This window comes from Cotesia glomerata, linkage group LG4 (genome assembly GCF_020080835.1).
Source record: "Cotesia glomerata isolate CgM1 linkage group LG4, MPM_Cglom_v2.3, whole genome shotgun sequence".
In the NCBI taxonomy this organism is placed as follows: Eukaryota; Metazoa; Arthropoda; class Insecta; order Hymenoptera; family Braconidae; genus Cotesia; species Cotesia glomerata.
In genome coordinates, this window is record NC_058161.1 from 26,566,725 (window position 1) to 26,703,497 (window position 136,773).

The 136,773-nt window shown below is 36.3% G+C and overlaps 3 protein-coding genes and 1 long non-coding RNA gene across 6 annotated transcripts; 2 read left to right on the forward strand and 2 right to left on the reverse strand.

Annotated features, from left to right (window-relative positions):
• Positions 1-555: 555 nt before the first annotated feature.
• On the reverse strand, positions 556-1,902 carry LOC123262499. Its single transcript, XM_044724743.1, has 2 exons — positions 1,244-1,902; positions 556-839 (listed from the first exon to the last, which is right to left on the reverse strand). Exons 1-2 carry the CDS (start codon positions 1,752-1,754, stop codon positions 820-822), a joined length of 531 nt encoding a protein of 176 aa, XP_044580678.1. The 5' UTR covers positions 1,755-1,902; the 3' UTR covers positions 556-819.
• Positions 1,903-38,344: 36,442 nt separating this feature from the next.
• On the forward strand, positions 38,345-87,104 carry LOC123262417. Of its 3 annotated transcripts, none has more exons than XM_044724607.1 (9): positions 38,345-38,504; positions 58,999-59,091; positions 59,162-59,368; positions 61,029-61,207; positions 63,919-64,053; positions 65,104-65,482; positions 83,787-83,937; positions 84,119-84,662; positions 85,325-87,104. In XM_044724607.1, exons 2-9 carry the CDS (start codon positions 59,052-59,054, stop codon positions 86,492-86,494), a joined length of 2,805 nt encoding a protein of 934 aa, XP_044580542.1. In that variant the 5' UTR covers positions 38,345-38,504; positions 58,999-59,051; the 3' UTR covers positions 86,495-87,104. The 3 variants fall into 3 exon arrangements, with proteins under 3 accessions (XP_044580542.1, XP_044580544.1, XP_044580543.1); XM_044724609.1 differs by having other exon boundaries at positions 38,460-38,480; XM_044724608.1 differs by lacking the exon at positions 38,345-38,504 and adding an exon at positions 41,372-41,384.
• A 243-nt stretch (positions 87,105-87,347) lies between these two features.
• On the reverse strand, positions 87,348-117,822 carry LOC123262481 (tetraspanin-2A). Its single transcript, XM_044724719.1, has 5 exons — positions 117,558-117,822; positions 108,215-108,412; positions 107,955-108,131; positions 105,067-105,252; positions 87,348-87,427 (listed from the first exon to the last, which is right to left on the reverse strand). Exons 1-5 carry the CDS (start codon positions 117,648-117,650, stop codon positions 87,350-87,352), a joined length of 732 nt encoding a protein of 243 aa, XP_044580654.1. The 5' UTR covers positions 117,651-117,822; the 3' UTR covers positions 87,348-87,349.
• On the forward strand, positions 96,514-97,951 carry LOC123262523. Its single transcript, XR_006508960.1, has 2 exons — positions 96,514-97,000; positions 97,061-97,951. It is a non-coding gene; the product is annotated as an uncharacterized LOC123262523 (long non-coding RNA).
• Positions 117,823-136,773: the final 18,951 nt, after the last annotated feature.

The window sequence follows — 136,773 nt, forward strand, 5'->3', positions numbered from 1 at the left end:
TCATTGTCAATATATTGTGATTTTTTACACGATGTGTATTGAGATCGATGGTGCTGAACAGTTTGAAAAATTATTTGTCTTTCATCTTCGTTATAAGTCAATACTTCATTAAAACTTTCGGCTAGCGCTACTCCTCTTTCCGCAGTATCGTTTACTACTTTTAACTTTTTGAATGTATCATAACATCGTTTATACTCAAGATTTGATTCCCACAAACTTGGATCTGTATGCAAAAATTCATAGGGGAGCTCAAATTGCTCAAAAATAAACAACGAGTTTGGATTAACAAAATCGCTTATGTTTTTCTCATATAACGACGTTATTCCTTCATAAGCGACTGATAAACGTTTATTAGGCTTTTTGACCGCTACCTGGGAATTTATTTTTTGTACGATCTTTACTTTTTCTTCTACTGACACAGTTTCATCAAAAAGAGCTAAACAAGCAAGATTTTCGTGTAAGTACCACAAATGCCGAGACAATTTATCGAGTGCTGCATTTGCAATTTCTGGATGTATTTTTCTGTAGTCAATAAGATCTTTTACTAATTGCAAATCCGAGTTTGGAGCATTTATTGCATTAGGAGCAGTAAACCATATTTTTACATAAAATATTACGATGAAAACACATATTTTCTGCAAAATTTTTTTTTCGTTTGCTCCCATTTTAAACTGGTTTCTAAACATATATATTTTCAAGCAATAGAGAGCTTTCGATAACCACCGTGCGTGATGAAAAGCACTAGGTGCTTTAAATTCGGCTCTATGACTTTTGATACCACCCAAAAAGATACAGCTCAGCTCCAAAAACTCCTTGTAATCATTTCTCGGATGATGATTCTAACAAAAAATAAGAAAAATTTAATAACTGCGGCCAGAAAAGAAGATATTTTCAGAATTTTAAAGTAAAAAATATTATTTAAAAAGGCAAAATTTATAAAACTAAATCACTTAAAAATTCGAGTTATATCGAAGTATGCAAAATAACTACACTGATAAAAGGATTTATTTACTATTAATAATTTGATTTATTTGAAGATAATAATTTAATTTAATAAATATTTTTTAACATTAAATAAATATTTATTAGGGAGAAAAGTACATTTAATAATATTTATTAAATATTTATTAATAGATAACAAATATTTATTAACAGTTAATAAATACTTGGTTGAGTGAATTTGTTTGGCTTGCAATGTCATATGATATGAAGGTAACAAAACTATTATAATATTAGAACTAACCAATTTCCTCATTATTGGGAGTTTCTACTTCCATCGCATACAGATTTCCAGAAGTTTCTTCTGGTATAACGTCAATTGCTGGTAGATGGATATTTCTATTTCCTTTACGACAATCTGTCAAAAATTGCTGCAAATTTTTCGGTAAATTTTTTAGTGCAGCACAATTTGCAATGTCAAATAATTTATCAAGACGTTTGCTAAACTGTTCCACATTTGTTCGTTGTCTTTTCGATGTCTTTGCACGACTTCGATGATTCTTCAGTTTCATGTAGTCATAGTTTTTAATACTGTGCTGAGGTCGAGAAGTTGGAATCAAAAGATTAGCCCAAATAGCATTCGTATCACTGATCACACTACTAGCACTTGTTCGTATACTTAATTTTAAGGATTGACGTTTGTACATAAAGAGATTCAATACATCCCTACACGAAGGTAACTTAATATTATTAATATTATGAATTTCAAATCCAATTAAATAATTATAAACTCTATTTCCGATTTGTTCAGACATCTTTGACAAGAATAAAAATGATAGAAAAATGTAACGCAACGTAAAGCATACAAATGCGACGCGAGTACATTCAGTGTTCACTGAGCTTTGTTCTCGATATTTGCGGCATTAGTATCACACAATAAAGAACAAAGAAAGCGCTGCAATTAGGCGGGTGATTTATTAAACTAATTCAAGGTTACGTAAAAGAGGGGATTTTTGGAGAGGAGAGAGGCTTTCGATTTGCGGACAATGACTGAGCTTTCGCTGGTCGCGTACTTTTTGTCAAACGTTGTTGATCAACTGGTGGGGGAATCACCGCGATGTTAGTTACATCGCAACGTTGCCATTAGATTATTCAGTACCTACTGACGGAGAAGAAACAAAAAGAAAAGAGTTTGATTAAATGTTTATTATCATTAAAGGTTAAATATTGTAGATTATTAATTTTGCTTCAGTTTTCTAGCCTTGAAAAAATATATTGAAGAAAAAATATGAAAAACAGAGAAAGTAAACAAGATATTAATAAGTTTAAATCAATGATCGGCCAAAATTTCACGAAAAAATATATTCAAGGCTTAATATCTCGCTTAATATTGATCTTAGCGATTTGGTCTATAGGACTTTTTTTGTTGGAAATTGAATTCTCTACAAGCTTGTCATTTACATTTTTTCCGTAGCTCTTGATATTTACGAGATAAATGCGAAAAAACGCCAATTTTATGAAAAAATCAGGTTCAGTGGCCCGTACTGCCTCGCCAGTGTGAGTTACGACTTTGCGGCAATGGGCACTTTTGTAGAGCGTTCAATTCTAAGAAAAAACCATCTTCGATCAAAGTGATCCCATGAAATGCCGCTGGGCTTTAGAAATTCAAAAATTAAAAATCAAAGTTTTTGTGTATTTTCAATGGGAAATATTCACATGCCTTGGTCGAGGACGTTAATTAATATTAAGAGCTCAAACTTTCAGGGAATTTTTTTTTGGGTATTTCCAACAAGAATTTACAATGGGACCGAAAAAAAAAAAATAAAGTAAAAAAAAAAATCACCCCAATATATATATATATATATATATATATATATATATATATATATATATATATATGTATATATATATATATATATATATATGGGTCATTCTCAGTTAAGACGTAAATCGCTTATTGATAAAACGCGGCACAATAAAAAATTTGAAAATTTAATTCAATTTTATAATGTTTCGATCAAAACAATCATTCTAAACGTGTCTGCAAGGCGGTCAGTCAATTTATTAATTTGATCTTATTTTATTTGAAACCAGGGGAGATACTCAATTTAGGGGAGAGACTTGATAAACAGTATGTCAAAAATACTAGGAAAACGGATGACCCTGAAGGCCATCCCTGCAACTTCCCGCTAATTCCATACCTGGACGCTTAAAATTGCACTTATGTCGTTTTTGAGCTCTTTGAGCTCAAAAATACAGTTTATGTGTTGTTTTGAGCTTTCCGAGCTCAAAAGTCTAATAGAAGTTTGGAAAAACACTATTTTTTGAGTTTTCAAACCGCAATAACTTTTGAATGAATGAATCGATTTTTTTGCGGTTGGCGGCATTCGACGCAGTTTTTAAAGCCTCATAAAAAATCTTTAATTATGAATTGATCAAACAAGAAATTTCAAGAAATATTGCCTGGTGGCAACTTTAGACATAAAAAATGCCTTCAACTCTGCCAACTGGGATTGCATCATGCAAGCCCTTCAAGAGATGAACGTACCAGGATACCTACGAAGGATAGTCGCTAGCTATTTCACAGATAGAGTCCTGAGATATGACACGAAGAATGGTCCAAAGGAGTATGATGTTACTGGAGGTGTACCGCAGGGTTCTGTTCTCGGTCCACTTCTCTGGAATGTCATGTACAATGGATTGCTGAGTCTGAAACTACCAAGAAATGTCAAACTGGTAGCGTACGCGGACGACGTAGCCGTAGTAATCGTTGCCAAGCATCTTGATGAGATAAAACATATGTTCGCTATCACCTTTGAGCGAATTAACCAGTGGATGGACACAGTAAATCTACAACTGGCTAAACAGAAGACCGAGGCTGTACTTATCACTAGCAGAAAAGTGGTGGAAACGATCAATCTAAACGTCGCAGACCAAGAAATCACATCCCAACCATTCATTCGATATCTGGGAGTGATGCTCGATGCCCGACTTAACTTCAAATAACAAGCTGAACACGTGACCGCCAAAGCATCAGCAGTAGTAGCCAACCTAGTACGATTGATGCCCAACATCGGTGGCCCGAAGCAGACAAGGAGGTCATTGCTATCATCAGTAGTTACATCGGTCCTCACATATGGTATATCCATTTGGGCCGACGCACTTGAGATCCAAGAATCATGGAGGAAAGCATGTCCAGTTTACCGACTGAGCGCGCTAAGAGTAGCCAGCGCCTTTCGAACAATATCAGAGGAAGCAGTGTGTGTCATTTCCAGAACTTTGCCGCTCAGAGTCCTAGCTGAGGAAAGACGTAACCTTTACCAACGAAAGAGGACAACCGCACAAAGTGCCGAGGAACTCAGAGCTAAAGAACGGTAGAACAGCATCGCACGATGGCAAATGCAGTGGGACGCCGCGACAACGGGGAGATGGACACACCGTCTCATACCGAAGATCGACGTTTGGCTAAACCGAAGTCATGGCGAGGTCAATTACTATCTGACGCAGTTGTTGTCAGGACATGGATGTTTTCGGACGTATCTTCACCGTTTCAAGCATGATGATTCACCGGAGTGCCCGTCCTGCCCAGGAATCAATGAAGACGCGGAGCACGTTTTCTTTGAGTGCCCACGATTTTACCCACAGCGAGATGAGCTGGAGATGATCCTAAAGAAGAAAATCCAACCAGAGACAATAGTAGAAGCAATGTTGTCATCAAGAGCCTCCTGGAACGCCATCAGCACATTTGCAACAGAGGTCCTTATAGACTTGCATTCCATCGAAAGAAGAAGAGCAAATGACAACAACTAGAAGAAAGGTAAAATAACACCTTAGCTACCAGAAGAAAGAGCAGTAGCTAGATCTTCCCCTCACGAAGTAATGCCTAACGGCGGTTTCCATGAGGGATTAGGGGAATGAGGAAAAGGGGTTTAGGGTTTAGTGGGTAGGGGCGCTAGCGTCGAGTTTTAGTATGACACTGCGTCGAGTCGCCACATATCCAGGCCAAACAACTATGCCTAGAATCCGTAAAAAGGATTCCCCCCCCCCCCCTTAAAACAAAAAAAAAAAAACACACACACACACACACACACACTTACACACACACACACACACACATACATACATACATACATATAGACATAGTGACACCCTCGCGGGGATAGTCTGTGACTTTCTGTGACCTTCAATTGTCGAGATCTGATGAAAACTCAATTTTTGCAAAACGGGGTAAAACCAATATACAATAACTTTCCGATTTTTGAAAATCTTCGATTTTCTTAGCGGGAAGTTAAAAACATAATAATTGATTTTTTTCAATGAACTATATTGTGAATATATTTATAAGTTAAATTAAATAACAATATGCAACCTTTAAACAGTAAAAAAAATTAGGAAAACGGTTAACCCTAAAGGCTATTCCTGCAACTTCCCGCTACCTCCATACCTAAGTGCTCAACAATTCACTTATTTTTTAAGACCTTCGAGCTCAAAAATATAATTTATGTGTAATTTTGAGCTCTCCGAGCTCAAATAAATCGCTGTTCTGTGCTTTTGAGCTCTTCGAGCTCAAAAGGCTAATGGCAGTTTTGTAGAACACTGTTTTTTTAATTTTCAAACCGCAATAACTTTTGAATGGATTAACCGATTTCCACGCAGTTGGCGGCATTCGACGCAGTTTTATTATCCTTATAACTTATTTCCAAGTTTTGATTGATCGTACCGAAAATTTCGCAGTAATCCTGAAAAAACACTTTTTCTCGGTTTTCTTTCGTTCACGATATCTCTCGAATGAATTAACCGATTTCGACCAGCTTGGTAACGATCGACGTGCTTTTTTATTGGCTAGAGTTGATTAGTTTTTGGAATCGATCGGTGGATCCGTTTAAAAGTTATCCAAAAAAAACCACATTAGAACAAATTTTTTTTCTTAGTTTTTTTAAGATTTCTCAAAATCTACTGATCCGAATCGGTCCAAATCATACTCAAAAACTAAGTTTGGCCAAGCCCTTTCCAATGGCACCAACCGCGATAAAATCGAATCCCCCGTTCAAAAGTTATAAGCGGTTCACATACTTTCTCACACACACAAACACACACACACACACACATGCCAAAAAGACGCTAAACCGAGCCATTAAATCAAGAAAAGCGATATTGTGGAAACAGATCTGTAATGATCTAGACAAGGACATCTGAGGCAAAGCCTACCATATTGTCACCAAACGACTTGGAAAAGCTTTATCAGAAGCGCCGAAGTCTCCTGCCTTAATGGACAGCATTGTAGCGGAGCTTTTCCCCAAACACCCGCCGCGGGAGAAGAATCACTACGCTAAAAACAGCGAAGGAACACCCTTCACAACTAAGGAACTACAAGACGCGGCCAAGTCATTCAAAACAGGAAAGGCACCTGGACCTGATGGCATCCCGGCAGCGGTGATCGAGTTTGTAGCCCTGGAATATCCAGACATACTCCTGAACACCTACAACGCATGCTTGGCAACTGTCACTTTTCCCGCGGTCTGGAAGCGGCAGAGATTGGTTCTCTTAGACAAAGGAAAAGGAACCCCCGTAACACCTTCGTCGTTTAGACTACTCTGTATGCTAGACATTGCTGGAAAACTGCTCGAGAAGCTCATACAAGGGAGACTTCGCAACGACATCGACCGTGCTGGAGGTTTTGCCACCAACCAGCATGGCTTCCGGTAAGGTCGTTCGACAGTCGGAGCGATCGAGAAAGTTATAAAGACAGCGACACAAGCATGGTCTGGTAGCCTCAAAGCTCGTAATGTATGTCTCCTCCTCACGCTAGATGTCAAAAACGCATTTAACAACGCAAATTGGAGAGACATTTTAGATGCTCTGGAGCACAAGTTTGACGCGGAGCCAGAGAATCTGGCACTAGTCGACAACTACCCGGACGAAAGAAAGCTAATAGCGGAAACTACGGAAGGCCCACAAGAATACGCCATAACGGCTGGCGTACCGCAAGGCTCAATAATGGGGCCCGATCTATGGAATGCAGACTACGACGAGCTTCTTGAAATCTCTTTACCAAAGCAAGTAGAGCTAACGGGCCTTGCAGACGACGTTGCGGCCACGATAGTAGTAGACAGCGTAGAAAAGGCCGAATTACTGGTTCGAAACTCGCCAAGCATAAAACCGAGATGGTTGTTCTGACACGTCAAAAATGGTTCCCAAAACCATTCGCTGTAGATATGGAAGGAACAACACTGACGTCAACAAGGGCCCTGCGCTATCTAGGGGTAATGATAGACGAGAAACTATCTTTCCGCGAACACCTTGACAGTGCATGCAAGAAAGCCAGCAAGACGGTGTCTAGCCTAGCAAGAATCATGACCAACACTATGGGACCAAGAACCAAAAAGAGAAGAGTTTTTCTAGAAGTAGTCCACTCGGTACTGCTTTATGGAGCAGAAATATGGGCAGGCATATTGAAACAGAAGACCTACCGACGAAAAATAGCGGCAGTGCAGCGGCGAGGCGCTCTCAGGGTTGCCTGCGCCTATCGAACGGTTTCCGAGGCGGCTATATTGGTCATTGCGGGAGCCGCACCCATCGATCTACTCGCGTTTGAGAGAGCGAAACTCTATGACGCTAAAAACAGTGATGAAAACATGAAGGACGCAAGAACGAGGATAAAGGCGGAAACGCAACAAGAGTGGCAGGACCGATGGACATCGGGAGAGACGGGCAGATGGACGGCACGCCTGATCCCAAACATCATTGTCTGGCTTTTTCGGGAATACGGAGAAACGGACTTTTTCTTGACCCAGCTATTGACGGGATATGAGCAGTGCAATGCCTATCTTTTTTAGATGGGACTGCACAGCACACCAACGTGCAAATACTGCTCAGACAAAATTGACAACGTCGAGCAGACGTTCTTTGAGTGTGACCGGTGGAAGGACTACAAAAGCAGTACTGATGAAACTATTGGCACCACGCTCTCCCCTGAGAGCTTAGTAACCTGCATGATCAAAAAAGAAGATAACTGGTCTGCTGTCACAGCCTATACACAGTGTCTTTTAAAGGAATAAATCGTAGAAAGAGACTAGTAACTAGGAGCAACCGTCGTGAGACGCAACACGGACTGGATTCAAGTAATGCTAACGCGGTCCCTGTGCAGTCTTCCCCGTAACATCTATGGGGAAAGAGAGAGGAGGATGTTTAGTCGGTATTGTTGTCAGTAATATTGACTTCCGAGTCCGACATACCCAGGACAAACATCTGGTCCTGGTATACGTAAATGTATTCGACCTCCTCTATATAAAAAAAAAAAAAAAAAAAAAAAACACACACACACATATATACAGACATATTGACAACCTCTCGGGAGTAGTCAGGGAAGCTTCCTAGGACCTCAAAACGTCGAGATCTGATGAAAACTCGATTTTCGAAAAACGGGGTAAAACCAATAGCTTCCCGATTTTCGAAAATCTTCGATTTATTTAGTGGGAAGTTAAAAATTAGAAAAACGGTAGACACTGAAGGCCATCCGTGCAACTTCCCGGTAATTCCATACCTAAGTGCATAAAACTGCACTAATGACGTTTTTGAGCTCTTCGAGCTCAAAAATACAATTTTTGTTATTTTGAGCTGTTCAAGCTTCAAAGTCTGATAGAAGTATCATAGAACAATATTTTTTAAATTCTCAAACCGCACTAACTTTTAAATGAATCAACTGATTTTCACGCGGTTGGCAGTATTTGACGCAATTTTCTAAGTTTCATGACGAATCTTCAAGTTTGAATTGATAAAACTAGAAAATTTAGAGTAATTCCAAAAAAACACTTTTTTTGGTTTTCTTTCGTTTATGATATTTCTTGAAAGAATTGATCAATTTCGACCAGCTTGACGGTGATCGACGTGATTTTTTGATGCTAATAGCTGATTAGTTTTTGAAATCGATCAGTGCAGCCGTTTTAAAGTTATTCCAAAAAATGTCGGAGTTATGTTAAAAAAACACTTGTTTCCAAATATTTTATCGAGGATATCTCTCTAACCAATCAACCGATTTCCACGTATTTGGCGGCGATCGACGCAGTTTTTTCAGCTCTGAAATTATTCTATGTGATTAAAAACGATCCAGAAGAAAAGACGAAGTTACGTCAAAAAAACAATTTTTTCGGGTTTCTTTCGTTCACGATATCTCTCGAACGAATCAACCGATTTTGACCGGATTAGTGGTGATCGACGTGGTTTTTCAAGCTTAAGGGCGGATAAGTTTTTGAAGTTGATCAATAGAGCCGTTTAAAAGATATTCAAAAAAAATTACTTTCAAAAATGATTTTTTTTTATTTTTTTTGAGATTTTTAAAAATTTCTTAAAATATATCGTCCCGAATCGGTTCAAATTCTTAGGAAATCTAAGTTTGAGGGAACTCTTTAGAACGCCGTTGAGTACGTTCCGATCGGTTCAGTCGTTCAAACGTTATAAGCGAGTCACATAGTCACACACACACACACACACACACACACACACACACACACACACACACACACATTCGGGGCTGAGGAGAAACTGCTACCAGACGCGTCTTCCCGAGCGGATGGGAGAACGCTCGCTGTCCTTGGATGACACTAGGTCTCTTAGTTGATGAAGTGCAGAGGATAGGAGCTAAATAAAATACGTTCCCGTGGACAAAACTCCCCCCCCTCCCTTTAATGGGTTGGTCACACTAACTGACCTAGCAAGACGATCGTTCCTTGCTGTAATCTACCGGGAGTGTCCGGAACCCGTGTCGATTATTTCCGACGATGCAGGCCACGGCTGATGTGAGCTTGCTCTGCCAAGGTGTAAGTTGCAGCAGTGGATCAGGAGCCAGCTACTTCGGGCCTTGATCAGAAAGTACGCAGTGAGTGTTAGAGATCGGAATCTTCACCGCTCTGAGCGAGTCTAGTCCGTCCGTGTATTCCGGGACTGGCTAAGTGTCGGCTAGGCCTCAGGGAACTGGGGTAGGAGTACTATCTCCGAGTGTACACCCGTTCCTAGTTATGGCAACCCGCTCCACTCCGTACGATGCGCTGGTAAATCAAAAAGTATGAGTAATTCACAGGAAACAAACAAGAGTGAATAACTTCTGATTTTTTTGAATTTTCAATTTTCTTAGCAGGAAGTTAAAAATAATGTTTTATTAAACTGCTATCAGACTAAAAAAATATTTCTTTGAGTTCGGAGAGCTGAGAATAAAGAACAAATTGTATTTTTGCGCTCGAAGAGCTCAAAAACATCATAAGTGCAATTTTAAGCGCTTAGGTATGGAATTTGCGGTAAGTTGCAGGGATGGCTTTCAGGGTCAACCGTTTTTCTAATTTTTTATCTTGATTCAAGACAATAAAACTTTTAAAAATTATTTTCTTGGTTCAAGAATTTTTCTCTTGATTTAATTTAATTTTTTTTTTTTCTGTGTAGAGCCCGTTGGTTACTCTACATTGAGGGAAAAATTTTCTTTTGAAAAAATGGGCATTATTGCGACAAGTAATCAATATGGTAAACATTTTTCACAATTTTATTTCGCATTACATCATTGCTCATTTATTTAAAAAAATTTTTTTTCTCAGTATGGAAAAAATGACAAACAGACACATAAAATCTTATAAAATCTATGAGTTTTTCTGGACGCATTTGTCCATATTATTAAATTTTCTATGAAAATTTATGATTTTTTCAGCTTGGTAATAGTTGGAATTGATCGATACAGTAGTCGAAAAGTTGCTGAAAAAAAATAAATTTTAAATCTTAAGTTTTCGAGAGGTATAAGAATTTTTTGAGTTTAAATTTATAAGAAAATTAGGAAAATGGTTGACCCTAAAGGCCATCCCTGCAACTTCCCGCTAATTCCGTTAATACCTGGCCGCTTTTTTTGAGCTCAAAAATACAATATGTGTGTTGTTTTAAGTTCTCCGAGCTCAAAAAGATACCTTATCTATGCTTTTGAGCTCTTTGAGCTCAAAAGCCTGATAGAAGTTTCATAGAACACTATTTTTTGAATTTTCAAATCGCAATAACTCTTAAATGAATGAACCGATTTTTACGCGGTTGGCTGCAATCTACGAAGTTTTTTAAGCCTCATAAAGAATTTTTAAGTTTCAATTGGTCAAACTGAAAATTTCGGAGTAACTCCGAAAAAACCCTTTTTTCGGTTTTCTTTCGTTCACGATATCTCTCGAACGAATCTACCGATTTTGACTAGATTGGCGGCGATCAACGCGGTTTTTGAAGGTTGAGAGCTGATTAATTTCTGGAATTGATCGGTAAAGCCGTTTAAAAGTTATCCCAAAAAAACCACTTCTGAAAAAATTGTTTCTCCTATTTTTTGAGATTTTTCCAAATTTCACAAAATCTATCGGTCCGAATCGGTTCAAATTAACAGGAAATCTAAATTTGGTAAAGCCCTTTTGAATGGCACCAACTGCGATGAAATCGGTTCACCCGTTCAAAAGTTATAAGAGGTTTACATACTTACACACACACACACACACACACACACACACACACACACACACACACACACACACACACACACACACACACACACACACACACACACACACACACACACACACACACACACACACACACACACACACACACCCCGTGTCGGGCTTGCTGGGTCCCGCATCGGGCGCCTCCTCAGGTGGCGGATAGGGGAATGCCCGGCATATCTGCACGTCAGATGCGTCGGGTACCGAGGAAACAGAATACTCGGGGTGGACCAAAACCTAGCAAAAGATGATATGGAAATGTCAGAAGATTTTCAAACATCGTTTACAGTACAGAGGATGGATACCTCAGTGCCGGCGAGAGAAGGCGTGCAAACGGGCCTAAACTTGTCGTTATCAAGCGACCGTTTAAACAGTGGAGTAGACCCCATGGCTCTGCTGTCTAGCAATGCTAGCAAGGTTACAGGGAGTACGAAATCAGCCCAGATGGCAGAGAACGGACAGCTGAGCAACATTCCTTCAAAAAGTGGAGGACCTTTTGCTCCTGCCACTAATCAAACCCACCGAGGTAGAATGAACTCTCTACCGACCGTCACCGGCCAACAGTCACCAATGGAGAGGCTCGGCAACAAGATTGATGAGTTAGCCGACTTCATAAAAGACAAAAAGAATCTCCACCATGAGATCAGAAAATTGGTTTCGTCTATTAGTACGGCATATAGGCTGGCCAACAAATCACCAACGAAGTCGGCGTCAACGACTCAAACATCTCCGAGTCTGAACAAAAAATCACAGCCACCTCTGACCACTCCTAAGAAATTACCACAGTAAGGAGATGGCAACAAGAAGAGGTCGCTGTCCACGCCCAGCCCTTCCTCAGATATTGACAAGCCAGCACAGAAAAAGACAGCCCGGGATGATACCTGGACCAAAGTGACTCGGCAAAACAAGAAAAAGAAAGAACAGGAGCCAGTGACTCAAACTGCTACAGCCCAAGACCAGCCAAACAGCGGTGGCTCCAAGAAACCAAGGAGGAAGAAGACAAGAACTAAAGCTGTCCTAGTCCAACCAGCTGAAGGGCGAACATACGCCGATCTCCTGAAGGAAATCAAGGCCAAGGTAAGCCCTGTCGAGACGGGCGTAGACATAAGGTCTATTAAAAAGACGAAACACGGAGGCGTTCTCCTTGAAATGGCTCGAAAGTCCGAAGACAGCAAGGCATTCACCGATGCAGTAAGGGCAGCCACTGCAAACATCGGCACAGTCAAGACGCTAACACCAACAACAACGATCGAGATCCTCGACTTAGATGAAATCTCTACCGAGAGCGAAGTCCGTGAAGCACTCAAACGTGAATTCACTGACAACCTGGAGGTCAAACGGGTAAATTTGACAAATCCCACACCACGAGGTAATCGGGCAGCCTTCTGCGAACTAGACGAGCCCAATGCGATTAAGGCCCTTGACAAGGCCCGTATACAGATCGGTTTGGTGAACTGTCGTATACGCCCAGTAGTAAAAGTAACACGTTGTTTTAAATGTCTTGGTTATGGACACCAAACACGTCAGTGTGCGGGACCAGACAGAAGCAGGTGCTGCTACAAATGTGGCGGAGAGAACCACAAGGCCGTAAACTGCACGGAGAAGTTAAAATGCTTCCTTTGTGCTTCGGACAAAGATGCCCAGGATAGTCTATGCCATATTTCTGGCACTGGAGCGTGTAAGGCATTCCGCAAAGCACTTGCAGAAGCCATGAAAGGTCAGAAATGACACGCATACTACAAGGCAACCTGAATAGGTGCGCCTTGGCGCAAAACCTGCTGCGCCAGCGTGTTTTCGAAGAAAAAATTGACGTCTGCTTTATCTGCGAGCAATATCTAAACATCGAAGGTAAAACATGGTTCGCAGACGAAACGGGCACGGCAGCAATTTGGATTGTGAACACAAAGAACGTTACCGTCAACAACAGCGGAGGTGGAGCAGGTTTTGTCTGGATTCAAACCCCCACAACCTACTTCATGAGCGTCTATCTCTCACCTAACGAAGGGATTAGTGTGTTCCGACAAAAACTCGCAAATATAGAAGATGCGGTCACTAAGTTCGACGGCGAAGTTATCGTAGCTGGTGACTTCAATGCTAAATCGGCTGAATGGGGCGCTGATTTCTCCGACACCAGAGGCAACGAGGTCGCTGACGTCGTGGCTAGACTCGACTTCATAGTGCTAAATACTGGGAGCACCACGACTTTCAGAAGACCGGGGTACCAAGAGTCCATCCTCGACATTTCGTTGGCGACTCCAAAAATTGCCAACATGATTGAAAACTGGACAGTATCCGAAAAATACAGTGGCAGTGATCACCAGTTCGTGACATTTAACGTTGGATTGGCATCTGCTCCGGTACCACAACACGACCTTTCTAAGCGAAAGTGGAATGTCAGGAAGCTTGATCCAGAGGCACTGCGAGCTTCACTTGCACGGAGCTGGTCTACCCTTCAGAACAACCCGACTCCGGATACTTGCAGCGAGACAGAAAGGACAGTACTAAATACCATGAAGGAGATTTCCGCCGCATGTGACGCCTCTATGCCGCGGTTGAAAAACCGGAGTTTTCGCAGGCCGGCGTACTGGTGGTCAACAGACATAGCGGAACTTCGCAAAATGTGCCATCAACTACGTCGCCGCGCAACGAGAGCCGCCAAACGCTCCCCAAGCCAGGACTTGTATTCAAAAGAGTACAAGCAGGCCAAAAAGATGCTAAATCGAGCCATCAGAGCAAGTAAAGCAAAGTTGTGGAAAGAGATCTGCAACGGTCTCGACAATGACATCTGGGGTAAAGCCTACCAAATTGTCGCCAAACGACTTGGAAAGGCTTCACCAGAGGCGCCGAAGTCTCCAGCCTTAATGGATAGCATCGTAGCGGAGCTTTTCCCCAAACACCCGCCGCGGGAGAAGAAACACTACACTAAAAACAACGAAGTAACGCCCTTCACAACTAAGGAACTACAAGACGCGGCCAAGTCACTCAAAACAGGAAAGGCACCTGGACCTGATGGCATCCCGGCATCGGTGATCAAGATTATAGCCCTGGAATACCCAGACTTACTCCTGAACAACTACAACGCATGCTTGGCAACTGGCACCTTTTCCGCGGTCTGGAAACGGCAGAGATTGGTTCTCTTAGACAAAGGTAAGGGAACCCCCATAACACCTTCGTCGTTTAGACCACTCTGTATGCTAGACATTGCTGGAAAACTGCTCGAGAAGCTCATACAAGGGAGACTTCGCGACGACATCGACCGTGCTGGAGGTTTTGCCACCAACCAGCATGGCTTCCGGAAAGGTCATTCGACAGTCGGAGCGATCAAGAAAGTCATAAAGACAGCAACACAAGCATGGTCTGGTAGCCTCAAAGCTCGTAAAGTATGTCTTCTCCTCACGCTAGATGTCAAAAACGCATTTAACAGCGCAAATTGGGGAGACATTTTAGACGCTCTGGAGCACAAGTTTGACGCGGAGCCAGAAAATCTGGCACTAGTCGACAACTACCTTGACGATAGAAAGCTAATAGTGGAAACTACTGAAGGCCCACAAGAATACGCCATAACGGCTGGCGTGCCGCAAGGCTCAATAATGGGGCCTGATCTATGGAACGCAGACTACGACGAGCTTCTTGAAATCCCGTTGCCAGAGCAAGTAGAGCTAACAGGCTTTGCAGACGACGTTGCAGCCACTATAGTGGCGGACAGCGTGGAAGAGGCCGAACTGCTAGTTCGGGGAAACCATCGACACCGTCGAGACTTGGCTCGATAAGCATCACCTGAAACTCGCCAAACAGAAAACCGAGATGGTCGTTTTGACCCGTCAAAAATGGTTTCCAAAACCATTCGCTATGGACATGGGAGGAACAACGCTGACGTCAACAAGGGCCCTGCGGTATCTAGGGGTAATGATAGACGAGAAACTATCTTTCCGTGAACACCTCGACAGTGCATGCAAGAAAGCCAGCAAGACTGTGTCTAGCCTAGCACGAATTATGACCAACACCATGGGACCAAGAACAAAAAAAAAGAGAAGAGTTCTTCTAGAAGCAGTCCACTCGGTACTGCTTTATGGAGCGGAGATATGGGCAGACATATTAAAGCAGAAGACCTACCGGCGAAAGATCGCAGCAGTACAGCGGCGAGGCGCTCTCAGGGTTGCCTGCGCCTACCGCACAGTTTCCGAAGCGGCTGTATTGGTCATTGCAGGAGCCGCGCCCATCGACCTATTAGCGTTCGAAAGAGCAAAACTCTATGACGCTAAAAACAGTGATGATAACATGAAGGACGCAAGAACGAGGATAAAGGCGGAAACGCAGCAAGAGTGGCAGGACCGATGGACATCGGGAGAGACGGGCAGATGGACGGCGCGCCTGATCCCAAACATCAACGTCTGGCTCTCTCGGAAGCACGGGGATACGGACTTTTTCCTGACCCAGCTATTGACGGGACATGGGCAGTTCAATGCCTATCTTTTCAAGATGGGTTTGCACAGCACACCAACGTGCAAATACTGCCCGGATAAAATCGACGACTCCGAACACACATTCTTCGAGTGTGCTCGATGGAAGGACTACAGAAGAAACACTGAAGAGATCATAAGCACCAGGCTCTCCCCCTCAAGCCTGGTGACCTATATGATCAAACAAGACGAAAACTGGTCAGCTGTTGCAGTTTATGCACAGCACCTCCTGAAAGACAAAATCGCAGAAAGGGACCAGTAGCCAGGAGTAGGCGTCGTGAGACGCAGCACGACTGGATTGAAGTAATGCTAACGCGGTTCCAATCCAGTCCTCCCCGTGCCATCTAGGGGAGAGGGGAAGAGGAATGTTTTTTTTAGTGGGTAAAAATCTCCACACTACCGACTATCGATATCTGCCGGAAGATGGGCGGCAGAGTTAACGATACCGGTGTCTTTTGAAGATCTTTTTTCGTACCTCTTTATAAAAAAAAAAATCACACACACACACACACACACACATACAGATATAGTGACACCCTCGCGGGAATAGTCAGGGAAGCTTCCTAGGACCTCAAAACGTCGAGATCTGTTGAAAACTCGATTTTCGAAAAACGGGGTAAAACCAATAACTTCCGAATTTTTAAAATTCTCCATTTTCTTAGCGGGAAGTTACAAACTTAAGGTAAAGGAGCATGATTAGAATACGGATAGGAATTCAAATCTAAAATCGAACTGAAAGCAGTAATTTAGAAATTAAAAAAAATCTCCAATTTTCTCTGCGGGAAGATGAAAAAATTCAGAATAAACTTACTGCTGATATAAAGTTTAAAAGTAAGTCGGAGAAAGTTTTTGAATGGACATGTGGACGAGAAGTAACTTACAGATCGACAGTAAATTGGTGTCACTTTAACTATTTTCAACGGCAACAAATGTGGTTACCTGAATTATTTTTAATGTTAATGCTCATAGGCATTCATAAATTCTTAAAAGCTGATTTCTTAACAGCTGGTAAAGAAGAAATGAATGTTGTTAATGGTAAAAAAATGATAGAATTACCTCTAGTTTCCGATTACTGACGGCTTTTATTTTTCACTATTCCCTCAGAACCAGCGCTTTCTCAGAAAGTAGTTGACTTTGAGCAGTTACGGTTAACTTAACATTAAGTCGGTGGTAATCCTTTACTAAATAATAGTTGTAAGCAAATTGACGAAAATCTACGGCCGCAACTTGAATACAAGTTAACAATCAAACTTGTAGATTTCCTTTTAATTTTACTACAATTTGACTGAAATACTTGTATAGCAAGTTTTGACGTCTATTTGCAGAGTAACTAATAGGTAATCGCTTGCTTTACCAACTCTTCCTGTCAAGTTTGCTTCAAATTCCGGTCGTAGATTGATAGCAAGTTTCAGGTCAAGTGGCTATCCAGAATTCTTACATAATTTAAAAGCAAAATTTTTTTTTATTTTGGATTTCGAAATTAATACTTTTTTTAAATGTAAAAACTGGAAAACGGTTGACCCTGTAGGCCACCCCTGGAACTTCCTGCGTTGTACAAAACGTTCGAGAAATTATCTATTCTATAGTTTTGAACTCATTGAGCTCAAGAAACAACTTTCATTCTTTTTTGAGCTCTTCAACCAGCTCTTTAAATGGATGTTGAGAACATACTTTATGAAAATTTTTTACTACGATATCTTTTGAACGAATCAATCATTTTTGATAGAACTTGCAGATTATCACCGCAGTTTCTCAAGAAGAAAAATGATATTCATTACCTATCAAACGATTCGACATAAAATTTGGAAGTTATGTTAAAAAAACACTTTTTTGGAATTTTTTAAAATCAAATATCTCAAATGAATCGATCAATTTTGATACACGTTGCAGCAATCATCGCAGTTTTTCATACACTAAAAGATTATTCCTTACTTACTAAACAATTCGAGAAGAAATTTCGAAGTAATGTGAGAAAAATGACTATTTCCAAATTTTTCGACAACGATAACTTACGAATGAATAAAGCGATTTTGACCATACTGGCGGTAATGGACGTGGTTTTTTGAGGTTAAGAGCTAAATAGTTTTTGGAATCGATCGGTAAAGCCGGTTAAAAGATTATCCAAAAAAACGACATTCAACAAATGTTTATTTCGTAGTTTTTTTTAGATTTATTAATATCTACCGGTTCGAACCAGTCCAAATTGTATTGAAAATCGAAGTTTGGTCAAGCCTTTTCAAATGGTGCCAACTGCGATCAAATAGGTCAAGCCGTCCAAAAGTTGGAAAGAAATTTTCTTTAAAATTTGCCCTTAAATTAACGAGAAAAATTACCAGACTGTATTGTAATCGTACGATCCCATGTGGGACGATAAGGTGCTGCTTTACCATTTACTAGAAACAGAGATACTTTTTACAGTGTGTGAGTAAAATTTACCGGAGTCTCTGGTAAAAAACAATTTTTTAAATTTTCAATGCAGCTTGCCGCACAACTGAAATATAATTAGTTTTGGTCTGGATATCTCAATTAAAACGCGGAAATATTATTAAAAATTAACACTTTAAATTTATTTACACTAAATACAAGTTATATTTAATATGTTAATTTGCGGATTGTTTAAATAAAAGTGGATAAATAAAGTACTGCGTGAATAATAAAGCGAAGCCGGTTGACACGTAGTTGAACACACTGCCGGCACTGGAAAAGCGGAGAATTAATTGCATAAATGACACAATTGATCTGTAACAATCTAAAGAGGATTAATAACAATTAATTTAAGCAAATTAAATTATTAAATAAGCGAAATGCGGTTTAATAACAAAAAGCGAAAGTAAAGAAATACTAATGGCGACTTGATGCAGCGAAAGCGTGGAAGCGAAAGATAATAATAATAATGCGTCTTCTTCCTCGTCGACTTGGGGAAGAAGGCTGATTGCGCATGTCAGCGGAGCGATCAGCCAATCACACCACCGAGACATGGCGTGATCAAACAAGCTAAGCTTTCATAGGTGGTTAGTTTTTGCGGGAACTAGCGGTAGACAGGTGCGGCTCGTGAAATTGGGAGTCCCCAGGGGCGACTTTATCGCGGCTGGGCCTGTTCACTGAACAGTATGTTATTATTATAAATTTTATAGGTTTTATGTTTGAAAAAAAAGTTGATTTTAATTTAACAACATTAAATGTTTATTTGATTTTTAACTTCCCGCTAAGAAAATAAAAAATTTTCGAAAATCGGGAAGTTATTGTTTTCACCCCGTGTTTCGAAAATCGCGAAGTTATTGTTTTCACCCCGTGTTTCGAAAATTGAGCTTTCATCAGATCTCGACGTTTTGAGTTCCTAGAAAGCTTCTCTGACTATTCCCGCACCGATGTCACCGTGTCTGTATGTATGTATGTGTGTGTGGGTGTGTGTTTTTTTTTTTATAGAGGAGGTCAAATACATTTACGTATACCAGGACGAGATGTTTGTCCTGGGTATGTCGGACTCGGAAGTCAATATTATTGACAACAATACCGACTAAACATCCTCCTCTCTCTGTCCCCATAGATGTTACGAGGAAGACTGCATCGGGACCGCGTTAGCATTAGTTCAATCCAGTCCGTGTTGCGTCTCACGACGGTTGCTCCTAGTTACTAGTCTCTTTCTACGATTTATTCCTTTGAAAGACGCTGTGCATAGGCTGCGACAGCAGACCAGTTATCTTCTTTTTTAATCATGCAGGTTACTAAGCTCTCAGGGGAGAGCGTGGTGCCAATAGTTTCATCAGTACTGCTTTTGTAGTCCTTCCACCGGTCACACTCGAAGAACGTGTGCTCGACGTTGTCAATTTTGTCTGGGCAGTTTTTGCACGTTAGTGTGCTGTGCAGTCCCATCTTAAAAAGATAGGCATTGAACTACTTGCTTTAACTCTACTTGCTTTCGTAACGAGATTTAAAGAAGCTCGTCGTAGTCCGTATTCCATAGATCGGGCCCCGTTATTGAGCCTTGCGGTACGCTAACCGTTATGGCGTATTCTTGTGGGCCTTCCGTAGTTTCCGCTATTAGCTTTCTTTCGTCCAGGTTATTGTCGACTAGTGCTAGATTCTCTGGCTCCGCGTCAAACATGTGCTCCAGAGCATCTAAAATGTCTCCCCAATTTGCGCTGTTAAATGCGTTTTTGACATCTAGCGTGAGGAGGAGACATACTTTACGAGCTTTGAGGCTACCAGACCATGCTTGTGTCGCTGTCTTTATAACTTTCTCGATCCCTCCAACTGTCGAATGACCTTTCCGGAAGCCATGCTGGTTGGTGGCAAAACCTCCAGCGCGGTCGATGTCGTTGCGAAGTCTCCCTTGTATGAGCTTCTCGAGCAGTTTTCCAGCAATGTCTAGCATACAGAGTGGTTTAAACGACGAAGGTGTTACAGGGGTTCCTTTTCCTTTGTCTAAGAGAACCAATCTCTGCCGCTTCCAGACCGCGGGAAAAGTGCCAGTTGCCAAGCATGCGTTGTAGCTGTATAGGAGTATGTCTGGATATTCCAGGGCTACAATCTCGATCACCGCTGCCGGGATGCCATCAGGTCCAGGTGCTTTTCCTGTTTTCAATGACTTGGCCGCGTCTTGTAGTTCCTTAGTTGTGAAGGGTGTTCCTTCGCTGTTTTTAGCGTAGTGGTTCTTCTCCCGCGGCAGGTGTTTGGGGAAAAGCTCCGCTACAATGCTGTCCATTAAGGCAGGAGACTGGTAGGCTTTGCCCCAGATGTCCTTGTCGAGATCATTACAGATCCTTTTCCCTAATATCGCTTTTCTTGCTTTAATGGCTCAGTTTAGCGTCTTTTTGGCCTGCTTGTACACTTTTGAATACAATTCCTCGCTTGGGGAGCGTTTCGCGGCTCTCTTTGTACGGCGACGTAGCTTATGACATCTTTTGCGAAGTTCTGCTATGTCTGTTGACCACTAGTACGCCGGCCTGTGGAAACTCCTATTTTTCAGCCGCGGCATAGAGGCTTCACATGCGGCAGCACTCTCCTTCATTATATTTAGCACTGCCTTTTCCGTCTCGCTGCAGGTATCTGGAGTCGGGTTGTTCTAAAGGATAGACCAGCTTCGTGGAAGTGAAGCTCGCAATGTCTCTGGATTAAGCCTTCTGGCATTCCACTTCCGCTTAGAAAGGTCGCATTGTGAAACCGGAGTAGATGACAATCAAACGTTGAATGTCACTAACTGGTGGTCACTGCTACTGTATTCTTCGGATACAGTCCAGTCTTCGATTATGTTGGCAGTCCTTGGAGTCGCCAACGAAATGTCGAGGATGGACTCTTGGTACCCTGGTCTTCTAAAGGTCGTGGTGCTCCCGGTGTTCAGCACTATAAGGTCGAGTCTAGCCGCGACGTCAGCGACCTCGTTACCTCTGGGGTCGGAGAAAGCAGCGCCCCACTCAGCTGATTTAGCGTTGAAGTCTCCGGCTACGATGACTTCGCTGTTGAACTTAGTGACCGCATCTTCTATATTTGCCAGTTTCTGTCGGAACACACTAATCCTTTCGTTAGGTAAGAGATAGACACTCATGAAGTAGGTTGTGGCGGTTTGAATCAAGACAAAACCTGCTCCACTTCCGCTGTTGTTGACAGTAACGTTCTTTGTGTTCACAATCCAAATTGCTGCCGTGCCAGTTTCGTCTGCGAACCATTTTTTACCTTTGATGTTTAGATATTGCTCGCAGATAAAGCAGACGTCGATTTTATCTTCAAAGACACGCTGGTGTCATTTCTGCCCTCTCTTGGCTTCTGCGAGTGCTGTGCAGAATGCCCTGCAAGCTCCAGTGCCACAAATATGTCATAGACCATCCTGGGCATCTTTATCCGGAGCACAAAGGAAGCATTTTGGCTTCTCCGTGCAGTTTACGGCCTTGTGGTTCTCTCTGCCACATTTGTAGCAGCACCTGCTTCTGTTTGGTCCCGCACACTGGTGTGTTTGGTGTCCAAAACTAAGATATTTAAAACAGCGGGTTACTTTTGCAACTGGGCGTATACGACAGTTCACCCAACCGATCATTATATGGGCCTTGTCAAGGGCCTTAATCGCACTGGCCTCGTCTACTTCGTAGAAGGCTGCCCGATTTCCTCGTGGTGTGGGTTTTGTCAAATTTACCCGTTTGACCTCCAGGCTGTCAGTAAATTCACGTTTGAATGCTTCACGGACTTCGCTCTCGGTAGAGATTTCGTCCAAGTCGAGGATCTCGATCGTTGTTGATGGTGTTAGCGTCTTGACCGTGCCGATGTTTGCAGTGGCTGACCTTACTGCATCAGTGAAAGCCTTGCTGTCTTCGGTCTTTCGAGCCATTTCAAGGAGAATGCCTCCGTGTTTCGTCTTTTTAATAGACTTTATGTCTACGCCCGTCTTGACAGGGCGTACCTTGGCCTTGATTTCCTTTAGGATATCGGCATAAGTTTGGCCGTCTACTGGTTGGACAAGAACAGCCTTAGTTCTTGTCTTCTTTCTCTTCGGTTTCTTAGAGGTACCCTTACTTGGCTGGTTTTGAGCTTTATTAGGGGGAGCCGCTGTTTCATGCTCTTTTTCTTTTTTCTTCCTATTTCGGTCCACTGTAGTCCAGACGTCCTCCCGGGCTGTCTTTTTCTGTGGTGGCTTGTCGATTATTGAAGAAAGGCTGGGCGTGGACAGCTGCCTCTTCTTGTTATTGTCCTTTCCTTGCTGTGGTAATTTTTTAGGAGTGACCAAAGATAGCTGTGGCTTTTTAGTCAGACTTGGAGTTGTTTGGCTCGTTGACGCCGACGTTATGGTGATTTGTTGGCCAGCCTGTATGCCGTACTAATAGACGTGACCAATTTTCTGATCTCATGATGGAGATCCTTCTTGTCTTTTATGAAGTCGGCTAACTCTTTGATCTTGCTGCCGAGCCTCTCCATTGGTGACTGTTGGCCTGTAACGGTCGGTACAGAGTTGATTCTTCCTCGGTAGGTTTAATTAGTGACAGGAGCAAAAGGTCCTCCACTTTTTGGAGGAATATTGTTCAGCTGTCCGTTCTCTGCCATCTGGGCTGATTTCGTACTCCCTGTAACCTTGCTAGCATTGCTAGACAGCAGAGCCATAAGGTCTACTCCGCTGTTTAAACAGTCGCTTGATAACGACGAGTTCAGGCCCGTTTGCACGCCTTCCCTCACCGGCACTGAGGTATCCCCCCTCTGCACCGTAGACGATGTTTGAAATTGATCTGGCATTTTCATATCATCTTTTGCTAGATTTTGGTCCACCCTGAGTATTCTATTTTTTCGGCACCCGACGCATCTGGCGTGCAGATATGCCGGGCATTCCCCTATCCGCCACCTGGGGAAGCGCCTGATGCGGGACCCAGCAAGCCCGACACGAGGTGTGTGTGTGTGTGTGTGTGTGTGTGTGTGTGTGTGTGTGTGTGTGTGCGTGTGTGTATGTATGTTAGGGTGTGTCATTTTAAGGCGATATTTTTTTTTATTTTCCCGCTGAGAAAATTGAAAATTTTCAAAAATCGGGAAGTCATTCGTTTTACCCCGTTTTTCGAAAATCGAGTTTTCATCAGATCTCGACGTTTTGAGGTCCTAGGAAGCTTCCCTGACTATTCCCGCGAGGGTGTCACTATGTCTGTATGTGTGTGTGTGTGTGTTTTTTTTTCAGAGGGGAGCATCGTTTTTGTGGATTCCAGGCATAGATGTTCCGCCTGGATATGTGAAGACTCGACGCAGCGTCATACTAAAATTCGACGCTAACGCCCCTACTCACTAAACCCTAAACCCCTTTTCTTCTTTCCTTTAATCCCTCATGGGAACTGCTGTCAGGCATTACTTCGTGAGGGGAGGAACTAGCTACTGCTTTTCCTTCTAGTGGCTAAGGTGTGAACTACCTTCCTTCTATCTTCTGATATTTGCTCTTCTTCTTTCGGTGGAATGCAAGTCTTTGAGGACTTCTGTTGCAAACGTGTTGGTAGCGTTACAGGCAGCTTCTGATGACAACATTGCTTCCACTAGTGAATCTGGTTGTATTCTCTGGTTCAGGATCCTCTCCAACTCTTTACGCTATGGATCGAAACGAGGACATACAAAAAAGACGAGCTCCGCATCTTCAGTAACTCCTGGGCAGGACGGGCACTCCGAAGAGTCATCGTGCTTAAAGCGGTGTAGATACTCTCGACAACATTCGTGTCCCGACAACATCTGCGTAAGATAGTAATTGACCTCGCCGTGATTCCGGTTAAGCCAAATGTCGATCCGAGGTATGAGGCGGTGCGTCCACCTACCTTTCTCTGCAGCATCCCATTGTAGTTGCCATAGGCCTATGCTGTTCTGCCGTTCTTCAATTCTTAGTTCTTCAGGGCTCAGTGTAGTTGACCTTTTTCGTTGGTAAAGGGCTCGTCTTTCCTCTGCTAGAACTCTAAGTGGTAGAGTTCCGGCAATGACGCACACTGCTTCTTCTGATATAGTGCGGAAGGCACTAGCTACTCGTAGAGCACTCAGTCGATATACTGGTCCAGCTTTTCTCCATGATTTCTGGGTTTCCAGTGCATCAGCCCAAATGGATATTCCGTAAGTGAGCACTGATGTGACTACTGATGACAATAGTAGCCTCCTGCTCTGCATTGGGCCTCCGATGTTAGGTATCAGCCGTGTGAGACTAGCCCTCACTACTGACGCTTTGGCACTGACGTGTTCCACCTGCTGCTTGAAGTTGAGTCGGACATCCAGCATCACTCCCAGATAACGGATAAATGGTTGTGATGTTATTTCTTGTTCTACGACTCTCAACTTGATGGTTTCTACCGTTTTTCTACGAGTGATGAGCACTGCCTCCGTTTTATGCTTGGCTAGTTGCAAGTTCATCATGTCCATCCACAAATTAACTTGTCTGAATGTAATATCAAATGCCATTTTTATCTCTTCGAGGTGGTTTGCGACGATCACGACAGCTACGTCATCCGCATATGCAACACGTTTGACTCCCGTGGGCAATGCTATTCTCAAGAGGCCATCATACATGATGTTCCATAGCAGAGGACCTAAAACTCATCCCTGTGACACTCCTCCGGAGATTCCGTACACTTCCGTACCGTTCTTCGTGTCATATTTCAGAACCCTATTCGTGAAGTAGCTCGCTACCATTCTGCGAAGGTATTCTGGTACGTTTTTTCCTTCTAGAGTCCGCATAACGCAGTCCCAGTAAGCGGAATTGAAGGCATTCTTGATGTTCAAAGCAGCCACCAAGCAGTATTTCTTCTTTCCACCCTTCCATCTCGTTCCGGCGTTGCTGTTTCCACTTCTAGCGAAAATTCCCTTCCTTCAGGCATGTATCGTAAACGTCCAGGAATAATGCCGGTGCTGCCCTAAGGATTGATTTCAGGGCAATATTAGGGATTCCGTCCAATCCCGGCACCTTATTATTCCCTACTCGATTGCCTGCCTCTATCAACTCGTCCAACGTGATAGTTGGGATGTCTTCAGGGTTGAGCTGCTCCAACTTGTAGGTGAATACCGGCTGTTGGGGAAACAGCGCAGTAACAGTCTTCTCTAGGAGCTGTGGACACGTAGGTGATGGCATTGGCTGGCATTTCAGGTGGGCCATAACCACCTTATACGGTCTGCCCCATGGATCTTTCTCTACTTCTGCGACCAGTTCCTCCCAGCAGCGTCTTTTGCTTTCTTTAATGGCTCTATTTAGTTCTCGACGGGCCTTTTTATACTCTACCAACAGCTCTGCGGAGTTAGGTCGTCTGTAGCCACAGTGAGACTTTCTTCTTTTTTTAAGACACTCTGAACGTAGAATGCTTTAATACTTTCCAAGAAAAACCTCTTCGAGCTAAACAACTGCTGACAAATGTAAGGTCGACAATTAAGTTTGCCTCTCCCTTAGTATACGTTGGCGTGTCACCGGTGTTAAAAAGGATCACGTCCAGTGTGGCCATTGCCTCTAGAAGTGCTTTTGCACGTGTATTAGTGATCTTGCTGCCCCAGTCTGCTGCCCAAGAATTGAAATCACCAGCTATTGCCACGGGAGTGTTTTCTTGCGACCTCAGTTAGCCGATCAAGGAAATGTTCAAACTGTTCATTAGAGAGATTAGGTGGTCCATAGCAACTGTAGAAGCGGAGGCCATTTACCCATGCTGCTACGAAGCCGGCTTCTTTATTGTTGACTGTTCTCTGAAAAGGACATTTACCGCAGGACCAGATGACGGCTTTGTTAGTGCTGTCGGATTCCCAGGGTTGGTTACTCAGGTGTCTATAAGGCTCACTTATAAGTGCTACGTCTGCCTCTAATTCACGCACAGTTTGCATGAGCAGGTCATACGCAGCCTCACAATGATTGAGGTTGACCTGCAATATATTCATGTTCTTGGCTTCGTTATCTTCTGGAGCGCTTCTTGGAAGACGGGGCATTTGTTCGTGCCTGCATAGTGAGCCGCCTTTTCTACGCAGTGCCGTTCAACGTACAGTGCACATTTAGCTGGATTTTTACAATCAGCAATTTTGTGTCCTTCTTTTCCGCACCTTATTCAGTGCTTAAACCGGTCGACTTCGCTTTTGCACTGAGATCCGAAGTTCCCAAAGTGCCAGCATTTGAATCATTGTATGGGTCTCTTCGTTGCTCTCATTCGGCAATTGACCCAGCCGATCCTTATTTTGCAGTTTCTCTCCAGTAACTTTTGTGCTGCAGCTGCTGGTAGTAACACTGTGGCTGTCTGCATACCCCTAAAGGCTTTACGGATTTTGATTGCCTCTAGTGGGATTTCACAACTTTCTCCAGCTTCCCTCTTTAGAGCGGTCTGAATATGCTTTCTCGTCGTGTTGTCATCGACATGTCGGATCTCGATGGTCTCCTGTGGTCCTTTGCAGATCACTTTGGCCTCCTCCTTAAGAATGTCTGCGATCGTCTTTTGGAGGGCTTGGCCTTTGTCAGTACTCTTCCTTGAAATCGTAATCAACAAGTCGCCACTTCTGGTCTTGTTGATCTTATCTACCGTTGAACGAACCTGCTCATCTGGGACGTCCTGCTTTATGCAACGCAGAATCTCGGCATACTTTGTTTTCTCGGCCGGGCGGATGATCAGTGCGTCGGGTCTGATCCATTTGCGGGGTTTTTTCCGCTTAGGCTCTGGCCTGGGCTCCTTCGGCGGCTGCTTTGAGAGTTGCTCTCTAGCTAGCTTCCTCTTCTCCTTCTTAGACTGTACTTTTTCCCAATCAGTCGCCTTCTTAGGTTCGTCGCCCTGCCCTGCCAGTCGTTGGGGAGGGCTTTCTTTCAAGTCCTTCTTTTTTGTGACTTTGTCGGTTGGCTCTGGCGAATTTCGGTCCTTTCTCTTTCCAGGCCTTGTGTCAGTTTCACCCTTGTCCTCAGTAGCAGATTCGCCGTCACCGTCGGCTCCCGTGTCCATTGCTTCGGCAGAAGTGACTGTGACTCTTATGGTAATAGCGGCCAGCGAAAAAGAGAGATCTCTGAATTTTTCGCGCATTGCGAAAGCAACGCGTTAGAAACTTTTGGGGATCATCACAGTTAAGCAAGTAGTGTCCTCTCCGTGGGTTCTGCTATAAGTAGGTAGTGTGGCCCTTAGCCATGTTACTGAAACCAAAAGCTACCGCTGCGAATTCCGTGTACCGAGCGAGGCCTCGAGACGCTGTCAAATCATTTGGCAACGCAGGTAAGCTCAAAGATTAGGGGACTAAATTAGACAGATATACGAACGAGACTCTTGTAGGGGGATAAGTATGGCTCAAAACAGGTCTTACGGCTGTACCTCCCCGCATGGGCCCCGCTGGTAAATGGTCGGGTTTCTATTATATTACCGATCAGGCTAACGCAGTCGTTGAATGGGTTGATACAGTTAACTGAGTACGAGGACAGATTAACATTAAATTCAATTCAATTCACATCTGTCCTATGATAGCGTAAATGCTTGAGGGCAGGGTTTTTCCTTGCCAGCAAACTTGACTGTGTATTTCCTATGTGAGGGTAGGATAGATATACGTGCGTGTATAGCTCTTTTGAGCCCAGGAAACGGCCTCTTCGGAGGTAGGCGAAAGCCTCGCCATATATTCTTCTGTCCATTGCTTCTTCCGTCTCAACTTTGAATGCGTCCCAGTTTGAATGCGTCGTCGTGATGACTGCCATTCCTCGTCCAGTTTCTTGAATCTTCCAAGTGCATTGACTATACCGGTTGTCTTGGTCTTTATCTCCTTGTGGATATTGACCTTAGTTTGGACAAACTCTTGCAGCTCAATGGTCAGCTTTTCAAGGCGCTCCAGCGCTTGCGTTCTCTTTATTTCAGCGCTTGCTTCAATCGCTGCTTGTTGGGCATGAAGCCTGTTTCCACTCTTGTTTGTTTCCTGTAAATTACTCATACTTTTTGATTTACCAGCGCATCGTACATCGTACGGAGTGGAGCGGGTTGTCATAACTAGGAACGGCTGTACTCTCGGAGATAGTACTCCTACCCCAGTTCCCTGAGGCCTAGCCGACACTTAGCCAGTCCCGGAATACACGGATGGACTAGACTCGCTCGGGGCGGTGAAGATTCCGATCTCTAACACTCACTGCGTATTTCCTGATCAAGGCCCGAAGTGGTTGGCTCCTGATCCGCTACTGCAACTTACACCTCGGCAGAGCAAGCTCACATCAGCCGTAACCTGCATCGTCGGAAATAATCGACACGGGTTCCGGACACTCCCGGTAGGTTACAGCAGGGAACGATCGTCTTGCTAGGTCAGTTAGTGTGACCAACCCATTAAAGGGAGGGGGGGGGGAGTTTTATCCACGGGAGCGTATTTTATTTAGCTCCTATCCTCTGCACTTCATCAACTAAGAGACCTAGTGTCATCCAAGGACAGCGAGCGTTCTCCCATCCGCTACGGGGAGACGCGCCTGGTAGCAGTTTCTCCTCTGCTGCAGGTGTGTGTGTGTGTGTGTGTGTGAGTGTGTGTATGTGTGTCTGTAAGTATATAAACCTCTTATAACTTTTGAACGGTTAAACCGATTTCATCGCGGTTGGTGCCATTCAAAAGGGCTTCGCCAAACTTAGATTGTAAATCTAATTTGGACTGATTCAGACCGATAGATTTCGAAAAATCTAAAAAAAACTGTAAAAAAAATTTTTTTTAAAGTGGTTTTTTTTTAATAACTTTTAAACGGTCCTATCGATTAACTCCAAAAACTAATCAGCTCTTAACCTTGAAAAACCACGTCGATTGCCGCTAATCTGGTCAAAATCGGTTGATTCGTTCGAGAGATATCGTGCAGGAAAGAAAACCCAAAAAAGTGTTTTTTCGGAATTACTCCGAAATTTCTGGTTTGACCAATTAAAACTTAGAAATTCTTTATGGGGCTCAAAAAACTGCGTAGAATGTCGCCAACAGCGTAAAAATTGGTCCATTCATTCAAAAGTAATTGTGGTTTGAAAATTCAAAAAATAGTGTTCTATGAAACTTTTATCAGACTTTTGAGCTTAAAGAGCTCATCATAGAAGAGGTATCTTGTTGAGCTTAGAGAGCTCAAAACAACACACAGATTGTATTTTTGAGCTCGAAGAAATCATAGTAAATTTAATCGAACCGATTCAGAAAAAAAAATTCAAATTAGAAACTTTGAACGATTTAATGAAAAAAATTATAATATTAATTCCTTCTTAAACAAACAACTGTATGATTTTGCGTCAGTAGTATCGTGGATTATTTTTGAAAGGCTGGAACACCCAACCGATTTTTAAAATTTACGTCCTGATCAGTAAATATCTGACAAAAGTTACAATACTTGCTTAAAAAATTTTTTTAATTTACACGTTATTAATGATGCTGCGGAATGGGCAGTCCAACTGATGGAAGCTTACCATAAAAGCTTAACTGTTGATGAAGAGCAGAAGCAATACTTATGCAAGTTGTAGCTATGCTCAGAAAAAAATTTCCAAATGCTAACAAGTAGACGTTAATGTTATCATTTTCAGAAGAATAAAAAAATAAAATTTTTTGTAATTATAACGGTTAAATAATAATAATTTGACTTAGATTATTGTATCAAAACGAGTCAATACTTTAATTTAAAATTTAAATGCTCGACAATGTTCAAAAAAATTAAATTATTTATGTAAGAGTAATAAATTGAAAATTAAATGGAATTTAATGTGTATTTTTTTAAATGTTACCGTTCGACGGGCTATAACTTCGAAACTAGTGAGTCTACAGTCTTTGACCAAAGATATAATTTTGTAGAGAATTTAATTTTCTATAAAAGTCATAAGAAGGTTTTTCGAAAAAAAATTTTTTTAACAACGAAAAATCCACTTGAAACAAAAAAAAAATATTTCCTGTGTTATTTAAATGGGAAATCGAATTTTTTGATGAGCTAAGCCGCTATTGGACTTAAACCCTTTAACACAGCGGCATAATTTTTGATTTTCTATAAACTACCATATTTTCTGGTTTATCAGTAAAAAAAAAAATATCGCCCTAAAATGACACACCCTAGTGTGTATGTATGTATGTGACCCTCTTATAACTTTTAAACGGCTTGACCGATTTTATCGCGGTTGACGCCATTTGAAAGGGTTTGATCAAACTTAGATTTTGAATACTATTTGGACTGATTCGAACCGGTAGATTTTTAGAAATCTCAAAAAAACTACAAAAAAAAATTTTTTCAAAAGTGGTTTTTTGAAGTTATACTTCTTTTGGCGCATTAGGGAAAAATGATGAGAGTAAATTTTTACGATGCGCATGCACACCGTCACGAAAAACCAACACCCTGAAGTTAGCCAGTCAACATTTTAGTTTTTGAAAAAAAGTTACTAACAAAGTAAAAGTAAGGACATCTACGTATGTTTGCGTGAGAACTAGCAACTGTATTCACGATATTTAATCAAGTGATTCTGAACCTACAACACGTGTTTCTTATCATTCCGAATCAAATATATATAAAAATATACATAAATATATATTTTTAACTTCTGGCTAAGAAAATTGAAAATTTTCCAATAATGGGAAGTTATAGATTTCGGTCCAATTTTCGAAAGTCAAGTTTTTATCGGATGTCCACGTTTTGAGGTCCGAGGAAACTATTCTAACTATTCCCACCGAGATGTACGGTCGTGTGTTTGTGTGTGTGTGTGTGTGTGTGTGTGTGTGTGTGTTTTTTTTTTTTTTTTTTTTTGTAGGGGGGGGAATCCTTTTTACGGATTCTAGGCATAGCTGTTTGGCCTGGATATGTGGCGACTCGACGCAGCGTCATACTAACTCGACACTAACGCCCCTACCCACTAAACCCTAAACCCCTTTCTCTTCTATCCTCTGATCCCCCATGGTACCGCCGTAAGGCATTTCTTCGCGGGGGGAGGAATTAGCTGCCGCTCTTCCTTCTGGTGGCTAAGATGTTTTTTATTTCTATCTCCCTTCTAGTTTCTGTTTTCTGCTCTTTTTCTCTCGATGGACCGCAACTCTGTAAGCACTTCAGTGGCAAAGGTGCTCGTGGCGTTCCAGACAGCTTCTGATGACAGCATTTCTTCTACTATTGTCTCCGGTTGAATTCTCTTTTTTAGAATCTTCTCTAATTCATCGCGCTGTTGGTTAAAACGAGGACATGCAAAGATCACGTGCTCCACGTCTTCAGCGACACCTGGGCAGGATGGGCACTCCGGAGAATCGTCGTGCTTAAAGCGGTGAAGATAGGCTTGGAAGCAGCCGTGTCCTGACAACATCTGCGTAAGGTAGTAGTTAACCTCTCCATGACTCCGGTTCAGCCAGTCGTCGATCCTCGGTATAAGACGATACGTCCATCTTCCTTTTTCTGCAGCGTCCAACTGGAGCTGCCATCGGTCGAAGCTGTTTTGCCGTTCTTCAGTTCTGAGCTCTTCAGCGCTTAGTGTAGTTGACCTTTTACGATGATAAAGGTTCCGTCTTTCCTCAGCGAGGACTCTGAGAGGCAGAGTTCCGGAAATAACGCACACTGCTTCCTCGGATATTGTGCGGAAGGCGCTGGCGACTCTTAAGGCACACCGTCGGTATACTGGTCCAGCCTTCCTCCATGATTCTTGCATCTCGAGAGCGTTGGTCCAAATAGATATACCATATGTAATAGGTATACCATATGTAAGCACCGATGTGACTACAGATGATAACAGTACCCTTCTGCTCTGCTTTGGCCCTCCGATGTTCGGCATCAGTCGTGCTAGACTTGTTCCCACTGCTGACGCCTTGGCACTGACGTGTTCTACCTGCTGCTTAAAGTTGAGTCGGGCATCAAGCATCACTCCTAAATATCGAATATAAGGTTGTGATGTGATTTCTTGTTCGGCGACTTTCAGCTTAATTGTCTCTACCACTTTCCTGCTGGTAATAAGCACTGCCTCAGTTTTGTGTTGCGCCAGTTGCAGGTTCACTGCGTCCATCCACCGGTTAACGCGCTCGAAAGTGAGATCGAACACATGGTTTATCTCGTCAAGATGTTTGGCAACGATCACTACGGCTACGTCGTCTGCATATGCTACGAGTTTGACGTTTCTTGGCAGAGTTAGTCTTAATAGGCCGTCATACATAATATTCCACAGGAGCGGGCCTAGAACTGAACCTTGTGGTACACCTCCAGAAATAGCATACTCCCTTGGACCGTTCTTCGTGTCATACTTCAGGACCCTGTTTTCAAAGTAGCTTGCTACGATCTTAAGAAAGTATTCTGGTACATTCTTCTCTTGGAGGGCCTGCATGATGCATTCCCAATTGGCGGAGTTGAAGGCATTTCTGATGTCTAGGGTCGCCACCAGGCAATACTTCTTCGTTCCACCCTTCCATCTGGTTCCTGCGATTGCTTCCTTGGCCGTATCAACAACCAGTTTGATTGCGTCCAGGGTTGATCGTCCTTTCCGGAATCCATACTGATTGTCTGCCAGGAGTGGGTCGACTACTGCTTCAATTCTCTGGTGAATTATGCGTTCGAATATCTTACCCGCTGTATCTAGCATGCAAAGTGGGCGGTAAGATGACGGTTCATCCGGTGGCTTTTTCCCTTTAGGAAGCAGCACTAACCGTTGCTGTTTCCACTTTCGAGGAATAATCCCTTCTTTGAGGCAGGTGTTGTAAACATCCAGGAATAATGCCGGTGCTGCCTTTATAGCTGTTTTTAAGGCAATGTTAGGGATTCCGTCTAATCCCGGTGCTTTATTATTCCCTACGCGGTTGCAAGCCTCCGTCAGTTCTTCTTCCGTGACTGTTGGAATGTCCTCCAGTTCTCCTTGAGCTAGCTGGTAGTGAAGCTCGCGTTGCTGCGGAAACAGCGCGGTAACGATTCTCTGCAGAAGTTGTGGGCATGTGGGTGCCGGCATTTGTTTGACTTTTAGGTGATTCATGACCACCTTGTACGGCCTACCCCACAGGTCTTTGTCCACCTCGTTGATGAGCTCTTTCCAGCATTGCCTCTTACTATCCTTGATGGCTTTGTTCAGTAATCGACGGGCTTTTTTGTACTCTGCGACCAGCTCCGCAGAGTTCGGTCGTCGATAGCCACGCTGGGATATTCTCCTTTTCTTTAGACACTCTTTCCGAAGAACGCTGATGTGGTCGTTCCACCAGTGTACTGCCGGGCGTTGGCTTATGCTGCATTTCCAGACCATACTTGCGTCACAGGCCTGGACAACTCTTTTCATCAGGTCCTTGGTCATTTCTTCTGCGGGTCCAGTAGTAATCGGTTCACTATTCAGGGCTATTATCAATGTGCTTGTGTCAAAAGACTTCACTTTCCATCCAATGGTATTGAGTGACTTGATTGGTCTTCTTGTATTCCGGTCATGTAATATTTCCCAGAGAATTGCCTTGTGGTCGCTGGCTGTGTAGATATCCATCACCTTCCAGTCGTATTTCCCACTGATGAGGCTGCTGCTGACGAAAGTGAGATCTACAATAGAGCTTGCTTCCCCTTTAGTATAGGTTGGCGTATCACCACTGTTGAGCTGGACTACATCTAGTGTAGAGAAAGCTTCGAGGAGTGCTTTTCCTCGCGCATTTGTCTGCTTGCTGCCCCAGTCTACTGCCCAGGAGTTGAAGTCACCGGCAATCGCGACCGGATAATGCTGCTTGGCGTCCTCGGTCAGTTTGTCCAAGAATTCAGTGAATTCAACAATGGATAGGCTAGGTGGTGCATAACAGCTGTAGAAACGGATGCCGTTAACTGTTGCTGCTACAAAGCCGGCATTATCATTGTTAACTACACTCTGGAAGGGATGCTTACCACAAGACCAGATGACAGCCTTGGTGGTGCTGTCAGATTCCCAAAGGCTGGGTATTCAGGTATCTATATGGCTCTGCTATCATTACTAAGTCTAACTCTAGTTCTCTTGCTGTTTGCATAAGCAGATCATGTGCAGCTTCGCAATGGTTTAGGTTTAGCTGCAATATCTTCATGTCTGTTTGTTTGTTATCTTCTGGAGTGCCTCTTTAAATACTGGGCACCTGGATGCGCCGGCATGATGAGCCGAGTTCTCCGCACTTTGATCCGCGCATAATACACACATTTCGCTGGGTTTTTGCATTCAGCAATCTTGTGTCCCTCTTGTCCGCACCTAATACATAGCTTAGACCGATCCACATTGCTCTTGCACTGGGATCCAAGATGTCCAAAGTGCCAGCACTTGAAACATTGGATTGGTCTCCTCGTAGCTCTGATTCGGCAGTTGGTCCAGCCGATCCGGACTTTACCGCTTCCTGCCAATATCTTGCGCGCTGCAGCTGCTGGTAGTGTCACAACAGCTGTCTGAGTACCTCTGTAGGCCTTATGAATCTTAATTGTCCCTAGTGGTATCTCGCAGGTTTCTCCGATTTCCGTTTGCAATGCAGCCTGAATATCCTCCTTGGTTGTAGTACCGTCAAGATCTCGGATTTCGACGTCTTCCTGTGGCCCTTTGCAGATTACCTTCGCGTCTTCTTGGAGGATGTCCGCGATGGTCTTCTGTAAGGCTTGGCCTCGGTCAGCGCTCTTCCTCGAAAGCGTAATCAGCAAGCTCCCGGTCCTAGTTCTTTGGATCTTATCCACTGTAGTATGGACCTGTTCGTCAGGGACGTCCTGCTTTATTCGCTTCAGAATTTCAGCATACTTTGCCGTCTCTGCGGGGCGGATGATCAGTGCGTCCGGCCTAATCCGTTTGCGCGGTTCTTTCCGATTAGGCTCTGGCCTGGACTCTTCCGGCGGTTGCTTCTGGAGCTTTTCTACTGCTTGCTCTCTCTTGGACTTCCTTGACTGGACTTTTTGCCATTCATTCACCTCCTTTTTTCCGCCGTTCTGTGTTACCGCGTTTTCCGGGGGACTTGGTTTAAGGTCCTTCTTCTTCCTAGTACGGCTGGTCATTGAGTCTGGGGAATTTCGTTCTTTCCTTTTCCCAGGCCTGATTTCAGTTCCAGTTTCCTCTCCGTCTCCGACAACTGACTCGACGTCACCCTCGCCACCTGTGTCCATCTCCTCGACAAACGTGTCGGCTTTTGCTGGTGGAACCGCTGTCACACTCGTCTTCATCACGATATTACCGTGTTGTTGTTGGATTTCCTGCCATTCTTGGTCCAGTTTTTTGAACCTTCTCAGGGCACTGCAGATATTCGTCGACTTCGACTTGATCTCCTTGTGGACATTTTGCTTGGTTTGGAGAAAGTCCTGCAGTCCACAGACTAGCTTCTCCAGATGTGCCAGCGCATCTGTCCTCTTCATCTTTGCACTAAGTAGCAGTGCGTCTTGCTGGGCATGAGGCCCGTTTTCACTCTTGTTTGTTTCCTGTGCATTACTCATACTTTTTAATTTACCAGCGCATCGTACGGAGTGGAGCGGGTTGCCATAACTAGGAACGGGTGTACCCTCGGAGATAGTACTCCTACCCCAGTTCCCTGAGGCCTAGCCGACACTTAGCCAGTCCCGGAATACACGGACGGACTAGACTCGCTCGGAGCGGTGAAGATTCCGATCTCTAACACTCACTGCGTACTTCCTGATCAAGGCCCGAAGTGGCTGGCTCCTGATCCACTGCTGCAACTTACACCTCGGTAGAGCAAGCTCACATCAGCCGTGGCCTGCATCGTCGGAAACTACGATACAGGTTCCGGTCACTCCCAGTGGGTCACAGCAGAGAACGATCGTCTTGTTAGGTCAGTTAGTGCGACCAACCCATTAAAGGGGAGTTTTGTCCACGGGAGCGTATTTTGTTTGGTTATTTTGCTTGGCTCCTACCCGCTGTACCTCATCAACTAAGAGATTGTGTCATCCAAGGACAGCGAGCGTTCTCCCATCCGCTCGGGGAGACGCGCCCGGTAGCAGTATCTCTTCTGCCCCGAGTGTGTGTGTGTGTGTGTGTGTGTGTGTGTCTGTGTGTGTAAATAAATTTTTATCGTACGGTTTCTCAAAAACGAATCGACTAATTGAATTCTATGACACGTCATTCGAAAGAGTTTATCAAAACTTAGATCTGAGTAAATTTGAAAGTTAATCCATCGAGCCATTCCGAAGAAAAAAAAACAAAAAAAAATTTGAATTTTTATGTTTTTTGAAAACAACTTTTAAGCGTGAGAAAAAGTCATAATGAAACCATGTATACATTTTTTGTGCTTGAAAAACTGCGTAGAATAATTCCTTGAAAATAAAAATCGAGCGACGCATTCAAAAGTTATAGTTGTTTAAAAATTCACAAAATTTTTTTTTTCAGTATTTTTCTGAAATATCTTCGAGATTTCTCAACCAATCAATATAAACTCGTACGTTTTTTTCGTGCTTTAAAAACTGCATCGAATACTTCTTAAAAAATGAAAATCGAACGACGCATTCAAACGTTACAGTTGTTTAATAAATATATTTTGAGCTCGAGGAGCTCAAGTTGGACCGATTCAGACTGATAGATTTTGAGAAATCAAAAAAACTGCTAAAAAAAATTTTTCCGAATGTGGTTTTTTTTAAATAACTTTTAAACGGCTTGACCGATCAATTCCAAAAACTAATCAACTCTAAACATAAAAAAACCACGTCGATCGCCACCAAGCCGGTCAAAATCGGTTCATTCATTCGTGAGTTATCGTTGACGAAAGAAATCGAAAAAAGTGTTTTTTTCGAATTACACCGAAATTTCCGGTCTGATCAATTTGTGTTTGAAAATATATCATAGAATTTGAAAAACTGCGTCAAATGGCGCCAACCGCGTGAAAATCGGTACATTCATTCAAAAGTTATTGTGGTTTGAAAATTCAAAAAATAATGTTTTATTAAACTTTTACCAGACTTTTGAGCTTGGAGAGCTCAAAACTTCACGAAAATTATATATTTGAGCTCGAAAAGCTCAAAAACGTAATAATTGCAAATTTGAGCGCTTAATTACGAAAGTAGCGGGAAGTTGCAGGGATGGCCCTCAGGGTCAACCGTCTTCCTAATTTTTTATATATAATTATATATAATTTATACATAATTGTATCTAATTGTATAAAATCTCTTTTGCTCGGGTAGATTTTGGAATTAATCGGTAAAGCCGTTTAAAAGTTATTCCAAAAAAACCACATTTGAAAAAATTTATTTAATGGCACCAACCGCAATAAAATCGGTCAAGACGTTTAAAAGTTATGAGAGGTTTACACACACACACACACACACACACACACACACACACACACACACACACACACACACACACACACACAGACGTACAGACACCATCGCGGGGGTAGTCGGGGAAGCTTCCTAGGACCTCAAAACGTCGAGATCTGATGAGAACTCGATTTTCGAAAAACGGGGTAAAAACAATAACTTCCCGATTTTCGAAAATCTTTGATTTTCTTAGCGGGAAGTTAAAAATTTTTTAATCAAGTAAAATTTACTTAAATCAAGAAAAATTTTTTAGTTCAAGAATTTTTCTACTCAATTCAAGAAAATGAAGTTTTTTGGAATTATTAACTTGATTCAAGTAAATTTCTTTTTCTGTGTACTCCTTAAAAAAATACCTCAAATATCTGAACGAAAAATTAAGAAACATTTAAAATGCTTTACTGATTATAATTTCATTATAATTAAAAGATTTCCGAGATAAAAATCGTAGGTTCTTAAACAATCCGATATTTTCGCAGCTTGTCTCTTAAAAAACGAATTCCAAAATATGTGATATATACAGGTGCGCTGCATAAGTGAAAGCAATGAGAGTTGTGATCGGTAATCAGATATAGGAATTGAAAAAACTTAGGATTACTTTTATTTATTTGCGTCTCACTTAGATTAGTGTTACTTGTTTATACACATACATAAGTAACACTTAGCTGTTAGTTGTTAGTTGACGGTTAGAGAATGTCAAGAAGCTAATACCTTACTCACCTCCTTACAGTTCTGGAGCTGGAGGCTCTCTTTCTTAAAGAGGGAGAACTCTCTTCACCATTTTCTCTCTCTTCTCGACTCTTTAGATACTTTTATAGCTTAACATTATTTTACAGTCACTCCAGTCATCTACAACACAAGTAACGTGGAATGTAACAGTGTTCTGTGATTATTTATTATTATTTTTTCGTTTTATTTTGTTTCAAGTGTTTCTTTTTTTGATTCTTCTTCTGAATTATTTGAAAAAAATTTTTCGTTTTTTCAACTGTAAGTAGTTTAAAAATTTTTTCGGTATGTTAATCACTTTATTATTAAAGTTGTGAGAATTATCTGAAAAATTAAAAAAATTGATTTGTTTTTGTTACTTAAGAGAATAATAACGTCAAAATCATTAAATTAAAAGAAATTTTAAATAAAATTAAATCGAGTCCTCGGTTAACTTGAGAAAGTCGTTGAGATAACTTTGTAGGTCGTGATCCAGAAAAAAATAAAAGGAAGACTTTTATGCTAATAAATTTTCTTTTTTATTATTTTTTATGACATCATTTTTTCAAATCGTGTTTTGAAAATAAAATATTTTTTTTAAATTTACTATAATTTTTTAATATAATTATTATAGTTATTAGAATTATCCGGAAGTTTAAGTGATTATCAAGACTAATTTTAGTGAGTGAAATTTTTTTCTAATTGTCAAAAACTATTTTGAAAAAATCAATATTTAAAAATGTTTCGATAACAATATATCTTGGACAAATGGACTGACTTTGAACCGCTTTGTGGTATTAAAATAAGCGTTTTGAACTAGAGGATTAAATAAATTTTGAAAATAATTAGTTCAGTATTTTAGAAGTTTGCCGTATTTGACGGGATTCTATTATAGACTAATCACAAAAGATTTTAAATCATAATCAAAGCTTTATTTTTCATTCACTCATCAAGTATCGGAAGTTAAAAAATAAAAATAATGTTCTAAGAGTATCATAAAAAAAAAACAATAAAAATCACCTTAAAAACATTTTTTTTTGCAAATTTCTTGGAAACTACTAAAGTAACCAAAAGTTGTTTAAACAAAATTGATAGATATTAAAAGCCTCTATAAAAAAGCGTGTAAAAATGACTCTCATCACCTTTCTTAAATCCATCTCAGAAAATGAGGTATTTGTTTATATAAATTATTAGTCGACCACTGCAAAAAAACAAGCTTCTGGAAAAAAATTGATAGAAGATATAAAAAAATTTTGAAAATCGATCGGTAAATAAATCTAAGAATTATTTTGGAAAAATTGATTTTTGAAATATTTTTTGAAAACATCTCTTCACTATATGGACCGATTTTCATTCGATTTATGGTGCTTCAAATAGTTTTTCTGGACTTAATTTATGATAAATTTTTGAGACAATCTTTTCTGCAGTTTTTGAATTATTACAAAAAAATACTCTTTTAAATAGTATATTTTTGAGCTAAAAGATGATCAGTTTAACCAATTGAGTTAAAATTTACACAAACTTCGAAAAAAATCAATAAAAAATGAAAAAAAAAAATTGTTTAAGCAAAATTCAAAATGATTAAAAATTAAAAAATTATTTAAACTATCATAATTATTAAAATAAAAAGTTCTATATGAAATTAAAAGTGTAATTAAAAGATTGCACATAAAAATTTTTTTCAACCTTTTACGGTCATGTTCTCACGACAATAAACATAAATAATGTGAATAAACTTTTGTATTTATTCTATTCTTATTTAAATATTAACTACGACTAAAGGGAAAATGTCACTTTCCTGAGAGTTATTTCACAAATTTGTCGGACCTACGGTGTCTAATAATAAAAAATGAATACTATATTATTTTTTCCTATTGTGAAATATATATAATAGTAATTTCGCTTTTATGACTATAATTATAATAAATAATAAGAAAAATAAATGAAATTTTAGTTTGTGTGGATACGTCTAATGTATGATTGGAAAGCTGTGCGAATGTACATTGTATATACTGTTATTATTATAGAGTTTAATACGATAATATTTTATCTCTATGGGAAAGATCACGCGTGCCTGACTACAACTGTAGTATATATACATGTTCACATTCACACACGAAGAAGTATATTTTGTGTATGTGTGTAGGTGAATATAAACTAGCTTCCTTAAAAATTAAAGAAAAATACATGATGTGCTCATGATTCTAAATTACGTGGGTGCGTTACAATGTAAGATTGTGAGATGATAATCTTTTATTATTTAAGAATTACTTTTTTTTTTTAATTGTTTTACTTATGACTTATATAAGTTCTATTGTCATTAAAATCCAAATTTTTGTCTGTGAATACTCAAACATTTTTTTTTCGCTGAGCAAAATGTTCAATAATATTTCAATTTGCAAAAGTAACCATGAAATATCAATTTTAACGTGCCAATACATTCACATTTTATCATTCCTAACTTAATTTTCTGTGAAATAATGCAATTACTTTATTTATTGGTTACTGCATTAAAATCACAAGGGCTCGGTTGAACCATGAATCATCGATCATTAATCTAAAACAATTGTTAATAGTTAAGGTAAAAGGCCCAGTTATTGACACTGGCCTAGTTGTTTAACACTTGCAATTTTATTATAATTAAAAAAATAAAATGTTATCGAAAAACCAATTATCTTAAAATTTATAATTCAATAATGATGTTTTTTAATTTAGTAGAGCTGATTTTTTTTATTCAATTAATATAAAACTGCAAGTGTCAGTAACTAGGCCAGTGTTAATAACTACGTCTTTTACCTCAATTAATTTGTTGATATAAGATCACTTTTATTGAATTGAGGTTACAATCTTAGAAATCAATGACGTTGAAGTAGTTAACACTTGACCGTTTTTTATTTTTACTACACAAATTACTGAAAATAAATCAACCTTTTCAGTCATGGTATTTCAGTCATGACATGGTATTAAAATAGAATAAGGAATAAATTATAAATCAAAGGTATTTGCTCTTGTTTCCGATTCTTTCAGGCATAATTATACAATTATAAATTCTTTCGAAACCATGATCATGTGTAATTTCTCTATCAGAAATAATCTTAGATAACAAACAGCTAGGTATATAACCAAAAAATATATTTTGTTTTAAAATTATACTCGGAGAAAACGATTAAAGGAAAAATTTTTTCAGTTAACACTTTCTGATGCTTCGCACATGACTTACATTGAAATCGATAATATGTTTTTTATAAAAAGAATGCAATAGTTTTAATGTCATATTACGCAAATAATTTTAACAAGACACAATTAACGCACAGTAAAATCTCTGTCAGGAAGTATGATAACTAATAACGTTATAAAAATAATAAAATTTATTATATGATTATTATTTTTGTATGTAATTTAATTTAATTATTGGATTTTTATAATATTTTTTACTCTTGTTAAATTAACGGCTTACAAGTTCTTACATTGGTGAGTGTTATTTCCTCACCGGTTGATTTTATATTACTATTACCCAGCAGTTGGTGTACAGAGCTCTCGAGACATTTTATAAATTAAATTCACGTACTTTGAGAGGTAAAAAAAACTCGTTTGCTCATATATTGAGCGTGCAAATACTTACATACTCACATTGCATACCATTTTTTTTTGTGTTTTAAATTACTTTCATCGTCTTTTACTTACGACTTACATCGTCTTCCTGTTCTATAAGTCCAAGCTCGATTTGTTTTTTATAAATTCACTCACTCAATACACTGACTTTCGATTTAATTATTATTAGCTAATTTTGTTTCTTTATTAAAATGTACTTTTTCCGACAAAAAAGAAAAAAAAAGAAAACGATTTCAATGCAATTTTAAGGTATTAAATAACATGGATTTATATATTAATTGGTATTGTTACAATTCAAAACAATGAATAAGTGAAAGTGGATAAATAACGTTTCATCATCCGAAATATATATATATATATATATATAAAAGATTATTTTAGAATTATAATCAATTACTTAATATCTTATAAATACATAATTTGTGTAAGTAAACAATGGAATTACACAAATTAGTTATTTTTTTTAACATTATTAAATATTGATTTTTTCGTTTGATTTTTAAAAATAACAATAATAATTTATCTTCATTTTTATATGTAAGATCTACTGGCATAAACAATATTTTCTTTATCATTGCGATCATGTAATTACATTAATGACAACTATTAGAAAAATTAAATTATTAATGAAATTATAATCTCTCTTAGAGAAACAAATACTATATTATTTAGTTAATTTGTTTATAATATATACGAAATGTTTTGACTTTTTAAATTATAATTATTGTTAAAGCAAGATCAAGATATATATGATTCCGTTTCACGTGGAATAGCACAAAAGCTGGTTTAGCTTCCGCTTCGCCGGTAATGTGGAACGTTGTTTAATGTGATCTTGATGAAATCTAAGTGTCAATTCAAACAAGTAGTTCATTTCTATTAAGTAGGCCATGATCTTCAAAATTTGTGTTGGTTTTTTTTTATATTTAAAATTAAGGTTGTTGAATTTTTCTCAACACTTTATTAATTAGTCTGTTGACTAGAAAGTTAATGTTTTTCAATGATTAATTTGTCAAATTTAATTATTCGTTTCAACTGATGGTCTATCACTTGCATACAATTATTGACAGCCTGACAAAATCAATTGTCTTTTTATTTAAAGTTCGTTTATTTAATAATTTACATACATTTTTTATAAACTTTGATTAAAACAAACTAATTAAAATGAACCAATCGTTTCCTATGAGTTTAGCTTTTACAGGCTATCATTATTAGCAGCACTCGGATACAATTCAGTCTTTTTGATTTAATTATTTTGATATATTTTTAAATGTTTTTATAAACTAGTATTTTTTATTGTCTAACTCTTGTTTCCGTTAATTTAGCTGTATAGGGAAAAAAATTATTTAACAAAAAACCCCAGCTTCATTCGTTCATTCAAAAACATTTTTATAGAAACAACTTGCGAATTTTCATCAAAATTGTTTTTTTCCAAATCTAGAAAACTTTTTTCAAGAAGAAAGTTACTGCAAGAAAAATTTTAATTTTTTCAACTAAAAATAAAATTTTTGAAAATTTTCAATAAATTAACTTCTTGTCACGACAATGTCCATTTTGTCCAAAAGAAATTTTTTTTCTCTGTGCAATGAAATAAATCTTAATATAAAATAGTGATTTTTCTTTGCTCCAAGTATCGATTTAAACGAGTAAATTCTTAAAAACAAATCCTTTACATAAATTAACTACACAGAAAGAAAGGTTCACTTGAGCCAAGAAAATATTTTTCTTCATAATTATTTACTTGGGCGAAAAAAAAATTTTTTTTTGACACAAAAAATTTCACTTATTCGAACAAATCAATTCTCTTGCTTCAAGAAATACGTTTCTTGATCCAAGACAATTTATTTAAGTCAAGAAAATTTTCTTGTTTTGAGAAAATTTCTCTCTTGCTCCAAAAAATTAAGTTCTTGACAAAAGTAAATTTTCTTGTCTTGAGAAAATTTTTCTCTTGCTCCAAAAAATTAAATATCTTGATAGTAAATTTTCATTAATATTTCTATTGACTAACATGTCAAATGGGAATATCAAATAATATTGAATCATTTTTTTTCATTCAATATGTATAATTGTGCGCTAAAATAATCTAAAATGGGTGTCAAATATTCAAGAGAAAAATTTTCTCAAGATGAGAAAATTTTTTTCTCAGCTGAAGTAGGTGGCGCTGCTTCCCTAAAGTATTTAAAAATCTTGATCAAATATAAAAATTTCTTGTATCAAGTATTTATGATTATTTGAATTAAGAAAAAATTACTTCCACCAAGAATAGAATTTCAAGAAAAATTTTTACTTCGTCAAGACAACTTTGGTCTTCCTTCGGGCGACCGAAAATCTACTTGAGCCAAGAATTTTATTCTCCAGTCAAGAAATCTTTCTTTCTGTGTATAACTATGGTAATTTACCGAATTCCGTTAGAACTATTAACCGTATTTATTGTAAAACGTAAAACTTGTAAATGAATTAATTATACACGATATCTTGCGAATATGGGGAAGAATGTTCTGCAAGAGTAAGAAGTGATAATAATATAAGCGTATGGCATTAAATAGACAAGTATATCAAACACGTGAGTCCTTGATCCAAGTCACTCGATCTCCGTCAATGATTATATGTTTTAAGCAAAAAAAAAAATAATAAATAAAAAAATAGTCTGTTAGCACGTGTTACATTCTGCTAGTACTGAGTCTGGTTTTATGGAATAAGAAGGGGCCTCATAGTATGAGGCCAGTAACCGTTGGCACGTGACAATTTGTTAGAAAGTAAAAACTCACTCGCCCGATCAATACACGTAATTATAATTATAATGATAACAGCCCAAGTAATATAATGCTAACAATAATTATAATGTAATAATGAATTTAGCAATAATTTACGGAGCAGTGTCAGGCCTAAGCTTTTAAAATTTCTCTGGAATTGAACTGCGCATGAAAATACCAGAGCTCTACTGTGTAAATCGATGATATTTCTCAACATATTTTTTTTATTCATTTTTTTTTTTTTTTTTTTTTTTTTATTAACAGTATCGTTAAATTTAAAAAAGAGCAACTGAGTATGTAATTGCGTTACGCATGATTTAATACACGTGATTTTCTTTCCTTCTTTCTTCTCAAGGACTTTTGTGTTATGTCTTATATATAGATACAATATGTGTATTGTAATAAATATTGTGGTTATAGAGTTGAGTTGATTTGAGTCATTTCACGAGTGAGGCTTTTTATTATTATAATTATTTTTTATTGACCATTGGCCTTTAATATATTTATTACTATTTTTTTAATTCCGATGACTTTTCAATGGAAATTAAATCAGATATTTATTTTCATTATTTATTCACTGGAAGTTATTTTTAATTTTATTAATGGAGGTCTTTTGAATGTTCTTGGCAACAAAGCGCTAAATTTTGCTTTTTAGAATTCAAAAGAACCGATTAAAATTTTTTTTTTCCAATGAAAGTATATAAGTTCATCTGTTTTTAAGAGCCTTGTCCAAAAAATTAGCATGATAAAAAATTGCTTGGATTTTCTAAACTTTCAAATTATATTTATAATAATTTTGAAATTTTTACTAATCTTAAGAGGTAATTCTGGTTCCGGCGCTCAAAAAAAAGTAAATATCCATGATTTTTTTACACAGAAACTATTATGGATAATAATATAAAATTTATACGGCTCAACAAATACATTCTTATATAAATAACCCAAAAAACATCCAAATTTATTTTATTTTTTATATGATTAAACAACTGATGAACAAAGGACCTCCAAAAGTTGGTATGTCGTTGACGTAGGGGAGAAGGGGGTCAATTGAACCAAAAAAAGTTTAGTAATTTTTTACTATTTAAATTAAAACTAAATAATAATTTTTTTTTTTCTTGGAATGATAGTTTATGAAGTCTACTATCATTATCAATACATAGATTAGTTAATAAACAACGTGAATTTGTAAAAATTATTAATTTATCCAAACGCGTCGAATGGTTCAATTGACCCCCGCTCGGGGGGCAATTGAACTACTGCTCGGGGTCAATTGAACCAATGACATTTATAACTCAAACCCGAACTTTTAATAAATAACATTAATTGTTACTTTCTAATATTACTGTTGAACATTTTTAATACACATATATTGTGCATAATAAATTAAAAATCAATTTAAAAAAAAGGCCATTCGGCAGCCGAAATGGAAGTAGATTTCACATAAAGCAAATTTTAATTATAAATATTAATAATTTATTTATTTATTAATTATATATAATAATAACATAATTCATTTATTCATTAATTGGAGTAATAGAATAATATTATTATGAAATATTAAATTTCATAATATATATATTATAATATAAATATTAAATTTCATATATATATATATATATATATATATATATATATATATATATATATATATATATATATATATATATATATATAAATACATACATATATAAACTTTTGGACTAATGGCATTTTCTGAACCAGCTTGACGAACTGAGTCAGGAAATAGCAAAATTTTTCAAAAGTTGCGTCATGAGGACAAATGCAATAGTTAGATTTCTATGAAATCTACTAAAAATTTCATTAAAAACCTACAGACGAATAGGTTATTTTAAGTTTAGGTAAATAAAATGACATGAAAATTGAAGCTTGTTTAATGGGCTTTAAAATGAAATTTACAAAAATTCGATAAGTTATTTCATTCAAAAGTTATGCGCGAAAGAATCTGCCAAAAAATGAATTTTTAGGATTTTGAAAATTTTGAAACTCTGTAATTTCTGAACTACTTGACCGATTAAGCTCATCTTTGAACTTGGCCTTGGTAATCGTCTAAAAATGAAGTATGTTGAGTTTGAAACGGATCCATTATGAATTAGAGACACTATCGTCCGGATAAGCCGCGTTATATTGTATATACATATATATATATATATATATATATATATATATATATATATATATATATATATATATATATATATATATATATATAAATACATACATATATAAACTTTTGAACTAATGGTATTTTCTGAACCAGCTTGACGAACTTAGTCAGGAAATAGCAAAATTTTTCAAAAGTTGCGTCATGAGGACAAATGCAATAGTTAGATTTCTATGAAATCTACTAATAATTTTCATTACAAATTGAGTTTATCAAATTGTTAGGTTATTTCCCTGAGTATTTTTCACATCGAGTCAAGATGCGCGCGCATGTCCCATGCTTCTCCGTATGTTCAATCGTCCTCGGGACTGCTGGTTCAATTGACCCCGTATAATTTTAAAACAATTAATAGTAAATAATAAATAAATAAACCATTCTATCATAAACAAAGTTGAGGATTATAAAATATAAGTATATACAACTACTAAAATTCAAATTTTATCAATTAATTCAAAAATTTAAATATTATTAAACAATTTGTCACCAGCCGAAAAGAAAGTTAAGCCTAAAAAGAAAGCCTAAAAATAAGAAAATCTCAATTTTTCAAAATTTATTAATCGCAATGATTTTAAATTTTGATCATATCCGAGTTTGACATATTAGAATCTAATTGTAAGAGCATGAAGCGTTTTTTCAATTTTTTAAGTCGAGTGGTTCAATTGCCCCGTGGTTCATTTGACCCCCTTCTCCCCTACATGGTAACTTGATAACAACTCATCTGAAACAGAAAAACTTAAATTATTTATATTTGATATACAAGTATTTACTGCACCAGCTGCGGATATTAATATTTAATTTTTATATTAATATTAATATTTATTTAATATTTAATAAATATTATTTATTAATAAATGACAAATCGGCGGTTATTTGAAAAAAACTAGAAAACGAAGCTTTTTCACAGAATATAGTTCTTGATAAATAGTAAAAATCAAAATTTTGATTTAGTTGCAGCTGATGCAATAGCTACCACTATGTAAAATATCTTTTTCTAAAAAGTTGATTGTGGATGTTTAATCATTTTATGTCACTTTTGTAACCTCTTTATGCGATAGTTTATTGGTCGACAATAATGACGGGATTTTTGAATTAATGAGAGCGAGTGAAGCGAGCATGATATGTCTAATTCGGTTTAAATTTCATTACGATCGAGTCAGTGGTTCCAGAGCTATCATTCATGTCATAACTCGAAAAACATAGTTCTGAGATAAATACGTGTAAGTTCTTTCAATTAAAAAAAAAAAAATCTTACCTAAAGTCAATCAATGATGCCGGTACCATACAAAATCCCTCCGGCCTTTTCAAAAATTTGATTTTCTTCTACTCAAACATCCACATAAGCATTGTCAAGTATTATAGTTACAGTGGCCCGATCACTTTAAAATTTTAACACAATACTTTTAGATATATGTTCTTTCAAAAAATGGAAAAAAAAACTTTTCTTTTTAAAGTTACAAACCAGAATGAACCCTTAAGAAAGTTTAAAAAATTTTTTTTCAAGCTTATTTTTAAAAAAAGCTTTTAAAGTAATTAAAAATGACATAATATTAAATTTGTCGTCAAAAAAATAAGTTTTCTTGAAATGAGGCTTCTATTACTGATAAAAAAAAATATTGATGAGTTCATTTAAATTACTTTTATGAATTGTAATAAAGAAGAAAAAACCGCAAACTAATTATACTAAAATGAGTTTCAAATTTATTAAACAAATCGATCTTTGACCTTATGTTGAAATAAAAATAGCAAGGATGCATCTTCACTACCGACTAAAGACCAAAAAGAAAAAAAACGTCGAAGGACAACACCAAGATGAAGATACGCAGAGAAAATAAAAATTAAATAAACCCGAGGAATGTCATGTAGGAGGATGCGGGCTCAGTTTTACCTCTCACGAAAAATATAAAATAATATTAAATTAACCACCTTTGAATATGGAAACCGAGATCCGGGTTTATTTTAGTATAACTAAGCCGGTTTACTAGATTTTTTATAAATGATCACCTGGATCATTAGAAAAAAAAAAAAAAATCTCAAAACTAAGAGCCCATTTAGATTATTTTTTTTTAAATTAACATTTTCTTCGTCGCATGTTGCATATTTTTAGAAACAAATTAACCTTTTATTCAAATAATTTGTTAATAATTATTTTTTCTTCTTCAAAACTATTATTTAATAATTTTCGTGAATTATTTATAACGGAGAATTATTGTGTTGACTTTGAAAAGAGTGGAATTAATCAAAGGTACGACAACCTTTCCTTATGAATAAAACATACGATGGTAATCTTGAATTTTTAAAAAACTCGTCGTATGTGTCCTTACGTGTCTTATGCTTACTAATAATCTTGTAGTTATTATTTACACTATCAGTGAATAATTACGGTATAGATTTTTTCTTTTTTTTAAACAAAACACCAATTTTTTAATTTGTTTAAAACAACTAAGAAATTCTTTTTTCCCTTTTTTTTTTTAATTATAGTGAGAAGCAAAGCATAATTTTCGATTTAAAAGTAATTATTCTTAAAATATTGGAATGAAAGCACTACGAAATTGAAATTTCCCAATTTTGTATGAAATTTTTCTAGATAATTTTTGAACTAATTCATCTCGAGATTCAGTTCAAAGTTTACGAGATTTATAAGATATAAGAGATTTAAAGTAACCACATTTGTCTAAAACTTTTTTTTCCAGCGCTAATAGTTTAGAAAATATCGACTACTTTACACGTATGACTGTTCTATCTTTACGATCACTAGTTTTTGAGTTCGGATTCTGGTATGAGTACAAATTGATTTTTTATTGTCGAATAATTAGAAACTTTTATGACGCAGAAATTAAAAAAATTAAGCTTAATTTCTAATCAAAAAATAAAAACTATAATTTTCTTATAATAATCAACAAAAATCAATTATTAGAATATTTTAGAACATTGAAAAGATTTGAAATATTGATTTTTAACTTCCCGCTAAGAAAATCGAAGATTTTCAAAAATCGGGAAGTTATTGTTTTTATCCCGTTTTTCGAAAATCGAGTTTTCATCAGATCTCGTTTTGAGGTCCTAGGAAGCTTCCCTGACTACTCCCGCGAGGTTGTCACTATGTCTGTGTGTGTGTGTGTGTGTTTTTTTTTTTCAGAGGGGGGAATCCTTTTTGCGGATTCCAGGCATAGCTGTTTCGCCTGGATATGTGAAGACTCGACGCAGCGTCATACTAAAACTCGACGCTAACGCCCCTACTCACTAAACCCTAAACCCCTTTTCTTCTTTCCTTTAATCCCTCATGGGAACTGCTGTCAGGCATTACTTCGTGAGGGGAGGAACTAGCTACTGCTTTTCCTTCTAGTGGCTAAGGTGTGAACTACCTTCCTTCTATCTTCTGATATTTGCTCTTCTTCTTTCGGTGGAACGCAAGTCTTTGAGGACTTCTGTTGCAAACGTGTTGGTAGCGTTACAGGCAGCTTCTGATGATAACATTGCTTCCACTAGTGAATCTGGTTGCATTCTCTGGTTCAGGATCCTCTCCAACTCTTTACGCTGTGGATCGAAACGAGGACATACAAAGAAGACGTGCTCCGCATTTTCAGCAACTCCTGGGCAGGACGGGCACTCCGAAGAGTCATTATGCTTAAATCGGTGTAGATACTCTCGAAAACACCCGTGTCCCAACAACATCTGCGTAAGATAGTAATTGACCTCGCCGTGATTCCGGTTAAGCCAAATGTCGATCTGAGGTATGAGGCGGTGCGTCCACCTACCCTTCTGTGTGTGTGTGTGTGTGTGTGTGTGTGTTTTGAACGGCTTGACCGATTTCATCGTGGTTGGTGCCATTCGAAAGGGCTTGACCAAACTTAGATTTTGAAAACTATTTGGACCGATTCAGATCAATAGATTTTGAGAAATCTTAAAAAAACTGAAAAAAAAATTTTTTTCAAATGTGGTTTTTTTGGAACAACTTTTAAACGGCTCAAAGGTTCAATTCCAAAAACTAATCAGCTCTTAACCTCAAAAAACCACGTCGATCGCCACCAGTCCGGTCAAAATCGGTGAACGAAAGAAAACCGAAAAAAGTGTTTTTTCGGAATAACACCAAAATTCCTAGCGCGATCTATTCAAAATTTAAGATCCTTTGTAAGGCTTGAAAAACTGCGTTGAATGCTTCTAACCGCGTAAAAATCGGTTTATTCATTCAAAAGTTATTGCGGTTTAAAAATTCAAGAAATAGTGTCTTATCAAATCTCTATCAGACTTTTGAGCTCGAAGAGCTTTAAAGCATAGGAAAGCAATCTCTTTGAGCTCGGAGAGCTCAAAATAACCCATAAATTGTATTTTTGAGCTCGAAGAGCTCAAAAACGTCATTGGTGCAATTTTAAGCGCCTAAGTATGGAATTAGCGGGAAGTTGCAGGGATGGCCTTCAGGGTCAACCGTTTTCCTAATTTTTTACAAAATTTTCATCTATAAAAAATCTTTATAGTAGAATTTTATTTTCTTCTAAGTGTTATATATTGAAAGAAAATATTGAAAAATCTTATTCTCCAATAATTATTACAACATCTGTAATCTAGCGCGTCAATGTGCACTTTACCCCACAACAACGCCTGCGAGAAATTTTTTAACAGCACCATCTATCCTCAACTTTTAAAAACTCTTTACCCGCAAAAATTCAAATTCAAATAATGTGTAGTAATCTATTAACAACCCAAATTATAAAAATTTTTTGAAAGCATTGGTAAAGACGATATATTTCCTGGTAATAAAAATTAATTGACTATTTTTCCTATTTAATATCATTAAATGTCATATATTATAAAGATACGCCAACATATAGAAAATTAGAAATCGTTAAATCGTTATCTTTCACTTCCGGTAATAATAAAACTATCAATAATATTCTTTAGGATTCTTTTCTATATTTTTCATCACATTAATTTTATAATATCCCCCCTCCCTTCTTCTTCACTTCGACTAATTACAAGAACAAAAGTAACAGAAGGGAAAATATTAAAAATTTAACAAAAACATTTCGATGCTTCACGAAAAAGTTTTAAAATAAAAAATATAAAAAAAAACCATAACATTTAAGAAAAAGAGCTAAAAATGTTGCAATATCGTGAGATAGAATACGCGAGTGAAAGGCATATATTAAACTCAATAAGTTTACTTACTCATGACTTAAGCCTATGCTTGCATTACTACTTTATCGTCAGTGCTCTTATTTAGCTCTAAGCAATTTAATGCCAACATTGTCTATTATTCGCACTACATCATTCTCCGTAAGCACACATATTCATCATCTCTGACTGTGTATATATGCACAATAACCTATAATATAAATACATAAATAAGCAAACACTTTCATATCGAATTACCAAACATATACATTGTATTATTCAATAATTATTGAATTCAATAATTATAATTAGCTCTCATATTTCTTCAGTTTTGAATAAGACAAAGAATAGCTTTTTTGAACATTAAATAATTCATCAATGACTTGCAGGTGATAAATATAATGAAGAATTGTCCAGTGAGTTGTCAATGAATTTTTAATTATTCTCACGGTACTCAGGGTCAATACGGAGAATTATTGTAAATTATTAACGGTATTGACATCGATTCAATGTATTATTCATATTTTATTTATTTACTTGTTTATTATCAATCATCATTTGGTATACCAGTATTATAAATATGGCATCAATATGAGAAATATTTTTCTGTATAACAATAAAACGTGTATAAATTGTTTGGTGAATTTACTTAAATGAAAATAGTGAATTTTGTTGCATCAGTTTGGATTTGAAACTTAAAAAAAACGGAATTAGCTAGAAAAATTCTAAATTTAAAAAAATTTGAGAATTAAGCGTTTTCATGTCCTGGGAAATTTTTCTGACTGTGTTGATCTAATACGACTTGATTTTTAAAATTTCATCATTTTTGCGATTAAAAGATTGGATTGAATGCGGCAAATCCTATTTAAATCGACTTGTTCAAGAAACGGTTTCGTGAGAAAGTAAAGTTAGTGATTTTTATTGAAAAAAATTAGAAAAACGGTTGACCCTGAAGGCCATCCCTGCAACTTCCCGCCAATTCTATACCTAAACGCTTGGAATTGCACTTATGACGTTTTTGAGCTCTTCGAGCTCATAAATACAATTTGTTTGTTTTTTTGAGTTCTCCGAGCTCAAAAAATAGCTTTTGTACGCTTTTGAGCTCTTCGAGCTCAAGAAGTTGATAGAAATTTGATAAAACACTATTTTTTGAATTTTCAAATCTAGATAACTTATGAATGAATGAACCGATTTTCACGCGGTTGGTGGCATTCGACGCAGTTATTTAAGCATCACGAAGAATCTTCAAGTTTAAATTGATACAACGTAAAATTTTTGATTTTGACCGGACTGGCGGTGATCGACGTGGTTTTTTTATGTTAAGAGCTGATGAGTTTTTGGAATTGATGGGTAGAGCCGTTTAAAAGTTATTCCAAAAAACCACATTTGAAAAAATTTTTATTTTCCCGCTAAAAAAATCGAAGATTTTCAAAAATCGGGAAGTTATTGTTTTCACCCCGTTTTACAAAAATCGAGTTTTCATCGAATCTCGACGTTTTGAGGTCCTAAGAAGCGTCCCTGACTATTCCCGCAGTGGTGTCTGTATGTCTGTATGTATGTATGTATGTGTGTGTGTGTGTGTTTTTTTTTTTTTTTCAAGAGGGGGGAATCCTTTCTGCGGATTCCAGGCATAGCTGTTTCGCCTGGATATGTGAAGACTCGACGCAGCGTCATACTAAAACTCGACGCTAACGCTCCTACTCACTAAACCCTAAACCCCTCTTCTTCTTTCCTCTAATCCCTCATAGGAACCGCCGTCAGGCATTACTTCGTGAGGGGAGGAACTAGCTACTGCTCTTCCTTCTAGTGGCTAAGGTGTTAACTACCTTCCTTCTATCTTCTGATATTTGCTCTTCTTCTTTAGGTGGAACGCAAGTCTTTGAGGACTTCTGTTGCAAACGTGTTGGTAGCGTTCTAGTCAGCTTCTGATGACAACATTGCTTCCACTAGTGAATCTGGTTGCATTCTCTGGTTCAGGATCCTCTCCAACTCTTTACGCTATGGATCGAAACGAGGACATACAAAGAAGACGTGCTCCGCATCTTCAGCAACTCCTAGGCAGGACGCGCACTCCGAAGAGTCATCGTGCTTGAAGCGGTGTAGATACTCTCGAAAACACCCGTGTCCCAACAACATCTGCGTAAGATAGTAATTGACCTCGCCGTGATTCCGGTTAAGCCAAATGTCGATCCGAGGTATGAGGCGGTGCGTCCACCTACCCTTCTCTGCAGCATCCCATTGTAGTTGCCATGGGCCTATGCTGTTCTGCCGTTCTTCAATTCTTAGTTCTTCAGGGCTCAGTGCAGTTGAACTTTTTCGTTGGTAAAGGGCTTGTCATTCCTCTGCTAGAGCTCTAAGAGGTAGGGTTCCGGCAATGACGCACACTGCTTCTTCTGATATAGTGTGGAAGGCACTAACTACTCGTAGGGCACTCAGTCGATATACTGGTCCAGCTTTTCTCCATGATTTCTGTGTGTGTGCGTGTGTGTGTGGGTTTTTTTTTTTTTTTCCTTAGGGGAATCCTTTTTACGGATTCTAGGCATAGCTATTTGGCCTGGATATGTGGCGACTCGACGCAGCATCATACTAAAACTCGACGCTTACGCCCCTACCCACTAAACCCTAAACCCCTTTCTCTTCTATTCTCTGATCCCCCATGGTACCGCCGTAAGGCATTTCTTCGCGGGGGGAGGAATTAGCTGCCGCTCTTCCTTCTGGTGGCTAAGATGTTATTTCTTCCTTCTAGATTCTGTCTTTCGCTCTTTTCCTCTCAATGGATCGCAACTCTGTAAGCACTTTTGTAGCAAAAGTGCTTGTGGCGTTCCAGGCAGCTTCTGACGACAACATTGCTTCTACTATTGACTCTGGTTGGGTTCTCTTTTTCAGAATCTTCTCTAACTCATCGCGCTGTTGGTTAAAAGGTGGACACACAAAGAAAACATGCTCCGCATCTTCATTGACCCCTGGACAGAACGGGCACTCTGGGGTATCATCGTGCTTAAAGCGGTGAAGATACTTCCGGTAACATCCGTGTCCTGATAACATCTGCGTTAAATAATAGTTGATCTCACCGTGACTGCGGTTGAACCAAACATCAATCCGAGGTATGAGACGGTACGTCACAGCACTGCCTCAGTCTTGTGTTGCGCCAGTTGCAGGTTCACTGCGTCCATCCACCGGTTAACGCGCTTAAAAGTAAGATCGAACATATGGTTTATCTCGTCAAGGTGTTTGGCAACGATCACTACGGCTACATCATCTGCATATGCTACGAGTTTGACGTTTCTTGGCAGAGTTAGTCTTAATAGACCGTCATACATAATATTCCACAGGAGCGGGCCTAGAACTGAACCTTGTGGTACACCTCCAGTAATATCATACTCTCTCGGACCGTTCTTCGTGTCATACTTTAGGACCCTGCTTTCAAAGTAGCTTGCTACGATCTTAAGAAGGTATTCTGGTACATTCTTCTCTTGAAGGGCCTGCATGATGCATTCCCAATTGGCGGAGTTGAAGGCGTTTCTGATGTCTAGAGTCGCCACCAGGCAATACTTCTTCGTTCCACCCTTCCATCTGGTTCCTGAGATTGCTTCCTTGGCCGTATCAACAACCAGTTTGATTGCGTCCAGGGTTGATCGTCCTTTCCGAAATCCATACTGATTGTCTGCCAGGAGTGGGTCGACTACTGCTTCAATTCTCTGGTGAATTATGCGTTCAAATATCTAGCATGCGAAGTGGGCGGTAAGATGATGGTTCATCCGGTGGCTTTTTCCCTTTAGGAAGCAGCACTAACCGTTACTGTTTCCACTTTCGAGGAAAAATCCCTTCTTTGAGACAGGTGATGTAAACATCCAGGAATAATGCCGGTGCTGCCTTTATAGCTGTTTTTAAGGCAATAGGGATTCCGTCTAATCCTGGTGCTTTATTATTCCCTACGCGGTTGCAAGCCTCCGTCAGTTCTTCTTCCGTAACAGGTGGAATGTCCTCCAGTTCGCCTTGAGCTAACTGGTAATGAAGCTCGCGTTGCTACGGAAACAGCGCGGTAACGATTCTCTGCAAAAGTTGTGGGCATGTGGGTGCCGGCATTTGTTTGACTTTTAGGTGAGTCATGACCACCTTGTACGGTCTACCCCCAGGTCTTTGTCCACCTCGTTGATGAGCTCTTTCCAGCATTGCCTCTTACTATCCTTGATGGCTTTGTTCAATGATCGACGGGCTTTTTTGTACTCTGCGACCAGCTCCGCAGAATTAGGTCGTTTATAGCTACGCTGGGATATTCTTCTTTTCTTTAGACACTGTTTCCGAAGAACGCTGATGTGGTCGTTCCACCAGTGCCGGGCGTTGGCTTATGCTGCGTTTCCGGACCATACTTGCGTCACAGGCCTGGACAACTTTTTTCATCAGGTCTTTGGTCATTTCTTCTGCGGATCCAGTAGTAATCGGTTCACTATTCAGGGCTATTACCAATGTGCTTGTGTCAAAAGACTTCACTTTCCATCCAATGGTATTGAGTGACTTGATTGATCTTCTTGTATTCCGGTCATGTGATATTTCCCAGAGAATTGCCTTGTGGTCGCTGGCTGTGTAGATATCCATCACCTTCCAGTCGTATTTCCCACTGATGAGGCTGCTGCTGACGAAAGTGAGATCTACAATAGAGCTTGCTTCTCCTTTAGTATAGGTTGGCGTATCACCACTGTTGAGCTGGACTACATCTAGTGTAGTAAAAGCTTCTAGTAGTGCTTTTCCTCGCGCATTGGTCTGCTTGCTGCCCCAGTCTACTGCCCAGGAGTTGAAGTCACCGGCAATCGCGACTGGATAATGCTGCTTGGCGTCCTCGGTCAGTTTGTCCAAGAATTCAGTGAATTCAACAATGGATAGGCTAGGTGGTGCATAACAGCTGTAGAAACAGATGCCGTTAACTGTTGCTGCTACAAAGCCGGCATTATCATTGTTAACTATACTCTGGAAGGGATACTTACCACAGGACCAGATGACAGCCTTGGCGGTGTGTGTGTGTGTGTGTGTGTGTGTGTGTGTGTGTGTGTGTGTGAAATTATGTGAACCGCTTATAACTTTTAAGCGGCTAATTCGATTTTATCGCGGTTGGTGCCATTCGAAAGGGCTTGACTGAACTTAGATTTCAAATATACTTTGGAATAATTCATACCGGTAGATTTTGAGAAATCCCAAAAAAACTACAAAAAAAATTTTTTTTCAAATGTTGTTTTTTTGGAATAACTTTTAAACGGCTTTACCGATCAAAAACTAATCAGCTGTTAACATAAGAAAACCACGTCGATCGTCAGTCCGGTCGAAATCGGTTGATTCGTTTGTGAGTTATCGTTGACGAAAGAAAACCGAAAAAAGTGTTTTTTCGGAATTACTGCGAAATTTTTCGTTCTATCAATTTAAACGTGAAGATTCTTCAAGGTCCAAAGTGTATTAAAATGTAAGTTTATTCAAGCCCTTTCGAATGGCACCATCCGCGAAGAAATCAGTCGAGCCGTTCAAAAGTTATAAGAGGGTCACATACATATACACACACACACACACACACACACATACGCGCACGCTTACACATATATACAAACACACTGACATCATTCATACTGACATCATACATACATACATACATACAGACACACCGACACTATCGCGGGAATAGTCAGGGAAGCTTTCTAGGACCTCGAAACGTCGAGATTTGATGAAAACTCGATTTTCGTAAAACGGGGTGAAAACAATAACTTCCCGATTTTTGAAAATCTTCGATTTTCTTAGCGGGAAGATAAAAATACTTAAAGTCCTCGGATTCTTTGATAAAACCGATACTTAACCAATCATTTTAACTTAAATGAATTGAAAAATTTTTTATTTTGAATATTCATATGACTTTAATTACTGATTGGGTAGCAAAATTTTTTTTTCTACAGAAAAATTGTAGTTAAAGTAATTCTTACAGTACTCGAGATTTTATTTTGTATTTTCATAAATTTAGAGAAGTAAATTACATTTATTGTAGATCTGTAACAGTAAATAGGTAGCGAGAAGTAGTCAAAAGTTTTCATTTGCAAAGAGGTAGATCGATCAACTAAATACCATTCAATAGTTAGATTCGATGATCAGGCCTTATTGTGCAGGATTTCTTGGAATTATTTTTTCTTAACTTAAAACATATCTAATCATTTTATTTATTCATGAATTATAATAAATATAATGTATATTGGGTAATGTTTATGGGTAACGGAAACTAAAAATGTTAAAATATCACATACAAAATTATCTATATGTATTTAAATTATGAATAAAAGATTTTTACTGAACTTGAACTTGAATTTAATATTTTTATAATAAAAATATCATTTCATGTTTACGGAAAAAAATCATAGGAAAAATTACAATTCGCACATTATAATCCAGGACCAGACTTTCTATATCTTCACTTTCATAAATTATACATCTTAAAATTTACGATGTTACATCGTAATAATTCGTATTTTGACTTATTTTATACGCATTTTTACAATGTAACATCATAAATTTTAAAATGTAAAATTATGAAAGTGAAGATATTAAAATCTGGTCCTGAGTTACTGTGACAATTGTAATTTTTTCTACAATTTTATATCTATTTATCGAGTTGATGTAAAAAGTTCATGAATATTATTTGCAACTACTTTTGACAAAATTAATGAGTCTAAATTGTACAGAACTCAAAAGTTAATCCTCAGATTATTTGATTCCAATTTTAATTCTTTTTTAAACTAGCATCTAATATGATAAACTGAAAAAACGAATAGAATTCAATTTATTTCTTTTAATGAGGCCCAACAACCAGGCGGCCAATGACAGTATCACTTAATAAAATCATTACAATTTAAATAGTGATAGAGTAACAACAGTTTTTAGAATCTATATAAAGTAAATTAATTATCATAAATTTAAATAATAAAAAAAAATATTTTAATAAACTAGTGACAGCATTCATTGACGTAAAGATGAGTACTGACGCAATTACGAAGTTTCTCGGTGAAGTTAATGTAAAAACATTTTATCATTGGTTTCTATAAATTGTCAATTTTTTTAAATTAAACCATAATTTTCTACTAGTTATGAAGTGAAAAAAATAAACAACTATTTTCTGTTGCAGAAAATTTCTAAATCAATTAATTCAAAAATACGATGATAAACTGATACTTGAAAATGAAGTCAAGATACATGACAATTGTCTTCTTCACCTGTTGTAAGTATTTTTTTTTTCAATCAATCATATTTAATAAGATATTTGATAAATTAATGATGAAAATTTTCAGTGTCAGGAACCTTATGTCAAGTGTACAAAGCTGGCTCAACTAATAACAAAAATAGCGATAATCACGTGGTGGAAGTAGTAGAAAAAGCACCAGATACCGGGCCAATTAAAAATGAGTTAATAACGCAAACTGTTTATGGTTTTCTCGATTTTACAACAACTATTGGCAACACTGTTATGGTTTTTAGCCCCAATAGCGCTCCCGCAGGTAATTATATTCTTTTTGATTGATTTATTCACGGTGTCCTTGAAGAAAAATCCATCGAACGTTATACAATTTATAAAATCGTATAAAGAAATCAAAACGCAGCAGGTAATTAGACTTCGAAAGAAGACTTGATTTATGTCGTGCTACCAGAAAAATAAATATTGTAATAAATAATAAATAATCTAATAAACATCTTACGACCGCTGCCCAAGGCAGTTCTTTCAGCTATGCCATAAATTGCCGGATCAGTATAAGAAAGTAATGCACAAATGGCTACGAATTTTTCCTAAAAATAAATTTTATATTTTTTTCGAAAGTTAAAATGTGATTTAAGTAGAGCGGGCCTATCCTTGAAAGGGCGTAACATACGTTACAAAAACGCTGTATCACTTAATGATGATAGTACTTAGGAATTTATTTTAAAATATATATAACAATAGATTTACATCATCGAGGGTCAATAAGTATTAATAAATAATAAATAAAATGTCTGGTATATTTATGCGTAAGAGAAATAAAGGCGTGAAGTGATACGTGTGTTAACTTTATTGCAAAATGTGTCAGGGTTTCTCGTTGAATCATTCATCAAAACGTTTATTCATATTATATGTTGAATATGTTTATTTTATATTTTTAATTAAATTGTTTCATTGACGAGTTTGTTTGAGTGTTTTTACGCACAAACACTGTTTTGGCGCGTTGCAACCCGCTATGGTAGTTACTTTAATGAGAGACTTTCGTAAACAGTTATAGTTTTAGTAACTGTTATTTTGATGAGCAAGATTCCGCCCACTGAGAGTTTTAATTCATTCTTTTTGCGTGATGATTTAAGTTAGTAGGTGGGCGTTTAAAATTCTTTGGAGCGGTTTAATTAAAATTCGCTGCCATCTGGTCTGTAAAGATCATCCGGCACGTTCTTTTTTATTTATCCAATTTTCATTATAAAAGTATCTGATTGTTACGGGTATAAAAGGAACAAGTTTAAACAGAAAAATAATTTAACCAAATATGCCTTCTTAAACCAGAGCAAAAATTTCGACTTGATCAAAGTCAAAACTTCTTTGTCCAGAAATTGTTTTCTTGGTAAAAGTCATAATTTTCTTGGCCTCTAAACCAAACTCAACGACTCAAAAATAAATTTTGTTGAGGCAATTAGTGTATTTTTCAGTTCAAGGAATATCTTTCACGGCTGACGATTGTTAGTTAAAAACCAGAAAAAATTTCACAATTTGAAAAACAATTTAAAAATAACTCCCAATTGTCCGCGATATAACTTTATAGCTCGAATCTTTCTGATTACAAGTCTCCAACTCTGTCCACTAAGCTATCCTTACTAAACGGGTTCTCTTTTACTTTCATCGATCTGCGAGGGAGTCCAAGATAAACCTTTCTTGGCTCGAGACTCTACTGAGCTTGATTTAAGTAAGCAACATTCTTCGCTCGAGAACATTCTTTATTGTATCAACTAATAAAAATTTATAAAATAAATGATTTTACTATCCGCCGAGTGCGTTATGAATGGACTGACCTGAAAGATTTTTTCTTGATTTAAAGTTCAACATTCAAAGAACTAATTTACTTTGTTCAATAAATTTTCGGCTTTCGTTCCTATCTAGCATGGTCGCAACAACTGATTACAGGAAATTTTTATACTTTGTAGAAGGTGAAAAGAAGACGACGTCATCACCCATAACGACAAAACCACCTGTGATAAAAAAGAATATAGATATACAGCCGAGTAAAATCCATAAGAGTGCTAACGAAGAGACGAAGAAATCGAAAAATACTAAAATAATTGTCAATTCCGTTGTGCAGCAGAAAAATGAACCTAAAATAGTGGTACGTATAAAGAAGTCAATATTTTCAGATTAACCTTAGTGTTAAGTATCATTTAATACGATTGCTTCATAACCTTTCATTGTCTTTACAAATCACGTACTTTTTCACCGAAAAATAAGTAATACGAGATTTAAGATACCTAGTAACCTGAACTGAAAATTTATGTTACTTTTCGCATAAATTTCATTTTTTAACTTCCCGCTAAGAAAATCGAAGATTTTCAAAAATCGGGAAGTTATTGTTTTCACCCCGTTTTGCAAAAATCGAGTTTTCATCAGATCTCGACGTTTGAAGGTCACAGGAAGTTTCCCTGACTATCCCCGCGAGGTTGTCACTGTCTGTATGTATGTGCGTGCGTGCGTGCGTGCGCGCGCGCGCGCGTGTGTGTGTGTGTGTGTGTGTGTGCGTGTGTGCGTGTGTGTGCAAGTATGTGAAACGCTTATAACTTTCGAACGACTAAACCGATCGGAACCAACCAAACGGCGTTCTAAAAGGTTCCCTTAAACTTAGATTTCCTGAGAATTTGAACCGATTCGGACCGATAGATTTTGAGAAATTTTGAAAAATCTCAAAAAAATAAGAAAAAAATCATTTTTGAAAGTAGTTTTTTTGGAATAACTTTTAAACGGCTCGATCGATAAACATAAAAACGAATCCGCCTTTAACCTTGAAAAACTACGTTGATTACCGCTAATCCGGTCAAAATCGGTTGATTCGTTCAAGAGATATCGTGAACGAAAGAAAACCAAAAAAAGTGTTTTTTTTCACATAACTTCGAAATTTCTTATCGGATCGTTTTTGATAAAATAGAATAATTTTTAGAACTTAAAAAACTGCGTCGATCGCCGCCTAGAACGTAAAAAATCGGTTGATTAGTTCGAGAGATATCCTCGACGAAATATTTGGAAACAAGTGTTTTTTCAACATAACTCCGACATTTTTTGGAATAACTTTTAAACGGCTCTACCGATTAATCCCAAAAACTAATCAGCTTTCAACATAAAAAAAAACCACGTCGATCGCCGCCAACCGCGTAAAAATTGTTTCATTTATTCAAAAGTTATTGCGGTTTAAAAATTTGAAAAATTGTGTTTTATCAAACTTCTATCAGACCTTTGAGCTCGAAGAGCTCAAAAGCATAAAAAATTATCTCTTTAAGCTCAGAGAGCTCAAAATAACACATAAATAGTATTTTTGAGCTCTCTGAGCTCATCACATCATTAGTGCAATTTTAAGCACCTAGGTATGAAATGAGCGGGAAGTTGCACGGATGGCCTTCAGGGTCTACCGTTTTTCTAATTTTTTTATATTACTTAACGATATGTATGGTTTCACAAGAATAAAAACTATCCACCTCTGCTTACTTTTGGGTTAATGCGCTGAACCACGCTATAATGTTCCGGTATTTTGCACTTCGTATAAAAGATAGTTTGGTAGTAATACGCTAATACTGCTGAAAAAGTTTGGATAGTCCAAAAGTGTTTAACTGAGAATATTCACTGAATTTCTAATAAAAATACAATTGACTGGTGATTGATAAATCATAAACTAAAGTAGGAAATTTTCTTTTACTTAACAAATTGAGTATAAGCTGGAATAATCAAACATGCGCGTTGAGAGTAAATTTCTTTCTTGTTTATTGTTTGTTATTGTTTATTATAATTACACAACACTAAGTTAGATAGCAATTTAGGTCCTAAGAATCTTTTTGCCGAAACGAGTCTATTATAAAGAAAATTATGTAAATATTGGATTTCTTTTCAAATTATTAATTTTTAAATTGCACAAATTTTCATATTGCTGGACAAGAAATAAATCTTCGGTTTATTTTGACATTTTTTTGTTTTTATTATTCTAGAAGAGTTTTTGAAAATTTAAGGATTAGTCTTCATGAAATTATCTATTCAATGATATACAAATTTTTTTGGTCGTATGAACTAACTGAAGAGTATAACAATAAAAATAGTTATAGAGAAGAGGCGAAAAAAAATTTTAAGTGACGCACTTTCTATTGTTCTCCATTAGGAAACATGTGATCAATTTTGGTCTTCAATAACTTAAGAAGAAATGAATTTATCAAAAAATGAAACATGAACATTTTGGTAAAACATCAAATTTTCTACAAAAGTGCACCCTGTTTGTTTCGATATTCTTATCTGTTACCAAGTTACAATCCTCCAAAAAAATAAATTTTTTTTCGTTTGTTATAATTCATGAAAAAAAAAAAAAATTTATTTTCTTATCTTCTCAACTCCACAACTTTTAATTACAAAATGTGAAATTATTATTATAATATTCCATATTATATGTAATTTACCGAAATGATTCAAATCGAATTGCTAATAACCATCCGGTAACCTCTAACTTATCATTCATAATAAAAATAAAATTTTTTCCTAATATAGACTCTAAAAACAGTAATTGCACGTTAGATCACGTTCATATTATATTTTCTCGTATAATTGATTTACTATTTTATTGCACAACAAACCGCTAATCGGCTCATAAATCCTTCTCCACCACAGTCATCATTGTGCTCAGAAGAAAGAAATAAAAACGACATTTCTCTTGTGCAATTCGAATATATTTAATCCATTATTTAACTCTTTAAATTCGAATTTATAAAACTTAATTTTCTGCAATTAATCTTCTGAAATCTCTTTGTTTAATATAAAATTGCGCCTTAACCAAATTTTTTTTATCATCTTCAGTCTACTAAAAGCCCCATGTCATCTGTGGTGCAAGTACACCCGAAAGAGGAGACTGCTGTCAAGAACAATTTGGCTGAACCCGAGTACGATTTCTTATCTAAGCAACCAGCTGAGATCGTTGACGAAACATACAAGGTAGTTATTAGTTTTAACTTCTTAACTGTCCAAGATTTTATCGGTAGTAATTAAGCGATTGTGATCATGATTATGGTTATGATTATTATTCAATTCATCGTATGGTTTGCTGGTAATGCAATGTAATGGAACTAGGCGTTTACATTATAGAAGTATAAATATTATAAATGTAAGGTAAAATTGTGAGAAAAGAAATCGTTTGGGATTAGATGTGAAGGAGTCAGACGCTTGAGTCGGATCGGGAATTTACAACTACCTCATCATTTAATCTTCCTTTCGCTTTTCAATGCCATCTTACCCTGGAAAAATATATAATACGTCGAGATCTATCATAGATAATCTGTATTTTTGTCTTGTTTTTATTCCCACGGTTATTTTTTTATCATTTCCGTATTATATACCACACGAAGCAAAAAGTGACTGTCTTTGAAACTTTGAAGAATTAATTAATCCTCGTAATTTATAATTCACTTTTGTTTTTAGTTTTCAATTTTAGAAGCGACTTGAATTGTCTTTAATTTACTAGAGTCGAGGTCAATTGATCTAAAAAATTCTTTAATAATTCTCTAAAAGTTGAATTTTGAATTTGAAAAAGATTATACTTTGTTGGTTATAAAATCTAAATAACAGTTGAACCTGCAAAGTAAAGAAGAGTTAACTTCAACTGTCACCATTTTGGTCTTCAGAAATTTTTTCTTAGACTAAAAAAGCTGTTATTTTTGATTGAAAAAAATTTTTCTAATTAAAGCTATATTATTAAAATAATTATTCTCTAAACTCGAGAAATAAATATTTAAGAGCACTAAATTTATTGGTTTCAGAATATTAACTTTTTCACAAACTTAAAACAATAGAAAAATAAACCGTAGACCACATTCGAACCCTGATAGGACTGCTCTCTTAAAAAAAAGTATCGCCACTTCGCCAACACAGTATTCGCCTATATACAACTTGAATCAGTTAATTATATGATTAAAAAATTTCAAGATCATTTGAATATTATTTGTTTTTATTTTTTGATGTTTCCTCATAAACATACAATTTTTCTAGGTAATAAATTTAACTCCATCATCCAAACCATCAGCAAAGCCTCGACCTACATCGAAGAAAGATCGAGAAAACCCAACAGGTCTTGTGACAAAACTAGGGGGCACTATTGTCAAAGATGGGCTGACTACAGTCCATGAAACTTCAGTAATTGGCACGTATATAAATGGTAAATACGCTCAAGTACTCCAAAGTACCTCTAGAATTCTCAAGCCTGGAACTCCAGCGCTTCCGGAGCAGAAAATCCGTCCTTCCCATCCTCAGAAAATTCTCAAAACAATCGGACCAGCTCACGGAAAATATAAGACGCAGTTGGAACCGACGCCATCTTTGCCTGGAGACTCTTCCTTACCTTTAGAAGAACTATTCAGCGCCCCTTCAGGTTAGAATTATTTTAACATATTGCATTTTTTATTTTTTTTTATCCCGTATCATAATTTCGTTCTAAGCACAGAAGTGGTAAGTTACATTTAAAAATATTAGTTTCAAAGATTAAATTATAAAATTTCAACATTTCTTCCTTATAATTTAACAGAATGAGTAAATATTTTATAAAAAATAGCCGTACCTTCCTTCTAAATTATGTATATTAAAATATTAAGCTGTTTCAGGAAAAAAGAAACTCTTTTTGTTTTATTTAAAGTAAATGCACAATGCAAAATTTTTTACTGTGTATACTAACAAAAATCAAAGTATGCACAAGATAAATTGATAATACCTCAGTAAAGTCGAGTTTCAATGATTTTCTTCAGTCATGTCTATAAGAATGCCAACCGGTTGTATTGACAATTATACAACCAGTCTTGAGTTCTTTTTTCAAAAAATTAAATATTCATTCATAGAAATACCGGTTTACAAATAATGTATTGTTGATTTTATTAAATTATTTAGCATAGTTTGAGTTTAGTTATAAAACTCTGATTAGAAAAAGAAATTTGAAAAGATTCCCAATGGCTGAAAGCGATTAAAAAAGATTTAACTTAACAAATATAAATATACATTTTGCATAGGTTGAATCGTTTTAAATCTTTTTTTTTAATCAGGGAACGGTTGATTGACTAGCTATTTATTTGCATCACTCGAGTGGTATGGAAGATTTCATACTAACTTTACCATCTCTTTATACCTCTACGAGTAAAAGATGCAATTTTGAAAATTAATTACTCAAAAACGGTGCGGTGAATTGATCTAAAATGTTGGTGGTGAATTATTAATATATAGGGGCATTTCCATGCCAAATCGACCACTTTTGAACTTGACCCCTTTAGATTTAGCTGAAACTTTATCATTCTTTTCTACCCTTTGAAAAACATTTTTGAGAATTTTTTGAAATTTTTTCATCCAACCCAAAAAAAGTTATGAATTTCCCAAAAAACTAGCTTTTTTATTTTTAAATTGCCATAACTTTTTTAGATATTGACCTTTGGGTACCTTTTTTTTTAAATTTTTGTTTTTGAATGAACTTTTCAAAAAAATACACAAAAAAATCTAGAAAACGATTGACCCTAGAGGCTATCCCTGCAATTTCCCGCTAATTCCATATCTACGCGCTGAAAATTGCACTTATTACGTTTTCGAGCTCTTCGAGCTCAAAAATATAATTTATATTTTTTTTCGAGTTCTCTGAGATCATAAGATAGCTGTTCTAAGCTTTTAAGCTCTTCGAACTCAAAAGTTTGATAAAAGTTTAATAAAACAGTATTTTTTGAATTTTCAAACTGCAATAATTTCTGAATGAATGAACTGATTTTCACGCAGTTGGCAGTATTCTACGCAGTTTTTTCAATTCTATAATATATTTTTAAACACAAACTGATCGAACCGAAAATCTTAGAGAAATTTGAAAAATTTACTTTTTCCGAATTTTTTCGACAACGATAACTCATGAACCAATTCACCGATTTTCACGTTCTTGGTGGCGATCGACGTGGTTTTTTAGGTTCTTATAATTATTCCATTTCATCAAAAATGATCCAAAGAGAAATGTCGAAGTAATGTGAAAAAAACACTTTTTTCGAAATTTTTCGTTTTCAATAACTCGTGAACGAATCAACCGATTTTGACGGGACTGGTAGCAATCGACGTGGTTTTTTAAACTTAACAGGCGAGACCATCTTTTTCTCGCTTTGCTCTCACTGAGTTCAACGGAACTATCTCTGTCGCACTCCCAACAGCAGAGCAATTGCAGTTTCGATTGGTTTTACGAAACGAATGAAATTTTTGAAAAAAACGCTTTGTGGTGAAATAGTTTATTAAATTATCTATTATTTCTAGAAACGTTTTTTCAAAATTTCCATTCATTTCGCTAAGCCGATTGAATCTGCAATCACTGGTCTCGGCTGTTAAGAGCGGATTAGTTTTTGGAATTGATCGATAGAGCCGTTTAGAAGTCATTCCGAAAAAACGATTTTTTGAAAATTTTATTTTTGAGATTTCTCAAAATCTAGCGAACCGAATCAATTCAAATTTTTACGAAATTTAATGGCAATGATACTCTTTGGATCGCCACCTATTTCGATCCGGTCGGCCGAGCAGTCCAAAAGTTGTAAGAAGTTTACACACACACACACACACACACACACACACACACACACACACACACACACACACACACACACACACACACACACACACACATACAGACATAGTGACACCCTCGCGGGAATCCCAGAAGATAACGAAGCCAAGAACATGAAGATATTGCAGGTCAACCTCAATTATTGTGAGGCTGCGCATGACCTGCTCATGCAAACTGTGCGCGAATTAGAGGCAGACGTAGCACTTATAAGTGACCCTTATAGACACCTGAGTAACCAACCCTGGGAATCCGACAGCACTAACAAAGCCGTCATCTGGTCCTGCGGTAAATGTCCTTTTCAAAGAACAGTCAACAATAAAGAAGCCGGCTTCGTAGCAGCATGGATAGATGGCCTCCGCTTCTACAGTTGCTATGCACCTCATAGTCTCTCTAATGAACAGTTTGAAGACTTCCTTGATCGGCTAACTGAGGACGCAAGAAAACACTTTTGAGTAGCTAGTGGCTTCCGCACTATAAGAAGCAGTGTGCATCATTGCCGGAACCCTACCTCTTAGAGTTCTAGCAGAGGAAAGACGAGCCCTTTACCAACGAAAAAGGTCAACTGCACTGAGCCCTGAAGAACTTAGAATTGAAGAACGGCAGAACAGCATAGGCCGATGGCAACTACAATGGGACGCTGCAGAGAAGGGTAGGTAGACGCACCGCCTCATACCTCGGATCGACATTTGGCTTAACCGGAATCACGGCGAGGTCAATTACTATCTTACGCAAATGTTGTCGGGAAACGGGTGTTTTCGAGAATATCTACACCGCTTTAAGCACGATGACTCTTCGGAGTGCCCGTCCTGCCCAGGAGTTGCTGAAAATGCGGAGCACGTCTTCTTTGTATGTCCTCGTTTCGATCCATAGCGTAAAGAGTTGGAGAGGATCCTGAACCAGAGAATGCAACCAGATTCACTAGTGGAAGCAATGTTGTCATCAGAAGCTGCCTGTAACGCTACCAACACGTTTGCAACAGACGTCCTCAAAGACTTGCGTTCCACCGAAAAAAGAAGAGCAAATATCAGAAGATAGAAGGAAGGTAGTTCACACCTTAGCCACTAGAAGGAAAAGCAGTAGCTAGTTCCTCCCCTCACGAAGTAATGCCTGACGGCGGTTCCCATGAGGGATTAGAGGAAAGAAGAAAAGGGGTTTAGGGTTTAGTGAGTAGGGGCGTTAGCGTCGAGTTTTAGTATGACGCTACGTCGAGTCTTTACATATCCAGGCGAAACAGCTATGCCTGAAATCCGCAAAAAGGATTCCCCCCTCTTAAAAAAAAAAAAAAACACACACACACACAGCCGCACGGACACTAATAACTTCCCGTTTTTTGAAAATTTTTAATTTTCTTAGCGGGAAGTTAAAAAACTAAATATGGTCAATTCTATATAATAATCGGTTTTTTTGAGCAAAATCGTTATTTTGTCATGGTTGGTCACTTTTTTTTTTATTTTTTGGAGTTTACTCCTTAAGAATCGATATCATATAAGGCGCCCGGTATGAGAAAAATATGGAGAGTAAAACCTACTCATCAAATGGGATAGTAACTTTTCAGATGTGTGTGTGTGTTCGTGTGTGTGTGTGTGTGTGTGTGTATATATATATACTTGTGTGTAGCCAGCATACACATTATACTGCATGATAGCTTATAGTCTACTCAACCAGTGCCTTTTTGGTCAACTTTTATCTGCAGTCTTCGAAAATTATAATTGAGGTGTCATTCGATTCGAAATGGTATCTAAATGATTTTTGAAAAAAATGAAGTTCCGCTTGCAAAAATTGCAAAGGTTATTAAGAGTTAACTGAAAAAAAAGGGGTTTAGTTTTTACAAATATCTTAAAAAGTAATAAAGATTTTAAAAATTTTTAAAAATTCAAAAAGAGGAGGAAATTTCCTAGAAAAAAGTCTGGACTCCCGGAACTGTAGGACCAATATTAATCCTTCGTTGGTCGCGCTTTTTTTAGTTTCTCGCTCGCATTATAGGGAGTCTCTATAGGTTGAGTAGTTGTTATGCGGCGATTCACTCATAGCGCGACCAACGAAGGGTTAATAATTTTCCCAGAGAGATTAAAATACGGCCGAAAATGGGTGCTCTGGCTTGCGTAAGTCATGCGTGCTTTGAACACTTGATTAATAAAAATTATTTTAAAACATTAAACATAAAATTTAAAAAATTAAAAAACTCAGGGGCTTACTGGATAGATAAATGAACAATAATCCGCCTGGAAAAATTTTTATCTCAATTTTTCAATTAGTTATGCAATTGTTAATAAATAATTTTTTTTCTGCTTGAACATGTACATTGCAAGTGTGATCAACAGACTTGATAGAGTCTGGCGCCAAATTCCGTTCTCATGCCAGACTACCAAGTGTGTATATACCGTAAGCAGAACGGTTATTTGAGTTTACAAATTTTTTTTCAAATTTATTTTGATTTTTTTTTTTTTATATTTTATAATAGTAGTTCATGCTTTTTATTACGCGTACTACTTGATTATTATCAATTATCTTTATAATTTCTATTTAAAATTATTAAAAATAATCAGCACAAACTATAGCGACCAAGATATTTAGATTTTAACTTTTTTCTTATGTAAAAAGCGGACGGCCGGAGACTAAATAATATAAGGATGCATGTTAATCTTATAATAGATGAGAAACTACAGTGAAAAAAAGATATTTGACAGCTTGCAATTACACATGCCAGGCGGCGCAAAAATAACTTTTACATGAACAATAGCTTAAAGGGGATAGTTTGCCACCGGAAATGTATTAAATTAAAATTGTCAATTTTTATTATAATTACAAAAAATACTGAAATCCGAACAAAAACTGTAAAAAAATCACGCCAAGTCCACGTTCATAAGACTATTGAGAAAAAAAAAATTTAATTTTTTACAAAAAGATATAAAATAAAAAATTAAAAAATCCAAGTAACCGATATGGTTGTATATGATTTTCGGAAATTAAAAAAAATTTTGTTGTAAATTTAAAAATTAAAAGAAACAATTTTGGAACGTATTTGGTGTGCGTCATTGTGTACTTAAATTTTTAACTTCCCGCTAAGAAAATTGAAAATTTTCAAAAATCGGGAAGTTATTGGTTTGTGACGTCCACGTTTTCAAAAATTATAAAAAATAAATAAAATTATTTGTCCCCGGCTCGAAATTTGCTCGCTGGAGTCCAGGGTCATAAACGGGGATTACATTATCAATAACAAAATAATAAACAAAACACTTTATTTTAAATAAATCAAAGAAAAAGGAAAACCTCTTTATTGGCCTGAACATGTTAATAAACGATATAAACAATATAAACAAATTAAACAATATAAACAATATATTAGAACACTCTTTTCACACATTATTCGCGGTTCAAAATCGCGAACTAACTGTCAAAAGCTGGTTCCCCGCTTCCCCAGGAGACTAGCCGTCACCCCTGGGCCTAAATCTCTACCCCGAGAGCGAATGGAGAGTGTCCTCTTCGCCCCCACCTAAGCGGCTTATGATCACCTACCGTACCTCAGCTGAAGGCTTCGGCACGGGGAGAAGCACTTTCATCCGGTCGGTTCATGATACTTACCTGGGCCTTGGTCAGACTCCAGGTAGAGTATCATCCTCTGGAATTACTTGGTGAAGAGTATTCGCCCGAGTAATTCTCCCGAGAAAGAACTGCTTGCTTTATCGAGCCAAATTTTGGCGTTTATCATTTTTTGCCTAACTCTCTTGTAACGAAAAGGAAGAGTCGTTTTAGACACCTGTCCGGTGTTCTCGAACTAGCATTCAAAAATAATTATTTATTATTTTAATCGCAATTTCCTTCATTTTCTATCCATTCGTCTCGCCAAATTCTAAGTTTTTATTTTTGAAACTCAAATCTTTATTATTTTAATCGCAATTTTCTTCATTCTCTATCCATTCGTTTCGTCAAATTCACAATTCTTTATTATTTTAATCGCAATTTCCTTCATTATATATCCATTCGTTGATTTTTCCATACTAAATTGTCCTCGGGACTTATAAAATTTTCGCTTACCTAAATTATTTCTTACAAAATAATAATCGTCATTTCTTTCATTTTATATCCATTCATCGCTTTCCCATACTAAATCTTGTTCGGAACTTAGAATAATTTTCCCAGTCTTTTGATTTATTTTACAATTAATTCGTTCGGCTTCGTAATAATTTCTCACACGCTTAATTTCTTAATTTAATCATACCTTCGGTAACAATAATATAAAATTATTAACTAAATAAATACAATAATTAAATAATAATCGCCGCATTAATAACAATAATTGTTTCTATTAATTTTTAAGTAATTAACTAAAAATAAACTAAAATACTCGAATACAAAAATAAAATTTGGGTCATAGGTTTTACCCCATTTTTCGAAAATCGAGTTTTCATCAGATCTCGACATTTTGAGGTCCTAGGAAGCTTCCCTGACTATTCCCGCGAGAGTGTCACTATGTCTGTGTGTGTGTGTTTTTTTTTTTTTTTTTTTTTTTTTTTATTTCTTATTTTATAGAGGAGGTAAAATACATTTCCGTATGCCAGGACTTGGTGTTGGTGCCAGGACTAGGTGTTGGTGCCTGGGTATGTCGGACTCAGAAGTCAATATTATTTTGCAACAATACCGACTAAACATCCTCCTCTCTCCTTTCCCCATAGATGTTACAGGGAAGACTGGATCGGGACCGCGTTAGCATTACTTCGATCCAGTCCATGTTGTGTCTCACGACACCTACTTCTTGTTACTACTGGTTTCTAATCCCGTTCTGCGATTTTTTCGTTTAAAAAGCGCTGTGCCTAGGCTGCGACAGCTGACCAGTTTTCTTCTTTTGTGATCATGCAGGTTACCGAGCTCTCAGGGGAGAGCGTTGTGCCTATTGTTTCTTCAGTGCTGATTCTGTCGTCCTTCCACCGATCACACTCGAAAAACGTGTGCTCGGCGTTGTCAATTTAGTCTGGGCAGTATTTGCACGTTGGTGTGCTGTGCAAACCCATCTTGAAAAGATAGGCATTGAACTGCCCATGTCCCGTCAATAGCTGGGTCAGGAAGAAGTCCGTGTCCCCGTGCTTTCGAGAAAGCCAGACGTTGATGTTTGGGATCAGGCGCGCTGTCCATCTGCCTGTCTCTCCCGATGTCCATCGGTCCTGCCACTCTTGCTGCGTTTCCGCCTTTATCCTCGTTCTTGCGTCCATGTTTTCGTCACTATCTTTAGCGTCATAGAGTTTAACTCTCTCGAACGCTAATAGGTCGATGGACGTGGCTCCCGCAATGACCAATACAGCCGCTTCGGAAACTGTGCGGTAGGCGCAGGCAACCCTGAGAGCGCCTCGCCGCTGTACTGCTGCTATCTTTCGCCGGTAGGTCTTCTGCTTTAATATGTCTGCCCATATCGCAGCTCCATAAAGCAGTACCGAGTGGACTGCTTCTAGAAGAACTCTTCTCTTTTTTGTTCTTGGTCCCATGGTGTTGGTCATAATTCTTGCTAGGCTAGACACCGTCTTGCTGGCTTTCTGGCATGCATTATCGAGGTGTTCGCGAAAAGATAGTTTCTCGTCTATCATTACCCCCAGATAGCGCAGGGCCCTTGTTGACGTTAATGTTGTTCCTCCCATGTCCACAGCGAATGGTTTTGGGAACCATTTTTGACGAGTCAGAACGACCATCTCGGTTTTGTGCTTGGCGAGTTTCAGGTGGTGTTTATCGAGCCAAGTCTTGACGGCATCAATGGTTTCCCGAACTAGTAGTTTGGCCTCCTCTACGCTGTCTACTATTAGCGTGGCCGCGACGTCGTCTGCAAAGCCCGTTAGCTCTACTTGCTTTGGTAACAGAATCTTAAGAAGCTCATCATAGTCGGCGTTCCATAAATCGGGCCCCATTATTGAGCCTTGCGGCACGCCAGCCGTTATGGCGTATTCTTGTGGTCCTTCTGTAGTTTCCGCTATTAGCTTTCTTTCTTCAAGGTAGTTGTCGATTAGTGCCAAATTCTCTGGCTTTGCGTCAAATTTGTGTTCCAGAGCGTCTAGGATATCTCCCCAATTAGCGCTGTTAAATGCGTTTTTGACATCTAGCGTGAGGAGAATGCATACTTTACGAGCTTTGAGGCTACCAGTCCATGCATCTCTCGCTGTCCCTACGACTGTCTGGATCGCGCCGACTGTTGAACGTCCTTTCCGGAAGCCATGTTAGTTTGCGGCAAAGCCTCCAGCACGATCGATGTCGTTTCGTAGTCTTCCCTGTATAAGCTTTTCGAGCAATTTCCCAGCAATGTCCAGCATGCAAAATGGTCTGAACGACGAGGGTGTTATAGGGCCACCTTTGCCTTTATCTAGCAGAACCAATCTCTGCCGCTTCCAGACCGCGGGAAACGTGTCAGTTGCCAAGCATGCGTTGTAGGTGTTCAGGAGTATGTCTGGGTATTCCAGGGCTACCATCTTGATCACCGATGCTGGGATGCCATCAGGGCTGGGTGCCTTTCCTGTTTTGAGTGACTTGGCCGCGTCTTGTAGTTCTTTAGTTGTAAAGGGTGTTACTTCGCTGTTTTTAGTGTAGTGTTTCTTCTCCCGCGGCGGGTAGTTGGGGAAAAGCTCTGCTACAATGCTGTCCATTAAGGCTGGAGACTTCGGCGCCTCTGGTGGAGCCTTTCCAAGTCGTTTGGTGACAATTTGGTAGGCTTTACCCCAGATATCTTTATCAAGGTCGTTACAGATCTCTTGCCACAGTTTCGCTTTGCTTGCTTTGATTGCCCGGTTTAGGTTTTTTTTGGCCTGCTTATACTCGCTCAAATGTAGATCTTGATTGGGGGAGCGTTTCGCAGCTCTCGTTGCTAGCCGACGTAGTCTGTGGCATTTTTTCCGGAGTTCTGCTATGTCTATTGACCACGAGAACGCCGGCCTAGGGAAACTCTGATTTTTCAGCCGCGGCATAGAGGCGTCACATGCGGCAGCAATTTCCTTCATCGTATTTAACACTGCCTTTTCCGTCTCGCTGCAGGTATCCGGAGTCGGGTTGTTCTGAAGGATAGACCAGCTTCGTGCAAGTGAAGCTTGCAATGCCTCTAGATCAAGCCTCTTGGCATTCCACTTCCGCTTAGAAAGGGCTCGTTGTGGAACCGAAGCAGATGCCAATCCAACGTTGAATGTCACGAACTGGTGATCACTGACGCTGTATTCTTCGGATACAGTCCAGTCTTCGGTCATGTTGGCAGTCCTTGAAGTCGCCAACGAGATGTCGAGGATGGATTCTTGGTACCCTAGTCTTTTAAAGGTCGTGGTGCTCCCGGTGTTCAGCACTATAAGGTCGAGTCTATCCGCGACGTCAGTGACCTCGTTACCTCTGGTGTCGGAGAAAGCAGCGCCCCACTCAGCCGATTTAGCGTTGAAGTCTCCGGCTACGATGACTTCACCATCGAATTTAGTGACCGCATTTTCTATATTCGCCAGTTTCTGTCGGAACACACTAATCCCTTCGTTAGGTGAGAGATAGACGCTCATGAAGTAGGTTGTAGGGGTTTGAATCCAGACAAAACCTGCTCCACTTCCGCTGTTGTTGACGGTAACGTTCTTTGTGTTCACAATCCAAATTGCTGCCATGACAGTTTCGTCTGCGAACCATGTTTTACCTTCGATGTTTAGATATTGCTCGCAGATAAAGCAGACGTCGATTTTATCTTCAAAGACACGCTGGCGCAGCAGGTTTTGCGCCAAGGCGCACCTATTCAGGTTGCCTTGTAGTATGCGTGTCATTTCTGCCCTCTCATGGCTTCTACGAGTGCTGTGCGGAATGCCTTGCAAGCTCCAGTGCCAGAAATATGGCATAGACCATCCTGGGCATTTTTGTCCGGAGCACAAAGGAAGCATTTTGGCTTCTCCGTGCAGTTTACGGCCTAGTAGTTTTCTCCACCACATTTGTAGCAGCACTTGCTTCTGTCTGGTCCCGCACACTGACGTGTTTGGTGTCCAAAACCAAGACATTTAAAACAGCGTGTTACTTTTGCAACTGGGCGTATACGACAGTTCACCCAACCGATCATTATACGGGCCTTGTCAAGGGCCTTAATCGCACTGGCCTCGTCTACTTCGCAGAAGGCTGCCCGATTGCCTCGTGGGGTGGGTTTTGTCAAATTTACCCGTTCTACCTCTAGGCTATCAGTGAATTTACGTTTAAGTGCTTCACGGACTTCGCTCTCGGTAGAGATTTCATCCAAGTCGAGGATCTCGATCGTTGTTGTTGGTGTTAGCGTCTTGACTGTGCCGATGTTTGCAGTGGCTGCCTTTACTGCATCGGTGAAAGCCTTGCTGTCTTCGGTCTTTCGAGCCATTTCAAGGAGAACGCCTCCGTGTTTCGTCTTTTTAATAGACTTTATGTCTACGCCCGTCTCGACAGGGCTTACCTTGGCCTTGATTTCCTTGAGGAGATGGGCGTATGTTCGCCTTTCAGCTGGTTGGACAAGCACAGATTTAGTTCTTGTCTTCTTCCTCCTCAGTTTCTTGGAGCCACCGTTGTTTGGCTGGTTTTGGGCTGTAGCAGATTGAGCCGCTGGCTCCTGTTCTTTCTTTTTCTTGTTTTGCCGAGTCACTTTGGTCCAGGTATCATCCCGGGCTGTCTTTTTCTGTGCTGGCTTGTCAATTTCTGCGGAAGGACTGGGCGTGGACAGCGGCCTCTTCTTGTTGTTGCCCTCTCCCTGCTGTGATAATTTCTTAGGAGTGACCAGAGGTGGCTGTGATTTTTTGCTCAAACTCGGAGATGTCTGAGTCGTTGACGCCGACGTCATTGGTGATTTGTTGGCCAGCCTATATGCCGTACTAATAGACGTGACCAATTTTCTGATCTCATGATGGAGATTCTTCTTGTCTTTTATGAAGTCGGCTAACTCTTTGATCTTGCTGCCGAGCCTCTCCATTGGTGACTGTTGGCCTGTAACGGTCGGTACAGAGTTGATTCTTCCTCGGTAGGTTTGATTAGTGACAGGAGCAAAAGGTCCTCCACTTTTTGGAGGAATGTTGCTCAGCTGTCCGTTCTCTGCCATCTGGGCTGATTTCGTACTCCCTGTAACCTTGCTAGCATTGCTAGACAGCAGAGCCATAAGGTCTACTCCGCTGTTCAAACAGTCGCTTGATAACGACGAGTTTAGGCCCGTTTGCACGCCTTCCCTCGCCGGCACTGAGGTATCCCCCCTCTGCACCGTAGACGATGTTTGAAATTGATCTGTCATTTTCATATCATCTTTTGCTACGTTTTGGTCCACCCCGAGTATTCTATTTCCTCGGCACCCGACGCATCTGGCGTGCAGATATGCCGGGCATTCCCCTATCCGCCACCTGGGGAGGTGCCCGATGCGGGACCCAGCAAGCCCGACCCGAGGTGTGTGTGTGTGTGTGTGTGTGTGTGTGTGTGTAAGTATGTAAACTTCTTATAACTTTTGAACGGTTGAACCGATTTTATCGCGGTTAGTGCCATTCGAAAGAGCTTGGCTAAACTTAGATTTTCTGTCAATTTGAACCGATTCGGACCAATAGATTTTGAGAAATTTTAAGAAATCTCAAAAAAAATAAGAAAAAAATTTTTTTCAAAAGTGGTTTTTTTGGAATAACTTTTAAACGGCTTCATTGATCGATTTTAAAAACTAATCAGCTCTTAACCTTGAAAAACCATGTCGATGGCCGCCAATCCGGTCAAAATCGGTTAATTCGTTCGAGAGATATCGTGAACGAAAGAAAACCGAAAAAAGTGTTTTTTCGGATTTACTCCGAAATTTCTAGTTTGACCAATTGACACTCTGAAATTCTTTATGAGGCTTAAAAAACTGCGTAGAATGCAGCCAACCGTGTAAAAGTCGGTTCATTTATTCAAAAGTTATTGCGGTTTGAAAATTCAAAAAATAGTGTACTATGAAACTTCTATCAGACTCTAGAGCTCAAAAGCATAGAATAGATATCTTTTTGAGCTCGAAGAGCTCAAAAACTTCGTAGGTGCAATTTTAAGCGCCCAGGTATTAACGGAGTTAGCGGGAAGTTGTAGGGATGGGCTTTAAGGTCAGCCGTTTTCCTAATTTTTTTAAAAGTCCTAATAGATAGATTTTAGGAATTTCATAAAAAGTGAAATTTTTCGTCACCACGCACACTAAATACGTTCCAAAATTGTTTTTTTTAATTTTTAAATTTACAACAAAATTTTTTTTAATTTCCGATAATTATATACAACCATATCGGTTACTTGGATTTTTTAATTTTCTATTTTATATCTTTTTATAAAGAAATAAAATTTTTTTTTCTTAATAGTCTTATGAACGTGGACGGAGTGTTTTTTTTACAGTGAAACTGTTTTTGTTCGGATAATTGTTAAACTATAACTATTTGAGATTTTTTTCTTCTCTTTGAGCAATTCTTGGAAGTCTTTAGAATAGATCCCCGTTTGAAAAATTAAAAAATTTTTATTTTTCAATTTTTTATTAATAATTTTCGTTGTTGCATAATGAAAAACTTGAATTCATCACCAAAAAAATTTATTTTTTCAAAATATTATTAATGATCCGTTTTTATGTTGTCAGAAGCTGCACGGTAACAACTTTTTCAAATTTTTACCTTTCATTGTTTAAAAAATTGTTATAAACAAATGCGTTGTTCATAAGATGATTGAAAATTTTTATATGAAATTTCAATCTTTGATACAAATAATGATTTTTAAAAGAAAAATTGTTCCTTAAACAATTTTTTGAGTTTACTGTAGTTTACACGTAATTTCTTTATTTATATCCATCGATATTAATTTGCGATTTAAAAATATTAACAAATTAATAGAGTTAGCTATTTTGACGAATTAATTGCATATTTAATGAAAATAAATGTATCATGTATGCTTCGAGTAATATAATAGATAATTCCATTTACCATCATTTACTAATCTATATATTTGATATAATCGTTCGTAAGGAGTAAGCTCCAGTCGTGCGTCGGAGCTGACACACACGATTTTTTTTTGATAATTCGTTAATTCATTCAAGAGTATGCTAGTTTCAATGTCTGTAGCCAACCAGAACTAGATAGTTTCAGACGAATAGCGAAAATACCATTTTATCATAAAACATAATAAAATAGAAAGTAATGGTTTATTTTTTATTAAACATTATTCGTAAATTGAATAGTTTTCTTTTGTCATTCTTATTTATGCTTAGTAACAGAATTATAATATGTCAGTACAGTTAACGGTTATAATGACAATTATAAAGGTATAAAATAAACATACAATTAATAGGATTGAAAATAAAGCTGCAACTTCATCTCGCGGGCAGAAAATCGTCATTTTCTATCCACCGGGAAGAAATGATTGATTCCTGCCTTCAACAGTCGCATTGGTCTGAAATTGTCTAGTTTCGGTTGGCTCAACAGGCATTGAAACTCGCATTTTCAATGCAGGTAATATGAAAAAAAAGTTATGGCTATATGACAACGATAAAGCCATTTTTTTTTTAAATTCTTAACTTTTTTTGGGTTGAACAAAAAAATTTGAAAAAATTCTCAAAAATGTTTTTCAAAGGGTAGAAAAGAATGATAAAGTTTCAGCTAAATCTAAAGGGATTCGAGTAAAGGGAGTCTTCAAAAGTGGTCTATTTGGCATGGAATACCATATATATCTTTCGATAAAAAAATTTCATAATTTTCTTAAAATATGCTTTTCACGACCGTACTACCTTAAATAAAAGCTCGGAAAAGTATAAAACTTATATTCATGAGCTTGAAAAGTTTAAAATTAAAAAAAAAGTAAATTTCAGACCTTTTTGACCTCTAATATAACCGTAAGTTCCAGCGATAGTCTGAAGGGTTAATCTTTTAATTCAGATTTTTTTTTTTGTAATTAGCCCAAGTTAAAATACAATTACAATTATTTACGCTTTTGTTTTTTCGAGATATTCAATTTTGTAATTATCATATGGCATGTAGTCCATTGCGGTTTTTAACAATGAAATTAGGTAATTTTGTTGATGAATAGAAGTCACACAGTATAAAATGTTGTGTAAAATCAACACAAATTTGTTGTTAGAAAAAGTTTACACAGATTTATGCGTTAAATTGCTATACAAAAAAAATATGTTGAATTGTTAACACAAATTTTAAGTGAAAATATTGTCACAAAAATTGATAAGGAATCTAAAAATTTTTTATGTTTCAATGTTGACATAAAAAAAAATTTACGAACACTGACTAGATTCATCATTATCATTATCATTATATATAATTAAAATAAGTTGATAAAATGTGCGTGCCGATAAAACTTAAAAAGGAGTCCCAGCACGATAAAGGGACTTATGTAGTGTGATAGCCCTTTATCCCCCCTCGAACAAGAAAGTTCCCGTTTTAACCTAAAGGGCGTGTTTTTAAAGATAAAAGAGCTTTTCCAACCCTTTAACTTGGAAATTAACTGTAGTGGCGCCATCTGTTATCAAGTATTTGAACTTCTAAGTTAACTTTAAAAATGTGAGACTATCATTGGTCCAAAATGGTCTAGATTGTTCTAGAAATTTCTGGAATGATCTAGAAAGCTTTAATATATATACCAATGTTCGAATCGGTTGAGAATGTTCTAGAAAATTCTAGAATGATCCAAAAAGTTCTAGAAAGATCTGGTAAGATCTGAAATCTACTTTTAGATTCTGATCAAATGAGAATGTTCTAAAAAATTCTAAAATGATCTGAGAAGTTCTTAAATCTACGTTTGGATACTGATTGAATGAGAATGGTCTAGAAAATTCTAAAATGATATAGGAAATTCTGATATCTACGTTTAGATTCTGATCGAATGAGAATGTCTAGAAAATTTTCGAATGACCTAGAAATGTCTAGAATGAAACGGGAAAATTTTAGAATCCGAGCAAAAACAGTTTCACTGTAAAAAAATCGCGCCAAGTCCACGTTCATAAGACTATTAAGAAAAAAAAATTTTATTTCTTTACAAAAAAATATAAAATAAAAAATTAAAAAATCCAAGTAACCGATATGGTTGTATATGATTTTTGGAAATTAAAAAAAATTTTTTTGTAAATTTAAAAATTAAAAGAAACAATTTTGGAACGTATTTAGTGTGCGTGGTTACAAAATATTTCACTTTTTATGAAATTCCTAAAATCTATCTACTAGGACTTTCAAAAAAAATTAAAGTACACAATCATGCACACCAAGTACGTTCCAAAATTGGTTTCTTTTAATTTTTAAATTTACAAAAAAATTTTTTTTAATTTCCAAAAATCATATACAACCATATCGGTTACTTGGATTTTTTAATTTTTTATTTTATATCTTTTTGTAAAGAAATAACATTTTTTTTTTCTCAATAGTCTTATGAACGTGGACTTGGCGTGATTTTTTTTCAGTTTTTGTTCGGTTTTTGTTCGGATTTCAGTATTTTTTGTAATTATAATAAAAATTGACAATTTTAATTTAATACATTTCCGGTGGCAAACTATCCCCTTTAAGCTATAGTTCATGTAAAAGTTATTCTTGCGCCGCCTGGCGTGTGTAATTGTAAACTGTTAAATGTCTTTTTTCACTGTAGTTTTTCATCTATTATAAGATTAGCATGCATTCTTATATTATTTAGTCTCTGGCCGTCCGCTTTTTACATAAAAACAAAAGTTAAAATCTAAAAATTTGAACACAACTAACTCCACACACTTTTAACTTGATTTCAAGTCCACAGGACTACCAATACTTAATACACTATTAACACTCTCTATCACACATTACCCGTACAAATATCACACACATAACCCGCACACACACACTCTGAATTTACTTTACTTTTATTGTTTTGACTTATAAAAGTTATTACAAAATTTTAATATCAGACAATTATTACATTAAATTTTTACTTAATTAATTCAGTCATTAGCTAACAATTAAATTGTAAAATATTTTCACAACTAATTATTTAATCCCCAAAATTTTGAACTAAAGACCGACGCATAAATTTATTCCAAATCAATCCCGATTTTAACACTCAACATTAAATATATTTTTAGGAACAATATCAACGCATAAATTTATTCAAATTCAACTCGTAATTTATTTCTTAAATATAAAATAATTCTTATTAAAATTTCATCAAATAATCTTAATTAAAAATTCTCGGACTTAATATCCACGCTGTTAAATAAATTCTAAAGAATTTTATCAATGATGATATTAAATTAACAAATAAATTTCTAGAACTTAAGTTCAATATAAAAATAACCACGTGGAATTTTCCGATTAAATAAATAATTATAAAATAATTTATCTCTATATAAAAAATAAATTAACAAAAAATTATCCACGGGTAAATCAGTCTTAAATGCCGAAATCTCAGTAATCAATACTCAATAAATAATATAATGTTAAATAAATATTTCCTTGTAACAAATAATATTAAATAATAATAATTCAATTGTTCTTAATAAATTATCGAGTAAAATAATCAGTAAGGAATTTGCGCGCTCAAAATGGTGCCAATATTCGTTAGTGCGTAGTAAAGTTCGACCTTGGGTACGAGTTAACTGCGTTGTACAATTCGACCGACGCTTGACTGATCCGTGAGAAGACAAAGGAACTTTCTCGAAGAATTTATTACTCGGTTTTTATTTTATTAAATAAAATAAATGCAACTTAACCGATTTTTCAGATGTTCAAAATTATTTATAATTAATCGAGTAAATTAATAAAATAAATTCTCACGACAATTAACACCACAAGGTCCTTGAGCAGTCCTTGGGTATAAACCCCCTTGAGGGACGCTCAACACCAACTAACGAATATAAAAAAATTGCGATTAAATAATTATTGAATTATTACGAATTAATAAATAATGGATAATTAACCAGAGGAGAAGTAAACCGAGTATAAACCCCGCGGTCCACTCCTAGCCCACAGAGTAATTATTGATACCTTGACGAATAACCACGATCTACCCCACTACTTGATCGGTCCCTTTTGAATTTTGTGGCACTCCGTCTGGCGATTACACTACTTCTCCCCGTCGCGATGCACGGCTCACCTATATAATAACCCCAAACTACCCCCTCCCACTCTCTCTTTAGGCCCGAAGATCGAGACGCGCCAGTGCTGCGTCGAACAGTTATCGATCTCTGGCGACTTATCGATTTAGGGTAATTTTACCCTGTTACAAACTCTGCGATTAATAACAATTATCATTTTTTCCTCATCAATCAATCAAATTATGAGTCCACAATTACATATTATTTAAATGGTTTATTGACAAAATTTGAAGAAAAATAATTAATCATAAGTAAATGTTTGCCGCATAACAATCTAATCTATTGGTCAATAAATATAATAAATCGAATTTTTGATTTTACATTGGTAATTTAAATAACATCGATAAAAACTGAAACTTTTAAATGCATGAAATTTATTTCATGTTTAGCATGCTCCTACAGAAGAATGATATATTTTAAGATATACGAGAAATATATCCTGGGATGTCTCAAAATTTGACCACAACAATACATACCTAAATATATACGCATATCATGGGGATATTAAAACTAAAGTAAACATCATCAAGTTCAAGTTCAAAGAATCTTTATTGATATATTTACAGTTACAAGTTTTGTTTACAATATTGTTGCTTATAATTCCTGTCTTAATGGACTCTACTTATATTAAAATTTACATTACATATATTTGTGAAGAGTATGTTATTTTTTTTTTTTATTTAATATTTATTTTATTTTTAGGAAAAATGTTATCAAAACCTAAATTAATAAGTAAACATCATCGACATTTGGATCGGAATATAAAATAACTAAAATAACTTTGTAATCAGGAACAAATTTCACGTAAATATGCCCTCTGTCAGAATTTTTAGAGACTATGCGTATTTATTCAAGTATATATATTTGTGGGCAAATTTGAATACATCCTAGACTATATTCCCAGTATATATCTTAGGATATATTATTTTTCCGTGGAGGCGACAGGTTGTACACAAAATTTTATCTTCCCTATGTATAAATCTCCAAAGTTTCTCATATTGTATTTTTAGTCATACAAAAAATAATTAATTTTATCAACAATATATATTTTTACCATCGATTTTGTCTTAGGAGCAAGCGTAAAAGTGACACGCAGACCTTCCAGCTCGCCACGCCCGAAATACCGAAACAAGATAATCGAAGAGCAAGATAATCATGAAGTAACTCCACAAGGACGAAGCTATGAAAAGAACCGTCTAACTACTGCGCGCCCTAGTTACAAGTAATTATTATTATTATTGTTATTATCGATAATGACTATTCTTGGCTATTACGGCCCAAAATTTCGCCACCGTTCAAATGACTGTTTATGTGTTTAACCTTAAATTAGAGCAAATGAAAATAGGCCAACTTCCGTGCCCTAGTCATAACATTTTAACTAACGACATTTCTTTCTTCTCCAGAAACCGCGCCCAAACGACAACAACAGCAGAAGCTCCAGTCCGTCGTCGTACCAATTTCCGGCCAGTAGGATCCCAGACGCCACCAAAAGCTCAGCGACCGAAATCCGAGCAATCCCCGGTGAGCCTGCCGAAATCGAAGCTCCCAAGAACTCAGGGTCGCTGGGCTTACAAGCCAGCCCCGAAAGCGCGAGTTGCGATTCGTAAACAGGTAGATGATGAGGAAAGGGGCCCTGATGTAGCGACTAATGAGCCGGCGGCGATAGCATCAACGGAAGAGAAACCGACAGTCGCTTCCAAGAAAAGCGATGAGAACGTTTCAGACGCGGAACTGGATTCCAGCGAATCGGAACAGGTGCCATCGTCATCTGACTCGGGATCTTCCGGATCTGCAGGAAATCCTCTTATAGGAACCGTGCCCACAGATCAGAATGAGAACGACGCGATTATACCCGCTGAGACTATTAACGTTGAGATTTCCACACCCGCTGATATGACTGACATGTACTATCTCATCGCTACGATTAAATCTCCGTACACGTTCCAGGTAAGACAAAACTCCAATTATCTCATTAAATTTTGAAAAAAATTTTCTGATATCATTCCGCGAGATCCTCGTGAAAATTTGATAAAAGAAGAAAAACAAACGCTTTCTTCTAACAAAAGGGTTAGAATGCAGCCGAACCAGCATTGAGAACAAAAGGTTAAGTTTGCGATTTTAATTTATAGAAAAAAAAATCATTTTTTTCATTCTCCTTAGTAGCTCATCTGACAATCGTTATTAGTTTAGTTAACCACTGAACAAATTTTTGCTTGAGTACCGGTCCCATCGTTTTCTCGTGTCGCACGGTGAAAAACGGTACTATTCTTGTTGCACTCGTGATAATAAAGCTAATTGCAGTTTTATGTTTTTCTTTTAAACAAATGAGAATTTCGAAAAAAACGCTTTGATATAAAATAGATAATTAAAAAATCTATCCCGTAACAGAGCGTTTTTTTCGAAAATCTTCTTTGTTTAGAAGAGAAATGAAAAGCTGCAATCATTAGGACCGGGTCTTAATTGACGTAAAACACAATTCTAGAAAAAATAACACAAAAAATTTTTAACACCGACCGTATTCACGCAAATACACTATATTTTTTACTCTGTAGATAACAAACTATTGTTTTTAGCAAAATTGTTAAAGAACCAATTAACTCTGCCTCCAGGTTGGAACAATGAAGAACACGCGGTTTATTACCGTGACATCAACTCAGAAAAAATCGTTCGCCACAGCAGATCCTTCAACCACCCCAACCCCCACTGAACCATTAACTGAAAACATCTTAGCGAACACTGCAGCTGCTTACGAGTCTTCTCTGCCTTTGGATTCTTCGATCGCCACGCTCCCTGCAATCACCTTGGAGTCCGGACAGATGACTCCTCCACTAGAAACCTTAACAGAGACCTTCACTACCACCCAGACCCTGCTCAAAACCTACTTACTCCCCGTAGTAGCCAACGGTAACACGACCCGTCATACCTTAGTACAGACCTACAACATTGCTCGCATGGTAACCGCGATTAAAACACTCCCGCCATCAGAAATATATCAGTTCATCCCCTCGAAGACACTCAATGAGTTCAACTCTAAGCTCGACGAAGCTGGTAGCGAACTTCACCTCGAGCTGGACTTTGGAGACGACGAAAACGATGACGAGGATATTCCTAAGCGCGTTGTGGTTCCTAACACCCACGAGCCAGAGCTTGATGGTCTCAAAGGAACGAACAAAGGAACCAAGCAGAATCATCCAGAAGCACCATCTCCCTCTTCAGACCCACAACTACTTCCCGAGTCTGCGCAACATCTTGCATTGCTCAACTACTTCAACCAGGCTGCACAAGTGATTACCACCTCCAGGCCCATCGTTGTCCTCGAGACCGTCTACGAGTCTCACGTGATCCCGCTGGTAAGCAACGGCAATACCGTGTTCTCTACCCTCTCTAGACCAGTAGGAACTGTTCCAAGAACTTCCTACGAATTAGGAACTTCAACTATTGCACCTATAGCTCAGCCGATCCAACATATGCCCCAGATTCCTCAGCTTCCTCAGATTCCTCAAGTTCCTCAGGTGCCACTGTACCCTCCTCAGCCCCAGTTCACTATCACCACAGCCCCGATCGTCACTCAGACTCTCGTCACTATTTCTGACTCACGAGTCCTAAAACTAACCTTCGGCGCGAAGACCGCCTACACCACCCTTTTCTCGACGAAAGTGGTGCCCACTGAAATCACCACCTACGTCACCTCTACTGTTCCTGTCCAACCTACGGTACCTTCTTTTCCCGGGTTCTTTGGATCTCCGGTTGGATACCCAGGGTATCCATTTGTAGGTTAAGTCATTCATTTTTTACTTACATTATGTACAATCTGGTGCTAGGCTACATTTTTCCATTTTTTTCTAATGAGTTTATGGGATCAAACGCTATAACTTCTTGAGTCCGATTTTTTAACTTAATTTTTTCTACTCTTATGTATGATTGATGCGAAAAACAATTTTTAAAATTTTAGTTCAACATTGTTTTGTTTAATTAAAATTGTCACATTCAATTTTCGATTTTTCTGAAGTTACTAGGAGATAGCATGGTAATCTACTGTGACCGGATTGTACTGTATTACATTTAAATATACAAATAAGTTGCTCAGAAATTGTGGCTATCTGGGTTAGCTTACATATTTGATTTATATAAAAAATAATAAGATTTGAAAAATATCATAAAAGTATTGTACGTGTGATGGCTTAAAAAAAAAATTATTTTCAGACCAAAATACTTGAAATTCAGTTTAGAAGTCTATTCTTCGCGTAATTATATTAATTTTGCTGCTCACAAAAAAATAAGCCGGGTTCAAGACCCAACGATGATGATTTCTTAAATACGTGCATTTATAATTAAAAAAAAATATATATATATATTAAATTTTATGCCAGTTAATTAGAAAATATGTTAGACTTATGTTTGTTATAGTTACTACTTAATATTTTGTGTGTAAATAAATTATTTTTATTAATCATATACTTTAATTTAAAAAAAGAAATAACAATAAACTTTTTTTGTAAATAAATTATTAATAAAAAATGATACATTTTAAACATATATTAGATATTAGAAAATCAGTGTTTAAAAACTATTTTTATGTAATTGATATTTATAATAAAAAAAATGTTATTAATAATGGCGATGATTTTTTCAATCTAGCGTTTGAATATAACCGCTTCATCTTCTTTTTTCTTCGCTTCGATTAGAATTAAGGACAAAACTGCTTGAATCACCTGAAAATAATAATGATGAAAATAATAAAAATTATAATAATTGAGTAATATGAAAGTAATATCAATAGTAATAGTAATTGAAATACTAATATTAACGAAAGAAAAAATCATATTAATAACGCAATCAGTAATAGTGTTAAAAACTTAAAGGAGAAAATAATAATGCTAATAAAAGTAAAATTGTTACAGAAATAGTAATAAAAATAAAGAAAAGAAAGTAATTTTTTGGAAATTTTCAACTATTTTATTTCTTAGCTGAAGAAATCAAAATTTTTCTCACAGCAACTTTATTGTTGGAAAACAGTTTTCTAGATTAGGAAAAAACCATTTTTTTCAGAAAAGAAATAAAATTTTTCTCAGTGTAGCAATAGTAATGGTAACAGCAATAGTAATAGTAGTAATACCAATAATAAAAATTATAAGAACAATAATGAAAATAGTGATGATACTAGTAATAATACTACACTGAAAAAAAATTAACTTGATTTAAAAGAGAAATTCTTAAATCCAAAAAATAATTTTGAAGAAATTCATTGTCTTGAATCAAGGGGAATAGCCCCAATGACTTTCGAAAAGAATTTTCCTGTTTAAAAAGGATAGCCACTGTGACAATAAAAAAAAAAGATTGATTTTCGGGAATTTTGTTGACCAGGGAAATAAAGGAATATCAAGATTGTTTTTTATTTGTTTTATTAGGTGTACATCCAACATTATTTACATAAATTTTAATTAAAAAATATTAAATAGTCTAAAAAATATGAGCGTTGCCACAAAAGCCTGAAAGAAAAATTCCTCCTCCGTGATCGCATCTATTTATTAAAACTGGGTTGTGGGAAAACAATCCAATTCAATAGTAATTAATATAAATGTAGTTATCGTTACACGTAGCCAATTTTTTAACTTCCCACTAAGGAAATTGAAAATTTTCAAAAATCGGGAAGTTATTAGTTTTACCCCGTTTTCGAAAATCGAGTTTTCAACCGATGTTGACGTTTTGAGGTCCTAGGAAGCCTCCCCGAATGTTTCCGCGGTGATTTTCGTATGTCTGTATGTGTGTGTGTGTGTGTGTGTGTGTGTGTGTGTGTGTGTGTGTGTGTGGCCGTATGTAAACCTCTCATAACTTTTGATCGGCTCGACCGATTTCATCGTGGTTGGTGCCATTCGAAAGGGCTTGAGCAAACTTAGATTTTAAATACAATTTGGACCGATTCGAACCAGTAGATTTTGAGAAATCAAAAAAACTACAAAAAAAAATTATAAAAACGGTTGACCCTGAAGGCCATCCCTGCAACTTCCCGCTAATTGCATACCTAGGCACAAAAATTGCATTTATGACGTTTTTGAGCTCTTCGAGATCAAAAATACAATTTATGTGTTATTTTGAGCTCTCCGAGCTCAAAGAGATAGCTTTGCAGGCGGTAGGCGGCGATCGATGTGGTTTTTTGAGCTCTATAAAAAATTTAGAACAAAAAAATTGATCTGATAAAAAATTTCGAAGTTATTACAAAAAAACACTTTTTTCGATTTTTTTCGACAACGATATCTCACGAACGCATCAACCGATTCTGACGCTCTATGTAGCGATTGATGCGGGGTTTCAAGGTTAATTGCTGATTAGTTTTTGAAGTTGATCGGTTCAGCCAATTCGGAGATATTGAAAAAAAAATGAAAAAAGAAACTTTTTTTTCACTTTTTTTGCAATTTCTCGAAATCTACTGGTCCAAATCGGTTCCAACTTACAAAAAATTTACGTTTTGCGAAGCCCTTTCGAATGACACCAACCGCGATGAAATCGGTCAAGCCGTTCAAAAGTAACGAGAGGTTTACACACACTCACACACACACACACACACACACACACACACACACACACACACACACACACACACACACACACACACACACACACACACACACACACACACACACACACACACACACACACACACACACACACACACACACACACAACCACACTGAGCCCTGAAGAACTTAGAAGGGAAGAACGGCAACACAGCATCGCAAGATGGCAACAGGAGTGGAATTCTGCAGAGAAAGCTCGGTGGACGTACCGTCTCATACCTCGGATTGATGTGTGGTTCAACCGGAGTCACGGTGAGATCAACTATTATTTAACGCATATGTTATCAGGACACGGATGTTACCGGAAGTATCTTCATCGCTTTAAGCACGATGATACCCCAGAGTGCCCGTCCTGTCCAGGGGTCAATGAAGATGCGGAGCATGTTTTCTTTGTGTGTCCACGTTTCAACCAACAGCGCGATGAGTTAGAGAAGATTCTGAAAAAGAGAACCCAACCAGAATCAATAGTAGAAGCAATGTTGTCGTCAGAAGCTGCCTGGAACGCCACAAGCACTTTTGCTACAAAAGTGCTTACAGAGTTGCTATCCATTGAGAGGAAAAGAGCGAAAGACAGAATCTAGAAGAAAGAAATAACATCTTAGCCACCAGAAGGAAGAGCGGCAGCTAATTCCTCCCCCCGCGAAGTAATGCCTTACGGCGGTACCATGGGGGATCAGAGGATAGAAGAGAAAGGGGTTTAGGGTTTAGTGGGTAGGGGCGTCAGCGTCGAGTTTTAGTATGACGCTGCGTTGAATCGCCACATATCTAGGCCAAACAGCTATGCCTAGAATCCGTAAAAAGGATTCCCCCCCCTACGAAAAAAAAAAAAAAAGAAAAAAACACACACACACACACACATACATACAGACATACGAACATCATCGTGAAAATAGTCAGGAAAGCTCCGTAGGATCTCGAAACGTCGAGATCCGATGAAAACTCGATTTTCGAAAAACGGGGTAAAACCAATAACTTCCCAATTTCTGAAAATTTTCAATTTTCTTAACGGGAAGTTAAAAATTTTTTCAAATGTGGTTTTTTTTTGGAATTACTTTTAAACGGCTTTACTGATCAATTCCAAAAACTAATCAGCTCTTAACATCAAAAAACCACGTCGATCGCCGCTAGCCCGGTCAAAATCGGTTGATTCGTTCGTAAGTTATTGCGAGTATAGCTCTTTTGAGCCTAGATATCGGCCCTTCGGAGGTAGGCGAAAGCCTCACTACATATTCTTCATTCGTGAGTTATCGTTGTCGAAGAAAATGTTTTTTTTTGGAATTACATCGAAATTCCTACTTTTATCGATTAAAATTTAATCAGTTGCTCTACTGTTCGTAAAAATTTTCTATCGATCACTATTTTGTGTAAAATCAAAAACAAAAAAAGACCATTCGGCAGCCAAAATGGAAGTAGATTTATTCATAAATTTATTTATAAATTTATTCATAAATTTATTCATAAATTCATCATGAATAGAAAAAAATATAATGAGGTTTGTATACAAAACTAGGGCTTTTAGCTTCTATGCAATCGACGAAAATATATCGACGGAAAAATACTAAAACCAGTGCAATAGCAAATTTCATAATTGGCATAGCGGAAGAGGACATAATTTTGAGACTACACATATGAGATGGTACTCAAATTGAAGCTTATTTAAAGAGATTTCAGATGCAATTTACAGAGTTTCAATAAGTTATCTCATTCAAAAGTCATTCGAGTAAGAAAGTGAAGAAATATGAATTTTTATGATTTTCAAAATTTTGAAATCCTGGCATTTCTAAATTACTTGACCGATTAAGCTCATCTTCGAACTTGACTTCGGTATTTATCTGCATAATAAGTATGTTAAGTTTGGTAGAGATCCGTTGCAAATTGGTGACGCTATCGTCTGACAAGCCGCTTTATCTCTTTGTTACTCGCACTATAGTGGTATTTGCCGCCCAACACTACTTAACCTACTTGAGTAGGTGTGAGTACGAGTGAGATACTAGAGAAAGCGCGAGTAACGGAAGGTTATATCCCATATATATATATATATATATATATATATATATATATATATATATATATATATATATATATATATATATATATATATTATAACGGGTATTTCGAACTCGTGCGTTATCGAGGATGAAATCCGAAATAAATAACTTGGCCTACCTGCCTTACCTGTTGTTGGGCGCCAGGAGCTTTGCTCCGATCACGTCGATTACGGCTACTCCGGTCCGGGACTCTATTCGTCGGGTGGCGGGCCTTAAGGCTACGACTTAATTATAGAAGGATCGAGGAAATTACTCGGGGTTGCTCGTATTAATTCTCAATTAATAAAAAAAATTATTAATTTATTGACAATAAATTAAAACAATCGGCTCAGGTTAAAAATATCAAGGAACGAAACGCCTAATAATAATATTCGACACCGTCGTCGATTCGCAGCCCGCAAGCAAACCTTCAAGTTTAACAATCCAGTACAAAATTTCAAAAATCGCCGCAATAAACTTATTTAATAATAATTAATTAAATCTTTAAACAAAAAAAATAAATCTGCGCTCAATTTTATTATTAATAATTAATAATTAATAAAGTAAATGAATCAAATGATTAAATCACCGCATTTAATTAGTAAATAAGTAATGTTAATAACAAAAAAAATTAACTCTCACTCTCAATTTAATTAATAACGATTAATTAAATAATTAAACCTAATCTTCAAATCGCTGACTTTGATTGGTAACTAATTAAATTTTAAACAAAAATCATTAATCGCCGAATTTTATTAAATAATAAATAATTAAATTTCTAAACCAACAATAATCACTTGCCGAATTTGATTTATCGGAAATAATTAGATTTTTAAATAAATACCATTAATCGCCGAATATCATTTAATAATAAATAGTTATTAAGATAAAAAAAATAATTGAATCGCCAAATGTAATTAGGAGTAACTAATTAAATTTTATAAGACGATAATATCAAAAAGAAATTTCAACTCGCCGAGTTTAATTAATACCCATTAATTAAAATGACAAGGGAAATTCAAATCTTCGCTCTCAATTTTATTAATTTAATTAATAAAATTAACAACAAAAAAAAATTAATCCAATGGCCGACTTCAATTAAATAATTAATCTTCAAAACAAAAAAAAATCAATTTGCCGATTTTAAATAATAATTAATTTGTAATAATACAATTACCTAATTAAATCGCCGAATTTAGTTAACAATAATTAATTATAGTCCTAAAATAAAGAATTAAATCACCGAATTTAATTACTAGCAAATAACTAAAATCTCATAAAAAAATCACACTAAGTTCAGCGCGGCAAAGCTCAAATTCAAATTATCAACCGCCGTGTACTTGGTGTCGGTAAGTCAACTTGCACACGCAACCGAAGCTCGATCAATGGGTAATCGAACTCATCGATTACCCCGGGAATACAAACACCAAAAAGATTCCAACAATAATAATAGTAAGTACAACCGAACAGCAGTAAACAACAAAATGGCGGTACCTAAATACCTCATGGGATTATCCTTGCTAACAGTACAACGCAGCCTTGAAATTCTTCGGCAATATATGTCGCCAAGCGACGACAACAATTAGTTAAACAAAAAGATTTTGCTTCAATTAAGCATTCAATTAAATTTTTTATTTCAATAAATCCCACGAGCTATTTCAGAGGGAGACGTGGCCACTTACCCTGGTCGAAGACTCCTCGGCTAATGTCCTGGGTCTCTCACCACGTCGATCGCCCTCGGCTTCCACGTTGAATTGCAACAAGAAACCGGTGTCGGTCAGTCCAGCGCAGCGTCGTCCGTCAACGTATGACTTATCCTCGGCGAGGATCTTCAAAAAATTACTCCGGTGTATCGGGGCACGCCGATTGACTCACCCGCACGTCGTATGAACTAACAATTTCCAACTTTTAAAAAAATTAACAGAAGATGCGTCCGTGTACGAAAACCGGAAAAGGTGCCCTGATAGCCACCTTACTTATAACTTACTGTCAATCTACGTCCGCAATTTGAAGCAAACTTGACGGAAAGAGTTGGCAAAGCGAGCGATTACCTATTAGTTACCTATAACTTACTCTGCAAATAGACGTCAAAACTTGCTGTAAAAGTATTTCCGTCAAATTGTAGTAAAGTTAAAAGGAAATTTAACTACAAGTTTGATTGCTAACTTGTATTCAAGTTGCGGCCGTAGATTTCCGTCAATTTGCTTACAACTGTTGTTGAGTGAAGAATTACCGCCAACTTGATGTATAAATTAACCTCAACTGCTGGAAGTCAACACTTACTGAGAAAGCGCTGGCTATCAGGGTGGAAGACCAAAAAATCCTCACATGTCGCACTCCTCGCCTCTCTCCCCGTCTCCTCGGTCCGTCGTTAGTGTTGAACTCCAGAGATGGCACCGTCTATCCAATTTTCCAATATCGACGTTTCGAATGATATAATGGCTGGAGCATTGACGCGCTCGACAGCCAGCTTTCCAACTTCACGCCTGCTCCGCTTGCTCACTCCAAGTTCCGATCCGTCCGTTGTCTTGTTCTCTCTGCACAGCCTCTCTCCGTCGATGATGATCTTGAAGATTATCCACGTCGATGATCCTCTTTGTCTTCCTTTTCGCGGGTTCGTGGCCGACATCGTTTGTACCATTACAATCATACAATAACTTAAATCTAACTTAAAACTAACTTAATTACTGAAGTAAATTATTTAATATCGCAATAAATTGTGGTTTCACGCGCGATCGAGCTTCATTCGAATTTTCTAACTCGAGGGCGACTCGGTCGCGGCGAATCCAACCAATGGACAGAAAGATAAACCAAAAAACCTCCATTTAGTTCATTTCAATTAAATTAATTAAAAAAAATTAAAGTAAAATTATTAACAGGTGGCGCTAAAAGCAGCCTGTTACAATATATATATATAAGATCTTAAGTCGGTTGTATATTGCACATTGTCTGAAAATGGTTTAATAGACCTCTTAACATATAAAATAATTACAAATTGACAAAAAAAGTCAATGTCATATGCATCAATTTGAAGGCAATTTCATGAGCTATCACATAAATTTTTTCAAAATTAGCTATCACTTGTTAATCAAAAGTTATAGATCAATGAAGTGACCGAAAACGTGATTTTCACTATTTTGAAAATTTTAAATGACCACCATTTCTAAACTATATGACTGATTTTGCTCATCTTTGAACTCGTTCAAGGTAATTGCCCAAAAAAATCTGAAAATTACTGGTATAAGCATATGCTGAGTGAGTGATATCACTCCAATTTTTAAAAAGCTATAACTTTTAAACACCTTAATGATTTTTAGTTTTGACACGGCATACGAGACACTTTTTTAAGCTCTAAAGATATTGTACAAGGTGAAAAATCGATTAGCTAAGAAATCCCGAAGCTATTATTTAAGAGTCGGAAAAAACATTTTTTTCGAAATCTGTTGACTACGATATCTCACTAACGAATGAACCGATTCTGATTTGCCAAACGGCATTCAACGTTATTTTTTAACTCGTTGAGGACACATGGGGTCCAGTGGACCCCAGGCGAACTTTGAGGCAATTTTAAATTTAGAAGGAAATTTATAAATGAGTCTTAGTGTGCAATTTGTTATTGGTTGAAATCTACGCAATAAGTTGTGATACGTCACAAAGGTCTCCATGCTGTTAGCCTCATTTTAAGCGACTGACCGAAATTTGTAACTTCAAACTTCTGAATAAATATATTTCTTTCAAACTTCATTAAATATTGATTTTTTTCTTTAAAATATATTGTTTTCCGAATAAAATGGCGTCGGTTTTTTTTCGATATCGTAGAAATCAAAATTTCTGCGACTTTTTTTATAAAAAAAGTTTAGTTTTTTTTTTCTAAACGATGTTTTAGTATTTTTAAATTATTATAAATTGAAAATAGCTAGTAGATATTGAGAGAGAATGTTATATTAAAGTTTGGTGCCAATTACAAGTCAATACATCCCATAGGAAATGAATTAGAACTGTTTTGCTGAGTGGGGTCTACCGGACCGCGTGTGTCCTCAACGTAATTTTTTCGACGTGTGTCCTCAACGGGTTAAGGTTAAAAGCTGACAAAGTTGTGAAGATGATTGGTTTAGCAGCTCAAAAGTTATTGTAAAAAAATATGTTCGACAAATTAGCAGCATGATGGCCGAGCGGACTAAGTCATTATCCCGTTAGTTCGTTCGTGCATCATGTCGTGAGGCGAGGGTTCGAGCCTCGACGGTTGTTCGAATAGTTCCAGCACCAACCGTCGGAGATTGCTCCGGTAGCCCACTGTACTGGCATGGTTTTTTTCTGTGGTTTCCCCATCGCCACTATTCCAACAACCGATAGAAAGAGGTGAGGAATAGGGTAAATACAGTACAGAAAGCACAAGTCGGTCCACAGCCGCATTGAGAATAGAATTATGAGCGAAATGATATGATGATTATAAAAAGCGGAGAACATGTTGATAATAAAAAGTGGAAAACATGTTGATTATAAAGAGAGCAGAGAATATGTTGATAATAAAAGAGTTGAAAGATTTTGTTGATAATATAGAGCGGAGTATATATTGATAATAAAGACTTGAAAAAGACTATATGCGGAGAAGCTGAGATAATTAGCTTTGTAAAAACCAAAACACGGTATACAAGTAAAACTTATAATAATAATAATATGTTCGACAAATTTTTTTTTCCGGTTTTTTTGGAATTTCTCAAAATCTATCGGGTCAAATCGATTCAAATTTTTATAAAATCTAAGTTGAGTGGAACCTTTTCGATTGCCGTCAACCGATTTCTGATCAGTCAAGCCGTTTAAAAGTTATGAGAGGTTTACATACATTCAGATCCACAAACACACACAAAAACACAGACAAACTAATGTCATCGTAAAATTACTCAAAATAGCTTCCTACGACTTCAAAACGTCGAGATCGGATGAAAACTCGATTTTTAAAAATCGGGGTGAAACCAATAACTTCCCTATTTTTTTTTTAATTTTCAATTTCCTTAGCGGGAAGTTAAAAATTCCTGAAAATCATTATTTTTGAAGTGAAACTTCTTTAGAATCGTTGTGATTTCAAACCGGATGCAACGAAAAAACGACAGGTAAGAGACACAAATACAAAAATGTGTAGGATGAAGCCAGGGGAAAGAATGAGACAGAAATATACATACAATTTGTATATTATCGGTCTCTCCTCTTTGTGCCATACTTCGTAGCGTCCCCACTCCCGTCTTCTAAGCATAGTCGCCTGTAATTTGTGAGCCAGAGCGAGAGAGCAGATGTCAGTGTGTATGTATATTGCACACTGTTTAATACGTGCTTGTATTTGAGCATTTAACGTGTGTAGTGCATGTGAAAACTACGTGAGCTTACTGTACACTGTATGCGGCTGCGTATTACAGCGTTTTAGTAAGATAGCGTGGTGTGTTATTATTTAACTGTTTGTGAGTATTTTTATATCTTGTACTAAATAATAAATTTTATAAAATGCCGAAAACTAATGCCGAAATGTGTCGTCAATATCGACGCAAAAAAAATGAAATTAAAATGAAAAAAAATTCAGCAAAAAGTTCAACAGAACGTAGTCGCGAGTTTCGTGCACGTAAAAAACAATTATTGAACAATCAAAATAGATGTTCAGATATAAGTGTCAATGTGACTGATGTAATAAATGGTAAGTGTAAATATTTTTAATCCTGTTTTAAGTATAAACTAATATATCAATGTTTTTCAGACCGAAGAGCGTCAGTATCTACAATTGATCTACAACATGAATTTCGAAGGCTGAACTTGAATCGACTTGAGACAATTACAAATGTTTTATATGATTTCTTAAATAAAAGAAAAGGGATGTCACTGTTTACCTTTAACTGTCAAAGCTTACGAGCTCATGTACAAGATCTGCAACATGACAATATAGTGTCATCGTCAAATTTTTAATTCTTTCGGAGACATGGATGAATAATGAAGATATTGTAGACATTCCAAATTTTAATATTGTTGTTAATTACAAAGACCACGTACGAGGGCAGGCGGAGTAGCAATTTATCACAACGTAAATGATGGAGCCCGTGTTGTTACGCCACAAATGGATCTCAATGCACAACAGCTAGAATCATTGTCTGTTCAGCTTTCGAAAGTTGGAGAAATATGTGCCTGTGAGAGCAGAAATGACCAAGGAGATTTAATTTTGATCGTAGCAATTTACATCTTTCCCAACCAATCAATAAAATCAGTTATTGAATTTATACATGAAAATTTGATCAAATATACCCCAAAGGTATCGCGAATTCTCAAAAAGAATTATGATAAAATTCCGATGATTTTAAGTGGGGATTTTAACATAAATTTTGCATCAGATACAGCGCTTCCTTTGATTGAGTTTCTCGATACAACATTTTATTTAAAAATGTGTAACAATCGCACTCAATCAACTACAAGATCAAAAACGGTAATAGATGCAGTGTTCCAAAGATATATCAACCAAATTGAAACTAAAATATTTGTATCGTATTTTAGTTATCATAAGCCTCTTGTATCATTTGTTGAAACTGAAAATATGGAACTTGAGTAATAGATTATGTAACATATGTTAAATAAAATATAAAATATCTTTTAAAATTAATCAAAATACTTTCATTTTTGAACAATTAAACTTTGTAATTATCCTACCCTTGTTATAAATATTCATCTCATTCTTTTGTCGATTCACTGAAGTTTCACTTCTATCGTGTGTGAATCGCACACACACCTTTTTTTTTTTTTTTTTTTCGACTGTTACAGTGAATATCCCTTTCAACCAGAAAAATTCTTGAACTGAAAAATTATTCTTGACTTCCCGGGAAAAAATGATCAGACCTGATCAGACATGAACAGGCATGAGTCTTGGGGCCTGATAAGACATGAAAAATGACAATGCCTGATCAGGCATGAATTGACCTGATCAGGTCTGATCAGACATGCTCAGGTCTGAAAGCCTATTGGTACTTTTAATTAATTGTTTTGCTTAATTTTCTGGATATAATACTTGATAGAGTCATACGCAATTCTCTATAATGAATTAAAATTAAAAAAAAATAATTATATATATAATTGTACGGCTGTAACACCAGCAGTCACCCATCCAACTACTAACCACGCTCAATACTGTTTAACTTTGGTGATATCCGTGCGCCTTGAAGTTCCCGCCTGCTATGCTGCTCTCTTATATGTGACAACAATTCTATGAAGTACATAACGTATCAAATAAGTTTATCATAAATATAATATAAAAATTGATTTTATAATATATTTTGATAGTCCTAATTTATTTATTTAACCGAATCTCATTATAACATCACATTTATTTAAATAATAAAATAAGTAATGATTTTTATATTAAGCAGGAGCAGAGCAGACCGAAACATCCCATAGGAAATGTAACAAATTTTTTATTTCAAAATTATTTGAACGTAATGATATAGATAATTTTGCACATTTTTTGATGACCAACAAAATTTTTTTCATCAAAGAAAAAATTTTTATCACATCTCTAACTATGCAAGTCTAATCAGATCTATCCAGAAAAAAATGATCAGACTTGACCATGCCTGTTCATGTATGATCAGGCCTGAAATTAGACCTGCTCATGCCTGTTCATGTATGATCAGGCCTGAAATTAGACATGGGTATGCCTATTCATGTCTGAAGCGTTAAATACGCTCAGGCCTGATCATGCCTGTTCATGTCTGAAGTATTAAATACGCTCAGGCCTGATCATTTCTGTCCATGCCTATTCATGCTAAGAACCAAATATGTTAAGAAAAAATTTTTGAATATGTTCAGTGTATGTACATTAATTTCGATTAATAAATTTGTAAATTATCAATAAACGGCATATTTTACTATTCAATAAATAAATAGTATATTACACACCTAGGGAAGTAAAGTAAGAAATGTCTCAGATCACATGTAATTGTCGGCCGAGGCGAAGCCGAGGTTGACAAACATGTGATCTGAGGCTTTCTTATTTACTTCCCGTGGAGTGTATACTATTTTTTTGTTCGACGAAGGCAGAAAGCGGCACTTTCGTTTAGCGCAGCGGGCCGAAAGTTGACGCTTTCTGCCCGTCGAGGAAAAAAGTATTTTTCTCACCTCCGGGCGGAAAGCGTCAATTTTCCTCCCGCTGCGCTAAACGAAAATGCCGCTTTCCGCCTCCGTCGAGGAGAAAAATAGTATACACACCACGGGCAGTAAATAAGAAAGCCTCAAATCACATATTTACTGACCTCGGCTTCGCCTCGGACAACAATTACATGTGATCTGAGACATTTTTTATTTTACTGCCCTAGATGTGTAATATACTATTGATTATCATTAAAAATCTACCGTAGAGTAAATCTAATTAAATTTTCTAGGCATGGATAGTAGAGTGGACCAAAAAAAACTTTTAATTTTTTTTTCTTTAGCTACCGCGAAAATATCGTCCAAGATGACGAAAAAAAAATTCTGGTGGAGTTTGAGCTCTTAATATCATTATCTAGAGGTGTCACATGGTGATTTTTCATTTCCCATTTAAATAACACGAGAATTTTTTTTTTTTTTTTTATAATTTTGATGTATCTCAACGAATTATTGTGTGGTAAAAATAAATAGATATTTTTGTAGGAAATTGAACGACCAACAAGAAAGGTCTGATATAATTTTTCGCTAAGTCAACTCGGTTAAAAGTTATTCGCAGTTAAAGTTCAAATTAAAATAATATTCGATGACTTTCACAATTTTTTATACTTTTTAACAAAAAAACGGCTTAAAATCATAAAACAACATATTTTTCGTGATTTTTCTCGTTTTTACTTCCCAAATTTATTGAGAAAAACTTATGTTATGTAGCACACGATTCGAATAAAAGCGTTGAAAACTGATTTCAATGTATTCGGAAGTACTGTAAAGATTTTTGATGCGATTATATCTATTATTTATTAGTTAGCTGTTACCCGCTTGCTTTGCCGAACGTTTTGTAGAATTACATTTTTAGATCTAGACTTGAAATTTAATTGGATTATTGTTTTGATTTGCACAGATTCCAAATGGAGCATTGAAAGTTTTAGTTAAAGTTATTGCAAGTCTCATAAGTGAAATTGAAATCTATCTAGCTTCAAATGCAAAGAATTTTTCTGCTATTTAAAATTTTTTCAGTGACATCAATTTTTTATATAAAATAAATATAACATGTTTTTTACAAATTCTATTTAAATAATTAGCCAAATTAATTTTTTAAATATCAAATGTTTGGATGCATTCATTTTCATCCGTTATAAACCCGCGATCTCGCAATAAGAACAATTTATCAGTTATGTAATCAGCAAAAATAACATGTTATTTACATGCATGTATGTAAAATTTTTAGTCCGTTAACTGAATAACTATTATTAATATTAAGTTTCGAAAACCTTACAATGACTTTTTCCCCGCTGCCAGAGAGACGATTTTTGTAAGGAAATTTTTAGAAAATTTTATTGAAACCCAATAGACTTGTCCTAAATTTCATGTCTCAAAAAGTTCTAGTTTATAAACAACAAAATTTTTTCAATTCTACACATCTCACTGACACAGTCAGCATATGAAGTCAATTATCGCAAAATTTGTTTTTAGCTGATATCTAATTATTAAGAAAAAAAAAATATTCAAATCGGTTGACTTTTCATCGGGAGGCCATTTCTGGAATTTCCTGTTTCTCTTGAGGTTCTATCAAATTTTATTTCTGTACACAGAAAAAAAATGTTCTTGAATCAAGTATATAATTTTGAAGAACTTAATCTTCTTGATTTGAGTAGAAAAATTCTTGACCTAATACATTTTTCTTGATTTAAGGAAATTTTACCTGATTCAAGAATTTTTCGTCTTGATTAAAAAAAATTAACCTCTTCAAAATTATTTTCTTGGTTCAAGAATTTTTCTCTCGAATCAAGTTAATTTTATTTTTCAGTGTATGTACTGTATTTAAAGAATATAAATTTTTTGACAATTAACACGCCTGCACTCCTGTAGGGGGAAGGAATTTCATAAAATTTTGTTCGAGATGGTTTCTACAACATAAATAAAAGATTCCTACAAAATTTTGAATCGATAGAAACTATTATTTGGAAATTAGAATTGTTTATTTTTAACGCCCTCGCAATCCCTATTGAAGTTAAAATTTGATAAAATCCATTCTTAGCTGAACTTTAAGCGGAGGGGGGGGGGGTTTAAAGGCGAAAAAAAGCATATTTTTGTGATTTTTTTGCGGTGATATGAGTGATATAATTTTATTAAATTTAATTACATATTATTGTACAACTATTGAAGTATGTCAGAAAAAATTTTTAATGAAAAATATTGATACATAAGCCGGTGACGTTGAATTTCCAAAGGCGCCTTGAAAAAAAAAAAAAGGGTTTTTGCGGTGAACATTGTAACTCGTTACCGGATCATCTGAAACAAAAAAATTGATATGCGTTTTCAAGGGGATGAATTTCTCGAGGTAATCAGGAAGAGTTTTTTTTTTCATTTTTGTCTATTTTTTAATAACAAATTAACCGCGATTTTTTTTTAGCTAAAATCACGTTTTCCACTTTCAAGTACTGTAAAAAATAGAAAAAAAAAAAAAAAACTTCTTCCTGATTACCTCGAGAAATATATCCCCTTCAAAACGCATATCAATTTTTAACTTCCCGCTAAGAAAATCGAAGATTTTCAAAAATCAGGAAGTTATTGGTTTTACCCCGTTTTTCGAAAATCGAGTTTTCATCAGGTCTCGACGTTTTGAGGTCCTAGGAAGCTTTCCTGACTACTCCAACGAGGTTGTCACTATGTTTGTGTGTGTGTGTGTGTGTTTGTGTGTGTGTGTGTGTGTGTGTGTGTGTGTGTGTGTGTGTGTGTGTGTGTGTGTGAACCGCTTATAACTTTTGAATGGCTGATTCGATTTTATCGTGGTTGGTGCCATTTGAAAACGCTTAGCCAAACTTAGATTTTGAGTATAATTTGAACCGATTCGGATCAGTAGATTTTGAGAAATTTTGAAAAAACTAAGAAAAAAAATTCTTTTAAATGTGGTTTTTTTTGGATAACTTTTAAACGGCTCTACCGATCGATTCCAAAAACTAATCATTCCTAGATAATAAAAAACCACGTCGATCGTCACCAAGCTCGTCAAAATCGGTAGTAGAGAGATATCGTGAACGAAATAAAACCGAAAAAAGTGTTTTTTCAGGATTACTTTGAAATTTTTGGTTCGATCAATTGAAACCTGAAAATAATTTATGAGGACGATAAAACTGCGAGGAATACCGCCAACCGCGTAGAAATCGGTTGATCTATTCAAAAGTTATTGAGGTTTGAAAATTCCAAAAATAGTGTTCTATGAAATTTCTATCAGACTTTTGAGCTGGGAGAGCTCAAATGCATAGAAATATTATCTCTTTGAACTCAGCGAGCTCAAAATATCACATAAATTATATTTTGAGCTCAAAAATCTCAAAAATATCATAAGTACAATTTTGAGTGCCCAGGTATGGAATTATCGGGAAGTTGCAGGGATGGCCTTTAGGGTGAACCGTTTTTCTAATTTTTTTGTTTCAGATGACCCGGTAACGAGTTATAATGTTCACCGTAAAACCCTTTTTTTTCGAGGTGCCTCTAGAGATTCAACGTCACAGGCTTATGTATTAATATTTTTCATTGAAAATTTTTTCTGACATACTTCCATAGTTGTACAATAATATGTAATTAAATTTAATGAAATTATATCACTCATATTACCGCAAAAAAATCACAAAAATATGCTTCTTTTTTGCTTTAAAAACCCTACCCCCCCCCCCCCTTAAGGGAAGATTACACACAAAAATTCCTACCGAAATTTAGAGTTTATAGAAGTTACAGTTTGGAAATTGAAATTAAAAATTCTAACACCCACCCACGCAATCCTTATTGGAAGTAGAACTTATTGAAATCCGTATTGAGATGATTTCTACATGACAAATAAAAGACTACTACACACCCACCCCCGCAATCCGTATTGGGAGTAGGTTATCATATAACATAAGTTTTTCTCAATAAATTTGGGAAGTAAAAACGAGAAAAATCACGAAAAATAAATTGTTTTATGGTTTTAAGCCGTTTTTTTTTTAAAAAGTATAAAAAATTGTGAAAGTCATCGTATATTATTTTAATTTGAACTTTAACTGCAAATAACTTTTAACCGAGTTGATTTAGCGAAAAATTATATCATACCTTTCTTGTAGGCTGTTCAATTTCCTACAAAAATATCTATTTATTTTTACCACACAATGATTCGTTGAGATACATCAAAATTCTAAAAAAAAAAAAAAAAAAATTCCTGTGTTATTTAAATGGGAAATCAAAAATCACCATGTGACACCTCTAGATATTGATATTAAGAGCTCAAACTCTACCAGAATTTTTTTTTCGTCTTCTTGGACGATATTTTCGCGGTAGCTAAAGAAAAAAAAATTAAAAGTTTTTTTTGGCCCACTCTAATGGACAGGCATAAACAGGCCTGAACATATTTAATGCTTTAAACATAAACAGGCATGGACAGACATGAACAGGCCTGATCAGACATAAGCGTATTTAACCCGTCAGACATGAACAGGCATGGACAGGCCTGATCAGACATGAATAGACATGGACATGCCTGATCAGACATTAATAGGCATGGATAGGCTTGATCAGACATAAACAGAGATGAGCGTATTTTACCCTTCAGACATGAACAGGCATGGCCAGGCCTGATCAGACATGAGCAGGCCTGATCAGACCTGAGCGTATTTAACCCTTCAGACATGGACAGGCCTGATCAGGCCTGAGCGTATTTGAAGCTTCAGGCATGAGCAGGCATGGACAGACATGATCATGTCTAATTTCAGGTCTGATCATACATGAACAGGCATGGTCAGGTCTGATCATTTTTTCCCGGGATTAAATAAATTTTACTTGATTCAAGAATTTTTCGTCTTCATTCGGGACAATGAAATTTTTCAAATTAAATTTCTTGGTTCGAAAACTTTCCTCTTAAATCACGTTAATTTTTTTTTTTTTTAAGTGTATTAGTAATAGAATTAGTCACAATATTAGTGAAAATAATAGGAATATTAATAATTAAAGTGATAGTAATTGCAACAGTCATAACAGATTTAGTAACAGTATTAGTAATAAAATACTAATAATAATAGTAGTATTCAAATAACGTCGATAAACTGTCGGAAATAGAAGCTAAAAAAATTATTAATTCAAATTTAATTTGTATAACTACAATATATCTGTAGTGTTGAATGATGTAAGAATGTAACTGTCCATTAATCAATCAATCAGTCGTGCTTGAGGCATCAACTTTAATTAACTTTTAAGGATTAGCGGAGTACATTCGAAGTTAAATAGGCTAAATAAGATGGATAAGATGAGGAAAATAACATTATTTATCAATAACTAAATACAAATAAGTGAGTTATTATGCACAGTGAGGGAGTAAAAGTGAAAGGATTTACGTCTTTTAAAAATCAATAGGTCAAAGATATTTTATTGAGTCCTTGGTAAATAGACAATTAAGATATTTTATTATTATTATATATGTTACCGACTTACGAAGATTACGATCTATTTAAGAAACTAATTGCAATTTGTATCATATCATGATTGATATATTTATGATTTCACAATTAAATATCTGAGCGAGGGGGTTGATAGAAGAAATATTCTACTTACGTGTAACATGCAAAGAGTGAGTGCTAAACCAGCGAGCCACCCAGACCTTGATTCTAAATACCAAGTTAATTCGTCAACACAACCATGGAAAAATGCGTTCCCTGTTACAGTATCACGACATTCTGAAGGCAATGGTTTCAATAGATCTAAATAATCCATTGGGCCATTTGCACCGCAGCAACCAATCTAAACAAAATTTATCGATCAATCAATCATTAGTCAATGTCAAAATTTCAATAAGGTAAAAGTACCAATTATTGACACTTCAAGATTCGTAGCAAGGATCACAATTTTTTCAATATTCTTCGAACTAAGATTTTTTTTTAATAATAAAAGCCGGTGAATATCAACAGATTTTATTAATGATACAACATTGTAAAATTATTGACGCCTTTAATGATCAAAAGTCATAAATTTGCTAAACTAAATACTACAAAACAATTTATGTAAAATAAATATTTATTTATAACTCATTATTCCGATTATTTTTTAAATAAATCTTCAAAACAAGAATAAAATCGAAAAGTTGTATTACGGCTCTGTTTAAACGGACGTATCAATATATAATACTAACAGAATTCATTGGGGTTCGGATACGAATATCTTTTAAACGGTTAAAGTAATCAACTAAACACAACAAATCTTTTTCATAGAGCGTTAAATTTCCTACAAAAACATATTATACTCATTTAACAATATTTATCTTTCAATGAGGTAGAAAATTATTTTAAAAAAATTTTTTTTTTACGATTTCTTCAAACTTTGATATCGAATATCTTTGAAATGGTTAAACCAATCGCTCAAACATATCATCCTTTTTTTTGTAGACCATTCGATTTTCAACAAAAACATGTTTAAGGATTTGATTAACCGAATGATTTATAACGAGATGTGGCCTTTTTTACAAGGAACTAGAAAAAAATGGAAAATTGTGATGAGAGGATTTTCCTATCAATATTAAGAGCTAAAATTTGGTGAGGACTTTCTAGAGGTGCCTAAGAACCAACGTTTCAGTGTCGGAAATAAGAAAAAAATATTCGATTTTTTTTAATTACCCTACTGTGTAAAATAATTTTTTGACACTCGCAATTTAAAATAAGTAACCATTAAAATGGTTGCAAACATCTAATATGGTGGATGTTTTATACTTCATTGATTTAGAAAAAAAAAAAAAAAAAAAAAAAAACAGAATTTATCCGTAAAAAATGCTTGCCGTAAGATGGACGGTGTGGCTTAATGTATATAGAGTAAGCGAAAGGAAATTTAGTATAGACCGGATAGCTCAAATGGTAGAGTAGCCGACATGTCTTCGGAAGGTTCTGGGTTCGAATCCCAGTCCGAGCTATCTAATAATTTTTTCTCGCATATTCTATAAACTCACATTAAGATGATCCTCTCCACATTCCTTTCTCAATCCTTTCCTACCAATATCCTGTTACGTGAATGTGGAACGCTTCACGTAATAATTACCGTAACTCCTATTCTTTCCCGCTTCACAGCATTATTTATATTTGTAAAAATTTGAATAAAAAAAACGACCAACAAAAAAATTCAAAAATTAAGATAAATTTTTTTTTTTTGAGAAAAAAAATTTTTTTAACTTAATTTTCGAATTTTTTTGTTTGTCAACTTTTTTTTCTTCAAATTTATTGATGAGCCGAGGCAAATTGATTGCAAAACAAAAAAAAAATCAATTTTTCATTTTTCTGAAAATTGCAGCATGATAATGGATAAAATCTTATTCCTTTAATTTTTTGAAAATTTTCATTACTCAGGGTAGAAAAACTACTCAATGGATCGATCTGAAATTTACAGGGTTTTTAGGGGTACATTGAGGTGTAAAAATTCCTGCAATGTCTAGCTTCCCCGTCGATATTTGTTAAGATACAGTCGATCAACCAAAATAAGGGAAAAAGTCACTTTTTTCAACTTTTTTTAAAGCGGTACCGTACATCGATAAGATTTTTTTTCTGAAATTTTTTTTAGGATTTCATTGAAAATTTCTTCCAGTTTCTAAAACTGTCCTTTTTTTTGCTGTGCGATTATTGATTGCAGAGATATTGATGGTTAAAGATATAAACGTCCTTTTTCGTCTAATCTCGGATATCTCTGCAACAAATGATCATATCAAGCTAAATAAGAAATGCGATTAAAGCTGAATAAACAGGCTATCTGTTCCATAAGGTCGCTTTGTCTGAAAAAATTTTTCGGAGCCCGTAGAGCGAAAAAAAAATTCAAAAATTTGGAAATTTTTTTTTCGCTCTATTTCTTCGGGTCATGTTAAAACCGTAATTCCTAAAAAATTTTGACCTCAAGATCTGAAAACTAGAGTCTTAGAGCTTTAAAATCCATTTTTTATTTTTGCGGTACGATTATTTTTCGCTGAAATACAGCCCGTCAAAAATCTAAAAAAAATTTGCGTTTTTTTTTTTTATTCCCTTAATTTTTGTGAGTGGTGTAGTTTAAATAAAAATATCGCTTTCGATTGAGGTTCATATTCAAGGCAATTGTATAAAGAAAATTATAAGCTATATCGCAAGGTGATTGGCTTAAAACTCTTTGAGCTAGGCTGCACACAGTTTTGAAAAAACTCTTTCGAGAAAAACGCGTTTGAAAAAAAAGTGACAGAAAAAGTTCAAAAAGTTCAACAAAAAAAATGCTTATTTGAAAAATCCTTCATTTTTCAATATCTTAGAGCAAAAATCATAAATATTAGCGTTTAATCATTAATGATTAAAATATCAATAAAAATGAAAATGGAGGCAATTAATTAGCCGTGCGCTTCATATTAAACATCCTCAAGAATATTAAACATCCTCTCAAGTTTCTGGTTGAAAATCGAATGTTTTAAGTAAAAAAAAAATTGTATTTATAAATATAACGCTTACATTTTCTTGGACGATTTTCAAAATTTGAGATTGTCTGTGATACTGCGAATTGACAATCAATGAAGTCATGGACCGATGTATTATAGGCTGAATTTTACTGTCATAGGTTGAGTAATCAAGCAATACTGCTGCTCCGGCCAATCCGAAAATGAATGTGAATAGTTGCAATCCGATATTCTGAAAAATATTTAAGCAGTTATTGTATCAATTAATGATTTTTATTAACATTAATGGCTTAATATCGGAAATAAAGAACTCACGATCCAGAGAAACAGTGCACTTTCCATTAAAGCGGCGGCAGATCCAAAGAATGCGATTACCATTACAATTACAGATGCTACTATCAATATGTAAGTTCCGATGTAATAGTCACCCAGGTCAAGAAATTCGACCCATTCTTGAAAGCCAGGCTCTACTCGCAGCCAAACAGCTAGACCGAACATCCCGCCTCCTAGAATCTGAAAATTTGATGTTTTTTTTTTTTTTTTTTTTTTTTAATTTTATTTGAAAAATAAGTGTAATTTCTCAGAAAATTCTCAGAAAAACTTTAATTGAATCTTTCTAAAAGCACATTAGGATTTTCAAACGAGATAAACATACATGAGCCAAGAATTTCTCTTTCGAGGATTAAGCAGCTCCGATATCAATTTTCAAAATACTACCAAAATTTTGAAATTTTTTTTTATCGAAGACTTAAAAATAAAACGATCACTGTTGAAATTTCAAATCGATCCACTACACCGTTTTCAAAGAATAAACTTTCAAAATTCGTTCTTATACACAAGCGTAAATAGGAGTTGTTTTTTAAAGTGCTATTGTATTTTTTACAATAATATAATCATTATAAGTTATTCAGTACCAATAACTAAACATTTAATAGTTAATTAGTTAATAACGTCGCATCTTTATTTAAGCCGAGAAAAGACGGCATCAGCCTAAAATGACGCAACTGCGGGAAATTTGAATAACTGACAATCATTTATAAATCTAAAACTTTTTTTACTGATCGTTCATTATGATTAATTTACCTCTCTAAAATTTTGATATTTTAACTTCCCGCTTTGAGAATTAATAATTAATAATTGAGAATTTATTATTTAAATAAAACAATTGCGTATCGTCAAAATTGATATGGTCTTAAAAAAATTAAAATATAATAATTTACAGTTGAATTTTTAATATTGATAACTTTAAACAGTAAAATTTATCATAAGATATTAAAAAAATATACAGAACTATGTCCACAGTCTAAAGTAATATAAGAACTTGTAACGTCCACGTTTTCCAAAATATAAATATCTAATTTGTCCCCGGCTCGAAATTTGCTCGCCGGAGTCCAGATTCATAAACGGGGATCACATTATCAATAACAAAATATAAACAAAACACTTCATTTTAAATAAATCAAAAAAAAGAAAACCTCTTTATTGGCCTGATCATATTAATAAACGATATAAACAATATAAGCAAATTAAACAATATAAACAATACATTAGAACACTTTTTCAACAAATATCAAAAGCTTAAGTGATAATATGTACAAACTTTATGTCAAAATTAACAATATTCGAACATAACCCGCACACACCGTTTGTTTTTCCGTTTTCGGTGCCACCTGGTGGCTAAACTCTGTTTACTACCTTTACAAAGTAGTAATCCTACCGACGGTTACACCCTAAATCGCGGCCCTACTTACCCCTTATCCCGTTCGGGTGCTTGGAAAGCAACCCTTTCCGGCCCTACTTACCCCTAATCCCGTTCGGGTGCTTGGAAAGCAACCCTTTCCGGCCCTACTTTCCCCTAATCCCGTTCGGGTGCTTGGAAAGCAACCCTTTCCGGCCCTACTTACCCCCACATGGTCAAGTCAGCACTTTCATCCGGTCGGTTCACGATACTTACCTGGGCCTTGGTCAGACTCCAGGTAGAGTATCATCCTTTCGAATTACTTGGTGAAAAGTATTCAACCGAGTAATTCTCCCGAGAAAGAATTGCTTTTATCGAGCCAAATTTTGGCGTTTATCATTTTTCCCCTAACTCTCTTAAAACGAACCGGAAGGGTCGTTTTAGACACCTGTCCGGTGTCCTCGAACTAGCATTCAAAAATAATTGTTTATTATTTTAATCGTAATTTCCTTCATTTTCTATCCATTCGTCTCGCCAAATTCTAAGTTTTTATTTTCGAAACTCAATTCTTTATTATTTTAATCGTAATTTCCTTCATTTTCTATCCATTCGTTTCGTCAAATTCACAATTCTTTATTATTTTAATCGCAATTTCTTTCATTATATATCCATTCATCGCTTTCCCATACTAAATCTTGTTCGGAACTTAGAATAATTTTCCCAGTCTTTTAATTTCTTTTACATTTAATTCGCTCGAATTCGTAATAATTTCTCACACGCTTAATTTCTTAATTTAATCATACCTTCGGTAACAATAATATAAAATTATTAACTAAATAAATACAATAATTAAATAATAATCACCGCACTAATAACAATAATTGTTTCTATTAATTTTTAAGTAATTAACTAAAATACTCAAATACAAAAAGTAAAATCTGCGTTATAAACTCAACTCTAGCATTTTTAACTTCCCGCTAAGAAAATCAATGATTTTCGAAAAATCAGGAAGTTATTGGTTTTACCTCGTTTTGCAAAAATCAAGGTTTCAACAAATCTCGACGTTTTAAAGCCCTAAGAAGCTTTCCAGACTATTTTCACGATGATATCCGTACGTCTGTATGTGTGCGTGTGCGCGCGCGCGCGCGCGTGTGTGTGTGTGTGTGTGTGTGTGTGTGTGTGTGTGTGTGTGTGTGTGTGTGGGTGTGGGTGTGCGTGTGTGTGATATATCGTTGATATACCGTTCGTGATATATCGTTTTCGAAAAAAATCGAAAAAATTGTTTTTTTGTAATAACTCCGAAATGTTTCATCAGATCAATTTTTTTGTTCCAAATTTCTTATAGAGCTAAAAAAACTACATCGATCGCCGCCAACCACGTGAAAATCGGTTGATTCATTCAAAAGTTATTGTGGTTTGAAAATTCAAAAAATAGTGTTTCATTCAACTTTTATGAGACTTTTGAGCTTGGAGAGTTCAAAATGACACTAAAATTATATTTTTGAGCTCGAAGAGCTCAAAAAAGTAATTAGTGAAATTTTGAGCGTTCAAGTATGGAATTAGCGGGAAGGCAGGGATGGTCTTTAGGGTCAACCGTTTTCCTAATTTTTCTAACTAATAAACATTTGTAAAAAATAGTTAATTTTCATCAAAACTCAATATTAAATAACATAAATTATATAAATAATAAACCGTCACACTTCGTCACCATATAGATTTATTTTATATGAATGATGAGATGTGAGTTAACTTATCGGTCGTACGGCGCAGGGGTTAGTTATCGGTCTGGCAAGCGCGCGGCTCGGGTTCGAATCTCGGTTAGGGCAAAAGCTATTTTCACTTCATTTCTATAACTAGTAAACTTTAGGTCTGAATAAAGAGTTGAACGATATTAACTTGCATTAGCTCTACATCAAAATTAAAATAAAAAATAACACTTAAAAAATTATTTTTTTATCAAATGGCATGGGCCAGACTTGAAAATTAACTGTGGCCCAGTCCTGGTTACCAGACATGGGCCGGACTTGAAAATTAACTGTGGCCCAACCTTGGTAACCAGGTATGGGCCAGTCCTAGTAGCCAGGCATGGGCCAGTCTTGGTAACCAGTAGAGTGTCTCAAAAAAATCAAATATTTTTAACTTCCCGTTAAGAAAATCGAAGATTTTCAACAATCGGGAAGTTATTGTTTTCACCCCGTTTTGCAAAAATCGAGTTTTCATCAGATCTCGACGTTTGAAGGTCACAGGAAGCTTCCCTGACTATCCCCGCGAGGTTGTCACGGTGTGTGTGTGTGTGTGTGTGTGTGTGTGTGTGTGTGTGTGTGTGTGTGTGTGTGTGTGTGTGTGTGTGTGTGTGTGTGTGTGTGTGTGTGTGTGAAAGTATTCTATTAGTATTAGTATTCAATAGATTTTGAGAAATCTTAAAAAAACTGAAAAAAAAATTTTTTTCAAATGTGGTTTTTTTGGAATAACTTTTAAACGGCTTAAAGATTCAATTCCAAAAACTAATCAGCTCTTAATCTCAAAAAACCACGTCGATCGCCACCAGTCCGGTCAAAATCGGTCGATTCATTCGAGAGATATCGTGAACGAAAGAAAACCGAAAAAAGTGTTTTTTCAGAATAACTCCAAAATTCCTAGCGCGATCAATTTAAAATTTGAGATTCTTTGTGAGGCTTGAAAAACTGCGTCGAATGCTTCTAACCGCGTAAAAATCGGTCTATTCATTCAAAAGTTATTGCGGTTTAAAAATTCAAAAAATAGTGTCTTATCAAATTTCTATCAGACTTTTGAGCTCGAAGAGCTTTAAAGCATAAGAAAGCAATCTCTTTGAGCTCGGAGAGCTCAAAATAACCCATAAATTTTATTTTTGAGCTCGAAGAGCTCAAAAACGTCATTGGTGCAATTTTAAGCGCCTAAGTATGGAATTAGCGGGAAGTTGCAGGGATGGCCTTCAGGGTCAACCGTTTTCCTAATTTTTTTTTTCCAATAAACATTGAGAAATCGTCAGAATATCTCTAGAAGAAGATCCTCTGGAAATATGAGCTCTTAATATTAATATTTAGAGGTGACGTCATGTAATTTTCTATTTCCCATTTAAATAACATGGAAAAATATCCTTTTAAAGTTTGTAATTTTGTAACGTGACAACGAGCTACTTTATAGGCAAAAATAAACCCTTTCTTCATGGGAAATTAAATGCTCTAAGAAAAAAGTATGATTGAAATTTTGGGTGTGTCAAACCGTTTCAAAGATATCGAGCCTCAAACTTCAGGCTGTTAAAAATTACGGTTTGTTTTTTTCTTAAACACAAGATAATCAATTCATATGTATTAAAAACCCATTATTATTAACTGTAGAATAATAATATGCAAATATTTAATAGAATGCTTATCCAAAATTCTTAATAATTTGACAAATGCTGATTTTTATTAATTATTAACGAAAAACATTTACTTATGGGTCATTCCATATCAAATTAACCAATAGTTGAAAACAAACCCTTTCGATTTGGACAAATTATGGTCAGAAGTTTTTTTTATCATATAATTAAGTTCTGCGAAAGGAAAAAAAAAATTTTTTAAATAAATTATATCATACGTTAAGGATGAGTAAGATTATGTCCAAAAAATAAAAAAAAGTTGAAATTAATTCATTATTTAATATTTCTACGTCAAGCATTTAATTTTATAATGCACAAAATTATAATACTAGGTATTCGCATAACTTTTCCTCATCTAGAAGTTGCAAAAAACAAAAAAAAAATTTTTATTTAATTCAAAAATTCATATTCTTATAAAAAAAAAAAAAAAACAGTTCTAAAAATTTCAGGATCTTTTAAGATCAGTACGTATTATACAAAAAAATTGAGCCAAAATTTTTATGTTGATTGTCATTTTTGACGATGTTCAAAAATTAAAAATTTGACAAATTTGGAATTTTTAAAAATTTTTTCCAAAATATTGTTTTTTTAATAGCCCCAAGTGTCCCCTATCAAACAAACAAAAGTCTATTCCTGTATCTATAATAGCGTTCGAGATATTACAAAATCAAAATTAAAAAACTGGAAAAATTGCGAAATTTTGAATTTGCATATCTTTTGAAAAAAAAAAAAAAATTAGGAAAACGGTTGACCCTAAAGGCCATCCCTGCAACTTCCCGCTACATTCGTAATTAAATGCTCAAAATTGCTCTTATTACACACACACACACTCACACACACACACACACACACACACACACACACACACACACACACACACACACACACACACACACACCCATACATACATCAGACATACAGACACCATCGCGGCAATAGTCAGGGAAGCTTCGTAGGACCTCGAAATGTCGAGATCTGATGAAAACTCGATTTTCGAAAAATGGGGTAAAAACAGTAACTTCCTGATTTTTGAAAATTTTCACTTTCTTAGCGGGAAGTTAAAAATTTTTTTTTCCTTTCGCACAACTTGGTTATATGATAAAAGGAAACTTCTGACCAAAATTTGTCCAAATCGAAAGGGTTTGTTTTCAACTATTGGTTGATTTGATATGGAAGGACCTATAAGTAAATGTTTTTCGTTAATAATTAATAAAAATCAGCATTTGTCAAATTATTAAGAATTTTAGATATGCATCCTATTAAATATATGCACATAATTATTCTAAAGTTAATAATAATGGGTTTTTAATACATATGAATTGATTTGTGTTTAAAAAAAAAAAACAAACCGTAATCTTTAACAGTTTGAAGTTTGAGGCTCGATATCCTTGAAACGGCTTGACTTACGCAAAATTCCAATCAGACCTTTTTTGTAGAGCATTTAATTTCTCATAAGGAAAGGATTTGTTTTGCCTATAAAGTAGCTCGTTGTTACGTTACAAAATTTCAAACTTTAAAAGAATATTTTTCTATGTTATTTAAATGGGAAATAAAAAATTACATGACGCCACCTCTAAATATTAATATTAAGAGCTCATATTTTCAGAGGATCTTCTTCTAGAGATACTCTAACGATTTTTCAATGTTCATTGGAAAAAAAAAAAATATTCGACTTTTTTGAGACACTCTAGTAACCAGACTTGGGCCAGCGTTATCATTCTAGACTTAAACCAAGACTGGGCCAACTCTGGTTTACAAGCCTGGCCCAGAGTTGTACACAGTTGGGCCAGGCCTGGGCCAAGCCTAGGCCCGCTATACTTTCCTACATTGGACAATGCGTAGCATTTAATAGTAAATATAAATTATTATTTCTAAGTTTTTATTAATTTAATCATAGCTTGATTAATCACCACTTGATCTTCTTTCAAAAATTCGTTATCAATTATTTCAAAAAGTTATTAGAGATTAAAAATTAGATTTATAAGATGCTATCATATGACAGATCAGCATTTTTTGAATTTAAATTGTAATGTTTATTATTATTAAAGTAGGTAATATAATAAAAAATGCTTAAAAAAGTAGATTGATGTACATATGTAGTTGATATAAATGCATCAAAAACATAGTGATGACGAACAGTTAAATTAATTATTTGTTATTTTACTTTGTATAATTCAAATGAATCCCGGAAAAAATAGACCCGGAATTTTATTAAAATTCATAGGAAGAAATGGAGCGATAATTCCACACAGTAAAAAATATTGTGTAAAATCAACACAGTTTGTGTGTTAAAAACGGTTGACACGAAATTTGTGTTGAAATTTTGACACAAACTTTGTGTAACCCCTTTTTAACACAAAGATTATGTTAAAATATCGCCACAAGAGGGCGCAAAGAATCTTACACTTTTAGAGTGTCAATCTTAACACAAAATAAATGTTAAATAATTTTATTTATTCTAATCAACTGTTTTATACCTATAAAATAAATTTTTTTTATTTCCTCAACTGTAGTCAATAATATTTATTAAAAAAAAAATTTTTTTTTTATTTACATTTTATTAAATCAACAGTTATTGAATGTAAATAATTGTAGGTAAAATTTTAAATAATTAAATCGAAAAACAATTTATAGATTTTAGAAATAAAGCAGCAAATTAAAAAATATAATTGTCTTTATTATTTAATAATATTTATTATATTTTCATATTAGATTATAAGAATATTAGATTATAAGAAATAATTAGTTATAATGAAGATTAATCTTTTAAAACAAGGTTGTTAAACGTAGCAGGCAAATTTAGTTTGGCTCAAACTTTAGTATTTTTCCACTCCAGAATAAACATGACAGTCACTTTTGACTTTGATTTACATCAAATTTTTGAATGTTAGATGAATTCCCACTTACCTAAAAAAAATAAAACTTACATCAAAATAAATTTTAGTATTGCATACTTGGTATAAAAAAAAAAAAAAATTAATAAAAACAAAAATCAGTAACTGGCAGTTAAAAATTCAGAAATTTTAATTTATAATAATCATTAATTTTACAGAGAATATTTTTTCAATATCTACTATTAAGAGTACTTAATTTTATAAAAACAAATTTTAAGGTTATCTTTGAAGAAAAAGGTTATCTACAGTATTCAGAAATTTCAATAATAAATAAATAATCACTCACCGTTGATTACATCAATTTTTTTGTTCGTATTATAAACTCACTTTATCTTTAATTTTTAGAATAAATAACTTTATTATTAACACTCAAAACACGAACAAAATAGATGCCATTGATGACGCTCACTTTGTGAAAACGGTTGCTGCGTAAAGTAAAGAACCGACGCGCTGTTAACACAAAGTTAATGTTATATTGATGGAGATTTTGACACAAACTTTGCGTTAATTCCACAGTAACATACAAAATGTGTTAATAAAGAGTGTATAACACATTTTTTATGTTACAAAATAAAGTAACACAAACTTTGTGTTATTTTAACACACTACAATTTTTAACACAAACCGTTTTCGACACAAATACACAATATTTTTTACTGTGCAGAAGTGCTTGTTTTTCAGGAAAATTGTGGCGGTGGATATTATAATTATTATTTTATAATAATTTAAATAAAATAATATCAATTATCTATAACTTTAAAATTTTTTTCGGGTCTATTTTTTCCGATTACCAATTTCAATTATTTTAATTTATTTTACTCAATTTAATAAACAAAAAAAATGACCGTGAAATCAACTACTTATTTATATACTGATTTTTCAAAATAGATGTCTAAAAAATATTTCAGCAAAATAAAAAAAAAATTGTAAGTAATTATATGATTATTGATGTACTTTAAAATTTTCCTCAAGACCCCAATAAATGTTATAACAAAATAGTACTTATTTGACTATTACGTAGCACATGAACGTCGTTGAGTGGATATTTCTTTTTTTAACTTCCCGCTAAGAAAATTAAAAATTTTTTTTTATATTTTGAACTAAAAGACTAGCTCTTGAACGAAGAATATAAAGTTCTTAAGAAAAAAAAAAATTATTTATTTAAAAAAAAAATTGTTCTTAGATGAACAATTTCCTGTATTTATCGAAGATAATAAACTCTTGAATAAAGTGTCAATAGTTATCGATCGAGGATATAGACCACTTCAGCCAAAATGACGAGATTCAGAACAATAAATTCTTGAATTCAATGATCAATTGACTTCAAAATAATTTTTTTGGAACGATTACTTTTCTGGAATCCCGATCGTTCTTCTATCAATGCAAGTTTAATTTTTTGCTTAAATTGAACATTTTTCTAAATACATTAGCACCACTTATTACGTTTAGAGGTAAAAATTTCTTTGAAACTAAAAATGCATTTTATAAGTTTTAAAAGTATTCTAAATTTGTCAAAAGAATTTTTTAAACCAAGTTCTGTTAATAATGTAATCAAATGATTATTTTGACTAAAATTTTTACAAAGTTACTTACTGATTAAAAAATATTATATTTGCGAAAAAACAATAAGAACCAAAAAAATTTAATATAGATTCTAAATTATTTTGTATTTTTTAAGAAATAAATATTCAAAATAATAATTACCCATAGAATTGCGTTAAATGAAAATATTATATATTTAATACAACCGATCTGTTTTTCCAACCGCGCTGCTTCATTTCCTCTTGTCCCAGCCATTTTTCACGTCACAAAAAACGTTTCTCTTTTCTCAATTTTTTTTGTTAATTAACTTTAAACTGTCCAGAAAATCACAAACTTCTCTACTCGAAAAAAAGAGCATCAGAACAGGTTGGTACACCGTTACAGTCATACTGAGATATTTTCCGTGTAAACTTTATCTCAAACAAATACGAGATAAGTCGATAAGCACGCCCTAGATACTAAATAACGAAAATGACTACACACTTTTAAATTATTAAATTATACGTACAGATCATTACTATACATACAACACTTTACTCTATCATTCATCTTTATCACCGATATCTTTTGTCACATTTTTTTCATAATTGTTGATAATTTTTTCTTTTGAGAAGGTGATTCATATGCTGCTATTTTTATTATATATTATACACAAAAATTGTTATTCATTGCAGCTCTTATCGAAATGTAAATAGACATTGGTTAAGAATCATTCATACTAATAGTAAGTGATCAGTACTAATTATCAATTTAATTAGTTATTGAAGTCAGGCAAATTCGAATTTTTATTCCTTGAGCTCTCGTTTATAAACATAATAATCAGGTGAATAAATAATAAAAAACATAAGTAAAAGCGTTTACCCTGCAGGCCATCCCTGCAACTTTCCGCTAATTTCAAATGCATACACTGAGAGAAAAGTGCATAGTTAGCTGAATTATAACGTGACAAGTATAAAAATGAAGTACTCTGAACTTTTTTTTGTAGTTGAACTATGCATAAGTTTAAGTAACTATTGATAAACAGTTATATGGACTACACTTTGATAAATATTTTTCTGTTATCGTGTTTAACAAAAAATCATTAGGTGACTGCAAAATTGTTCCGGACGATGTCTCAGATAACTTAACTGGATGAGCCCTTAAAGCGTAACCGAAAGATCCAGGTTCAATTCCCGATCTGGGTTGTTCGAATTACTTTTTCTGTTTTCTAAGTTAAAAGATTAATCAAGATGACTATTAAGCCCATATCTCACTAACAATATTTTAATTAATTAAGTATTGGGGATCAATCTAACAAAAAATTTTGGGCATAAAAACTTTAATTGAATAGTGATGAGGCTATTTAACTAGATTTTTCTATTTCATGAACCAGATTTTTCTCTCAGTGTAGTGCTCCAAATTTCACCTATTACGTTATTAAGCTCAAAAATATAGTTATTCATAGTTATACAACTATTCTAAGCCTTCCAAAGCTCCAAACTCTATGATAGAACTAACATACGCTATAATTCCATCTTTGAATATTAATTGTTATTTTCGATTAAAACAATAAACAGCGGCAATCACCAGTTTAACATTTTTCTTTTTATTTTATATTATGAGACACTACAAAATGTCCCGATTTTATCAGCCTGGCGAACTACCACCCGAGATTTTCGTTACCGACACTAGCTAAATTAATGTGTAGCCCCCGTGACGTCACAGGACGACACGAGGAGGGGAAGAGCGATTACGAACCTCAAAACCTGAGCATTGATCGACACTTCAATCTATCCCCCGGTGTCAACCACCACGCTAGATTTTTCTTAGTCAAATCTTATAAATTACTATTACTACTATCAGGTGACTACTCACCAAAAACTCACTAAATCTCTAAAAGTTTATTATCTAATAAAATAATATTTTATATCATTTCTATTAATTTTATTATTTTGCATTAGGTGATTACTCACCACGTTTATTCATTAATATTTAATTAGCTATAATCTTAAGTATAAGTGTCCTATTTTTACAAGTATTTCATTGAATTGCGTTACCGAAATACTACAAACTTATATTTAAAGTGTTGATTTGGTGAAATAAAGTTAAGTTTGTTATAATCCTTGTCGCCAATCACCATTTATTGTTGAAAACACCAACACCTCTTTACCACGACTACCTGCAACCTGCCAAAGGGTCAATCAAGGACGAAGGGTCATCCTTGCAGTTAAAAGTTGTAAGTAATTAAAGCAAGTTAACTGGCACGCGTGAGAACTTCTGTCTAAAACTAATGAATTCATCTAAAGACAAAGACACTCATTGGTTCACGGGAGCGGAATATCCCAGAGCAGCGAATCCCAATTTTTAGAAGTTTAGGCGATTATTTCTTATCCGCGAGGTTTAATGGTCTAAATAATTAAATTTTTAAATTAAGCAAAAATTTAGTGTTTCAATGGCGCTCGAACAGAGACGTTGCCCTCGAATGAATGTCGTCTATTCCCTGTAAAGTTAAAAAAATTATAAATTCATTTTCCACAAAACTAAAAATTTAATACTTTACAGAAAATTTATCTAAATAGCAAATTTTTTGTTATAAAAACTACAAAATTTATTTAACTAGTGGAATTTTTGTTATAAAAATTATATAAATTCTCAAATTTAAAAAATTTATTTCCAAGTCGACAAAAATTCTCACGTTCTCATATTAATTCATTTAGTCTCTAAGCATCATAAATCGAAAATATTTCTGTTGTGTGCGTAAATTCTAAAATTGTACAACTATAATCTTATTATTGTAAAGATAATAACGCTGATGTCATTTACTTTATGTTAGCTGAGAAGTACTCTCAGTAAAAATTTAGTAAAATTATTTTCAGTAATAACTTTCTTAGTGCATAAATCTTTATAAGTATTACAAACCTATTGTCTAGTATCCTTTGTATGTGCCGGATCTTAAGTCAAAAATACGCTGCATACCCAAACTAAAGTAAAACACAACCCAAGGTCACACCACGCGTATGTCCAAAGAATCGGTTGTCTTATACTACGTTCTGAAACTCCCGAAAATAAAATAAATTCCTTTAGTTTTATTTCTCTACAAAATACCTTTTGTCTATATTAGTTGAGCCAAAACTAAATCTCTTATTTAACTTTATTATTTATAATAAAAATTTAGTGTACAATAGCTAACCGTTATATTAAAATCAAATACCGTTGTTAAAATAATTTATTTTGTTTAACTTTGCAGTTTGAATTTCAAAATAATATTAATCGTTCATTCTAATTATTAAATCGTTATTAAATACTAAGATTTAGTTATTAAATTATTAAAATCAAATATCGAATATTTATTAGATCTGGGATTATCTACTTTAATTCGTACGCGTCACCGAAAAATTATTTCTCGAGAAAATCTGGGATTAAAATTCCTAGACAGGCGTGTCATTGCAAAATAATCTAAATAGAAGATTAAATAATAGTTAAAATAAAATTTAATTTACATTATAACTACTCAAAATGTTTCCTCGTACCCTAGTAAATCGATTCTCGGTACCGATTAGTAATAATGCGAATTTACAAAATCAAAATTTATTAAATTTTAATCCAATTCAAAATTCAAATTCAAGTCTATATTTACAATTACAAGACGATTTACTCGGACTAGACAATCCGCAAGGTGAAATACACAACAGTACTGTCAATAATAGCATTGACCCTACAAATAAGACTGACAATAACGCAAGTAGAGTACCTGACCCCAAAGATACAAACAGTGTGACTCAACCCGTCGAGGTAGTAATTAGACAATTAAGAGCCGAAGCAAAAACCTGGAAAACAGCTTGTCAGCAATTGATGTCACCCTTTTCCAGTACCTTAGCTCGAACGATGCCTAACACGATAAATAATAATAATCACATCAACGACACATATGCGTTTCAGCCGCGGGAATTCCCGAGTTCAAATTTTTCAGCGGGAAATCACTCCGTGCCGCCCGTACCTGATTTTTTCCATTCGGACATGCTTCCCTACTCTACAGCATCAGCCCCAACGTTTAGTGGGACTGCGCGTTTACCGTACGTGCTTCCACCGCTTGCCCCACCACTCGTACCACCGGTGCCTCAACATGAAACAGCTACACATGTACAGTCTCATACTACGGTACCGCACGTAACACAGACTTACACAGCACCACCGACGCCATACTATGTGTCAGGTACACACGCACATTCACACACTACTGTACCTCACATGACGCATACTTATACAGCACCGATGGCCTCTTTCCATGTGCCTGCGTCACAGACACAGCAACACATACATGCTATTCCAGGCATAGTCCCAAGCGCTACTCCTTCCTATACGTACCCGAGTACAGTTGCACCCTTACGGACTAATGACATTTGCCGGACTGCGAAATCATGGAATGTATTTTTTCCCCCGCGCGATTCATCTGTAAAATTAGATGCCAAAAAATTTATTAAAATCTTAGAACAACGAATGGTCAGTAATGATATCCCTTTAGAAAATTTTAAGCCGGTTATTGCTTCAACATTAACAGGTAATATTTTAGATTGGTATTATCAAAATGAACATTTATTTGTTAACTGGTCTGTTTTCAAAACCCACTTTAAAGTATGGCAAACCCACCAATTGGATGAAACTTTACTACAAGAAATTTATTCTTATCGACAAGCCGATGACGAACTCGGAGTCGCGTTTATTAACCGAATGCAATGCGCGTTTGCTCAGTTAGACGAGCCCCTACCTGAAAGCCGACAAGTCAAAATCATTATCCAAAAATTTAATTCAAAATTTTTATTTAAATTTGCGGAAGAACATATTGACACTTATTCAATACTATATAAACGCGTTAGTTCTTGGCAACCAGTAGTAGATTCATGTCAACGCTCTCATAATAACGAAGAAGCGAAATCTAACATGGATTCCGATTATAATCCGAAAACTCGAACAAAATTAAATGCTGTTACCAAATCGGAATTAAAGAATTCCAAGAAGATGACGATTAATTCGGAAAAAGAACAAAAGACCACGCTTTTTGCATTGTCGAATCCAAGCCCAGTTAACTCACGTAACGAAATTTCAAAAAATAACTACTCGGACGTACTCGTATCCGTAATAACTAATTTCCAAGCCGTGATGCATGACATGTTCGAGAATTTACAAAAGAAACTTAACCAAGTACCTTCACAGACTGACTGCGACCGTTGTGGACGCAGTGGACATATTGCTGCGGTCTGTTGTTCACGAACTACAGACGAGATACGAAAAAGAGCCGGTTTACGACACTTTACGAAAAACCCGGATCCCGAAAACCAAGTATTTACTCCGGTGATCTCCAATACACCAACTAAGGCTCAAATATCCGCGATACAAACCCTTACGGCACCTATTTCTTTAACTAGTGCCCCAGTTAGGTCAGTTTCAAACAACTGCGAACCAAATACTTCAGAAAATAGTTCAGAAACCCCTGATATTAACCAAAACAACTTAGATTACGAGTATATGGACTATGAGTCAGACGCTGAGTCAGAAATGCTTAGTTCAACACCCAAATTAAAAATCAAATCCGGTAATGAACCTAATGACCTTATGCTCATACACAGTTTCAGCACACATGACTCAAACAACTCTAAAATATCAAGTCAAAATAAACGAAAACCATCATTTCAGACTAGAACTGAGAGTACTTCAAAGTTGTCGTTGATAACAAGCGTTAAATCAGAAACTTCACCTTCTGATCCCATAATCATTTGTAATTCTAAGAAACAGTCATTTTCATTACCATCTAAATCATTAATACCGACCCCTACAACGGCAACGACCAATACTGAAGAAGCTTCAACATCCATCACCCAGCTCAACATTGGTAGAATTCCTAGACCAACAATGGTACAGCCTGGCATAACTTCTACAGCTCCAACGCCTATAGCAGCTGTATCAGATCCATCAGATAATAATGTGGCAGCCAAACTTAAAAAGCTCATGCCGCATGACAGAAGCCAGTTGACTTCATTACCTCAACCAAACTTCAGATTCACTTATAAACGACCTGAATGGATTGAAGATATATGTAAAGCAATGAAGAAAGTCTATATCCAAATCCAGAAGAATACACAGGACATCCAAGGACTCCAGAATGGCATGAAAAGACTCGTACAAAGCCATTCCTCATTAAAGAATTGCCAACTCACCAACCTGGCAAGTTCTGTACGTGAAGTAGAACTGTACGTGACGAGATGTCGTTGCCGTCAAACAATGACTTAACTCAATCGAACCCAAAATGCATAAACTGGGAAAATATCCAGATAAATGCAAGGAGCCTGTCCAACCAGAAGCTGATTCACTTCCATTGATTTTCAAGGGAAAACAAGACACTACTATTTACAAAATTGGAACTAAAAATCGTCAGTTAGCTCAAATACCAACTTTGGAAAAAATTAAATTCTCTCAGTCGAAAATGTCATCTCGACAAGGTTTACGAGATGAGCCTGTAACTAATCCAGCCATGGTAACAATTTTAAATTCGTTACCGCATTATCAGACACGAATAACACCAATATACGATGTCTCACGTACTCGAGAGTATACATTCAACCAATCTTGGAAACACGCTGAATTTTGTTTTCGTCCACCTGAAAACGAGAAAAAGGACAACTTCCAAGGACACTACCAAAGATGTAGAGTACCAATTCAACTTTTTGATCCAAAATGCCAGGCTAGTAACTGACGTTGGCCTGGATACAAGAACGGGATTGAGATAAAGAACAACAAAGAGAACATCGAAGACTTCCACGAGACGCACCAGCGTTCTCTGTAAAGACAAACCCCTATCCACTCATTTACATCATCATTTATTAATTTATATTATCTTCTAAAAAATTACTGTATTATCATTCATATCATTAATTAAATTATTACTGTATTATTATACTATTATCATTATTTTCTATTAAACAACTATAACTACTATAAAATTTATATTAAACATCTATCATACTATTACATTATAAAAACTATAATATTTACTAAATCATTTATATCATCTAAAATTATATCTGCCAGTTTAATTTGTTTTAATTACAGCTGCAGACCAATAAAAAAAAACAACAAAAACAAACAACAATTAATTAAAAATTAAAATTTTATTTTTTATATTCAGCCCAGCAAATAGATCGAAGTCTAGAACGGAGTTTCGACCATTAGCTCAAGGAAACGTTCTACTAAATTAATTATTTATTTACAGGTGATCACTCACCAACTTTACAGCTAACAATCTTAAATTATTTTAAAATTTCTTTTCAGGGGACGACTCACCAGTCCATTCACACATCCACACATCCTTCCTTCAGGTGACTACTCACCAATCCATTCATCAAAATTTTCTAATATTACCACTATCAGGTGATCACTCACCAAACTTTCTTATACCACCATCAGGTGATTACTCACCAAATATTTCATCTACATTCTTTATTATTTTAATCACAATTTCTTTCATTATATATCCATTCGTTGATTTTCCATACTAAATCTCGCTTGGAACTTATAAAATTTTCGCCTACCTAAATTATTTCTCACAAAATAATAATCGTCATTTCTTTCATTTTATATCCATTCGCCGCTTTCCCATACTAAATTGTCCTCGGGACTTAGAAAATTTCTCACCGAGTAATAACTGTTATTCTTTTAATTTCTTTTACAATTCATTTCTTTTGCTCGCTAAATTCATTCCATACTAATTTTATGAAAAGACTTAGAAAATATTCGCTCGTATAAATATTTTTAGGATTAATATTTATTTCAACGTAGTTGATTTAATTAAATTATAAACATAAGCTTTTAAACGAATAAATAAAAATAGAAAATGGTTCTCAATTTTTAGAACAAAAATAAATACAAGATTTAACAAAAATCAATCCTAGTTTTAATTATAAACTAACTAATAAACTATAAAATATACACAATAATTTCTAATTATTGTTTGAGACTTTGATAAATAAATATTCATGAACATGAATTGAACAAAACGCTAATTAATAAACAAAACTTCAAAATGATTAAATAATACCAATATCTTAGAAATGATTGTTATATTCAATAATAATATTCAATATAAATAAACAAAAGATAATAAATTATACTTCTTTGGAGATAATACTCAAATAAATTATTAAACACCCACAAAATTAATTAATACTCGGGTTAAACAAATGTTAATAACAATAATAGTAGTAGTAATACTGAACACGTTAGGAACAATTTAAGTAAAAAAAAGAATTATTTAAAACGTTAAATAATAAATTCCGGCGAAAATCGGCCTGACAAAGTATTAGGCGAACATAAAAATAGAAGAGTAGGTATCCGCTGACACTTCCCTCCTTGCCTCAGTCCCTTTACCCAACTCCTTAGCTGTTCCTTCTCTATCCAACGGTCCTCTTTCTCTGCCTCAGTCCCTTTTCCCACTAGCTGGGTCATACCCCTCTTTCCTTGGAAAGAAAAGTGGTGAACCTGTTTACCACTTTTCTTTAGGTACTACGGGTGAATTTCCCCACCAAATCTTCGAGCCGCTGCTGGGTCAATTGCAGAGTTGGTTTTGCCTGGTTTCGGGTCTGAGTTACCTTCCAGATCCGCCCTTGTTTGTCGTAGGCGCTGAAGATGCGCTTACTTTTCTGTCCTGGCAGGAAGGGTCGGCTCTGCAGGTTTTCCAACGATGCCACGGTCTCTTAGTTTCTCTTAGTTTCTCCATCGGGGTCTTGGTCTTTTGGGGGCTGGTGAACAAGTCTCCCGGCTTCTCTGTAAGGAACTCTGGATAGTCCTCCAGTTCTGGGAACTCTGGCTAGCTTCAACAATCCAGCAGTGGCTGGCCTGATCAGTGTTCTGACTTTCTTACGTTTAACCAGCCCATGGCTGACCCTTTTTGACTGTGGTCTGGCCGCTGTGTTTCCCGTGCTGAGATTTGGTGACATGGTGGTGGTCGGCTTGGCTGGCAGCCGACCTGATAGATAGATAGATAGATAATAAACTTTATTGACCCTAGAGCCTTAGCTCCCTCAGGACCATCATAATTATACATTATAATCAGTGTAAAATACAGAGCATGTAATTACATAAATTGAAAATAATAAAATATAAACATATTATAATGAAATAATAACGTGAATTATAAATTATAAATTATAATCGTGGTAGATATGAGACAAGTTGCCAGAAAACCTGGTAATAGCACAGTTAAGCAAAACTAATATCATTCAATATCACTCAAGGCACAGCAGCATACAATAATGACAATCAAAGCTCAATATCATAAATTAATACTTTTGCAAATAATAATTATAGCACGCACTACGGAACAGTTCATAATTTTCAGCTTTAGTTACTTCTGGGGGTAGCGCATTCCAAATGCGTATCCCGCGGATAAGAAAAAAGTTCTCAAATATCCGACAATTAGATCTAGGCAGGCGTAAATAATCCTCCCTTACATCACCCCTCCGCAAAGCTACCGGCAAAAACTCCAAATTACATCTGAACAATTGTCGGTAGCCCATACATATTTCTTTATAAAAAAGGCATGCCATGAAACAATTTCTCCTGTCACTCAACTTCAACCATCCCAGCCTCTTAAAGTACGGCGTAATATGCTCAGCCCTTGAAACCCTAAAAATATAGCGAACACAGGAGTTCATTTTACGCTGCAGCCGCACCTGCAAACTATTGCTAATGTTACAGTAACCTACACAACAGTAGTCAAACACCGGAAATATCAGTGTGGTGACAAGCTTTATACGCAATTTCTCATTGAAGACTTCATTATTTACCTTCAACTGCGCTAGCACCCGCATCGCCCGATTGCACACTTCTGTAACCTGACAATCCCACGAAAGAGTACAATCAATCAAAACGCCAAGATACTTAACAACTGTGTCGTAGCGAATAATACAGTTATCTACTCGAATGCAATCAGCATACTTACAGCTATTACTATTGATTTTAAAATTACTACCAAAAATTATAGCTTTGGTCTTTGACGCATTCAACTTAAGATAATTAATATTGCACCACTCAACAATGTCAACTATCTCTGCATTTAGCGCAGCAACACAATCATTAACATGTTCCAAATCAAAAGAACAGTATATCGCTAAATCATCAGCATAAAGCAAGTATCGACAGCGCAGTCGTTGAGAGAGATCCGAAATATAGAGTGAGAACAATAAAGGGCCTAGCACACTCCCTTGCGGCACACCATTAAGCACATTCCTCCAAGAGGACGCACACCCATCTGCGAACACCTGCTGCTTTCTCTGAGTCAAGTAGGACCTGATCCACACAATTGCATCATCAGAAAAGTTCATTGATATTAATTTACGTAGTAGTCTTATATGATTAACAGAATCAAAAGCCTTACTCAGATCAAAGAAAACAGCCACAGTGACTTTAGACTCATTTATAGCCGACCGAATGTCATCGCAGAGCTTGATGACCGCAGTCTGCGTATTCAAACCCTTCTTAAAGGCCATCTGATACTCATCTATATAATTATTCTCAGTAACATACTTAACAATTTGATCATGCACACAGCGCTCAAGTGCCTTTGACAAGTTACTTGTCAGCGATATTGGCCGAAAATCTGCACACACCTCCGCATTCAACCTCTTTGGTATCGGGACAATACGCGATAACTTCCACTCTTTCGGAAATACGCCTGAATTTAACGAACTATTAAAAAGTAGTGTCACAAATGGCAACACAAATGAAAGCAAACATTTATAGGCTTTAATTGGAAAATTATCGGGGCCAACAGAGTTGGAAGTAAGCCGCATTATTGCCCTCTTAACAACATTATCATCAAGCTCCGAGAAACTGAAACATACATTATCATTGCCACCGTAGTGAGTTGTAATATCAGACTCATCAACCTTAAGCACAGAACAACCAGACGACTGTACAAAATAGTCATTTAACTCATTCAAATCCACTCCAATAGCAGACCGAGCACCCTTACGCTTTATCAGACCAAGCCTACGCAGATCGTTCCACATGGCTTGTGCACTTTTCACAGAACTTAATTGACTATCAAAATAGCGCTTTTTAGCTTCACTTATTCGCTGCTTCACCAAACGCCGCACATCAGTATACTCCTTATAGGCATAGCCAGTTCTCCTGAAGATCCTATACAGCTTGTCACGACGAGCCTGAAGATCCCTGATGTAGCTAGTAAACCACGGCGCTGGGGTGCGACGAGGGCTGATCATTCTCTCAGGAGCAACAGCATCAATAATATCACGAAGCTGCCGATGAAACCATACATTCATATCCTCAACAGACGCTTGCAGTTCCATATCCTCAATGTTAACCTCATTAAACAGCCGTTCCAGTAGTTCATCATCAATACTATGCCAGCTCCGATATGTAAAGCTCCTCAATTTCTGCTGCTCTACCTTATAGTTATACTCAATAGATATTAAATCATGATCAGACAACAACGGCTGGGCAGATTGCTCAGTAGACAGGATCTTAGCAGCATCATCAACAACACAGACATCAAGCCACGTATCAGAGTTCTGAAGGTGATGCGTCGTCTCATATGGAACGATATTCAGATTAAAACTAACACATAGTCTACGCAGCTGATCACCGTAGAAGTTCCTGGAGCTCAAATCAGAGTTGAAGTCGCCCATAATAATTATATTTCTGTAGGTCGCAACAGCAGCTTCAAGATCATCCTCCAAATCATCAAGATGACCAGTATTAGGGGGCTTGTAAACAACTCCTACCAAGATTCGCTCCTTAGATGATCCTGAAACTTCAACAAACAAATACTCTGGATGCTTATCTACTAGATTCGTAGAGGACAATACACACTTAGACATCAGGTCATCCCTGACATAGAGAGCAACTCCACCACCGCTCCGCAGGCACCGGTCATGACGATGAAGCACAAACGACGGCAGGTACACCATATCATCAGATATTAGATGATTTAACCAAGTCTCAGACACAGCAATGACATCATACTTATTCACACGAAAATATTCTTTAAAAATCTCTAAATGACGCTCATTCCTTAACGATTGAGCATTAACATGACACACTCTCAAACACTTTTTATTGAACAGAGGTCGCAGAGTGCCAACCACAATGTCAGACACGCCTCCAGGTGATGATGATGATGATACCGAGGGAGGAACTTGCTGCTAATCAAGCAGACCCCGCAAAGGACCTACTCCCGTTGAAGGTAACAGCTTCACTGGAGGCTTATCTTCCGCATACCGGACGTTAACACACGCAAAAGAAATCCAGACACTCCTAGCCTGGATCCTAGGATAAGCCTTACGCACATCAGCACGAAGCTTGTAAAGAGAAGAGGGATAACGCCTATGAACATACACAGGAGCATCAGGAACTTGCGCTTTAGGCATTACAGCACCCAGCTTCACAGGATTACTCCTTACACTCTTCATAACCTCATCAACAAACCTCTGACTGCCGAACTTAACGCGTACATTGCGATTCATAGCACCAGCCCTTCCAAGCCGCTCCAGTTTAACCACATCTCTCTCAGCAACCTGAACTCCAATAGCAGTGGTAAATAACGTAAATGTGTCCATAAGTCTTTCACCGCGCCCCTCTGGAAGCCCACCAATTGTAATCTCATCAGCTAGCAATTGAGATTCAAGCTGCAGCGTTCTCAACTCGAGACTACCATCGCACACCCTCTGCGCAGCACCCTTAATCTCTTCAGCAAGGTCAGCAGAGAGACCAGGCTGGCCCTTTTCAACTTCAATCAAGCGCTCCTGAAGCTCTTTAACTGTAATCTTCAGCGAGTTACACTCAAGACTCAAGTGATCAATCTTTCCCTCGACTGACGCGATAGACTTCACGAAACCATCAACCTTAGCCACCATCCCATCCACTTTCATGCCGATGTCGCCAATCTTACCAATTTGCTCGAGCTTAGCACTGATCTCATTGATCTCATCAACATTGATACCCTCAAGCTTCTTGCTTATCACGTCAATCTTCTCAACACTGCTCAGTCGCTCATTAATCTTATTCAAGATGTCAGAGACATCCGGAACACAGACCGGACACTTGTTTACAATCTTCGCAGCAGCTAGCGACTTACTCGGCAAATTACAACGAATTTTTACACAAGAGTCATGATAATAATGCTTACATTCAGCCTTAGTTTGAATCAAAGCTGACACGTCGGTAATACCGCGAACACAGATCACACAATAAGCAGTCATTGCAACAGACACCGCTAGATGGCAGCACAATGCAGTCAATAAGCAGCAAGAGAAAACGTGCCCCGCAGAAAACACAACCTCAATCCAAAAACGCAACAAATGTTTTAATTAAAACTAAAGAACTACACTCTCCACTGTAGAGATTAATATCACAAAATACTCACAATAATCCACACTTCAACAATAAACAACCCAAAGTCAGACAATAAGCAAAATAGTAGACAAAAAGCCACCAGCAATCAGATAGAAAAAATAACGTCCGCTCTGTACTATACTCCGTATACACTCTTCTGATCTTATAAAGCCGGGATTAGCCGGATCATAGGGTTCGTGGACAGCATTTTGGCTGGAGCTCGATGGTTTGGCTGCTTCTGGCAGGCGGTAAAGGACGATGTCCAATGGCTTCCTCAGCATCTCTTCGAGCAACCAGATCTCATCTTCCTCCGTGAATTGAGGCTCCATCTTATGAATCTAAATTTAAAGTGCGATCAAAATAATGACTCAAACAACATTCATAAGACCAGTTTTGACCCTTAATATAAGCAAAAATAAAATTTTCTACGATATATATCGTTTGACATGATTTGACTCATAACCCTGTATAGACATTTCGATTTGGGAAACTACGTGATAGGCTACTTAGGCGGTAAAATTGAACAACGTTTTCAAACTAACCCAGTCCAAATATGTTCCAAACAAAAAAAATGCAACTTGATTCTATCAGTTTTCTGACGTTCCGCTTTCAACCCGGTTCTCCGGCGGCAGAGGCTAATTTTGCCTTTTTGGCCATAGCTCGGGTTACACGACGCGGTCCCAGGGTTTCATCTAAATCCGGTTCAGGGTTTTCGCGGTCAATTTGTTCACGGTTAGGTTTTTTATGGTCAGCTTCCAGGGGATTGCCCTCATGAAAGGATTTCAAGTCTTTAATGTGCGCAGAGAACGTTTTACCCTCTTTGCTAACATCGTATACGGAAGGACCGATGATTTTAGTTATCATAAAACCCGTCGCGAACTTCTCCGCCAGTTTAGCCGAAAAATGATCAATCGCAGATGACAAGTGATGTTCCCTCTTGCTTACCAGGTCTCCAAGAACTGGTTGCCAGGAACCTCGTTTACGATTGTAATACTTGGCTTGTTTCCCATAGGCTTGGGCCAGGTTAACCTTGACCAACTCAGTGGTGTCTTCCAAGGTCTTGGCTGCTCGATGCGGATCATAAACCTCGTCTTTTCCTCGGTCGGCTCGTGCCCTTATGGACAAAGGAGGTAGGATTTTGCGGCGGTAATTTAAATACGTCGGAGAAAATTCTGTCGCGTCATGTTTCGCAGTATTATAGGCGAAAGTGAACTCGGGAACTTGCTTATCCCAATTTCGCTGGTTTGTTCCAACGAACTGGGTGATCATTGTTCCTATGACTCGGTTCGTTCTTTCGACTGGATTGCATTGAGGTGAATATGGTGGGGTTCGTACGTGATTTATCCCAAATTGTTGCAATAAAGAGGTAAACTCCTTGCTTACAAAAGGGGTACCATTGACGGTAATCACCGTTTCTACTCTACCAAAACGCAGCAGGACTCTTTCTTTAAATGCAGTCACGATCGCGGTGGCCGTCTGTTGCCGTAGTGTTTGGATTTCTATCTACTTGAAAAATTTATCTTGGAAGACTACCAAGTAGCTCATTCCTCGTGAGGATCGCGGTTTGGGGCCTATCACGTCTGCAGATACAACAGACCATAGCCTCAGGGCAGGAATTGTTCCCATTGGGGCCGACGGAGGTTGCTGTGAGGCCTTATATGCCTGACATCTCCTACACTGGCGCACATAGGCCGTGATTTCTGCTCTCATGCACGGCCAATAATACTGGCTTGAAACGCAGGCAATCGTCTTTGCAATGCCTAAATGGCCGGCTGAAGGAGCGTCTTGATTCTCGTCCATTATTTTACTGACCCCCGACGGGAACGCACAATTTCCAGACGTCGCCTCGATCAGCGTAGTCCAAACTATGATAACGATGTCGGTATAACAGGCCTTGCTTCAGGCAATACTCGGGATAACGCTGAGGGTCATTCTCTACTCCTTTAATGATTATTTCGTACCAAGTGTCTCCAAGCTCCAGGGCTTCGAGTACTAAGTGGGATTCTGAATCGTGAGGATCTTCCTCAGCGAGGTTTTCAGGGGTGCTTCGCGATATTGCGTCCGCGACTTTATTCCACTTCCCTTTTCGGTGCACGACGTCGAAATTGTACTGTTGCAAGTACAGGTTCCATCGAGCTACGCGCCCGCTTGAACTTTCTATCGATCGGAGCCATTTTAGTGACTGGTGGTCCGTGATAACCGTGAACTCATACTCTTCGAGATATGGTCTCAGTTTCTGGATTGCCCAGACCACTGCGAGGCATTCTTTTTCCGTTACACTATAGTTTTGTTCGGCCTTCGTCAGCCCTCGGCTCACGTATGCAACGACCTTTTCTGCGCCATCATGTTCCTGTGTCAGGACAGCGCCTATTCCGACGTCGCTCGCATCAGTTTGCAGCACGAAACGTTTCGAGAAGTCTGGAGGAACCAGTAATGGATCCGATTTCAAGTGGGTTTTCAGGGTATCGAACGCGGTTTGTTCTGGGGTTTCCCATCTCCAACGTTTCTTCTTTTGGAGGAAGGAAGACAAAGGTTTAGTTAAATCGGCGCAGTTTGGAATAAATCGACGGTACCAAGAGATCATTCCTAGGAACTGACGCAGTTCTTTGGTATTACGCGGTGGTGCAATCTCAGAGATTGCTTGAACCTTTTCTGGGTCCGTTCGAATTCCCTGCTCGTCGATTACGTGGCCTAAGTACACAGTACTTTTCTTTAGGAAATATGATTTTTCTGGATTCGATTTCAGGTTCGCGGCGCGAAGACGGGCCATGACCTTTTTCAGGATTGTCATGTGTTCAGCGAGGGTTTCGCTAACAACGATTATATCGTCCAGGTACAGTACTACGTACGTTTCAAGATCCGCGCCTAAAACTTCGTACATTATGTGCTGGAATGTCGCAGGCGCTGAATGTAGACCAAAAGGCATTACTCGGAATAGACCACGTCCAGGTATTGTGAAAGCAGTTAGCGGTTTGCTTCCTTCTTCTAGTGGTATCTGCCAGTAACCACTTTTCAAATCGATAGGACTAATGAATTTAGCTTTCCTCAGTTTGTCCAGCGATGCGTTCACGTGTGGTATTGGGAATGCATCTTTCTCCGAGACGTCGTTTACTTTCCGGAAATCTACGCAAAACCGGTATTTCCGGTCCTTTTTCTTGACCAACACGACAGGAGAGTTCCACGGGCTGTTTGATGGTTCGATGATTCCATCTTTCAGTATTTTGTCAACCTCCTCGTTCATGATTTGCTGCATTTTTGGGTTTTTCGGAAAGTAACGCGCCTTTACTGGTTCAGTTCCAGGTTTGATCTTGATTTTATAGGTCGCACATCAGGTTGGACCTTTTATTTTTTCGTCTAGTTTGAGCCAGGTCTTAATCTCTCGACGAGCAGTCTCCAGATCGTATTCCATATCCAACGCATTAAAGGATTCTGCCTTGCGTTACAACTGATAACCTAATATCGTCAGGTTGTCAACGCCTAAAAGCATTTTTCATTTCAATTCATTATTGATTGTTAATTTTAATCTTCTTGATTTATTTTCTATTGTCTAGTTTATTTTTTAACAGAGTATATTGTGTGTAATAGTAACAATCATGAATTATAAAATAATAAAATTAATTGTAAAATTGCAGTCAGTTGATAACTTAAAATAAATAACGAATTTTAATCAATTGTCAAACGGTTTAATCTAATGTTATTTAATAAAAATAGTTAATTAATATATTTACGCCGGATACGATAACGATTTAATTTTTCCCACTAGCTGGGTCATAAAGTTGTAAGTAATTAAAGCAAGTTAACTGGCACGCGTGAGAACTTCTGTCTAAAACTAATAAATTTATCTAAAGACAAAGACACTCCTTGGTTCACGGGAGCAGAATATCCCAGAGCAGCAAATCCCAATTTTTAGAAGTGTAGGCGATTATTTCTTATCCACGAGGTTTAATGGTCTAAATAATTAAATTTTTAAACTAAGCAAAAATTTAGTGTTTCAATTAATAACAATTTTTAATTACATATGTCATTATTTAAACCTCAAATATAGTAAGTCTTTTTTTCTTTTTAACTTCCCGCAACGGAAATTAAAAAATTTTCAAAAGTTGGGAAGTTATTGATTTTACCCCGTTTTTCGAAAATCAAGTTTTTAACAGATGTTGATGGTTTGAGGTCCTAGGAAGCATTCCGGAGTGTTTCAACGATAATGTCCGTATGTCTGTATGTGTATGTGTCTGACCGTATGTAAGCCTCTCATAACTTTTGAACGGTTTGACCGATTTCATCGCAGTTAGTGCCATTCGAAAGAGTTTGACTAAACTTAGATTTGGAATATAATTTAGAATGATTTGGACCGGTAGACTTTGAGAAATCTGAAAAAGAACTACAAAAACAATTTTTTTCGAATGTGATTTTTTTGAAGTAACTTTGAACGGCTTGACCGATCGATTCCAAAAACTATCCAGCTCTTAACATTAAAAAACTATGTCGATTGCCGCCAGTCCCGTCGAAATCGGTTAATTCGTTCGTGAATTATAGTTGTCAAAAGAAAACCGAAAAAAGAGTTTTTTCGGAATTGCTTCGAATTCCTAGTTCAATCAATTTAAACTTAAAAGTTCTTCATGAGGCTTCAAAAACTGCATTGAATGCCACCAACCACGTGAAAATCGGTTCATTCATTTAAAAGATATTGTGGTTTGAAAATTCAAATAATAGTGTTTTAATAAACTTTTACCAGATTTTTTAGCTCGGAGAGCTCAAAATAACACATAAACTGTATTTTTGAGCTCGTAGAGCGCTCAAAAATAGCATTAGTGCAATTTTAAGCATTCAGGTATAGAATTAGCGGGAAGTTGCAGGGATGGCCTTCAGGGTCAATCGTTTTCCTAATTTTTTCTGTATAGTTTTACTCTAAAAGTTCCTGTACTTCAAGTGCATAAGTCAATTTAATATCACGCTACAGATGTCATAGAGGCGAGTACGCCCGTTATACACTCTTATGGCATCCGGAATCCATAAGGGCCAACCGCGTGAAAATCGGTTGATTCATCTAAAAGTCATGGCAAGTTGAAAATTTTAAAAATCGTGTTGTGATAAACTTTTATCAGACTCATGAGCATGAAGAGCTCAAAAGCATAGAATAGCTTCCTTTTTGAGCTCGGGGATATCAAAATAACAAAAAATTTATATTTTTGAGCTCCAAGAGCTCAAAAACGTCGTGTTGAGTGGAGTTTTAAGCGTAGAAGTATAGAATTAGCGGGAAGTTACGAGGAAAATTAATATTCCTACATAAATTCCGCTCCATATCTTTTGGAGAATATCTTCCTCAGTATCGGGCTGAATATCTCGTTCAGTGTCTTGCAAAACGTCTCGCTAAATAATTCACCAAAGTCCCATACAAAATTTAAGACATATTTAAAAACCAAATTAAATAAAAATTTAAAGACAAAATTCAATAAAAATTTTAAGACAAAATTCAATAAAAATTTTAAGACAAAATTCAATAAAAATTTTAAGACAAAATTAAATACAAATTTTAAGACAAAATTTAATAAAAATTTTAAGACAAAATTCAATAGAATTTTAAGACAAAATTCAATAAAAATTTCAAGTCAAAGTTCAAGACAAAATTCAATAAAAATTTAAAAAAAAATTAGGAAAACGGTTGACCCTGAAGGCCATCCCTGTAACTTCCCGCCAATTCTATATCTACTAAACGTTTGAAATTGCACTTATGTCGTTTCTGGGCTCTTAGAGCTCAAAAATATAATTTGTGTATTATTTTGAGTTCTCCGACTTCAAAGAAACAGCTTTGGTAGGCTTTTAAGCTCTTCGAGTTCAAAAGTCTGATGAAAGTTTGATAAAACACTATATTTCAAATTTTCAAACCGCAATAACTTTTGGATGAATGAACCGATTTTTACGTGGTTGGAAGCATTTAACGCAGTTTTTTAAGCCTCATAAAGATTCTTTAAGTTCAATTTGATCGAACTAGGAAATT

Bases quoted from the DNA above. Each gene is read 5' to 3' on its own strand.
- LOC123262499 (XM_044724743.1), bottom strand. From the start codon at position 1,754: ATGTCTGAACAAATCGGAAATAGAGTTTATAATTATTTAATTGGATTT. The intron at 840-1,243 runs GTTAGTTCTAAT...ATTTTTTGTTAG, and splicing joins TCCCAATAATGAGGAAATTG to AATCATCATCCGAGAAATGA.
- LOC123262417 (XM_044724607.1), top strand. From the start codon at position 59,052: ATGAAGTCAAGATACATGACAATTGTCTTCTTCACCTGTT. The intron at 59,092-59,161 runs GTAAGTATTTTT...GAAAATTTTCAG, and splicing joins AATTGTCTTCTTCACCTGTT to TGTCAGGAACCTTATGTCAA. The intron at 84,663-85,324 runs GTAAGACAAAAC...CTCTGCCTCCAG, and splicing joins AATCTCCGTACACGTTCCAG to GTTGGAACAATGAAGAACAC.
- LOC123262481 (XM_044724719.1), bottom strand. From the start codon at position 117,650: ATGGCTGGGACAAGAGGAAATGAAGCAGCGCGGTTGGAAAAACAGATC. The intron at 108,132-108,214 runs GTGAGTTCTTTA...AATATTTTTCAG, and splicing joins GTGCACTGTTTCTCTGGATC to AATATCGGATTGCAACTATT. The intron at 105,253-107,954 runs GTAAGCGTTATA...AATTTTGTTTAG, and splicing joins TGAAAATCGTCCAAGAAAAT to ATTGGTTGCTGCGGTGCAAA.